This window comes from Phyllostomus hastatus, unplaced genomic scaffold (genome assembly GCF_019186645.2).
Source record: "Phyllostomus hastatus isolate PE091 unplaced genomic scaffold, TTU_PhHast_1.1 phas_scaffold_60, whole genome shotgun sequence".
Classification (NCBI taxonomy): domain Eukaryota; kingdom Metazoa; phylum Chordata; class Mammalia; order Chiroptera; family Phyllostomidae; genus Phyllostomus; species Phyllostomus hastatus.
The window spans coordinates 3,166,132-3,310,310 of record NW_025334038.1 but is presented as its reverse complement, the minus strand read 5'-3'; the positions used below and the strand labels follow the sequence as shown (position 1 = coordinate 3,310,310).

General features: G+C 43.0%; 1 protein-coding gene across 1 annotated transcript; it reads right to left on the bottom strand.

The window, feature by feature from the left end:
- Positions 1 to 124,848: 124,848 nt before the first annotated feature.
- On the bottom strand, positions 124,849 to 126,905 carry C1QL2 (complement C1q like 2). Its single transcript, XM_045826116.1, has 2 exons — positions 126,209 to 126,905; positions 124,849 to 125,617 (listed from the first exon to the last, which is right to left on the bottom strand). Exons 1-2 carry the CDS (start codon positions 126,890 to 126,892, stop codon positions 125,438 to 125,440), a joined length of 864 nt encoding a protein of 287 aa, XP_045682072.1. The 5' UTR covers positions 126,893 to 126,905; the 3' UTR covers positions 124,849 to 125,437.
- Between the last annotated feature and the right edge of the window lie 17,274 nt (positions 126,906 to 144,179).

Sequence of the window (144,179 nt, the reverse complement as noted above, 5' to 3'; positions counted from 1 at the left end):
TAGGGATAAAAATTGCTTTTTAATTTGGAGGAAAAACCCACTTGGTCTCCAGCAGGGCTTCTCTCTAGACATATAACCCTGCCTGGTGAATTACTCTTCCACCTACAGGGCATTGGCTAAAGACTCTGGTACACCTTATAACTCTGGGAGGGCTGTAATTGCTGTGCTAACTCCTAAATTTCCCTCTAGCCAGAGTGTCACAATCCATTCTCATTTAGCAAGTCTATTTAGGATTTATTATTTTCTTTTTTAAAAATTTTATTTTAATTGTTGTTCAAGTAAAGTTTTCTATTTTTTATTCCCATCCCAGCCCACCCACCCATCCCTCCCCACCTCCCTCCCATTTCCATCACCCCCCCCCCCCCCAGTTTTTGTCCATGTGTCCGTTATACTTGTTCCTGCAAACGTTTTCCCTTGGATTAATTATTTTCTTTTAGATTTACTCCAACTTTAAATTTCTCCCTTTCATGAGGTCCTTGATATTCTTATACACTTGTGCCCTGGGTGCCACCCATACTCACCTTTCAAGGACATAAGCTCCTACACCTGCTTTTTGGAGAAAGAGGTGACAGTTCACATAAATAAACAACTGCTGCTCAACATCACTGGTTCAGTATACACAGCACTGAATACCTGTGCTAAGCATATGTTATTATGTATGTATTTATATATGTATACACACACATACACAGAAGTGTTTTATGTGTGTGCATATCTATAATTTTATAAGTAGGGGTAGAATTATCTCCCATTTCACAGATGAGGAAACTAAGGCTCACAGAAATAAGGCAGTTTTGGGGGGTCACATATCTGCTAAGTAACTGAGCCAAGATTTAAGTGTAGAAAGTATATTCAAGTCAAAAACTGCTTTTAACTATTGTGCTTCCCTGTCTCCATATAAAGTAAAGCAAAGGCTCACTAGAAATATCCTTGTGGTTGACCAAGGAGACCCTTTCATTCACCAACACTCTTTTTGGATGTTTTTTTGACCCCCCTCCCCCAAAAAATGCTCCTACTGACCAAGTGCCCACATACTTCTGTCTCACAGACTAGACTACCCTGAGAGACTGAGAAATGCTTTGCTGAAGTTGGACAACCTCATCAACAAGGTTTAGCCTATAAAAACAAAATCATTTGCATCTAGCATACTTTCTTGCATAAACCCTCACTGGCCCAACTGCTTTCTTCCTTAAGTACTTAAAAACAATCTGTTCAGCAATTGCATTTGGGAGTTTCCCAGGAATTAACACTAAGGTCAATGACCTTTAGTTTCCTATTTGGAAATCGACTGTTTTGAAAGTCAGCATTACACTTGTTCATATGAGCATTCTCCTCTCTCTTTGTCCTTTCTGAGTCTTCAGAGATTCCAGACAGTGGGTTCTTTGAGGGTTTATTATCGAGTTCTTTTCATACTTGAAACACAATTTGTGTGTGCCCAGGACTTGAATGAAAGAAGTGTCTGTGAAACTCCTGGCAGTGCTGACCTGCAGTGGGCTTCTCTCCCCCGCTCTGCCTGCCCCATAGTTGGGTGGGTCCTCTCCATCTCCCAACTTTTTCTGGGCTTCCCCTCTGACATCAGGCCCTTCATCCTTACTAGTTGTGTGGAAACCCTCCTGAGGAAAATAATGTTAGAGTTGTGGGCATTTTGCTTCCCACTGTGCCCTGTGAACAGTGCAGTCTAAGACACACCACCCCCTGGACCATAGGCTGCAGCAGAGAACCCCAGTGGCCCCCAAACAGCCGACAAATTCATATTTTTCTGGCTCCAAATGAAATGGAAAGAGAATTAATTATCTCTTGTCCTTGACTTTTTCTTCCAAACCACCACTCATTCAATACCGCAGCTTCCCTAACACAACTCTAACTGCCCCAGAACATGCGGTACTTTAGCATTTGTCCTTGGCTGCGAGTCTGCCATTTGTGTGTCTCCTTCCAACATCTTAGGTTCACAAAGAGCTCCCTGTGCTCTACACCATCCTCCCTCCCCACTTCTCTTCAACAGTTCCTTCCTCCTTCATTGCTGTCAGAACCACTGGGGGGTTTAACCCTTGCCTTAGTTGTGGGCACTGGAGCTACCCTTCCAGGGGTCATCAATATTTGTTCCTCCATAAGACAGCTAATTCAAAGACCACGTCTATTGCCGAGCACATATACAGAGTTGTGCATTATTTTTAGACAGACTGTTTTGCTTTAATATAGAGCACACTTGGCAAACAGAAGGCCTGCAGGCCAAATCTGGCCCAGCACCCTGTTTCTACCTGGTGACAGCACCGACCGAGCTCTTGCTTAACTGTTAAAGAGTAGTTTCATTTATACAGTCCTAAAGTTACATTTGGCCCTTTGAAGGTAACTGCGAGGCTGCTGTGGACCCCGGCGAAAATGAATTTGATACCCCTGATATAGAGCCTCTGTGTTTCAGTTTCATGAACGTGTTTGAATTTTAAAGGACCTGGACTCACAGTGGTCTCCAACTAGGGATTTAGGCTGAGTAATCATTTTCACCTGCTCATATGCATATATAAGACACGATGTTTTACTTAAATACAGAAGCATTGACCTCTTCAATGGAAGTATACACAGAGAACACTGTCTCCAGGAGTTTGCTCATTGCTCCTTTCAGCGTTCTGATTGGTCCTATCCAGGAATGACACTCACAAAGAAGGACCTGTCTTGTAACTGATCAAACTCTTTCTTTGCCTCCAAATGGAGTGGGTTTGTCTGTTTTCTGCCTCCAGACCAGTTCTCACTGAGTCCACTGTCTGCTGAGTTAACATGTTGATTTCAGCTACTCAACTAACAAAATATTTTACATGGTTCTCATGGACAAGGTGAGAAAGCAGGGAAGAGGTTGTGAGAAAGTAGCCTGTCCACAGCCCTCTTTTTCCACTATTCAAATCAATTTGACTCTCCCAAATCACACAGCTGCTGGGGCCTGTGGGTGGTCTGTGTGAAGCCTTGGATACCATGGGGAATCATGGTTGAGGAACTGAGACAGGACTTTCTCCTCCAGGATGAATAATGGCAAGGATGGCAAGTATGGTAAGGCAGCAGGTCCTGGAAGAAACTGGCCTGCAGAGATCTGTCCACTCCTAGAGGATATGCCACCCTCCCCTCTCCCAGCTCCCATGTGCCTGATCGAGAGAGCTGAGTAAATGAACTGAGTCCTCCATGCTCTGGTGACCAGAAGAAAAGGAGGCATCAGGCAGATATCCTCCAACACTTCCAAGAGATGGTCACCCTGTCTGGGGCTGCAGCAATAGTTTACAGTGAGAGGCCTTCTCCACCATCCTCCAATTTTGGAACTGCAACTTCTTGCAATATTCCAATAACAGGCTAGAAATTTAGGGGGTCACAAGGAAAAATAATGGCCCATTATAGTGGACACTGTAATGTGTCACCCAGGTTCCTCTATAAGAATGAAGGACTTACTTCCTTACTCCATCCCTGAGCCTCTGAGATGCCTGTGGACAGATAGCTCTCAACTGCCAGCCAGCCCTCTTTGGAAATTGCCTTGGTATATCCATGGTCATGCCACTTTCCAGAGCACACAACACTGAATACCTGCTTGGTGCAAGGGAATAAGAGCCCAGTCCTCTTACCTCAGCTCTTGGCAATCCTGAAGGGCCACAACAGCTTCAGAGCTTTTCACCGAGTCAGGCTTTATGGAGACTGCCCATCACATTTCAATTTCTCCCTTTTCCCAATCCTGCTTTATTTCCTCCCCTCCAGAGATGAACCAAGGAGAAGTCCCTAATAAACCTATTGTACTCTACTCTCCACCTCACTTCCTTCCTGGGGGACCCCACCTCTGACACCATCCAAGAGGCCTGGAAACATATGACCTATGAGACAAAACATACACCTGGCCAAGGAGAGCTTCTCTCTTGATCCTTAAACATTAGATAAAATCCAGCTATAATCTCATTAGGCCCTGGTTATTTATTATATCTCTAATCACTTCCTCTCTCTTCTACATGTAATTATTAAATAAGATAAAATATGTAAAGATCTTAACACAGTGCTTGATATGTAGAAAGTACTCTATAGGAAGTAAGCTATAACTAATTCAACAGATATTTGTGATGCATCTACTATGTTCTGGGAAATATATTTAATGCCAGAAAAGCAATTATGAGTATTAAAGGCATGGTGTCTAGACCCACAGAGCTTTTACTCTCATGGGGACAGGAACAAGCAAGCAACTATGAATCATTGAGATGAAGGTGATTCAGGGTTCTGTGAAGGCACATAGAAGGGAGACCTACACCAGTAGGGAAAGATTTATGCAGGTAGTGGTGTCTACATTGAGAAAAAAAGGGGAGGGCCTTACAAATTCTGTACAAGTCAGTGAAAATAATAAATTATACATATACAACCCATGGGTCAAAAAGAATTCATACCAATAAAATTAACAGCCGTAAGTGCCTTTATTACTTAAAATTAAATCAGTCCAGAATTCAAAAAGCTTAAAATACATAAACAAAATAAATTTTTAAAAATCTAGAAATTGGGCCCAGCTGAATGGCTCAGTTGGTCGGAGTGTCCTCCCATACACCAAAAGTTTTCAGGTTTGATCCTCATAGGTTTTATTTTATTTTTTTAATTAATTTATTGTTGTTCAATTACAGTTGTCTGCATTTTCTCCCCACCCCACCCCAGCCCACCCCAGCCAAACCCACCTCCCTTCCTTGCTTCCACCCTCCCCCTTGGTTTTGTCCATGTGTCCTTTATAGTAGTTCCTGAAAACCCTTCTCCCCACTGTCCCCTCAATCCTCCCCTCTGATCCTCATAGGTTTTAGATTAGATCCCTGGTCAGGGCTCATAAAGGAGGCAACCAATCAATGGTTCTCTCTGACATCAATATTTCTCTTTCTCTCTCTCTTTTGAAATCAATAAAGATATCCTTGGATGAGGATTTAAAAAAACCTAGAAATATTAAACTCATAAAGGTAAAAGTTGAAACTGGAGAAATAAGAAAACGTTTCAAATAAGGGAAAGAAAAAATAAATTTAAAGACAGGTACTTTGAAAAGAACAATGTGCAATATATCTTCACCAGATTGATTAAGGAAAAATGAAAGAGATTATTGATGTGAAAGAACAAAAACACAAATACAGTATAAATTAGAATCTTTATAAGAAATTGATATTTGTTACTTTTGGAAATAATTTTAAAACCAAGAAGAAATGAATGATTTCCTAGCAAACACAAATTGCCAAAATTGACAATGGAGAAAGTAGAACACTTAGGCAGCAATTATCTTAGAGGATGCAGAAAAGTGATTAGATACCATTTAGTAAATAACCTGGACCTTATGGGATTATAGCTGGATTTTATCTAATATTTAAAGGCAAAATGATTCCAATGACAAATAAACTGCTTTAGATCCTAATAGATGATGAGGTCTCTTTACTTATTTTATGAATATAAAACTCTAATATCAAAAACTTAAAAGATTATTTTTGTGTCTATAGATGTAAACATTTTAACTAAACCATAGTGAATAGATATTACTCATGTGTCAAGAGAAAAATATGCTATAATCAAGTAGGGTTTATTCAATGAATACAGACCGGCTCAATATCTGGAAATTTATTAACATAATCCAGTGAATCAATACACTAAAGGAAAAATTATGTGACCCCATTAATAAATTCTTTTTAAAGTGTATTTTATTGATTATGCTATTACAGTTTTCTCATTTTTTTCTCCCCTTTATCCTCCCTCCATCCTGCATCCCTCCCCCCACCCCCACCGCCCTACAGCATCCCCCCTGCTTAGTTCATGTCCATGGGTTGTACATATAAGGTCTTTGGCTTCTCCATTTCCTATACTATTCTTAACCTCTCACCATGTATTTTATGGCTATGAATTATGCTTCTTATTCCCTGTACTTTCCATCCCCATTATTCCCCTCCCTTGTTCTGTTCCTGTTCTAGTTGTTTGCTTAGTTTTTGTTTTTTAGGTTCAGTTGTTGATAGTTATGAGTTTGTTGTCACTTTATTGTTCAGTTTTTAATCTTCTTCTATTTATTAGATAAGTCCCTTTAACATTTCATATAATAAGGGCTTGATGATGAACTCCTTTAACTTGACCTTATTTGGGAAGCACTCTATCTGTCCTTCCATTCTAAATGATAGCTCCGCTGGATAGAGTCATCTTGGATGTAGGTCCTTGCCTTTCATGACTTCAAATACTTCTTGTCAGCCCCTTCTTGCCTGCAAGCTTTCTTTTGAGAAATCAGCTGATAGCTTTATGGGTACTCCTCTGTGGGTAACTCTCTCCTTTCCTCTTGCTGTTTTTAAGATTCTCTCTTTGCCTTTAATCTTGGGTAACATAGGCCTTGGTGTGTCCTTCCTTGGATCCAACTTCTTTGGAACTCTCTGAACTTCCTAGAAGTCTATTTCCTTTGCCAGATTGGGGAAGTTCTCCTTCATTATGCTTTTAAATAAGTTTTAAATTTCTTTTTCTTCCTCTTCTCCTTCTGGAACCCCTATGATTCCAATGTTGAAATGTTTAAAGTTGTCCTGGAGGTTCCTAAGTCTCTCCTCATTTTTCTGAATCATTGTTTCTTCATTCTGTTCTGACAGAATGTTTGTTTCTTCCTTTCATTCCAATTGTTGATTTAAGTCCCAGTTTTCTTCCCTTCACTGTTGGTTCCCTGTATATTTTGCTTTATTTCATTTTGTGTAGCCTTCATTTCTTCCTTCATTTTGCAACCCAGCTCCATCAGTTTTGTGAGCATTCTGATTACCAGTGTTTTAAACTCTGCTTCAGATAGGTTGTCTATCTCTTTGTCGCTTAGTTCTTTTTCCGGAGTTTTGATCTGTTCTTTCATTTGGGCCATATTTTTTTGTCTTGGTGCAGCTGTTATGTTGTAAGGGGGTGGAGCCTTAGGTATTCACCAGGGCCAGGCAACCCTCTTTGCTGCAATGTTGCGCTGTCTGTGAGGGAGAGGTCCGAGAGGGAACAATGCCACTGGCTTGCTCCAGTCTAGCCCCACTTTCCAAGGAACTCTCCCGTGAGACTGAAAATTTCTCCCGGTGTCACAACCCCCAGTATTTTACGGCTAGAGGTTTCAGCTCCTTAGGTTCCCATTCAGGCAGCCCCACCTCACCCACGCAGTCTGCTGCCTTGCCATGTCCTCTCCGCTCGGCTGCCCTTCTCCCGTCTCTGCCCCTTCTGCTGGTCTGGGTGAAAGTTTCTTTAACTCCTTGGTTGTCAGAGTTCCATGAAGTTTGATTTTCTGGCATTTCTGGTTATTTATTGTTTTTAAATTGGTTGTTATTCCTTTTTGGTTGTGCCAGGAAGTGAAGCATTTCTACCTATGCCTCCATCTTGGCTGGAACTCACCATCAATAAATTCTTAAAGAACAGTTGATATAAGTGTGCAGCTGTTTCTAATGAAAGTTTATGAAAAATAATAAAAAACAGAAATTACTTAAATATTAATATAATATAATATAATACAGACTTAAATACAGAGGGTGAGCAAAAGTAGATTTAGTTTTAAAAATGTGAAATATACAGTTTATTACTGAATTATTATTTATTAATTATTATAATACTTTCCATATGAACAACTGTGAACCTACTTTTGTCCACTCCTGTATAATACATGTAACAAATAATTAAATGTTAGATTACATAAATATAACAAAAAATAAAAGCAAATATTACTCTAACTGCCAAATTCCTAGAAATATTTAAATTAGAAATCAGGAACTAGACAAGGATGCTTGCTCTCATTATAATTATTTAATTACTTTATTCTGATAAATTCAGTGAGCCAAAAAATGGCTTATACATTACAAAAGAAAAGATTAAATGCTTTCTTTCTTTTTTTTTTTTTTTTGCTAAGGCAATAATTACCTTTCTAGAAAACTCAATAAATTCTAATTAGGAAAACTAACCAAAATATATAAGAGAATTTGGGGAGGTGACAAATTAATTTTAAAAATGGCTTTTTTTTCTATTCTAGCAGTGTAAATGACAAAATATAAAATGACAAAATATCCTATGAACAAACTAATGTTAAGGAATGAAGTTAACAAGAAAGGCTCAAGACCCACATAAAGCAAATTATAAAATTTTATCAAAGAGTATAAAATAAGATCTGAATGAATGGAAACAGATGAAATATTTTCAGATGGAGATACTTGGTATCATACCAATTTGATTTTTCCAGAAATTATAACTATAAATTTAATACAATTCCAATTTGGGTAGCAACAAATTATTTGAACTGGAAAAAATGGTTATATGCTTTATATTAAAAAATAAATGTCTAACATTAGACATTTTAAAAAAGGAAACAGTGAGTGAGTACTTGCCTCACCAAATATCACAACACGCTATAAATAAAATCCCTATAAACAAATTAAATTATTTGTATACATGCAAATGAATAGATCTAGATCTATAAAGCAGAATAGGAAGTCCAGAAATAGATTCTCAAATAAATGAGAAATAAAATACAGTATAGTTGGTATTTCAATTTATAGGAAATAAGTTTTTGTAAATCTATTTATAAAAATAAATTTCACATGTCTTAAAGATTTAAAATATGAAAATAATAAAAATTTATTCAAAAAAGTCTAACAGCCTGCACATGTAATCTAGGGACTAAGGAGACTGCCCCACCTGGACTATAAAACCATAGGCTTTAAATGAATAGTAGGTCAGGGCAATTGAAATCTTATGCATGGCAAAAGATACCAAGAATTCAGTCAACACATACACAATAGATTTGAGAAAATATCAGCAACGCAATAGATAGACAGGGTTAACTCTATAATATGTAAAGGGTTCGTACCAATTAATAAGAATGGGACAAACAGCTGGTAGAAAAATAGGCAATGCCCTGACCAGTGCTGGCTCAGTTAGTTGGTCATCCTTGTCCACAAAGCTAAAGGTTGGGGGTTTGATTCCCTGTCAGGGCACATTCCTAGGTTACCCGTTCAGTTCTTAGTTGGGGAGTGTATGAGAGGCAACTGATCAAGGTTTCCCTCTCACATCTATGTTTCTCTCCCTTTATTTCTCCCTCCCTTCACCTGTCTGTAGTAAATAAATAAAAAAAATTTAAAAAAGAAAGTTAGGCAAAGAAACTTAAACAATCCACCAGAGAGCAGATTTAAGTGGTCAACAAACACTAAATATATGTATATTTGGAAGTAGTCAGGGAAATGTAAATTAAAGTAACAATGAGCCGTGGCTACACTTGCAGATAGAGAAAGATGAGGTAGCTATGGTGTTTGATGACAAATACAAGATTCTAAACAAGCCAGAAGATTTAGCTTAAAGTTATAAAATGAACAATAGTCAACATAAATATGACATCCTGCATCTATATTTGAACATATGCATTTGCTTAAGCTATTCGTGTGGGAATTAGTATTTTCTTGTCTTTGAGTCCCACGAAGTCATTGATCCAGTCTTATTTATATTTAACCCCTTACCAACCACCCAACTCAGCATCTAGAATTTTGAGAATAGGGTGAATTGCTTGAATTCTCATAGCCCAGCCAGCATGGGTCCCAAACCACAAGTAGCCAGGCCTGGAGTTATTCCAGGGAGATGAGGAGGAGAAGTATTCATGTGAAAAGGCCCACAAGGCCACTGTCCTTCTACTCAGCCCTGATTTGCCCAATCCCTCACTTTCATTACTCACCAGGCTGCTTTTCTGTCCATCCTCTGAGGAGGGCCAAGGGCTGATGCAAACCTCCTGGGGCTGTCAATCTTTTCTGAGTGCATCACTTTTCTACAAGGCAACACTAGCCCCAGATACTTAAAAGACCATTTGAGGCCCGCTGTGGGGTGCCAGGACTGCCCCACACCAGGAACCTAGTGAGTCACTTCATAGCTGGTTGCCCACCGGTGCTCCCATGACTGAGCTGTGTTAGTTAAGTACTGTTCCCTCATTTCCCTCCTGACAGGAAGCAGGCCTGGGGGGCCCAGTCAGGCCCTCTCCCCTCAGACCACAGAGAAACATCACCTGACCTGTCCCAACCATTACATTCTCTCCCTGCTCTTGCAAACTGGAAAGCCACAGACACTGGAAGGACCCCAGGTCTGGGGTGGCTGGCTTTATTTGAGGGGACCTCCTCCCTGATGTTCCCATCCAGGGAGAGAGCTATTAGAGTAAAGACATCTTCTGTAAATAATTGACACAGACCAGAGAGAGCTCTGGGGTCCAGCAGTAAATGAATGAATCTCTCTGACGAGCTGGCACAAAGGGGACAAGGAGGGATAGAAGGAGGATTCACAGCTTAGGGGACAGAGGAGAATCCTTGAGGAAGCCACTTCCCCTTTTGGAGCTTCAGTGACTTTCTCACTCTTAAAATTTAAGACCCTTATTAGCAAGTGCATACAGCTTGAGAACTTGAAAGAAACCTCTAGTTGTATAGAGGGGTGTGTGTGTGTGTGTTTAGCTGTTTTTTACACAACCATTTTGTTTGGTCACTATTTGCTGGGCTGGGAAGTGTTTGACTGGGCTGTTCTAGCTTGGCATCTCACTGGGGTTGCAGACGTCAGAGATCATCTGGGGCTGCATCCCCAGCAGGCTCCACTACACTGGTCATTCACGCTGACTTATTCACAAGGCTGGCTTTTGACACTGGTTCTTGCTGGATCTCAGCCAGGCCCATCAACCAAAGCACCTGTGCATGGCCTCCCCATGTGACTTAGGCCTCCTCACAGCATGGCGGTCAGGTAGATTTCTTACACAGCAGTCCACAACTCCAAAAGTGAGTGTCCCAGACTGGAAAGGCTTTTACTTAAAACTCTTAAAATCTTAACCTGACAACATGTGAAACAATTAATGTCTTTTTAAAACATTGTTTGTCATTACTAATATGAGAAGTCTGTGGGTATAAACAAAAGAGCCCTGTGTTGCACAGATAGTACTGATGTTCTAGTTTTATCAGCAGGCAGTTTTGTAGTGGGCTCCAACAGTTTATCCCAGTCTTATTGTTGGAGTCATATTTGCTACTCCTGGCTGGCTGTCCACAGTGGCTGATGGTAGAAATAGCTGACACTGCCTCAACCCTGCCCTGGTCAGTCTTGAGAGAGGACTTACTCTCAGCCAGTGGAACATTGTCTCCTTGTCCTTTTGTGATTTAGGGCTTGGGGGTGTTATAGGATGATTGTGCTAGTGATGTTGAGAGACTACTCACCTGGGGCTTGTTTCTCCCTTGTTGTTATCTGAATCACTGCTGCCTGGCTGGGTACCCTTTGGCCAGGGTGCTAGTAGAATGGTGGTCCATAACCTGGACATACATTGTATAGCTCCTGGTTGTCTGTCTGTCTCTGTCACCATATGGTCAGTAACTTTCATTTCAGGAGGGCTGATATCCTAGGGTCAGCCCCCATGGGGCATCCACATGTTGGGATATTTGGACTTCTTCCTGGGGTCAGTTGGGAAGGCACCATTGCCTGACCTCCTGGAGCATACTCCTATTCTCTCTTGCTTTACTCTTTCTTGTTCTCCATGTAGTTCTGCTTGTGTGAAATGAAAAATCCTTTCAAAATACCCACCTGAGCCTGTTATCTATCCCTTGGCCATGTCCAGCCAGCTGCTTAGCTTCTCCTACTTGGCAAAGGCATGCCCTCAGGTATTTGTCATGTTAGCCAGGTATATGGGTGCATCTTGAGACATGTTACTATTTTCTGCCTTTTCTTATGAAGACTTTCTTGTCCCTGTTGTCTGTGCTGGTGACATGAATCTCCTACAATTGCTGCCTGAGGGCTGGCTGGGCCTGGTAGCCATGGCTTTTCAAGGAAAAGTGAGTGGGAATGGACCTCAACTTCTCTGATCATGGCGACACCAAGGGGGACTGCCCATGATAACAGCCCCTCCAAGGAGTGAGGTGATTAGGCCATTAGGCAGCAATAGGGCCACTCAAGGCTCTCTGCTCTAACAATCCAATTTCTGGGCCTCAGTCTCTTCATCTATTAATGAGGGGAACTGGACTAGATGACCTGCTATGTTATGCCTTAATGGCTCTACAGAGTGACCTTATCAGGATGAAAGCCCACCTAGGTAGGATTGGCCAAAGGGCCAATGGACCAGCCAGCTTCTCACTATCCCCAGGCTTTTGGTCAGCAACATGTGAGCAGTGATGTCCATCCTATAGACATGGCCTTCTCAGGTATAGACCCGAGTTGTTTCAGGAGTCTGGAGGTCCACAGCACATGCCAAGACCCAGCCATTCTGGCTTAGAGTATATAATGCAGGGTCTGAGACCCTGGGGCCCACCATCAGCCTTCCTTGCCCTCAGTGGACATGGCATTCTCCTAATGGACACTGTTGACAGAGGCCTCCTCTGAGTACCTGCAAAGGCAACAGATCTCCACAAGGGCTGCTGGAAAAGCAGAAGGGCATAGGAGACCTTGCTTGGTAACTTGCAGCTGACACCAATATGCAGATGCATATGGAACACCTTTGGAGATGTTTTGATGGAAGAGGACAGGTGTAGGAAGGAGCAAAAATTGGAACTTAGAGACATCTGTGCTGGTATGACAGTACTGTCATCCACAGGCTGGGATGTCTGCACACATTGGGTTACATTAGGCACATCAAGGCCCTATGGCGAAGAGAGGATTGCTGTTAAAGAACCAAATTGTGGTGCAAAGCGCCTGCAATGCTGAGTGCTGGGTGAGTGTGCTCCATCAGTGCTGCAAGTTAGGGAACAAAGCAAGAGCTCTAACTTTAACTGATTTGGAGTGAAGAGAGAAAGAAAGCAAGTAGAGAAAATGCTCCTTCCTCCTCTGAAAAGGTTAGTTGCAGGGAAATGTGCCTGCACCCAGAGGGCATCCCAAAGAAAGGGAGAGATCCGGGAGGGAGGCCCAGGTTTTTGGAAAACCATGGGAGTTAGAATGACTGTTGAAGAACTGGAAATATTTCCATTAGTGGTTCATTAAAGAATTTTCTTTACTTTTTGTGATGAGAACATTCAAGATCAATTCCAAGTTACTTTCAAATATACAATACAGTATAATCAACCATTGTCAACATGCTGTACATTACATCCCCAGGACTTATTCATGTTATCACTGGTAATTTGTACCTTTTCACCCTATTCACCCACTTTAGATAGGAGTTTACAAATAGCACTTTCTGTGATGATGAGAATCTCCTATATCTGCACTATTAAATATGGTAGCTACTAGCTATGTGCAGTTTTGAGCATTTAAAATATGACCTGTACAACTAAGGAACTGTACTTTTCATTTTTACAGGTGACGCTTGAAAAACACAGGAGTTAGGAGCACTGACACCCTCCCCCACATGGTCAGAAATCCACACATAACTGTTTTCAAATTATATTCTATTGTTTATGCTATTACAGTTGTCTCAATTTTTCTCCTTTTGTCCCCCTCCACCCAGCACCTCCCACTTCCTCAGGTAAGCCCCACACCATTCATTGTTCATGTCCATGGGTCATGCATAGGTTCTTTGCTCCATTCCCTCTACTGTACTTTACATCCCCATGGCTCTTCTGTAACTACCTATTGTACTTCTTAATCCCCTCACCTCTTCACCCACTCCCCTACCTGGCAACCATCAAAACTCTCTCTAGATCCATGATTCTGTCTCTGTTCTTGTTTGTTTAGATTTGATTGTTGATAGATATGTATTTATTGCCATTTAATCATTCATAGTTTTGGTCTTCTTTTTCTTAAATCAGTCCCTTTAACATTTCCTATAATAATGGTTTGGTGATGATGAACTCCTTCAGTTTTTTCTTGTCTGGGAAGCTCTTTATCTGTCCTTCAATTCTAAATTATATCTTTGCTAGGTAGAACAATCTTGACTATAGGTCCCTGCTTTTCATGGCTTTCAGTATGTCTTGCCAATCTCTCCTTGCCTGCAAAGTTTCTTTTGAGAAATCAGCTAACAGTCTAATGTGTGCAGTCCCTGGGGTTTCCTGGGTTGTGTAGGCCACATCCAGCCCCCACCTGTGTTTTGCCTGGTACCATCCTACCTAAGGTATAAAGCAATCTGAGATGGCTGCTACTTATGTTGGGCTTGGAGGTTCCCAGGGCAAGCCCATGCTGTAAGTATAAACTGGCTGGTGCTAATCTAAGGCCGGAGGCCACTTACCAAGAGGTTTGGGGGCAAGGGGGTCAACAAGGCTGACTGTTGCTTATTTAAGAGGATTCAGGAAATTGTGACACATGAGCCAAGACCAGCTATTCATAAGACCAAGCTTATGGAAAAGTAGCTTGGACGGGCCCATAAGTTGGGTGGGATGAAGTCTCTGGGGATCCCCAGGGTGGGGCAAACAGTGTTAGCCAGGTTGATGGAATCTCAGGTATGGCACCAGCCTGCTGGCTCTGTGGCTTTGTGGGAGGAGGGTTCAGAAAAAAGATAATGACCTCTGACTGCCTTTCTGTCTGAAAGAAAGCTGTCCTCCAACTCTTGCTTGATACCAGACACCAGTTTCTCCTCGTATGCTACTGGTGCCTTTTAGCTGCTACCTCTGTGCTGGAGCTCAGAGGGAGTGAGTCTGAATAAGTCTGTGTGGAGGTCCTTTAACAGAAACTTCTTGGGACTCCAGATGTTTCTTCCACTGACTCAATTCTGGCTGGTTTTTGCAGCAAGAAGTTATGGGCATTTATATTCCTGACACTGGAACCCTGGGCTGGGGGGCCTGGTGTAGAGCTGGGACTCCTTGCCCCCAAGAGATCTCTCCCAAATTTTTATCCACCCCACATGAATGTGGAACCAGCCTGTTCTGCATGTGTGCCCCTCCTACCTGTCTGGATGGATGCAGTTTCTTTAATTCTGTAGTTGTCAGACTTCCATTCAACTTGATTTCTGAAAGTTCTGAATGATGTTTGTTCTATATTTTAGTTGTAGTTTTGATGTGATTGTGCAAGGAGGTGAGTCACATTTACCTATGCCACCATCTTTACCAGAAGTTTTTCCATACATAACTTTTGACTCTACGGTTGGTCCTTCATACCTGTGGATCAACCAACCACAGGCCAAAAACAGTGCATTAGTCTGCAGTTGGAAATCTATAGTTGTGAATTCAAAACATTGTTCTCCATCTACAGTTGGTTTAGTCCACAGATGTAAAGCTCTCAAATATGAAGGGCCAATTGTATTTATTGTAAAAAATTTACTTATAAGTGGAACTGTGCAGTTCAAACATGTATTGTTCAAGGATCAACTGTATTTACTTTTAATTAACTTAATTTACATACCCACATGTGGCTAGTGGCTGCCACATTATGATAGCACAGAACTAACTGAATTTGTTTCAAACATATAAAATACTATCTATTTTATTGAAAACAAGTATTCAAATAAAAACTTATATATGAATGTTCATAGCAGCATGATTTATAAAACCAAAAGGTGAAAACAATCCAAGGTCCATTAATAGCTGAGTGAATAATAAAATTTAGTTTATCCACATAATGGAATAGTATTAGGTCATTAAAAAGGAATAAAGTACTGACATGGATGAACTTTGAAAACATAATTCTAAGTGAAAGAAGCCAGACAAAAGAAGCCATATATTATATGATATCACTTATAGAAAATGTCCAGAACAGGCATATTTATGGATATAGAAAGCAGATTAGTGGTTGCCAGGGCCTGGGGTCCCAGCGGGTAATAGGGAGCAACTGCTTAATGTGTATGGTATTTCCTTTGGGGGTGATGAGCATGTCTTAGAACTAGAGGTCATAGCTGCACAAAATTGTAAATTTACTAAATGTCACTAATGGTATATTTTATTTTATTTTTATTTTACCACAATAAAACAAAACAAAATGAAAACAAACAAAATACAGTATTATCTCTTTTTATTCCTTTGGAAAAGGGAGTGAAGTCCTCTGGCCTCAGTGGAATCCCAATCCCAGGCAAATTCAGCCTCTTGAAATTTCTTCTCCCCACCCTAAGGGCTAAGGATACCACTAAGGGTGACTTTGGAGCTGCTCTCTCCAGAAATAGCAAGTGCTTGAGGAAAGCCACACAGTGAGAGTGTGGTGGACAAGTCACCAAGCAAAGCCATCCTAGTCTTTAAAAAGGCACTGGGGAGCAGCATGGACAAGAGGTTGGTGGCTTGGCTCCTTTGAGGGCTCAAGACACAGCAGCCTCTCTGGGATCTCAAGCTCCCATGTCAGAATCTGGAGGTACAATGACTAACAGCCCCTCAGGCCCAGCCCCCTTCAAGGAAAACTGTGTGCCTATTAATCAGGTAGGAGTGCTCTTTGCTCAGACACAGGTGTGCATGCAGCAGGCCCCAGGGTTCATCATGAATGCTGCATGGAGGTCCTAACCTTTCCGAGCAGTCTTCTGGGAGCCCCGCCTCCCTTCCAACATAGCCAGCCAAAAGTACAAGGCACGTAATTTAGCTGCAAGCACCACTCAAGAAATGGTTGGCCTTCAGAAATGAGACCATGATCCTGACTCCCAAATCAATATTCACTGTCCAGGTGACACTCCAGACCACCATGGGAGAGACCTCACCCCACTCGCCAAATGAAATAAATGGTGAAGTCACCTAGGCAAAAGAGAAAATGATCCCCGGACCAGGATTTATGAGGAAAGGGAAATATGATCTCTGGAGGAAGCACAGAACTCAGAAATAGAGTCCCAGGTTCTATCCTCTGACACCACCCAGCACTGCGTCCCCAGGCTGTCACACAGCCTTTAAATTTTCAAATCTACTAAACGGAGCTTGTGAACCTGTCCTGCTACATTCCCAAGACTTACAGGATCATGGACTTTGAAGTTAGAGACCCAAGTTCAAATTTCAGTTCTGCTAACTACTAGCTGTTTAACCTGGCATCAACTGTTTGGTCTTTCTTAGCCTGTTTTCTCATTTATAAAATGGGTAGAAAAAAGTCTACCTGACAGGTTTATCATGGGAATCAAGCAACATAATGACTTGTGAAGCCATTAGCACTATGCCTGGCCTTTCATAGGAAGTGTTCAGTAATTTAAAGCTATTCTTATAGTTATGTATACTGTCAACCACAGTTCTAGATGAGAAGCAGTTTCAAAGTATGTGACCTATTCTACTAGGGTGAAGTGGTCATGGGAACCATGCAGGGGAAGGTGGAAGACAGGAATGAGTTCTGCCACTGTACAGTGTGGCAAAGTTGCACTTTTTTGGGGGGGAGGGGCAGTGCTGGGAGTGAGCAGAACAGGGGAGGGGAGGGGAGCAGAGGCCAGTGCTGGGGGTTGTCAGGGCAGGAGCCCTCTGGAGCTGCCTCCTAAAAATGGAAAGCGGGACACTGAGTCCTCCTCTAAAGGCACATTCCCATCACCCCACTCCAGATGTCAGGGTTCCTTAGGTGGTTCCATAGCATCAAAAACTCTAGCCCCACTGTCCATTTGGCAGCCAACAGCCACAAGTGGTTATTTACATTTAAATATTGAAATTCAATATAAATTTAGTTCTTCAGTAAAACTAGCACATTTCAGGTGCCCAGTAGCCACTTGTGGCTACTGGCTACCATACTGGACAGTACCACAGAGAGCATTTCCATCATCATACTGGAATATAAAGAGCACTGCTCGCAGCATAGAAAATGAGACCAAATTCTCTCTGCCATCTGATAGACCAGAGATGGCAGTAACAAGATACCCTGACATCACATATCAGTATACTCTAAAGATGCCCTAACAAGTCCTGCAACATCCCATACCTCCATTGGGCTCTGGTGGGCAGAGGGGTCAGGTTTGTTATTGGAGGGGGAGCTGTCTGTAATGTCACATCAGAAGCTTAGGATGGTCCTTGAAACCTCAGGCATCTTTCTGTCTTCTGAGCTCTCTGTAAGGATGCAAGTGGGAACTAGTCAGGAGAAGATAACTCACATTTGGCGAGTTATGGCATTTTCTGCATGCCATAGTTGAACTAGATGTGCTAGTTGTGCTAGATCCTAGCAACCAAGCAGTGAGGTAAGGTACCCTGTCACCCTTCCTAACAACTCCTTGAGATCAGGGACTGCTGAGTTAATATTTGCCAAGTTCCTAGAACAGTGCCTGAAACAATGTAAGCACCATACAAGTGTTTGTTAAAGAACAAATGCACCTCTAATTTAATACTCTAAGAGAGTTGGTAGAAGGGCAGAAGATAGGATCTGACCTCCTGTCTCCTCTGCAGGTCTCCTTCTGCTACATCCATTGACTGAGAAGCCTACACAGAGGACACTGATTGTTTTTTGGTCATCTTGTTCCATTCTCCTCCCTAATAGCCTCCTTACTTCCTTTTTCCTCATTGTGGGCAGTCTTGGCGAGCTGTAAGGTGTGATGCCCCATCCTGCCCTGACCAAGGTAGACATTTTGCCAAGGGGACTCTTTCTGCCAGGACTTTGAATTCCGAGCACAAAGACACAATGATGGAATGCCCCATTGGTGCTCTCTCATTCTGGCACCCAGTGCCTGGAAGAGAAAGTCAATCAGATTCTACTGCCTGGATTCCTAGAGCTGTCCGGTAATCTGTTCTGTTCCCAGCCTGGTTCTCCAGCTATATGCCAGTTTGTGTGAGCTGCCTGATAACCTTTCATTCACCTCCCTTTTTGATAAAATTGGCCAGAGTTGTTTTCTGTGGCTTGCAATAAAAGAAGCTTGACTGATAATTCTTGAAAGAAACACAAAGTTGCAGCCCTGAAAAAGATGAAAGAAACTGGAGTGGAAAAGGGACTCAGGTCTCAGCAGCCAGTTTTCTGTTTCTATCCCTTCATGATCCCAGAATGGAGATGTGGGGGAAATTATGGCCAGTTAGTCAATCTGTGATATGACAGATTGACTAATTGACCATAATTCCTCACCTTTCCTAGGTCCATACCTTTAGTCATATGATTTTGCTCCCACTAGAGGTGAAGTTTATTATTTCTGTACACCTGGAATTTGGATTTGGCCGCATGGCTTGCTTTTCCAGAAAGACACTGGTGAGCATGATGTAGGCAGGGGCTTGAAATATGCATTTGGGCTTGCTCTCTTGTGCTTCCACAGCTGCAATGAGAAGGATGTGCCCACGCTCTGTGGAGCATATCTGGACCCAAGTGCATCTTAGAGCCACTCTGTTGAGCCCAACTTAGATCAGCAAAACCCCAGCTAACTCACAGAGGCAAGAGGGAGAACAAATGTTGTTTTAAGCCATTGAGTTTGGGGGTAATTTGTTATACAGCATTATTATTGCAAATAACTAAATGGTAAGTAGACTATAGAGGAAGGAGCTAAAGTGCTCTGTCAAACAGTAGCATCCTTAAGAATAATAATAACAATTACCCTTTATTTATTTATTTACAGGTCAAGTGCTGGATATTCACTTTGCATATGGTAACTCATGTAATCATCACTAAGAACCTTATGAGTTAGTACTATTATTCTCATTTTATAGGTAAGGACACTGAGACTCAGACAACATGAGTATTTACCAATGTCATACAGTTAGTAGGTGGTAGTACTGAGATTCAGACCCAAGCATGTCTGTCTTTATATGATGTGATTTTAATACCTCCTCCCTGCCTCCCATCCCTTCTCTGGCTCCATGGCTTCCCTTGGTTCTGACACTTGATGTAGATGACTGTACACAGGACATCTCAAGAACATTATATAGAATTTTAGGCCCAAGGATTTTACTCCAACAACCAGTAGCAGATAATGCAGATGTTTGAAACTGTGCCCATTTTTCACTAAGAACTTGCAGTCTACTGTTCAATAGTAATAAAGGACCCTGAATGTCATTCCCTACATTCTGTTTATATTCACAGTGAAAAGATACAACCCTTCCATTTTCTGTCTCCACTCCCCCCAACCCGTCTATTGAAAAAGCAATGCTGATTTTCCTACCTCCTAAATATCTTGTCAATTTGTTGGTTTCTCTTCACTCTTCCATCATCTCCTGGATTTCTACAATTAGCTCCACCTGAGGCTCCCATTTTTAGTCTGGTCTTCTCTAATCTATTCTTCACTCTGCTGCCAGAGTGATCATTCCAAAATGCAAATCTGATCAGCTCCTTCCTCTCTTTAAGGCACTTTGATGACCTCTCATTACTTTTAAAATGATGACAAATCACCTGCACACAGCCTGCAAGGCCCTGCCTGGTCTGACTCCAACATCCTCTCCATCATTTTCTTCCATATGCTCTCTCTTCCATGATGTGCTCCAGATACTATGTACATTCTTCTCTTCCTCCAATGCCGAGTGCCCCACACTTTCTCTGATCACAGAGCCTTTGCTTGTGCTGTTCCTCTTACTAAAACACTCTTCTCATACCAACCCTTTTACCAGGCTCTCACTCATCATTCATATCACCCCTGATTCTCACCTCCCCAAAGCAGCATTCCCTTCCCCAGACTAGGTTACATTTCCCACCACATACCCTCCAAAACTCTCATTTCTGTCCTTTGTAGACCTTGCAGTAGCTGATATTTATGCATGTGCTATATGATGATTGGATTAAGACTCCTCATTACAGCTAGGCCATTAGGGTCAGGAGTTGAGGGACCATGTCACTCATCACTTGCCTTCTATCTAGCCCTGGCACACTGCCAAGCTCAATAATTAATCAAGTGCTACTCCCCACCTCACTCACACCCACATCCAAATCTGCTCCTCATCTCCATCAACAGAATGTCATCATTCCAGTTCTCAGGCCAAAAATCATGCATTCTTGACTCCTTTCTTTCTCTCAAACTCTGTTATTTGTACCAGCAAGTATCTTACCTGCTCTACCTTTACCATACATCCAGAGTTTAAGCACTTATCACCTCCCCCCCTGCTCACCATGGCCAAAGGTAACATCATCTTACATTTGGATCATTGCAGTAGCCTCTTAGCGGCTCTTACCTTTCTGCCATCTCTTCTCAACATGGCATCTAGAGTTATCTTGTGAAAATATCAGTCAGATCAACTTTTTCCCTGCTATGAACCCTCTCCTGGCTCTCATCCCCAAATAAAAGCCAAGTCCTTATCTAGTTTCCTAGCCATCCTCCCTCTGATCTCATTTCCTGTCACTCCTCATCTCACACTTCTATGCTGGCTGTTGGCCTCTTCACTGTGCCAGAACATTTTGTATATGCTGTGCCCCAGGGCCTTTGCACCCACTGTTGCATCTCCCTGGACTTCTCTTCCCCCAGAGAGCTGTTCCACCACCTTCCTTACTTGCTTCAAATCTTACTCAAAGTTCACTTTCCCAGTCTGGTTTGAAATTCAACCTCAGCTACATACTTCATCCCCTTGCCTACTTTGTTTTCTTCTTAGCATTTATTACTGTGTGATGAACCATATTTTTAATTGTTTATTGACTGTCCCTCTACTAGAATGCAAACTCCATGAGGATGGTGGGGGGGGGGGCGCTGCAGTTTGTGTCTTTTCACTGCTACATATCCTAAGCCAGTACATACTTGGTTCTCAACAAACTTTTGTTAAATGAATTAACAAATGCCATAGCTCAGTCAGCCTTACAAACCAGAGAAGTGATGCCAGACAATAGGGAGCACTGCCTCCCAGTCTACCTGCTGATTCTCAAAAGGACCAAGCCTTCACCTAGCTGTTGATGGCTTTTTATTTCAATCCTGCTGTGGCTGACTGAGGCCCACTCAACCAGAAGATGATCAATTACACCACAGCCATCCCCCTCCTCCTTCCTGAGACTTGGAGTTCCATTCTGCATCCAGAAACCAGATCTATAATCAGTCCCCTGGGACGGTGACACTGGTTTACATGTTAATGGGTAATATCTGGACCTCTCCAGGGAGCAGGTTTGGTGGGAGAATAAGAAGGGTGGCTTGACTTCAGTTAATTGGGAAAAGAAGGCAGAATGGGGATGAGGGTTGGGGTGGAGGAGAATTCCAGGCAGACAAGTAAGGCTGATGCAAGAAAAGTGCACATCCCTGAGGCCATGGCTTTGCTGAGGCCTGGATCAGTTCCACATATCATGTGCTCACCCTTCAAAGTTAGGAAAATGCAGATTAGAAAATGTGCCCTAAGGAACAGTGAGACTGAAGACTTGTCCTGGAGACTGAAATTAAAGGGTGAGGCAAGGTCACAGTGTAGGTGCTGCAGGTTGGGAATTGTAGAATATCTGAAATCAGAAGGGAGAGTTGGTTTTGCTGAAGTTAAGGGGCTCATAATTATAGCCAATAATTATGGGAAGATGAGAAGAGGCCTGCTTCACAGCAGAGGGTGAGAGGTCTGTTCGGTGCTCCTGCTCAAAGGAGAAGCCACAGTTCAAGACCCAATTCCCAGGCTTACAGTTTTGATGATGCAGATCACCATGTCAGGTGACAACAGGATCAGGAGTACTTAAACCCTTCCTTCCTGTCCCTGGGTTGCCTCTGACATAGTTTACCAGATGGCTCAAGAGTTGGGACATGTGGGGTTTCCATCTTTCTCTGCCATGGATTTCGGGGCGCTTTGCCACCCTGATTCATGGAGACCCAAAATATAAAACCTGAGTTCTTCACTTTCATCTGCTCTCTGATATCCAACAACCCAGGCTCCTGACTGAAATAATAGAGAGCAACATTCATTTTTATGAGGCATTTTCACTTGTCCTTTTGGTAGACTAATGGAGGAAACACTGGGGTGGGGGGATTGAAAAGCAAGCAGGGTAAAGAAAGGCAGTGAGTCTTGGACCAATGGAGCCATTTCCTGCTGCTGTGTGAACTGGGGCTTTAGAAGAGTCCTTTTTTGATGGCTGGATTCATAGGAAGTCCCATGGAAGTGTTCATAAAAAGCCTGGTAGAACTCTAATGGGAGTGCTGTGGGCCAGGCCATAGGTTAACAGCCAGAACATCTACTCCCATGTCCTTATTGTAGATTACACAGTGGGGATGTCAAGGAGAATAAGCTCAGGGGAGGGCCCAGCTCCCTCCAGGCCCTGTCTATAGGAAAAGGAAAAAAGAATGGAGTCCTGCAACCAGATGCCAGGTCACTGGGAAGGGTGACTGGGTTCTTGGGACAGGTTTGTTTCTAACACAGGTTGGGTGACCTGGATCAAATCACCTAACACTTTGGGACTCATCTTACTCATCCCCTTCAGAAGTTTCAGGGAACTTCCAGTCAGACATGGCTCACCTCTTCCCAAAACCACATTAAAATTACAACTAAAATGTAGAACAATCATCACTCAGAACTGTCAGAGATCAAGTTGAATAAAAGTCTGACAACTATGGAATTAAAGACACCACATCAATACAGACTGGTAGAAGGGGTGCAGTTGTGGAATGGGCTGGTCCCTCACCCACATGTAGTGGATAGAAATTCAGGGGGGATATATCAGGAGCGAGGAGTCCTAATGCCATACCAGGCCCCCCAGCACAGGGTTCCAGTGGCAGGAGGCTAAGTCTCCATAACTTCAGGCTGCAGAAACCAGGGGGATTGAGTCAGTTGAAGAAATATCTGCAGCCCCAAGCAGTTTATCTTAAAAAACTTACAAATGAATTCACTTTCTCAGACTTATTACCTCTGATCTCCAGCACCAAGGTAGCAGCTTGAAAGGCACCAGTATGTAACAGAGAGAAACTGAAGTATCTGGCATTAAGGCAAGCAGAGGCCATAGTCCCTTTTCTGAACCCTTTCCCCCACAGAGCCACAGAGCCAGCAAGCTGGTGCCATATCTGAAAGTCTATTGATCTGGCTAATACAATTTGATCAGCTTTGGAGATCCCCAGAGACTCTGCCACACCAAAATTACAGGCCCACCCAAGCTGCTTTTCCATATGGATGGCTGGTCCTTGTGCTTCACAAATTCCTAAATCCTTTTAAACAAGCAACAGCTGGCTTCAGTGAGCCAAGGCCTGGCACTAGCAGCAGCCAGCCTAGATTCACAGTTTGGCTTCCAAGCCAAGCATAAGTAGCTGCCATCTCAGATAGCTCAGGCAGGGTGGCCCTGAGAAAAACATAAGTTGGAGCTGACCTTGGCCAGCACCCCTGGAAACCTCAGGGCTAACACACCTGGTGGGCAGCTACAGACCACACTGTGGTACCACCACCCTGCCCCTGCACAATGATCCTCCACGGAGGGCCAAGATTGATGATAAATTGTCACAGCCAGTCCTTACAGCTGACTGGCCTGGGTAAATCCCAGGCCATAGATCAGCCAACAGCAATCAAGGCTCAACTACAAGAGAAGGGTATACTCAGCCCAAATGAAGGATACATGGTGAGTACCCAGCTTGGGTGACAGAGGAGGCTGTGCCACTGGACTCTGTAGAACACTTACTACATTAGGCAACACTACCAAGACATGAAGTCAAAGAAGCTCTGCCTAGTACACAGAAACAAACACGGAGAGGTTGCCAAAATGAGAAGACAAAAAAAACATGGCCTAAATGAAAGTATAGATCAAACTCCAGAAAAAGAACTAAACAAAATGGAGATGAGCAATCTATCAGATGCAGAATTCAAAACACTGGTTATAAGGATGCTCAAGGAACTCAGTGAGGACCTCAACAACATAAAATAGATTTAGTCAGAAATAAAGGATATACTAATTGAAATAAAGGACAATTTGAAAAAAAAAACAACCAATCAGAACAAGAAGAAGAAAAAATAATAATAAAAAATTGACAATAGCGTAAACACCTTCTGGGACAACTTCAAGAGGTCCAACATTTGCAGCATAGGGGGGAGAAAGAGCAAGAAATTGGAAATCTATTTGAAAAAATTATGAAAGAAAACTTCCCTAATTTGATGAAGGAAATAGACATGCAAGTCCAGGAAGCACAGAGTTCCAAACAAGATGGATGCAAAGAGGCCCATTCCAAGACACATCATAATTAAAATGCCAAAGGTTAATGATAAAGGGAAAATCTTAAAAGCAGCAAAAGAAAAGCAGTTAGTTACCTACAAGGGAGTTCCCATAAGACTGTCAGCTGATTTCTCAAAAGAAACTGCAGGCTAGGAAAGATTGGCAAGAAATATTCAAAGTCATGAAAAGCAGGCACCTACAGCCAAGATTGCTCTAACTGGCAAAGATACCATTTAGAATCAAAGGGTAGATAAAGAGCTTCCCAGAGAAGAGAAACTAAAGAAGTTCATCATCACCAAACCATTATTATAGGAAATGTTAAAGAGATTTATTTAGGATAAAGTAGAAGATCAAAACTATGAACAATGAATTGGGAAAAAATACATATCTATCGACAATTGAACCTAAAATACAAACTAAGCAAACAAGAACAGAGACAGAATCATGGATCTAGAGAGAGTTTTGATGGTTGTCAGGTAGGGGAGTGGGTGAAGAGGTGAGGAGATTAAGAAGTACAATAGGTAGTTACAGAAGAGCCATGGTGATGTAAAGTACAGTATAGGGAATGGAGCAAAGAACCTACGCATGACCCATGGACAGGAACAATGAATGGTGTGGGGCTTACCTGAGGAAGTGGGAGGTGCTAGGTGGAGGCAGACAAAGGGAGAAAAATTGAGACAACTGTAATAGCATAAACAATATAATATAATTAAAAAAATAAAATTTAAGAAAAAAATCTTTTGCGTTGCAGATTGGTAGCGCATGAGCCCATTTTGGCTCATGGATGTATTTTGTTTGTCCTGCAAAACACTTCTAAAATATGAAAATTTCACCCACAAATCAGTCACTGACATTTTTTCAAAATCTAAAGACCTGGCAGCACCAGGTGTGACTTTTGCTTGTCAGTCCTTGGTCACAGCTGACTGTCATCTGTCTGCTTTCAATGAGGCCCAAAATCCAGCCACCAGCAGCATTTCCTGCCCTTTGTCCATGCAGTTGACAGCCATGCTGTCTCAGAACTCAGACTGCCTGGATCTAAATCCTAACTCTTATGCCCATGAGTTGTGTGACCTTAGGCAGGCCATTCATTCTCTCTGTTCTTCAGTTTCTTCATCTAGAAAAGGGAAGCAATGATAGCCTCTGTTTTCGAGGGATGCTCTGAGGGTTAGTGGGTTCATTAAGTGAAGAACTCAGATGGGTAATGAGCATGGTGAGTGCTCTATCAGCTTTTGCTGTTATTAACAATTCTCCTTCCTCTTGAGTCCCACTCCTTCTCTATTTTCTCCAGCCCCATGTCCAAATATTTAATGATCCCTAATTCATTACACCAAGCAATTAATTCATCATGATCCTCCACCCCTTAGAATGTGGTGAGGGGCTTTACAGACCACATTTTATGTATTTGATGTGATATGTATGGGTACACACATGTGCATTTTCACACACAACATACAACATGTACACAAACACAATGTGTGCACGTGTGTGCACAAACATGTGCGTTGGGTACAAGTAAGCATGGGCTTGTACATGTGAGTACATTCATGTATACACACATGCACACCTATCAAATCCTAATCAATTAATCAGAGAGGGACAGACATGAAAGAGGGAGGAATGAGGAAGTTCTGACCAAGATGGAGGCATAGGTAGAAACATTTCACTTCCTCGCACAACCAAAAGAAGGATAATGACCAATTTAAAAACAAAAAACAACCAGTACTGCCAGAAAAACAAACTGCATGGAAGTCCAACAACCAAGGAGTTAAAGAAACATTCATCCAGACCAGTAGAAGGGGTAGAGACAGGCAGCCAGGGCAGGGAGGACATGCGGCAAGGTGGTGGACCATGTGGGCAATGTTGGGGCTGGCTCACAGGGTGGGCCCACATTCAAACAGATAAGCCAGGAGGAACAACTGAGGAGCAAGACAGACCATGAAACCCAGCATTTCAGTGCGGGGAAACCAAAGATTCAAAACCTCTGGCTATAAAAACATGTGGGGGTTGCAGTGGTGGGAGAAACTCCCAGTCTCACAGGAGAGTCAGTTGGAGAGGCCCATGGGGTACTCGAATATACACAAACCCACCCATCCAGGAACCAGTGCCTGAAAGGGCACAATCCACTTGTGGGAAGCAAGGGAAGTGACTGAGAGTGGGGCGAGAGCTGAGCAAGCAGCATTATTCCCTCTCGGACCCCTTCCACCACAGACAGAGCCACAACTCAATGTGGGTTGCCTCACCCTGGCAAATACCTAAGCCTTCACCACTTACAACATAACAGGTGTGCCAAGGCAAAGAAATATGGCCCAAATGAAAGAACAGATCAAAACTCCAGAAAAAGAACTAAACAACAAAGAGATAGACAACCTATCTGAAGCAGAGTTCGAAACACTGGTAATCAGGATGCTCACAGACATGATTTAGTTTCAGTCACAAAATGAAGGAAGAAATGAAGTCTATAAAACAAAAAATACACAGAACCAACAGTGAAAGGAGGGAAACCCAGACTCAAATCAATGATTTGGAACAAAAGGAAGAAATAAATATCCAACCAGAACAAAATGAAGAAATAAGAATTCAAAAAAAAAAATGAGGAGAGGCTAAGGAACCTCTGGAACAACTTTAAACATTCCAATATCTGAATCATAGGGTGCCAGAAAGAGAAGAGGAAGAGCAAGAAATTGAAAACTTATTTGAACAAATAATGAAGGAGAATTTCCCCATTCTGGCAAAGACAATAGACCTCTAGGAAGTCTGGGAAGTTCAGGGAGCCCCAAAGAAGTTGGATCCAGGAACAAACATACCAAAACACGTCATAATTAAGTTACCTTTAAGTTACCTTAAATATATATTACCATAATTAAAGTTATCATTAAGATTAAAGATAATGAAAGAATCTTAAAAGCAGCAAGAGGAAAGGAGACAGTTACCTACAAAGGAGTGCCCATATGACTATCAGCTGATTTCTCAAAAGAAACCTTACAGGCAAGAAGGGGCTGGAAAGAAGTATTCCAAGTCATGAAAGGCAAGGACCTACATCCAAGATTACTCTATCCAGCAAAGCTATCATTTAGAATGGAAAGCCAGATCAAGTGCTTTCCAGATAAGGTCAAGTTAAAGTTCTTCATCACCAAGCCCATATTATATGAAATGTTAAAGGGATTTGTTTAAGAAAAAGAAGAGGATCGAAAACTGAACAGTAAAAGGACAACAAGCTCACAACTATCTGCAACTGAACCTAAAAAACAAAGCCAAAAAGTAAGCAAACAACTAGAACAGGAACAGAGTCACAAAAATAAAAAGCACAGAGAGGGTTATCAGTGGGGAGTGGGAGGGAGGAGAATGAAGGTGGGGGAGGTACAAGGAATAAGCTGAATAATTGGTAGACACAAAATAGACAGCGGGAAGTTAAAAATAGTATCAGAAGTGGAAAAGCCAAGAGCTTACCTGAATAACCCATGGACATGAACTGAAGTGGGGGGACAATGCTGGTGGGAGGTACAGGGCAGAAGGGGATAAAGAGGAGAAAAAAATTGAGACAACTGTAATGGCATAATCAATAAAATATACTTAAAAAAGAGAGGAAGGAATGAGACCCAGGGAATAGAATCCTAAGACATTAAAATGTCACCTATTTTTCAACTCTAATTTTCAGACCCTACAGCCTTTACGAAAAGTGGTATTTTATGTATATGTACTTAAATACATACTTTTATATGTAATACACATATAATACCTCTTAATGAATGCAAAGATACATATATGCATACATGGGCATATATACATACAAGTATATACCTAAGCATTTAGAAGCACATCTGATGTGCCATGTATAAGGTATACCTATATACAAAGCACCTCCTATGTATACCTGTATAAGGCACTCTGTATGGGGCTGAAGTAGCAGCTGTAACCATTTCTTCTTCTGTGCTTCTTGACATATGGAACACTGGCTTAATCCCAGCCCCAAATGCAAAGCTGAGTATCTAGGAACACTTCACACCTGAGTTACGGTGAACTTTTCCATAATGCACTCACAAGGCTTAGGAAGAGAGTGGGAGAGTAAGGCTAGGAAGATCTCTCTTGTCCTTCATCAAGAACCAGATATAAAGTGAATGTGGGGAGGTACTAGTCAGAGGGCAGGACAAGAGCAAGCCTCGGTCATGCTTGCCTGAAGCACACCCAGCCAGACCCTGCCTACTAGGAAGACCCCTGCCATCCAAACAATCCATCCCTCACCCCAAGGGTCTACTGTGCTTGTGAGGGACCCTAAGGAGAAAATGCTCCAGCCTCCCTGTGGTCAGTTATTGAGTTATTCCCTCGATGACATGGATTGAGCATGTCCCAGTGCATGTCAGGCACTCTAATAAGCCTGGGAGAGGCACATGTGTATAGCATTCCCTGCCCTCAAAAAAGTTATGGGCTAGTCTAGAGGGGAGGAGGGAATTATGTCCTGCAGGCCTTATCCTGCCTGCTGCCTATTTTCTTAAATCAAATTTTATTGGGCTACAGCAGGGATGTCAAACTCATTTTCACTGGGGGCTCCATCAGTCTCAAGGTTGCCTTCAAAGGGCCGAATGTAATTTAGGTTATAAATGCAACCACTCCTTAACTAGAGGCAAGGAGCTTAGCGTTGCTGCTGGGTAGAAACAAAGTGCTGGGCTGGATAAAACAAGGTGGAGGGCTGGATTTGGCCTGTGGGCCTTGCATTTGCCACCTGTGGGCTACAGCCACACCCACTGATTTACAAGTGGTCTAGGGGAATGTACTTCCATTGGCTGAGCTGCATAGTGACAGAGAGGGCATAGTGCACAGAGTCAAAAATATTTAACATCTGGCCCTTACAGAAAAAGTTTACAAACCTCTCAGTCTGGAGGGTGATTAATATATAGGTACAAACATAAAATTTGAGAAATGAAGAGAAACTAGCATAACACAGGGAACTTGGGTAAGTGAAATTGTCTTTTCCAGGGGAGTGTAAGCCTCAGACAAATTAGAGAAAGTCAAGTGTTGTTGATTGAAGATATTCCAAATTACCCTGAACCACATGTCAGCATGTGGTTTTCAGGTGACATGATGAATGGCAGCAAACAATTTGATATTGGTCAAAAGGTAATTTCCAAAGACCATGAGCCAATTTGAATTCAGTCAATGAATTAAATCTACATTCAGGACCTCCAATGCCTTCCACATTGGGCCAGGCCTTCTGGAACTGGGCCTGTTTGGGGAAAGCCCCAAAAGTCTAAATTCAGGATCAGTTTCAAAGAACTGACATGTAGCCTTATTCAAATTCCTAAGAGCTTTACTGGGAGAACTTCCTACCCAAGCATAGCAGCTGCTCCTAATGGTGGCTGGCCAGGAAGAAATCTATCCCCTCCCAGGACAGGATCCCCTTTTGTAGCGGAGTTAATAGTAAAACCACATGGTAGCTAGTTACACAGACAATCAGAAAGAATAATGCATTCCTAAGGTAACAGAAACCATCAGGTAGTTATCACACTCTATACATTCCTTAACCCTCTTCATAGATCATGAAATTTATCGCTGGGTGGCATTCTGGCTTTCTGGGTAGTCGGCCAAGCCTGAGGCTACAAGAAGGTTAAACAGTCATAGAAGGTTAAACAGAGAGTACAACATTTCCCAGATTCCTTTACTGCTGGAGCCAAATAGCATCTTACCTAACATGGTCTAACAGGGACTGGGCAGAAATGTGAACTCTGAGCCTTGAGGAGTTCAACTGTGTGTTTAAAGTAGAGAAGAACTCAGAAGATGTGTCAAGCATGGCAGGAAAGCACTGGGGACTTAAGAGTATGGACACAATACTGACAGCCCAGAATATCACTTGGAACAAGCAAGTGCCAGGCCAAACAGGAAGGTCTGGCAGAGTGACCCAGCCAAGGACACCAGCAAGTGAGAGACACACTGCCACCCTGATGAGCTCCAGGCACAGGCCCCACAGGAGGCAGACCCTACAGACTAGCACCTGTAGCTTAAGGGTGAGTGCTTGTTGGGTTTGGGGTTTGGGCTTCAATCTAGTTTAGACACCTTATAATTACTGGTTTGTCAGTTTGTATTTTATACTTGTGGAAATGTGGTTACCTTTGCAGCAGGAGGGGAGCCTGCCCCCCATATTTTCTCTGCACCAGTGTCACCCAGGACTCAAAGACATGGGCTGCAGAGGAATTACAATGACTGTTCAGTGCTCTCTCATCTAAGTAATCTGTGTGCATTTGGGTTTCACATTTTCTTTCAAATGGGAGGTGCAAGTTAGTCTGCCTGCTAACAAAAACACATTCTTGATCCTATGTTGAATCCCTCAGCAAATCCTCAAATATCTTTGCAAATCTCAAAGATATTAAAACGTTTAACTTCTTTTTTTCATTTAGACCTTTGAAGTGTGCTGTGACTAGAATTATTTCAGAGTTAAAACCCATCAACTGCATGGAAAATTAAACAAACTGCCTACCACCCTGATACCTGTGCTGATAACTAATTACTTATAGATTTTAAGTCAAATTTGAGAAAGATAAATATTTAAATAATATGTATAAGCATTTAGAAATACAGCTAAGTGTTTTGTAATTATTATCTTGAAAGAAATCATTGCATTCCATCACCTCTGATAGGCCAGGACATAGGGGAGCTACAGAGAAATGCTGATTGTTCTTGAATATTTCTGTGGTGGGGGGAGGTATACCTGCTTTAATGAAATTATTAAAGGTCAGTGTAATGCTTGGAAATACTCAGCCCTGATTGGACAGGACAGGTTTATCACAGGAGACTTCAGCTTCATCAATCACCTGTAGCTTCATCAATCACTTATTCAGCTCTGCTCTGGCCAGGGGTATCTCACAGTGTACCCCAAAGCCAGAAGAGGGGCTTCACTGGAACTGGGGTAGGGAAGCAGGGAGATGAAAGGGAGAGGGAGGAACTAACCATTCTTTCCCCATAGCCTGTTTGGCAATTACAAATGTTCTGTGCTCCCTTTCTCCATCTCAGCCTTTCCCCAATTTCTGGACCTCTTCTCCTTTTAAAAAAAAAAAAAACCTTGATTCTCTCTCTCTCTCTCTCTCTCTCTCTCTCTCTCTCTCTCTTTCTCTCTCTCTCTTTCTCTCACACACACACACATACACACACACGCACACTTGAAATTAAGTGCCAGACATCACCGAACTTCAGCCCCAATCCTTAAGCATGCATCTCTAGGTATAAGAATATTCTCCTACAGAACTACCACACAGTGCTCACATCTAAGAAAATTAACATTGATTCAATAATATAATTTAAATTTTCTTTATTGTCCCAAAAATGTTTATTGTAGCTTTCTTTTCCTTCTGTCCATCCAGGACCTGACCAAGGTTGTTATGTCTGTTCAGTATCTTACTCCAGACACAGGTGGCAAACACAAGGCTTGTGGGCCAAACCCAGCCCCTCACCTTTTTTTATCCAGCCAGGCTCCTTGTCTCTACCCAGTGGCAGGACTGAGCTCTCACCTAACTGTTAAGGAGTAGTTACGTTTCTACAGTCCTAAAATTACATTCGGCCCTTTGAAGGCAACCGCTGATATGGCCCCCGGTGAAAATGAGTTTGACACCCCTGCGTCTAGAAGAACTCTTTCACCGTTCCTTATCTTTTATGCCATTGATATCTGTAAAGATTTCAAGCCAATTGTCCAGTAAAATTTTTCACATTCTGGATTGCTACGATCATTTCCTCATGATTACATTCTGGTTAACCATTTTTTCCAACAATATTATGTAGGTATTGTTGGTATTTTTTAAAAGATTTTATTTATTTTTAGACAGAGGGGGACAGAGAAAAACATCAATGTGTGGTTGTCTCTCGAGTGCCCCCTACTGGGGATCTGGCCCGCAACCCAGGCATATTCCCTGACCAGGAATGGAAACAATGACCCTTGAGTTCACAGGCCCAAGCTCAATCCACTGAGCCACTCCAGCCAGGGCGGTATTGTTGGTGTTTCTTATTTTGTTTTCCATTGTAAGATGTTTGCTTGGTTAGAGTAGGGCTGCCAGATCTTACCTTTGGAACCATTCACTTTCCCCTTGGTAATTGCAAATATTCTGGGTGGTAGGGGGATGGTGTGGGAGGGGTGGTAAGCATTTAAATCCAGGTGGATAGCCTGTTCTCTAATAACCTTTTTTCAAATTCTTTATCATCCTTGATTATATTCATCTGAATCCATTATTACGTTGCTGGTTACAAAATGGTGATTTTCTAATTCTATTGTTTCCTCTTGGAAAGAAGGGACTCTTTATCCTTTCACTCTTTCATTTGCTTTCTCACACCTTTTCACTGTGTTAATGTTCATTACTGACATTATCTCTTTGACAGTCAAAATTGTCACAGGTTGGTGCATTGAAGCCTCTTCCAGCTGAGTCGTTTATACACGATCCAATTAATCTTTAAGTTCTCCCTTGTTTTTCTGATAAAGCAAGACATTCCAGGCAGCCCTTGTGCTTTTCAGCCATTTCTCCATATGACTTTTAGAGAGGAATAAAATTTAGAAACAAAGATATGGCCATTAGATGTGTTCATGGCTACTATGGAGTCATTATTGTTTTATTGCTTTAGGCCTCCTCAGTGGAAAGAACTGGAAACACATTTAAGGATGCCAGATTTCCTCCCTTAAAAACATTACCTTACCCCTGGCTGTTGTACCTCAGTGGATTGAGTGCGGGCTGTGAACCAAAGGGTCACCAGTTTGATTCCCAGTCAGGGCACACGCCTGGATTGTGAGCCAGGTCCCCAGTGGGGGCCACGTGAGAGGCAACCACACACTGATGTTTTTTTCCCTCTCTTTCTCCCTCCTTCCTCTCTCTCTAAAAATAAATAAATAAATAAAATCTTTTTTAAAAAAAACATTACCTTTATTAAAAAGACAAAAGATCAATCCCTATGTGTCTCTGTTTTTTTTATTTTGGGGGACAGGGGGTTATCTTAACAGTTGGCCAACTTATTTATTCAGACATTCATTCAAAAGATAATTATCAAACACCTCCCACAACAGTACCTGAGCTAGGCTCTAGGGAGGCTAGGATTGCCAGTTAAAATGCAAGACCCCTGTGAAGTTGAAATTTCACACAAACAACAATTTTATAAGGTATATACCAGGGGACATATTTATACTAAAAAGATATTAATTGCGTGCCCTATATTTTTATTTGCTAATTCTGGTAGCCCTGATTTCCAAAGACCAATAAATCAGCACCCCTATCCCAAGGTGCTCATAGCTAGAGGGAACAAGTTAGGAATAAGTAGGAGCAATAAAGTATTTCAGGTATTCAGGGCATGATGGCAGCATGTGGGGTGAGGGAGATGGTTCAGAAAAGACTCAGTTTTGAGAGGCAATTAACAATTTCCCACCAACTATCTCTCCTTCTCCCAGTGAAGGGCAGATAGGCAATGGATTTACAGTTCTGCAACACAGAGGATATAGGAATGAGAGAAGAGAGAGAAAAGCAGGAGGGTGCAATGGGACTGTTGTAAGTCACGCTGTGGAGTTTAGGATTTACCCTGTAGGCTAATGAACTCTGAATATTTTTGTTGCCTATTTTATCCCAAAATATTTTAATGACCTTTCCAAGTATATGTATTTATAAACTGAGTACATTTACAGCCTTACTAATATATTATGCACAGTGTGAGCATCACCTAAAGATGAGATAAGAACTAGTTATACATAGTTTTGCCCCAAAAGATTATCTTGCACATCCTCAGTACTGCTGCATCCCACTTTGGTGACCCCTGTTGTAAGCTTCAGGAACTTTGATTCCTTACAGAGAAGCAGAATAATTAAAGGAGCATTGAAAAAGAGAAAAAAAATTGTATTTGACTCACTGTTCATGTCATATCCCTGAACCAAGTGTCATTTCACCAGTGGGGCCCTTAGATAGAGGTCCTGGTGGGCCAGACTCAGGTCCATAAGGAGTGTCTCTGGGGCACTTTGGGGCTCTGTGGTTGGCTGCTTGGCTCACAGGCTCAGCATCCCCCCATCCCCCTCCCCCCACAGGAAACCTGAACTCAGTGGGCTCAGTCTCCTACCTCGATGCTGCAGGAGTCTCCTCCCCATCTCCCTGCTGTCATCTTGCCTGGACAAGTCATCTCTCTACTCTGCAGCCACAGTGATCTTTCTAAGGAAAATCAGATCATACCATGCCTCTATTCAAAAACTTTCCAAAGGTCCCATTATATTCAGAATAGAAATAAAACTCCTTGCCATTGGTCCCTGCTCGTTCCTCTGATTTTACCTACTATTTGTCCTCCTCTAACTGAACTGACCTTCTGTTATTCCTCAAACACTAATGCTTTCTTTCCACCTCAGGGCCTATGCACCTGCTGGACCCCTGCTTGTCATGCTGTTTCCCCAATCCATGCACATACTCACTTCAAGCCCCATTGGAGAGGTCATTCCACACCCCTCTCTCTACTACTCCCAGCCGTGTACCCACCACTCTCAGCTGCTATATTTGTCTTCCTTGAACTTGATGTTATCTGGCATACCATATATTTTTTTATTTGCTTTTTTGTTTGGTTTCTCATTGTCAGTCTCTCCTACCAGATTGCAAGCTCCTTGATGAAAGGGACTCCCTGTTGTATTCACAGCAGTAACCCTAGAGCCTGGCACATTGTCAGTGCTCCATGAATGCGTATTGAAAGACAGGAAAGAGGAAAGAAGGAGGGAGGGAAGAGGAATGAATCTGTTCCCACATCAAATGTGAGAGCAATTACCCACCTCCAATAAATAATCAACAGGTGTTGGTGGGTTAAGATCCAAGAATAATCAGGTGTGGTCCCCTCACAGTCCTGCTTGGAAAATGAAACAAGTTCATTCTGAAAGGCCTGAGCTCTGGGCTCTCAGCCTTCTTCCCTGGGGCACTACCAGCACCCAAAGTTCGCCTGCACTCCTACCTCTGACCCTGTCTTCTCCCAGTACTCCACAGATACTTCCAGACCTCCAAATGGAAAAGGAAAAGCAGTGACCTTGGAGGGAGGAATGTTTACAGTTTGGAGATGACCAATCTTTGTCTAGTCTTGGGATTGACTCCAAGTAATACCTTAACTTTTGGGGATTCTGATTCTTTTCTCTGGGTTCACAATTGGAGGAGTTTATAACTCAAGTGTGCATGGAACGGACATGCTACTTAACTTCTCTGAGCCTTTATTTCCCCACCTGAAAAATGGAGCTGAAGAAGCCTGCTTTAAAGAGTGCTTGTGGGGATGGGGATAGGATGCACATGGAGTAGTTAGCATGGTGTCTTGTGCAGCAGCACTGAAGAGGCTCTACAGACATCCACTGTTATAGTGTTACTGTTACTGTTGTTGCTTTTATTGAGGCCTTATGTACATAAGGTAAAGTATACCATTCAACGGATTCTTACCTATGTGTGAATGACCCACATCAAGATGTACTATAGGCCATCCCACCTCCATTCACACACAGAGAGGTAACTCCTTTCTTCACCCCCAGAACTTAGATTAGTTTTGCCTCTTCTTGACCTTTGTATTGATGGAATCACACAGTATGAGTTCTTTCGTGTCTGGCTTCTTCTGTTCACATTGGCTCTGTGAGACTCAACCATGTGGCTATATAAGTTGTTATTACATTGCTATGACTTTTCCAGTCCTGCTCTACTGCCTCCTGGTCCCAATCTGGAGTGTTCATATTAGTGCCTGGCCTGGCTCTACTCAGAGAAAGGAGCCCAAGATTCTCCACATTGGCTCCAGGTTTTGAATTTACCTTGTTAAAATTCCTTTGGCAATTTCAAAGCAATTTTTACCAGCATCAGCTAATATTGTCTTCCAATTGCTTAAAACAAGCCTTTTACACCAAGAGGCAATGTCTCCCACAGATCCAAGAGAGTCACAGATGAGACAATTAGCAAGTAACATGGGAAGGACATAATGAAGCCCTGATTGCCTGGTCCCGGGACCCTTCAGTTCAGAGGGAAGGGAGCTCAGTGAGGAATAGCCCAGAGCAGGTGAGTACGACAGCTTGATGTGACATGGATGGCAAGGTGGCCATGAGGGGGTGGATGGTGTGGGCAAGAGGAAAACAAGGATTAATGAGAAATAGAAAATAATTTAGCAGGACAGCAAGCCCCTTGAGACAAATTCCTTCTCCAAATGTCTCATTTGTCCAAAGGAGATGAGGAAAGTCTATGGCAGAAAGGCTGGCCTCAAGAATTTCATTTCCCTGTGCTATTCAGATTCCCAATGTGATCAATGAAAAGTACAGTTAGGATGCTGGACGCATCAAATATTTCTAACCTTTAGGTGTTGGCAACATGCATGTCAAGGGTCTGCCTCCTCTGTGCCACCTCTCACATGAGCCAGATAAGTCATCACCACATTTGACATTTGAAGGTATAATTTTAACATGTTTTTAAAAATTCAGATAAAGATTATTTCATTTTTTTAAAGCTGGGAGCCAGATGTACCAATAATTGTCTTGCTCTGGCCTTTACATCTAAATCATTCTGCCAACTCATCCTGTAGTTATTAAGGACTTTTTCATTGGAATGTGTACTGCATGCACTGCAGGGTTGCAGGCCCCAGGGGACTGGAAGTAAACTTCTGAATTCTCCTACGATAAGGAATGACTTTTAATATAGAAACCAGGAAGGCTTAGTTTAGTAAATTGTTCAATCAACTAATTAATGAATCTATGAACAAATCTGTTGGGTGCCCACTGTATATCCAGACTGTCATGTTCTCTGCACCTAATATCTTTCAATCTAAATGGAAGTCAAGAAGCACACTTGGAACTTTTTGTATCTTGGTGCCTGAAACTGTATTTACAGTGGTGCTCAATAAATGTTTTCTGAATAAATACAGAATGGAACAATAGTAGAACATACAAGATGGCACAGGACCAGCGAGGCCTGCTGCCGAATATGGTTTCAGGGTCCTGAGTCCTTTCCCCTCAGCTAACCTCCATTGGCTGCAGCTGTGGGGGCAGTCACAGGTAAGTTTGCTCAGCTGACAAAGCTCAGGTTGTTGGAGGCACAAGCAGCTCTGCTCTCCCTTCTCCTGCCTCAGGGCCTGCTCTGAAGTGGACCCCAGCCTGAAACACATACAGCCCAGGAATGCAGGCAGTTGAAGCTCCCATGGGAAACTCCCACCTATAAGGCTGGGAACAAGTGGATAAATGCCCCAATTTCCATTCTCAATAGACAGCTCTGAGAAGTGCTTTATACAGTTCACAGAGGTCTCAGCCAACCAAGCCTCTGATGCCTCATTTACCTTTCTACTGGCTTTTCCTCCATTCCATTGCCCAACTCCCTTACTCCTATTTCCTCTAGGGTTACCTCCTGTACCCAAGTCTTGTCTTAGGCCATTATTTTTAATCAATCAATCGAGATACCTAAAGAAGCAAATTTTCATGAACCACTCAAAAGTTTGTCCTTGTGATGCACTGTCGATCAGTGTCCAAATGCTGTGGCTCTCAGAGCAGCTGGCCTGTAGGGTCTGGGACATTCAGTCTCATTCACGGAGAGAGAGAGATGCTTGCATAGATCTGGATGTGTGGGGAGTAGTAGTTGTCAGGTGAAGGAGCATCACTTCAGGGGAGAGGATCTTGAGTAAAGTTGCAGAGGTAGGAATGAGTGTGGCCACTGCACAGGACTCTGAGGAGCCCACATGTGCTGGAATGAAAGCCAGTGTTATCCAAGTAGGGGAGTGAGGTTAGAGGGAGGTATGAGACCTGACCATGGAGGACTTACTATGGGTTCTACTCCAAAATTGAGAGCTGATCAAGTTACCATGGGGAAGACACACACATACACACATTGAATACATATCTATGTAAGATGCACAGATTGTGTGTAGATGCACAGACAGGTGCCAGAGAAGTTTGCAGGGGTATGGGAAGGGAAATTAGAGTCCTAGATCAATAAGAAATCTTGATGAAGGGCTAATCAATTAACAGCATGCATGCCATTGCTACCCACCCCTATACCCACAGACATCATTTATTGACTTGCTGAGCCCAGAAGTAGCCTCTCAAACTTTCTCATCACCACTCTCTAGACAGCTACTACCAGTCTGCTACAGTTACCTTCCCAGATCAAGTTCAGTCTCAACTAAGGACAGAAGTGCATGTCTCCCAAGGTACATGAACCCCAACAGGTGAACAAGGCAGCCTTTCCTTAAACACTTCCAGTGATTGGGAGCTCACTTCTTCACAGTACAGCACATACTATTGGCAAGCAACTCTCATTGTTAGAAAGTTTTTAGAGCCACCAATGCTTCTAGTCATTCTTCTATATAAAGTTTATTAGATACTTCATGGCTGATATTAGTCCCGTCTTATCCCAAAGCAAGTTATTTTTTTTTCTCCAGGGTAGAGTCTTTATTCTTTCCAACTTTTCTCACATCATATGGATCCCAGCCCCTGGGCCTCCTAGTCTCCCTTCTCTGGACATAATCTCTGGACAACACCCACTACCAAATTCAGCTCCTAGACCTAAGGACAATCCTTTAGATGGTTGCTCAGTGTGGGCAGCTGTGCTGTCCCATGAAATAATGCAGATACACTCCAACCATCCATACATCCTAAGGTCCCTGGAGTTGTGGACACTCCTGTCTCAGGTAACTCCCGCTCAGACCATGGTCCACACAGCTCCCTCAATCTTTTTGAGAAAAACAAGATCCCCCAGTTTGTTCTTATACTTATAACCTGAGTGTATTTCATTATATTTGTCATTTACTATAATTTTTACTTTTTTTAACATCATGCCATCCAATATGCTGAGATATTTTAGAATCTTGATCTCATCATACAGAATATTAGCTATCCCTATACATTTTGTGTCAATTTCAAGTTGGCTAAACCTGTTTTATATTAAACAGCTGATTTAAAATATATCCTGCATAGGACAGGGCTAAGAGCAGAACCTCATTTTGCCCACTTAGACTTTCCTCCATAACAACAGCTATTTGTTAATCAAATTTTTGAGAATGTTTTTTCCACCAGCTCTGAAACCATCCAGGTCCTGCCTTCAAAAATGAAATTAGAGATTTTGTTGCATGACCAGATGGAGTCCAACTTTACCTGTTGGAGGGGTCCTTAACTTTGGGTTATATACCTGGACTTCAAGGAGTCTGTGAACTCCCCTCCCAAAACTTTATGCAGGTATGTATGTGTACACACATTTGCATAGTCACTCATTAAGTTTTTTTCAAGATAGGGTCTATAGATTTCTTTGGGTTTTCTAAAGGACTGATGGATGACATGCAAAATTTCAATGAGCGTTGGTCGATAGCATTCTTTTGGAACTATAGACTGTAATGTTCTCCAAAATGGAACAAGATCCACTTATTGTGCAATGGTATGTTACTCAACAACCATTGTTGACCTCCAGTGATCCAGCTTTGATTTCCAGTTGTATATGAACCACAGGAAGATGACAGCAGTTGTTGGCTGCACCAGGTCTTGAAAGGTTTCTAGGGAGACAGAGAAGAACAATATCCTTGGCCAAGTAACAGGGTACTGAGAGAAGTATTCTACTAGCTTCCTCAGGACTAAATTAAGAACTTTGCTTGGTGATAGGAGGACTCTGTACCTGTTTTTCCCAGGATGGTTCTGGGAGCCTTTTTACCCACTGGTACTGAGACAAGATACTAAACACTTTGCAGGACTTTTAGGATTAAAAGTATCAATATCCATGGTTCCTGCAAATAACTCAACCATTCTGTCCAGATTCCAAAGGGGGCTGACTATCCTTTTGATCTGGGGTCTGCAGTTTCTAAACTATAATTCAACAATTCAAATTAGTTTTCAGCAGAGAAATTTATTTTAGCAGAAAGAAGTAGAGATATCTCAGAGAATGTGAGGGGGGGCCTGTGGCAACAGGAACTGAGAATCTTTATAACATGGTGGTGACTCTGTCTCTCTGGAGGGTTGTCCCCTCTGACTTGTGACCATTCTCTGTCCCTGCAAACCAGCTTTCTCAATCTCTCCAGGCCCCTCAGAAAATGGCCACCAAGAACCATTATCACCTCCCAGATTCAAGGACACCAATGCCCATGTTGCAGGGTTTCAAATTTAATTTTCCAGAAAAGATGGTTTCCATTTGCTCTGCTTGGCTCAGATGTCCACCCCTGCTCTACTTAGCTGTGGTGAGAGAGGGTTGGGGATCACATATTATAACACTATTCTAAGGACTAATCAGTCTGGGGGTACAGTTATCAGAAAGTAAATGTGTTATCCCAAAAAGTGTCTATCCCAGATGTGACAAAAATATCACATCATATCACTTTCACTCAGATCAGATATGAGATATTTCACTTAGTCACAAAGGATGCTTTAGGGAGTTGGTAAGAGGGTGGGGATCAGGGAACTTGAAAATTTCAAAATTTCACTGAGAAGATTAAAAGGGTAAGCAAAAACAAGCAAATCTGATAAAGAAGTAAAATGTAGATTAGTTTGCCATACCATTTATTAAAATACATTTAAAACTATAAGAAGGATTAACAGATTAATATCAATAGACTAGAAAACCATTCTGACTAAGATCCATATTTGTGAAAATTCCCAAATGTGGAGGCTAGAAATATACATAAATATATATGTATTATGTTTATATAATATATCAGTTATATAATATATAATATATAATACATTATATATTATATATAACATATATAACATATTATATTGTCATATAATAAAGGTATTGTTGCAAACTAAGAGATGTAAAGAAAGGAGAATTCAATGTAAAAAGTTGACATAATTTTGTAACAGTTGGGAAGAAAAGATGAATTTTAATTTAACATTGTAAACCAACACAAATTTCAGATAAATAAAGAGGTTAATTATAAATACAAAACCACAAAAATTGAAGAACACATAGAGGATAAGAGGACTTCCTAAGGATAAAAGAAAGTAAGAAACCTCAAAATAAAATCAATGCATTTGGCTATGTAAAATGAAGAACCTCTGTACTTCAAAACAAGAAACACCAAAACAAAATTAAAAGGGAAATGGACAAACTGAGAAAATATTTTATAACAGTGACAAAATTTTAATATCTAAGTATATAAAATGCTTTTATAAATTAACTAGAAATAAATGGCAAAGGGCACAGTCAATTCACAAAGAAGAAGATAGAAAAATTTCACCAGCATCTATTTGAAAAATAAGTGGTAACATCACTAATGAGTAAACAAACAAATAAAAACATCAACTTGAATAACTTAACCATTTCTCCCCATTGGACTGGCACAGATATATTTCCGTGTTGAAGAAGATACAATGAATTGATCACACTGGTTGGTAGAGTATTTCTGGGATAATTTGGCAATTTATAACAAGAGTTTTAACTCTGTTAGGAATCTGTCCTAAGGAAATACTCATTGATGCACATGCCATTCATATTCAAGGCTGTCCACCTCTATATTGACCACTGGAGTAAAACAACTTAAAAGCCCATCAGGAAAGTTTTGACTGAACAAAGTATGGTTTATTCACATAATAAAATATTATGCAGCCACTGTAAATATGTTTTGAAAGAATGACCAATTAGATTTATCCACAACATACTTTAACAGCTTTATTGAGAAACAATTCACATATGATGAAATTCAACCATTTAACATCTACAGTTAAGTGGGTTTTTAAAGGATGTCCACAGAGCTGTGAAACAATCAATTCTAGAACATATCCATCCCTCGAAAAGAAACCCTGAACCTATTCTGAGTCACTTCTCATTCCTTCTCCTTAAACTCCCAGCTATAGGCAAACACTAATATACTTTCTGTCCCTATAGATTTGCTTATTATAAACATTTCATATCCATGGAATCTTATGACTAGCATCTTTCACTTAGCATTATATTTTCAAGGCTCATCCCTTTTATGACATCTATCAGTGCTTTTTATTGCTGAATAATGTTTCATGGTATGGATATGCCACATATTATATATTCATTCATTTGTTAATGCACATGAGTTGTTTCCACTTTTTGGCTATTATGAATAATGTTGCTATAACATCTGTGTGTATGTTTTTGTGTGGATATAAGTTTTTATTTCTCTTGGGTATATATGTGCAAAACTTGTTAGATCATACGGTAACTCTATACTTTATAGTTTGAGAAACTGCCAAACTGTCTTCTAAGATGTACCATTTTACATTCGCACCAGCAGTATATGAGGATTCCAATTTCTCCACATCCTTGTCAATACTTATTATTTGTGTTTTTGATTATAACCATCCTAGTGGTATCTCACTATGGCTTTGACTTGCAGTTTACTGATCATTAATGATGTTGAACATATTTTCATGTGCTTATTAGCCATTTGTATATTGTCTTGAGGAAATGGGCCAGATCCTTAGCCCATTTTTTAAAATTGGTTTATTTATCTTTACATTATTGAATTATAAGAGTTCTTTATATACTCTGGATATAAGTCACTTATCAGGTATATGACTTGCAAATATTTTCTTTCAATCTGTGGGTTGTCTTTTCATTTTTTTGATAATACAATTTGCAGCACTAAAGTCCTTAATTGTGAGTAAGGCAAATTTATTTGTTTTTCTTTTTCTTGCTTGTGCTTTTGGTGTTGTATTTAAGAAGGCTTTCACTAACTCGAGATCATGAAGACTTATTCCTATGCTTTCTTCAAAGAATGTCATGATATTAGCTCTTACATTTAAATTTATAATTCATATTGAGTTAATTTTTGTGTATACTACAAGGAAGGGGCCCAACTTCATTCTTCCTTTTGCGTGTGGCCATCCAGTTGTTCCAGCACCATTTTGTGAAAACACCACTCTTTTTCCATTGAATTATCTTGGCATCCTTGTTGACAATCAATTGACCATAAGTGTGAAGGTTTATTTTGGTCTCTCAGTTTTATTCCACTGATCTATATGCCTATCTCTATGCCAATACCACATTCTCTTGATTATATAGCTTTGTATTGAAATCAGGAAGTGTTGAGTCCTACAAATTTGTTCTTTTTCAAGATGGCTTTAGTTAGTCAGGATTTCTTATATTTTTATATGAATTTTAGAACAAACATGTTAATTTCTGCAAAAAAAAAAGCCCAGCTTGGATTCCATGTATCCATTTGGAGAGCATTGCCATCTTAACAGTAGTAACTCTTCTGATTAATATGCATGGTACATCTTTTCATTTATTTAACTCTTCTTTAATTTCTTTCAAAAATATTTTGTATAGAATACAAGTCTTGTACTTATTTTATTAAATTTATTTCTAAGTATTTTATTCTTTTTGATGCTATTATTAATGGATTTATATCTTAATTTAATTTTAGATTATTTATTGCCATGATATAGAATTATGGTTGATCCTTGTAGATCAATCTCATATTCTTCAAACTTGCTGAACTTATTGTCATAGTCATTTTGTGAATTCCTTGGGATTTTCTATGTATAAGAGCATGTCATCTACTCAGAGTTTCATTTCTTTCTATAAGACAGATTTATCAATAAATCAATGTGTTAATATTATTTCAATTTAAAAAATATCAAATACTAAGACAAAATAGGCCAGTATTGATTTCCATGTGTGTTGCTACTACAGTTTTTGGTGGGTCTTTTTTCAGTCTTTTCAAAATTTTACAAATTAACTGTAGTTAACATGTTACTTTTTAAATATGTTATGAAATTGTATAATTACGAAGTATTTTTGAGCACCCTACTATATGCCATGGCTTAGAAATTGTGAAGTAGTCTAAAGATTCAAAAATAGGTCCTTCCTCCTAAGGAAGTGAAAATAACACATTTAGAAGATGATATACACTTATGACAACATGGATGGACCTAGAGAGTATCGTAAGTGAAATAAGTCAGACAAAGACAAATACCATATGATTGCACTTACATGTGGAATCTAAAGAACAAAACAAATAAACAAAACAGAAACAGACTCATAGAAACAAAGAACAAACCGAGGGTTGTCAGATGGGACAGGGTAAGAGGCTGGGTGAAAAAGGTGAAGGGGTTAAGAAGTCACAAACTAGTCATGGAGATGTAAAGTACAGCATAAGGAATATAGTCAATAATATTATAATAACTATGTATCATGCCAGGCAAGTACTAGAATTATCAGGGGGAATCACTTCATAAGTTATATTTGTCTAAACATTATGCTGTACACCTGAAACAAATATAAAATAATATGGAATTTCAACTATAATTGAAAAAAATAAATAATGAAAGCAAGTTTTTTGATGCTCAAAAAACAAAGAAAAAAAGAAGACAATATAAAGTACTAGGATAAAAGAATTTCTGTCCAATGTATAATCCTCAGATTTAGTAGCACCGATCATCAGCATAAGACTCTGGAGGAGGTAGGCCCGGAAGAATGGGCAGCAGTAGATAAGGGAGAGGCAGGGAAGAATCAAAGTAGGAGGATAGAGCCCAGACCTGATGGAAGGATAGTCATGATGGGGGGTGGGACTGTGCAGGGAGGAGACCACCTGATCCATCCAGTCAGGGTCAGGGGACAATGATGCCAAGCAAAGGATTCTGAATTCGAATCTATCTCCACTGTTATTTCTGATAGGGTAGAGGTGGGGAGCTGTTATGAAGAAAAATTCCATTTGAGAGGGAGAGATGTCAAACAGCAAAGATAGAATCAATACTGAGAGAGCACTGACATTGAGAAGGATGGTGGTGGAATGGGCCTAAATTGGAGTGGTGGCAGGGAGAGGCAGGGAGTTCAAAAAATAGTCCGAAGTCATTGAGAGTGGCTTACAATCAACTCTGTGACTCAAGTTGATTCTGATGCCTCCATGGGCCTCAGTATTCTCCTCCATGAAATTAAGCATGCAACTGTTGGGAATGTTTTCCACTGCAAGTAACAAAATACTTGACAAGCAGTGGCTTAAGCAATAATGATACCATATAACAAGAGATCCAGAGGTAGGCTGCTTTAGGTTTGATGCAGCAACCAGTGACATCATTGAAGTCTTCAATCTCTTTCTGTTGTTCTGCTGTGCTTCCACTGATGTGCTGGCTTGCCACCTCAGGGCCACGCAGTGTTTGCTACAGCTCTAGGAACCATATCTGTGCTCAAGGCAGGAAACATGCAGAAGGCTGGAAGACAACACGAGTCTCTTCTGGACTTTTTACCAGGAAAATGAAGCTTCCTTAGAATCTCCCAGGAGATATACTTTATGTTTCATCGGCTGTGACTAAGTAACATGTCCCCACCCAGCCATAAGGAACATGGCAAACAGAATTGTCATGACTGGCTTAAACCAGGCATGCTCCATTGCCTGAACAAATTGCTACCCAGAATGAATTAGAATTCTGCTAGTGGGAAGAGGGAATAATACTTAGGAACACAAGTCACTGTGTCTGATCCTGGGAGTGACACAAGGCCCCTCCTGATGCCCACAGCCTATGGGATTCTCTCACCTCCTCCCACTATTCTGCTCACCGTGTCCTCCCTCCCACTTTTTGCCACTGCCTCTTCCATCCCCACTTGGCCTGTGGGGATGGAAGACTCTGCCTCTCTGTTTACATGAACTGAAAGTCAATCTAGTCAAATAACTCTTCTTTCACCAACATCAGTCAAATTGATTTTTCTAATGTGACTAGTCTTTTGTTAGGTCAAAAATTGACAAGTGGCTATGGACACCCATGTTGTAAACACAGCCTCTGTGTGTCCCTCAGCTTGTATACGAGCTCTGCTTCAATGTTTTTCTGACATTTATTTACTTTTCCTTCCTGATATATCTCTTTCCTGTCCACCAGCAGAGCATGTGAATCCTTCAAAGTGCAGGAAGACAGCCTGCCCTTGCCTTCCTTCTTCCCACAGGTCTGTTCCCTTGGGTGACAGTCATCGCAGACCCCATATCAATCACTTCAGCCATAGGCCCCGAAAGGTAACTAGACAGAGATGACTCAGGTTTCCTGAGTACAACCCCGTACAACTCCTGTTCAGGGCCCCTGTCATTGTAACCACCAGGTAAGACACCAAGACTGATGATTGTCCCAAGAAGGAGCTGTAGACGCGGCCAGGAGCCATCCTGGTTCCTGAGTTTAGATGTGCCTCATACATCAGATTTCCCACATTTGTGTCCAGGGCTCAGATGGAGCCACATGCAAGCCAGCCAAGCTCCCTGAAAGACAATTTTTGATCAAGATTCCTCCCTATAACTCACTGCACATTCAACCCAAACATGCTCGACCAACCCCTACTGCCACCACTCTGAGTTCTGTGATAGTGCAGCATTTTGATTCACTTGTTCCTGCTCTCCTCAGTTTCTGCTCCAGAATTACACAGGTCCACATCCTCCACCTTCGGTCATTTCTGTCCCATCTGTACTACTTTGTCCATTTCTTCCTAACACCTGTATAATAGTATCTTCATATTTTCAGTGGGCTGTTTTTCTTGCTTAAATACCTCTTTTAAATAAAACTTCATGTATCTATCGTTCATGGAAAATAAAACATCATCTTCCCTAAATAGAAAGTAACCGTATAAGTAAGTGCAGTAAAAACAAGTGATGGCCACCAAAGCTGCCTGACACACAGCATTTGGGTAGAGCATGTAGAAATGTTGCAAAGTTTTGAGAACATGGAAGATGTCAGCTTCTGACGCAATATGCACCCAGGAGTGAGATATGGAGAAGAATTGAGGCTCAATTATGCTGCTCAGTCAGAGGGGCCTGGGTCTGGGTTTGTTCTAAATGAAAGATAACTAGAAGAGGGATCAGAAAGGTGTTCACAACCCAGCACATTCTGTTTCACCTCTCTCTGGTGTTCTATTCTAACACAATGAGTTCCTTGTGAGGCCAGGTAGCTCAGTGTTTGAACTTCCTGGTGTTCTGGAAAGATGGGGGTTGAGGATGGGAGACCTTTTTCACTCTGACAGAAGTTTCTGTCCCTGTTCACTTTGGAGCCAATTCCAGGATGCCTGGGCCAAAAGTGGAGAGGAAGAAATGTACAGTCATACTATTACCCTGTCCCCAGGGGCTATACCCATGTACAGGGTCTGACTACAGGCCCCAAGATTCTCCTAGAGCCAAGAGTAAGCAAGGGGTAGCTGGCTGGGGGGCTGGGGAACAATTGATGGGAATTTCCATACAGATAATAAAAGAGAGGAAAAGAAGCTTCTGAAGTGAGAGAGAGAGAAAACTCACAGACACTGACAAAAGTGTGGTGATTGCTGGGGGTAGAGGGACTGGTAGGGAGGTATAGAAGTGTATAGGGGGATAAATGGTGACTTGGAATGGTGAGCACACAGTATGGTGTACAGATGATGTGTTGTGGAGTTGTGTATCTGAAACTTGTATAATTTTGTTAACCAGTGTCACTCTAATAAATTCAATAAAAAGGAAAAAATAAATAGGGTGAAGGCATGTCAGTTAAGTTATTATACTAAACATCATACAGAAGCCTACAATTAAGATAGAAATGACAATGATATCAAAAAGATAGCTTCAAAACTGTCACCTCTTACTCTCTTGAGTCCTTTAGAGCAGGGTGGCTTTGAATGCCCAAGAATGTGGACCGGAAGAGATGTTATATGAAAAAGTGCTTCCTGAGAAGGTCTCACAATTGAGGCCTGAGGCTCTGGAGCAGACAGCAGTATCTGTGAAGCACAGGGGGCCTGGAAGTCAGGGGGTCCTGCTTCAGACTCATCCAGGTACAGATCTCACCTCTGGCTTCATCATTGACTAGCTGTGTGACCTTGGGAAAGTTACATAATCTTTCTGAGTCTCATCAGTAGAAAAAAGGCTGATAATATCTGCCTCTTAGGATTGTTACAAGGATTAAATAAAAATACATATGTCAAGCACCAAGTATATAGTATCTGGCATAGAGGAGATAATCATTGCTAGTATTATCATTTATTATTATTATTATTATTATTATTATTATTATTATTATTATTATTATCAATCATCACTTGCCTTGGATTTGTCTGTCAAGGTAGGACTAAAATGGTCCTATTTTCTCAATAAAACAAAAAGGAGCAAATAAGGAGAAGCCAAGAGCAACTTGTTCTGTGATAAATAGAAAAACACAAAAACTAGAAAAAATATCCCCCTCTAGCTGAGATGATTAAAAGACAAAGGCAAATTCCAGGGACCACACCCCTGACACCAAAAATGCTGTTGTGGGTTAAAAAAGGGGGGGAGTCTTTCTGGAGTGGTGAAGAGTAAATCAGGGATTGTGTTTTAAAAGCCATCACTCTTGGTTAAAAAGAAAAACTTAAAGCATTTGTATTTAGGAGGAAAAATAGCTAGTTTTATAATCTGCCTTTTGGAAAATCAAATCTATATCAAGACAGAAAGCCATGAGCTGAGTCAAGAATAAGGTTTCTCTATGACTGCTTCATTTGTTAAGTTTTGTGGGGCTCTTGAAGGTCACTCATTCCAGGGACTTCATCCTACTTTGCAGACAGAAGACGAATCTGCAGTCCCTTCACTGGAGCAGGTTATACAAGGAAACAATAAATGTGAGAGGCAGCAGCACTCCTTAAGAGGTCTAAATTGAATTGCATTGACTTTTTACAAAGCCACAAATTGCTTATGTTATTCAGGTGCCTGAGTGTTTGCTTTCTGATGAGCTTGGTATGAAGATATCTTGAAGTTCAACAGTAGTGTGAGTAGTCCAATTTAAACTGTTAGTGTTGTTAGTGGTGGGGCTGAGGGCAAAGCAAAGGGGCACAGGCCTCCTGGTTTTATCCTGTTCTTCCCCCTTACCAGGGCCAAGGGCAGCAGAGAGAAGATCATTATAACAGACAATCCTAAAAAACTTAAGCTTCTATGAAGATGGTTCCATTTCACCACTAAAATACAGCTATATTCTAGCTCACGTGTGAGGGCCAAATAAGATAATGGATGTAAAAATCAAGTACTTTCCAGACTTATGGAATCAAAAAAGAAGGAAGAAAATATGACAGAGGAACAGAAATTTCAGCCAAACAGCGTGTGTGTCTGAAGCTTTGTTGGTAAACAGAGTGTGTGTGTGTGTGTGTGTGTGTGTGTGTGTGTGTGTGTGTGCTTGATAGAGAGGAGGCTGTGAAATAAGACAGTCAAATTAGGTGTTGAGCTAACTTAGTATTCTCAACTCTGGCTGCATATAAGAATCTCCTGGGAAGCCTTTTGAAGCATTCTGGTCACTGTCTAGTCATTACATCAGAATTTCTGTTGCAAGGTGGAGTTCTCTAGGCATCAAAATTCTTATGCCCCTTCACCATGATCCTAATAAGCAGGTTGCATTTCACATTACTGGACTAATTGAATAAAGAACAAAAAGAGGATATGGTTTGTCCCATTTGTTTAAGAAGTTTGGCATCACTAGGTTTTATTGAGACAATGACTATCATGTTGGGGATGAGCATGGCCCCATCAATAATAGATACTAACAATGCCATTCCCCATACCACTGAAACAGGAGGAGCCAGGGCAGCCACGAAGAACCAGAGCTGGAAAGACAACTGCTAGAGGCTGGGGAGGGGATACTTTTGATTTGTTCCTGGAGTGCCAGGGTATAAGAATAACTCTGGAACACAGAGTTGGCCCTCACTGGGGATCCTGACATTTGCTTGGGCCCTGTAGACACCAGGAGTGAAGGCCAGCTCTGTTCATGCCATTTCTGGCTGCTTCTCTAGGGACTCAGGGCAGGTATCTCCTCCCAACTGCAGGAGCAGTGGCCACACCCATGACCTGTCTGATTCAATCCAGGTGTCCCAGGCCCACAGTCACTCTTAGGCCATCTCCTCTGAAGGTCTATGCCTACCTTAGCTTCCTTCCGGGAATTCTTTATATCCCAAATTGGGATGGGGGAAAGGGCTATGAGGAGTTCACTGTGTGAGGTGTTTGAACTACATTATCTGCTTTGCTCACCAAGACAATGCATTTTGGTAGTGGAATAGGTGTATCCTCATAGGACATTGTCCTTTTAGTTGATGGTAGCTGTCTTTCCCTCCCACTTTCTCCCCCTCTCTCAGACACACGCCCAGGTGTTAATGGATAAAACCCAAAATACATGTATCAAACTGAAAAATCTTTCTTAAAGGTTCTACCTAAAAAATTGAATCTTTAATGGTGGGATTTCAGACACTGTGCTGGAAATATTTTACAATGAGAAATTATTCTTTAAAGAGCAGAGAATTTTCCAGTATTCTAAGGAAACAACTCTGAAAGGAGCTAGATCCCAAGTCTACTTCACACTTTCTGAAATTTTTCTTCCTCCTTGGGAGAAACAAAACATCCTCCTATTGATGTCTCCTTGTATCCATGCATAAAGTATACTAAGAATTACTGTTGTTAGTAGAACACAAAGCTATGTAGTTCCCAAAGTTCCATGACAGCATTTGATCCCACAGATATATATTATAGGTCCCATTTTACAGTTGAAGAAACTGACCCCCAGAGAGGTTACATATCTTGTTCAAATGGCACCTCTGGTAAGTGGCTGAATTCTTATTCAAGGCCAGACCCATGTGAACCCTTGTCATCTATCAGTGAGGTCAGGGTCCTGCCTGGTTTCTGAGGCTAGCACCAGTGTGTCAGAGTGGTGGCAGGCCTGGCACAGCAGTGCACAGTAGCTTTCCCAATGGTTCCCCATGCATTCACTTATTCGAAAATATTCACAGAACCCATAATAAGTATCATCACACAATACATGGACAGACAGACCCACTCCTGCCTTTGTGGAGCTTACAGTCAAAGAATGACTGAAGCCAGGGACATGGCCATATCCACAGCAAATCCTCAGTAGAGAGCCTGGCCCTCTTAAATTGCTGCTGGCGCCTCCTGCAGCCCATTCCATGCCTATCCCAGGCCCCAGGACCTGACTGTAAAAGAGATCTGTAACAGTAGAAATAACACAGGCTGCAATGTTTGTGATTTCTGGTTCTTCTTCCTAGCTACGTGCTTCTTAAAAACATTGAGACACACTGAAACCCCTCTCTAACAGTGAAGTGCCAGGTACTGTGTGAGCTGAGAGGGTTCTTTGGAGACAGATCTGTTTTGGAAACATGACTAAAGACTTCTAGAAATGGATGGATGGATGGACAGATGGATGATAAATAACAGATCACTGAATGGATGGCAAAGAAAGTGTGGGTAGATTCATGAAGAGGGAACTAGGAAGGTAAGTTGTGAGCCATGGATGGCAGCTAAATAATAGATGCAGGATAGTTTAATCATATTCCAGCCAGGATAATCCACCTATGATTCCTCCAACTCAGTATCCTATTTCTCATCACTGGGCCCCTGCACAGGCTGTTTCCTTAGTGAGGGTCCCTTCTGCAGCCTCAGTGCCCCACTGCTTTGTACTGCCATGCATCTGAATCCCAGAGACCTTTGCCTGGTGGGGAAGACAAGACCTCAGTATTGAGGCTGAGTCCCCATCTCTATAGGGCACTTACAACATCGCTGGAGATTATCTGTGGACATGTCTGCCTCAGCTACTAGGCTGTGAACTTTGAGGGTAAAGCCATGGTCTATTGTCCACCGGGTTCCCAGCCCTTAGCACCGCCAACATTTATTCAATGAACACACTATACTCTATATGTTTCCAAGAGTCCACATATGGGGAGACAGACAGCAGGGTGGGTTCCTGCCTGGGGGCCCCACCCCAGACCTTCCCTGGCATGCTGGCCATGCCCCACTCAGCTCTGCAGAGCTGACTTAAACTTCCAGGTGAGGCTGCTGAGTACCTTGCCGGTGATTGTGGAGGGTCTAAGTGATTGCATGGCAGGTCCCAGGGGAGGCAACAGCAGGGTGGCCAGAACAATGAGACTGCACACCCACCTCCTGTTAGCGCTAACAAAGACAAATCATAAGCAGCCACTGGAGTGCTTTGCCTGTTCAGTGTTAAGTAGCAGACTGATTGCTACAAAGTTGACAAGAGACGGAATGAGGCAAGCAGGTGCTTCTGACAGTCCTCCTGAGGGGTAGTACAGACCAGGCTTCCATTTTGTCAGAGGGGTTTCTGCTAAGGGACCCTCACCAGCCAGGGAGAGAGATTCCTGATCAAGGCTGGCCCTTGGCTCAGGCCCTGTTATTTTGGTTCCCTTCATGAGGAAAAAGGTGAGACACCTTGGCTGCATGAACTGTTTCCAGGTTTTCCCTGAAGCCTCGGCCCCATGGCTCCAAGACTGCTGCAATGAAGCCCCCACCAGGTGAGAATGAACTTAAAATTTTTATTACAGGGTTAAGCGTGAAGCATTTTTTATGGGAAATAGGACTCCTTGAGCCAGGCGTGGGGTAGTTCAGGGTTCATTTAGCTCAAGGCCCCCTCCTCTCAGACATCTTCAGCAATGACACCTCACCCACAGTACTCTGTTTCTTAATTCCTTCAGCACCTGCTGGGGTCCTACAGCGATAATATAGATCCACACCAGCATGCCACTGTTTGACTTCACTAGGAATATTTTCTTGAATAACAGAATAGGTTTGAATAAAATCTTACCTAAAGTTCATTTTATATGAAGCAGAGCAGTTGAAGCAAGGAAGGAGGCCACCTGTTCTGCTATCTCCCCACAACCCCATGGTGGCCCTGAGTCTCCTCTGCAGAAACCCAGGACCCTAGCACAGAGCCTGAGGGACACATGGCCCATGCCACGTATTTAGCATTCTATCACATCAACATGCTATTCTGATTTGTGTTGGCTGTTTAATTGATTCATCTATTCGAGCTCTGCCTCCCCAGCAAGGGGATGAGCAGTAAATCAGGACTTCTACATATATTTTGGAAGTCCAGTGCCTGACCCCAGCAGACAGTGGTGAAAACAGGCCATCTGACTGATGGAATGTTCTAGACCAGGGGTATCAAACTCATTTTCACCTGAAGCCACATCAGTATCATGGTTGCCTTCAAAGGGCCGAAATAATTTTAGGATTGTATAAATATAACTACTCCTTAACCATTAAGGAGTTGAAATTACATTCAGCCCTTTAGAGGCAAGCTTGAGGCTGATGTGGCCCCAGGTGAAAATGAGTTTGACACCCCTGCTCTAGACTCGCACATGCATGACCCTCCACAGGCTGCTGCCAGAGAGGTACAGTCATTCTCCACCAGTTTGCCTAACCTGTGTTCTTTCCTTTGGAAGTTCAAATAAATATACACTGCCCAACAGGCCAATGTGCTCACAAATTTAATCCATAGACAAGATCAGTGCTAAGGAACTATATGAGACTTGGCCCTTGAGCTCTACCCCAGAGTATCTCAGGCTGGATTCTGTGCACACTTGTACATGGATTGGGGAGGCCACACTGAGGCTCCCTTGAGCTGCTATAGAGAGCAAAATGTTTTTTTACATGTTACATCCACTACCCCACCTGAAATGAAAATATGGGCACTCATGTACAGCACTTACCTTGGTCAATGACTAGGAAAAAAATCATAGAAGATCCACAAATGTTAGTAATAATTTATTAGTAATCATTTGTAACATAGTTATACCCAGAATGTCCCCCAAGACCCTTCTCCTATCCATATCCTCCTCACTTTTCTTTTCAAGCCTCACCTCCTCTAGGAAGCCCTCCAAATTGCATCTACCTGCATCAACCTCTCCTTCCTCCCTGTTTGATTTCATTGATTTTCATCTAATACTGCCCCTTCTGGGTCACTTCTGCAGCATATACTTTAGTTCCTGTGCTGGAGCAGAGGATCTCTGAGGGTGGGCCTCTGCCTTTTGCTTCCCCTGTATACCTCCCACACAACCTAGCTGAGGATGGAACAGGCAGGAGAGGTGGAGGGATTGATGGATTTTCCTGAGCTATTTATCTGGGATCATTCTTTCAGTTCTTCTCTTCATAGCTCAGTGGAGGGAAAGTGCAATGTCTTCTTGTAGATATACATTATCTGGTCCAGGATGAGGGAATGAGAGACAAAGAGACAAGGAGAAGAGGTGGAGCCAAGATTTGTCCTGTCTTGTTCACCTTCCCTACCAGGAACTGTGTAACAGTTCCCTTCTCTGGGAGATCTTCGTGCCCTGTCCTGAAATGATGGAGACCATGTTGGTGTAGGGGGAGAGTCTCAGGGAAATGCCCTTCATGCTACCTCTGAAAGCCTCCCTGGAGTGACTAACTAGGTTTGGGTCCTCCTCTGTGACTTCACAGTCCCCTGGGCCTTTCTTCATCCTAGTAGGCATCACATAGCATTTCACTTGCTGATCCCTCTCCTCCAGTTTTAGACTGTGAGCTACTTGAGGCAGGAAATGGACCTCACTACTGGCTCACTACTGGTACCAGAATGTTGACTGGATATGGATGGATGGGTAGATGAATGGATGGATGGAATAATGGGCACCAGACTCTGTTCAAAGCTCAGCCCAGTCCCCAAAATAGAATGAAATGTTTAAGCTCATGGGCTTTGGGGTAAACAAACACGCAAACAAACAAACAAAAAAGACCTGAATTTGAACCCTATACATCTTACACTTTTGTAAAGTGTCTAATCACTTTTCCATTTTTATTGAAATGCTTCTGTTTTTATTCTGGATGTGTAGGAGTTATTTAGATATTCTGGATACAAGACATTTTTGATATAAGTATATATGCATTACAATTGTCTCCCAGTCTATAGTTTGTGCTGCATTTTCTTAGCACTGTCTTTTTCAAAGTTATTAATTGATGAAATCTATTTTTATCAACTTTTTTATAGGCAATGCTTCTTATGTCCTCTCTAAGAAATCTTTGCCTATCCCTAAGTGTTAATGTTTTCTTTTGCTTTTAACTAGAAACTTTTTAAATGTTACCTTTGATGTTTCAATCTATGATCTACCTCAACTTACTTTTTATATATTGTGTGAAAAGGTGGGGAGTGTCAAGAGTTTTTTTCTATATTTTACACTGGTTTCCCCACTGTATTATTTATTGTCCAAAGGCTTTCCTTTCCACCCAATAAATTGCTTTGGTGCCTTTATTTAAAATCAATTGATTTTAAACAGAGGGGTCTAATTCTGGATTCCTTCTGTCCCATTGGCTTTTCTCTTTTTAGTATATGCTAATTCTAATAATATATTTGTCTTAATAATGTAGTGTTTTTAAAAGTCTTCAAATCAATTAGTGTAAGTTCTTAAACTTTGTTCCTCGGTTTTCAAGATTGTTTTGCCTATACTAGGTTCTTTGCATATCATGATAAATTTCTGAATCAGTTTGTCATTTTCTTACTGGGAATTTGATTGGATAGGTGTAAATCCATATATTAATTTGAGGTGATCAGACATCTTAAACAATATTGATTCTTCTAATTCACAAACATAATATCTTTTCATTTACTTTAGATTTTTAATTTCTCAAATATTTTCTAGGTTTTAGTACACAAACTTGCATATATTTTGTTAAGTTTATCCCTTAGTATTTCATGTTTTTATGTCATTATACATGGCATTTCTTTAAAGTTGAATTTAAAATCATGTGTTTCTAGACATGGGAAAAAAGATTTTTGTATATTGACCTTGTATCCTACAAACCATACTAGAATTACTCATTAGATGTAGTAAGCTTTTTTTATTTATTTTTTTGGTGGGGGGAGAATACTTAGCATTTTGTACATAGGCAATCATGTTGTTGCCAATAAAGACAGATTTACTTTCTCCTTATCAATCACTATACCTTTTAATTCATTTTCTTACAGTGGCTGTGATCTCCAGTAAAAAATATGTAATATATACGGTAAGAGTGAGCATCCTATTTTTGTTCCTAGTTTTGGGGGGAATGTATTTCGTTTCACCAATGGCAATGATGTTAGTTGTAGGATTTGGGGGAAACTATTTTTTGTTTCCTTTTTATTGAATTTATTGGGGTGACACTTGTTGACAAAATTATACAGGTTACAGGTATACAATTCTACAACATATCATCTGTACACTATACTATGTGTTTGCCACCCAAGTCAAATTTCCATTTGTATCCATTTATCTCCCCATACCCTCCTCCATCTCTTTCCACCACCTCAACCACCAACAATCACCACACTGTTGTCCATGTCCATGAGTTTCTTCTCTCTTTTTTTGTTAAATACTCACCCAAGGATATGTTTATTGATTTCAGAGAGTGAGAATGGGGTGGAGGAGAGATAAAGATCAATGTGGGAAACATAGACCAGTTGCTTTCTGCATGCCCCCTACTGGGGGCCAAACCCACAAAATACATATGTGCCCTGACTGGGAATTAAACCCATGGCCCTTTAGTGTACACAATGAGGCTCCAATCAACTGAACCACCCATGCAAGGCTCATTTTTTTTTCTTTTTTTGCTCAGTCCCTCCACCTGCCCTGTCCAGCCCCCTGCCCCCCCAGGTGTCAGCATGCCCTCTATTTATGAGTCTGTCACTATTTTGCTTCTTGGTTAATTTTCTTCATTAGATTTCACATATAAGTGAAATCATATGGTACTTGTCATTCTCTGACTGACATTCAATTAACATAGTGCTCTCCATGTCATTCATGCTATCGCAAAGGGTAAGATTTCCTCATTTTTTACAGCTGAGTAATGTTCCATTGTGTAATTGTACCACAGATTTTTTTCCCACTCACCTACTGATGGGCACCTGGGCTGCTTCCAAATCTTGGCTAATGTAAATAAGGATGCAGTGAACATAAGAGTTATATGTACTTTTGAATTAGTGTTTCAGCTTTCTTCAGATAAATTCTCAGAAGTGGAATCATTAGGTCATAAGGCCATTCCATATTTTAATTTTTTGAGGTAACTCCAGACTGCTTCCCATAGTGGCTGCACCAGTCTGCATTTCCACCACCAGTGCACAAGGGTTCCCTCTTCTCATCCTCACCAGCACTTGTTGTTTGATGATTTATTGATGACAGCCATTCTGACAAGTGTGAGGTGACATCACATTGTGCTTTTAATTTATATTTCTCTGATGATTCCCATTTTTTAATTTGATTGTTATTTTGGTATTAATTTTTTTAAGTTCTTTATAAATTTTGGGTATTAACCCCTTATCAGGTGTATCAGTGAATATGTTCTCTCATTCAATGACTTGTCTTTTCATTTTTAATGTATTTTTTGAGATTTTATTTATTTATTTTTAGAGAGAAGGGAAGGGAGGGAGAGAGGGAGAGAAACATCAATGTGTGGTTGCCTCTTGAGCACCCCCTACTGGGGACCTGGTCTGAAACCCAGGCATGTGCCCTGACTGGGAATTCAACTGACGACACTTTGGTTCACAGGCCCGAGTTCAAGCCACTCAGCCACACCATCCAGGGCTCTCTTTTCATTTTGTAGATGGTTTCTTTTGCTCTGCAAACTCTTTTTAGTTTGATGTAGTCCCATTTGTTTATTTTTTCTACTGTTTCCCTTGCCCAAGGAGATATATCAGAGAAAATATTACTATGAAAAGTGTCATAGATTTTACTGCCATTGTTTTCTTCCAGGGTTTTTACATTTTTATTTATTTTTGAAATTAACATTTAAGTCTTTAATTCATTTGGTCCTTATTCTTGTGTGTGGTGTATGAAGGTGATAAAGTTTCATTTGTTAATGTATCTGTCCAATATCCCCAACACCCTTTACTGAATATACTATCTTTACTCAATTGTATGCTTTTTCTTCCTTTGACAACTGTTGACTATGGAAATGTGGGTTGATTTCTGGGTTCTCTATTCTGTTCCATTGATCTATGTGTCTGTTTTATGCCAGTACCATGCTGTTTGATTACTATGGGCTTATAGTATAGTTTGATATCAGGTAGTATGATTCCTCCAACTTTTTCTTCTTTCTCAAAATCACTGTGGTTATTTGGGGTCTTTAGTGGTTTCATATAAATTTTTGGAATATTTGTTCCAGTTCTGTGAAATATGCTATTGGTATCTTGATAAGAATTTTATTGAATCTATAGATTGCTTTGGATAGTATGGACATTTTAATGATGTTAATTCTTCCTGTCCACAAACATGGTATATGCTTCCACTTATCTTTATCTTCCTTAGTTTCTTTCTTTAGTGTCTTATAATTTTCTGAATACAGATCTTTTACGCCCTTGGTTAAATTTATTCCAGGTATTTTATTCTTTTTTTCAGCAATAAAATATTGTGAATGGGATTGTTTTTCAGTTTCTCTTTCTGATATTTCATTATTAATGTATAAAATACAACTGATTTCTGGATATTTATTTTGTATGCTGCTACTTTACTAATCTGAATTTTTTAAATCAGTTCTAGTAGTTTTTTGGTGGACTCTTAAGGGTTCTCTACATACAGTATCATTTCATCTGCAAATAATGACAGTTTTATTTCTTCCTTTCCAATTTGGATGCCTTTTATTTCTTCTTCTTGTCTGATCGCTGTGTCTAGGACTTCCAGTACTATGTTGAATAATAATGGTGAATGTGGACATCCCTGTCTTGTTTCTGATCTTAAGGGAAAAGCTTATAGTTTAACCCTGTGAGTGTGATGTTGGCTATGAGTTTGTCATATATGTCCTTTATTATGTTGAGATATGTTTCCTCTATTCCCACCTTGCTGAGAGTTTTTATCATAACCAGGTATTAGATTATATAAAATACTTTCTCTGCATTTATCCATATGATCTGTGGTTTTTGTTTATGCGGTTTATCACATTTATTGATTTGCAAATATTGTACCAACCTTGCATCCCCAGAATAAATCCCACTTGATTATAGTGTATGCTCTTTTTAATGTATTGCTGCTGCATCTGGTTTACTAATATTTTGCTGGGAATTTTAGCATCTATGTTCATCAGAGATATTGGCCTATAATTTTCTTTCTTTGTAAGTGCACTTACCTGGTTTTGAAAGACAGATTATGCTGGCCTCGTAAAATGAGCTTGGTTGTCTTCCCTCCATTTGAATTTTTTGGAAGAGTTTGAGAAGGATAGGTGTTCTTTCTGTTAGTTCTTCCTTGAATATTGGGTAAAATTCACCTGTGAAGCCATCTGGTCCAGGACTTTGGTTTGTTGGAGTGTTTTGATTACTGCTTCAATTTCACTAGGTGTAATCTGTCTATTCAGAATCTGTGATTATTTCTGATTCAGTTTTGATAGATTGTATATTTCTAGGAATTTACCTATTTCATCTAGATTGTCTAATTTGTTGACATATAGTTTTCATAATACTTTTAAAAATTCTTTGTATTTCTTTGGTGTTGGTTACTACCTTTCTTTCATTTCTGATTTTATTTATTTGGGTCTTCTCTCTTTTTTTCTTGATGAGCCTGGTTAAAAGGTTGTTACTCTTGGTTATCTTTTCAAAGAACCAACTCTTAAGTTTCATTAATCTTTTATATTATAATTTTAGATTCTATTTTGTTTAATTCTGCTGTGATCTTTATCCTTTCCTTTCTTATACTTACTTTGGGCTTTGTTTGTTGTTGATTTTTTTTCAAGTTCCTTTAAGTGTAAAGTTGGATTATTTATTTGAGATTTTCCTTTCTTTTTTTTTTGAGATATGTTTGTAATGCTAAGTATTTTCCTATTATGACTGCTTTTGCTATATCCCACAGATTTGGAGTGGTTGTGTTGTCATTTTCATTTGTTTCAAGATTTTTTTTTTATTTCTTCCTTGATCTAGTTGTTTGTGCATGGGATCAATCTTCAGTCTGGCTGACTCTGAGGCTCAACCCCAACCATGGCATGTGAACCATGAAGTGGAATTTTCCTCAGCAGGACTTGGTGCTTGCTGAGATCTCCCTTTGGATATGCTGCTGATGAAGCTTATTGGATCCTGCTCTGTTGTAGCATGAAGATTACCACTGGGTGTATTGTTTCTGGACCTCTTTGAAAGGACTGGCACAGGCCAATGTAAGATGTTACTGAACCTCAGTAACCTGTTTGAATCTACAAGTGATCACAGTTTGTAGCCTCCTCAGCTGGGCCTGGATGTGCCCTAGAAGAATTAAATTGTGCACCAATGCCAGCTTTCATTAGCAGTGGGCCCAGGAGCAAGTTAACAAAAGTCCCAAACCACCCCAAGCTCCACTTCTGCCTGCCTCTGCATGCTGGCTAACTGTTAGGCTCAGTCACTGATGGGGAAACTCTTTATTAAATGAGTAATTTCCCTTCTATTCTTAGTTTCTTGAGAGGTTTTAATCTGAGTGAATGTTGAATATTGTCAATTTTTATCTTTACTGAGACAATTTTTTTTGTTTTTTACTGTTTAAATATATTTTATTGGTTATGTTATTAGAGTTGTATGAATTATTTCCCCTTGGCCCCTACATTCCCAGTTCCCCCATTCCCTCCAACATTCCACCCCTCCTTAGTTCATGTCCATGGGTTGTGCATATAAGGTCTTTGGCTTCTCCATTTCCTATACTATTCTTAACAATCCCCTGTCTGTTTTGTACCTACCAATTATGCTTCTTAGTTCCTGAACCTTTTTCCCCATTCTCCCTCTTCTTCCTCCCAGCTGATAACCCTCCAAATGATTTCCACATCTATGGTTCTGCTCATATTCTTGTTGTTTGCTTAGTTTGTTTTTTTTTTTTAGATTCAGTTGTTGATAGTTGTGAATTTGTTGCCTTTTTAATGTTCATAGTTTTGATTTTCCCTTTGTCTTAAATAAGTTCCTTTAATATTTCATATAATAAGGGCTTGGTGATGATGAACTCCTTTAGTTTTACCTTGTCTGGAAAGCACTTTATCTGCCCTTCCATTCTAAATGATAGCTTTGCTGGATAGAGTAATCTATGTTGTAGGTCCTTGCTTTTTATCACTTTGAATACTTCTGAACACTTCTTGCTAGTCCCTTCTTGCCTGCAAAGTTTCTTTTGAGAAGTCAGCTGACAGTCTTATGGGAACTCCTTTGTAGGTAACTATCTGCTTTTCTCTTGCCACTTTTCAGATTCTCTTTTTATATTTAACCTTTGGCATTTTCATTATGATGTGTCTTGTTGTGGTCCTCTTTGGATTCAACTTGTTTGGGGCTCTCTGTGCTTCCTGGACTTTTATGTCTATTTCCTTCACCATGTTAAGGAAGTTCTCCTTCATTACTTTTTCAAATAAGTTTTCAATTCCTTGCTCTTCCTCTTCTCCTTTTGGCATCATTATGATTCAGCTGTTGGTACATTTGAAGATGTCCCAGAAGCTCCTTATGCTATACTGATATTTTTAAATTCTTTTTTCTTCTTGGGGTTCTGGTTGGATGCTTATTTCTTCCTTATCTTTCAAATCATTGATATGAGTCTTGACTTCCTCCCTTCCACTGTTGGTTCCCTGTAGATTTTTCTTTATTTCACTTAGTGTAACCTTCATTTCTTCTTGGGTCTTTTTTATTTTGTTGCTGTGCTCAATGAGTTCTTTGAGCATCCTGATCACCAGTGTTTTGAACTCTGTATCTGATAGGTTGGTTATCTCCATTTTGTCTAGTTCTTTTTCTGGGGTTTGTTCTGTCCTTTCACTTGGGCCATATTTCTTTGTCTCATCAATTTGGCAGCTTCCCTGTGTTTTGTTTCTGTGTGTTAGGTAGACTTGTTTTGACTCCCTTAGTAGTGTGGCCTATTGTAGAAAATAAACCTATAAATTGTGTGGGGCAGAACCTTAGGTAATCACCAGGTTGGGGCAATCTTTTTCACCACTTTGTGGCTCTGTGTGGGGTGAGAGCTCAGAGTGGGGACAATGTTGCTGCCTGGCTCCTGGAGGTTTGCCTGGCACTCACCCTGTTTCCAGTCACTTCTCTTACTCCCAATATGCAACTGGTGCTCTTCCAGCTGTTTCCCTGGTGCTAAATACCAGGGGGTGGCTTGCATACATTCTAAGGGGGTCTGGACCCTTTAAGTGGAGTTTCCTGAAAATCCAACAGTTTCTTCCACTGCCCCAACTCCCAGTGGGTTTTATAGCCAGAAGTTACAGGGATTAATTTTTCTCACACTGGAACCCTGGGCTGTATGTTCTGGCCTGAGGCTGAGATCTCTCACTCCCAAGGTATCCCTCCTGAATTTTATCCACCACATGTGAATATGGGACTGCCTATTCCACCACTACCTCTCCATGCCACACCACATCTTCATGCCTCTCCACCCATCTCTGCCCCTCCTACCCATCTGGATGAATGTGGTTTCTTTAAACCCTTGGTTGTTGGACTTCCATACAGCTCGATTTTCTGATGATTCTAGGTGTAATTTGTTTTGAGGTGTAGTTGTAATTTTTTCTGTGGTTGCACAAGGAGGTGAAGTATGTTTACTTACACCTCTGTCTTGACCAGAAGTCCTACTGAGACAATTTTTATTGTTAATAATAATAAATTGTATTGATTTTTAAATGTTAAACTACTATAATCTAAATTCCACTTAGTCATAGTATACTATTTTTATGTGTAATCAGATTCAACATGTTAAAGTTGTGTTAAAATTTTTTGTATATGTGTTCTTGAGTGATGCTGACCTGCAGATTTTTTCTTCTAATATCTTTGTCTTATTTTGATCATACAGAATAATGCTGGCCTTACAAAATGAATTTGGAAATGAAGCCCACTCCTCTATTTTTTTAAAGAGTTTGTAAAATTGGTACTATTTCTTCAGTGTTTAACTGCATTGAACTGTGAATATACTTGAGCCTGGAGTTGTTTTTTTTTTCTTTAGAACGTTTTGTAAAACAAACATCACTTATTTGCTTGATATAGGGCTATTTAAATATACTGTTCTATTGTGCGTCATTTTTTTAGTTATATTTCTCTTTTTTTATTTTCATTGAATTTATTGGGTAATCCTGGTATTAATAAATAAAATTATATAGGTTTCAGGTGTACAATTCAATAATAGATGATCTGTATATTGTATTGTGTATTCACCATCCCAAGTCAAGTCTCCTTCCATCACTATTTCCCCTTTACCCTTTTCTGTCTCTCTTACCCCTTTTCTCTCTGGTAATCACCATATATTTTGTATTTTGCTAATCTAAGTTATTAAATGTATTAGCATAAGGTTGCTAATAATATTCTGTCATTATTGTTTTAATGTCTGTAAGATCTTAGTCAGACCTCCTTTTACATTACAATACTCTTTACTTGTATTTTTCCTTTTTCTTGATCAGCCTCTCTGAGGGTTTACATCAATTTTATTAATTTTTTCAAAGAACCAAACTTTGGCTTTATTAATATTCTCTGTTGTTCATTTTGTATTTCATTGTTTTCTGCTTTTACATTTATTTACTTTTTTATGTCCTTTGATGTAACTTTTTTCTAATAAAAGTATTTAAAGGTAAAAATTTTTCTCTTAGCACCTCTTTAGCTGTATTCAACACATTTTGAGCTGCTGTGTTCTGTGTTATTATTTCATTGGAAATATTTTATAATTTCTTTTGTGATTTCAGCTTTTAACCATGGATTATTTAGAAATATGTTGTTTAGTTTCCAAATATTTCTAGGTATTTTATCTTTAGTGATTTAAAATGTAATTCCTTTTTAGCATGAGGAAATATATGCAATAGTTATGTGTTCTGAAATTTATTGATATGAATTTTATGACCAGTAGGAAGTCTAGGTCAATGTTCTCTATGCATATGAGAAAAATGTGTATTCTGCAGTTTGGGGGGAAGTACTCTATAAATGTCAATTAGATCAACTTGGTAGCTAGTGTTGTTATAATCTCCTCTGTCATTGCTAATTTATTTGTCTACATGTTTAATCAATTACCAAGGAGTCAGTGTTAAAAGTTTTCTGTTATGATTGTTGGTTTGAATATTTTTTCTCTTATTTTAATCAGTTTTTGTTTCATATATATAAAAGTTCTATTATTAAGTGCAGATACTGTGTTTGACTGCTGGGTTAGCCTTTTTGTTTTAATCATTAGGAAAGTCTTCATCTCTTGCTAACAATCCTTGACTAAATTGATTATAGCTACTTTAAATATTTTGTCCTGTTTATAGTTGCTTTTTGTGGGAAGATAAATCTAAAACTAGTCACCTTTTCATGGCTACAACTGTTTCTGAAAGTGAAAGTCTAGGAAATAAATTTGGAAAATAAAGAGAAAGGGAGGAAGAACAGGCTTTAGTTAAAACATTATTGGGGACCTTTGTGAAAATTAGAAGTTTCCCCCCTGCATGTTGACATAAAAGGAGGATCTTTCACTGTGCAGAGCTGTTAACAATAGTTTCCTCTTTCTCTGGGCTGACTCCACATGCCAGAGTACCTGGAGTGGTGAAGGAAGTCCAGACTGGTTTTCAGCACTCATTCAGACCTCTGGGTCTAGTAATTTTGTGAGTAGTCAACAACCCTGACAATTGTGTTTTGCCCAAGGCAGATACTCTATGAACAAACACTTCACTTTGACTTTTTCTCTTGCTGAAAGACCATTGTTATTTGCAAGTTATGAATGTATAATGCATATGACACTTCCAAATTGGAAATATTATTCTGAGAATTTAAGGAGGTCCTCCAAAGAGTAAGTTATGAACAAGAACCTGAAGGTAGGGGCAAAACTAAAAGCTTAGACTAGGAATTGAGTTCTGCATAGATTAGATATCTATGTTCTGTAAACCTTTTAAGCTTGTTTTACTGATCAGGAGTAGGGGTAGGGAGAAAACTAAGGGACAGAACAAGGGGGGCTTGTCCAGGACCCAAAAGGGCCAGACAAGAAACCAGGCCCAGGGGTAGTTTTTCCTCCACTGAGGCAATGGGGCATTTCTGATGGGCAAAGCCTTTCTGATGTCAGCCATTTCACATTCAAACTTCCCAATTTAATGGAAAAAGATGCCCATCCTTCTGCAGATAGTATTGTGACATGATCTTATCTCATTATAGAAAGCATACAGGCTTTGGAAACTGAATAAATGGCTTCCCTGCTCCACCACTTACTGGCTGCATGGCTTCGCATAAGTTATTTAAGCTCTCCCAGCCACAGCTTCTTACCCACAAAGTTGAGGATTAATAATGCCTACCTCTCAGGGTCTTTGTGAGGATCATATAAGACACTGTATGTAAAAACACTTGTCACAGTGTCAAGCATGTATAAATGCTTAATAAATGCTCCCTGATCCTTGATAACAGCAGAATGAGGTGCCACTAATTTAAAATAAGTAAGGACTTGGGTGATACCATGCACATTCCTCACCTAATGACCCACAGGAATACCCTTTAGATAAAAAGGCAACAATGTTTTGCATTTCCTTTTTCCACAAGGCAGGCCTGCCTATGCCAAGTTAGAAGCTGACCAAATGGAGGTCAGAAAAGAGTGGGTATAACTGAGCAGAGAAGAGGATATCAGACCATAAAAAAAGAGAACTAGAGGCTCCTTTGAACTCGCAGGAGTTCGTGATTCTGTAATAGCCTGACATTGTTTCCCACCCTTTCTCCTGCCCTTGCTGGTCCTTGAGGACTGAAGAAAGGAAAGAGCAAGGTTGGGGAATGTTTCAACTCCATTTAAGAGAGGAATTCTCCCAGCCTGCTGCTTCACAGAACCTGGACCTTCATTGACACTGTTTCCTGCCCAGTTCCCCAGTTTCTCTTCCTCCCGTTCCTCTCTTCACATCATCACAAGTCTCCACACAAGTTTTCACATCCTCTTCTGCTACCCATATATTCTTCCCATTTACTCCTTTCCCCTGATCCCTCACCTTCTTTTACCTTCTGCCTTCTGTGTTTATTTCAACTTATTTCTCACTCCTTTCTCCCACTTCTTCTCTCCCCCTCTCATTTCTTCAGCTTCCTCTTCACTTCTAGTATCTCATCTTGCTTGGACTCTCTCTCCCCTGCCCTCTCTCTCTCATTCCTCTGTCCTATTAACCATAACCCTTCTTTCTACTCTACTCAGCTCTCTCTTCTTGTTTTACTCCCCTCACCTTCAGCTATGCAGGAAATGGGGGAGACCAGTTAAGGAGTGAGTGGTATATAAGGACAGAAACACAGGAAAAGGGGGAAGAAAACTAGGCACAGATATTCTTGAATGTTAGTGACAGAAATAGAATACTATTTGGCTGAGGTCCTGCCTCAAGGACCAAACCAAATAAAGAGGGAGGTCATGGAGAGTGAGGTCATGACAGACTGCCAATTCGTACTTCCACCTGCTCCACCTCAGAGGACATAGGCATCCTGAAGGCCTGACACAGCATAGCCTAGTGACAAAGAGGATGAGCTATGGAACCAATCTGGGGTCAAATCTTGCCCCACCATTTACTACCTGTGACTTTGGACAATTAACAACTACTGTGCCTTGATTTCTTCTTGTGTTAAAATGGTTGTGCAAAGTTTCTGACACAGAAATCATATGTATATATAAACAGTAAATGCTGTATATTACTATTTTTCTGGTCCAGAAGCTAAAAGCTCAAATTTACCAACATTCTACTGTCCCTACTTTGTGCTGTCCATGGTTCTGAAGGTCTAGGCACACATCTTTTGCCCCAGGAGTTAGACTTTGTCTTTGAAGTGGTGATTCAAATCCATGAGCACTTGTTGTGTGTCAAGAACTATGCTAAGTGCATTGTGTACATTATCTGACCTTTCCCTACTTCATGGAAGATAGGTATTTTTATCTCCATTGTACACATGAGGGAAATTATACTTGCTAAACTAGAGCTGGACTTTAAAACCAAGTCTTGCTTATTTTCATGGTATCTCTATGACATTGTAATGTCTTTTACAATGTCATACTATCTTTTGTGTCCTCATCCCAATTCTACCTTCCTAATTCCCAATATCAGGCCACCTGCTAGCAACCAAGGCAGCTAAGGCAAACCAAGTGAGGATCGTTTATTGTGTGTATGTTGTTCCTATAATATTAGGTCATATTATCACAGCATCACAATGTGTTTCTATTGGCTGTATATGGGTTTCTATCTGTAGCTAAGCCTTGAGTTCCTTTAGGGTAAGGGATAGCTGTAATATATGCTAACTATATAGTAGATGCTCATTAAATGTCTACTAATGGATTAATTTTTCTTTTCCCTTTAATAACATTCTAGAAGCTTATCTCACCATGCTGTGGCTTGAATTTCATAGATTTTTTTTTCCTCATGGGTCTCTCATCCCTGCATGTCACTTGGAGCACTGGCCCCTCTGGCTAATGTCATTGATCAGTTCATAGATATTTACTAAATAGTCAGTTCACTAAGTTTCCTGAATGCCCAGCTCTATGCTAAATAGAAGACCCCAATATGACCTGTATGGTCCCTGCACTCAAGGCATGTACATTCTTCTGGGGAGACATAATAAGCACAAGTGAAACAGTGAGCAAGAGATACCAAACTGTAAGTGGGCAGTAAAGCACAGGGGATACATATTATGGGGAAAATAAAATGCACCTTGAAGAATGAACAGGATTTGGGTAAGGAGTTGGGAATATAAAACACCATGGGTGAGGCAACAGTATATTTCACCTCCAGGTGTGGGCTTAGCAGGTAAGGTGGTATGCATGATTATGTGTGTGCATGTGTGCTTAAAGATGAAGATGATGGAGGGAATATATGAAGACAAATACAGTCTGAATAGGATACACTTTGTAAGGCATTTGGAGCTAAGATTTTAAGGGACAAGACGATAGTGGAGGGTTTTGGAACCAAGCAGAGCAGTTTGGAATGGACATAGTAGAAATAGGGAACTACAAAGATGATAGGAGTTAGCACTGAGATAAGAAACAACCTGTTGACTTCCAGTCAAGATAGTAGTATAGGAAGAAATGTCTTACCTCATTGCACAATCACACCAAAGTTACAAATAAAATATAGAAAAACCATCACTCAGGAACATCAGAAATCAAGTTGAATGGAAGTCTAACAACTATGGAATTAAAGAAACCATATCCATCCAGATTGGAATTGGGGGGATGTAGATGTGGAATAGGCTGGTACAACCCACATTTGTTGGATAAAAATTCAGGAAGGATATCTTGGGAGGGAGGAATACCAGCCCTATACCAGGCTCCCTAGCCCAGGGTTCCAGTGCCAGTAAGATAAGTCCCCACAACTTCTGGTTGCAAAAACCAGTGGGGATTGAGTCAGTGGAAGAAATTGCTAAAGCCCCAAGCAGTTCCTCTTAAAGAACCCACACATGGACTCACCTACTCAGACTCACTCCTCCTGATATCCAGCACTGGGGTAGCAATTTGAAATGCACCAGTTGCATATAGAGAGGAACCAAAGTATCTGACATCAAGGCAAGCAGAGGCCATTGTCCTTTTTCTAAACCCTACCCTTCAGAGCTGGTAAGCTGGTACAATATCTGAGACTCCATCAACCTGGCTAACACAGTTTGACCTTCCTTAGAGATCCCCAGAAACTCTGCCCTACCCAACTTATGGGCCCACCCAAGCTGCTTTTTCATATGAATGTCTAGTTCTCATGCTGCACAACCTCTTAAATCTGCTCAGACAAGCAACAGCTGTCCTCATTGAGGTTCAGGTCTGGCACTAGGATCAGCCAGCTTAGATTCACAGCTTTGCGTCACTTGGGAATCTCCAAGCCCAGCACAAGTAACAGCCATCTCACATTGCTTTATAGCTCAGGCAGGGTGGCCTGGAGCAAAACACAGGTAGGGGCTGACCTTGGCCTGCACCACCTGGGAAACCCCAGAGCTAGCACACCCAGTGGACAGCTACAGACCATGTTGGAGTACCACTACCCTGACCCTGCACAGCTGAGCCTCCACTGAGTGTGAAGGCTGGTGGTCAGTGTTCACAGCTAATCCTTGCTGCAGACTGGACTGAGTATATTCCTCCCACTGATTTCCAACAGCAGCCAAAGCTCAACTACAAGAGGAGGGTATACTCAGCCTACACAAAGGGAGCACCTCTAGGACCCAGCTTCAGATATAGTGGAGGCTGTGCCATTTGACCCTACAGGACACCTACTACATTAGGCCACACTACCAAGACATAGAGTCAAAGGAGCTCTATATAATAATAAAAATGAATAAAAGGAGGCTACCAAAACCAGGAGACAAAGAAACATGACCCAAATGAAAGAACAGATCAAAACCCCAGAAAAATAGCTAAACAAATGGTGATAAGCGGTCTATCAGATGTGGAGTTCAAAATATTGCTTGTAAGGATGCTCAAGGAACTTAGTAAGGACCTCAACAGCATAACATAGATCTAGTCAGAAGTGAAGGGTACACTAATTAAAATTAAAAGGAATTTACAGGGAAACAACAGTAGAGTGGATGAAGCTGAGAACCAAATCAATGACTTGCAACATAAGGAAGCAAAAAAAAAAAAAATCAGAACAACAGGAAGAAAAAGAAATCCAAAAAAATGATGGTAGTATAAGCAGCTTCTGAGACAACTCCAAGAGGTTCAACATTTGCACCATAGAGTATAAGAAGGAGAAGAGAAAGAGCAAGAAATTGGAAATATATTTGAAGAAATGAAAGAAAACTTCCCTAATTTGGTGAAGGAAATAGACATGCAAGTCCAGGAAGCACAGAGAGTCCCAAACAAGATGGATGCAAAGAGGCCCACTCCAAGACACATCATAATTAAAATGCCAAAGGTTAGCGATAAAGGGAAAATCTTAAAAGCAGCAAGAGAAAAGGAGTTAGTTACCTACAAGGGAGTTCCCATAAGACTGTCAGCTGATTTCTCAAAACAAACTTTGCAGGCTAGGAAGGACTAGCGAGAAATATTTAAAGTCATGAAGAACAGAAAACTACAGCCAAGATTGCTCTACCCAGCAAAGCTATCATTTAGTGTCACAGGGCAGATAAAGAGCTTTCCAGATAAGAAAAAACTAAAGAAGTTCATCATCACCAAACCATTATTATGTGAAATGAGAAACAGAGTTATTTCAGAAAAAGAAGACCAAAACTATGAACAATGAAGTGGCAAAAATACATATCTGTCAACAATTGAATCTAAAAAACAAACTATCTGGACAAGAAAAAGAGAGACAGAATCATGAATATGGAGAGGGTTTTGATGGTTGCCAGATGGGAAGGGGCTATGGGGGAATGGGTAAAGAGATGAGGTGTTTAAAGTACAAATAGGTAGTTACAGAATAGCCATGGGGATGTAGAGTACAGTATAGGAAATGGAGTAACCAAAGAACTTATACGCATGACCCATGGACATGAACAATGGTTGGGCAACTTCCTGAGGGAATGGGGGTGCTCGGTGAAGGGGAGAAATCAGGGCAACTATAATAGCATAATCAATAAAATACATTTTTAAAAAAAGAAGCATCCTGTCAACAGTACATAGGGCTAATGGGAAGGCTGATCCTGAGGACAAGTACACAAGTCAGAAGGTTACTTATAGGAGTCAGAACTACAGCGGGAGGGAGACCAAGATTCAGCAGTTGGCAGTAGAGAAGAAATGAGAAAAGTCTTCAGTGGGCAGACAGATGCCATAGTTAAGTTGCACCAAACTGAAAATAATAAAGAGCAAGCTGACAAGAGGTGCCTAAGAAGGGCAGCATTTCCTCACCCCATTTCCCACAACATTTCATGGTCTCCAGTGGGGCATTCTAGCTTGATGGATGTCAGAGGCTTTCAAAGATACAGAGAAATGAAAGAGCTTAGCCTTTTTAGTATTTCACATGCACATTAGTGCTATCATCCACATACTGTATCACACAACCAGCTTGTGTCTAGGACCACCTGAGATTTCAGTCAAATGCTGGGCTCTGCACCTCCACCTGAATCAACAACTGTGCTGAAAGTGGATCTGGCAGGTGGGTGGCCCACACCTCTGCTGTTCTGTCAGGGTTGCTCTGCACACCCATTCCAGAAGAGCTGTGTCATCTCAAGACCTGTAATAAATGGGGATTCTATATAAAACCAACTCCATTGAAAAACTATACTCCACTAAGTGCCTGTGTGGGTGTTGGTGGCCACAGAGATCATTAGGGTTAAAGTCAGAACTCCCAACAGGGAAAAAAATCCAGAAAAATATGTGCCAGGACTGAGGCCTTGTTGGTATGCCTGCCTGTCAAGTAGATTAGTTCTGAACCATTAGACACACACTCTGAACTTCCGTGTGTCATTTCGTTCAGACCTTATATAATTTTGCACAGCTTCCCAAAACCCAATGTCTTGTGTGACGCTTATCATACTTTCTAAAGTAGAGAGGGAAGATCTCATTACCTTCCTCTATCTGATTGGTTAGGAACCTGGAACATTGTCCTATACTTTCCCTATCATAACATTATTCATACTCTATGATAATTACTAATTTAATTGCTTGTTCACTGCTATCCAGTGAGCTTCATGAGAGTAGGGATCAGGTCTGCCTTTGTGTACTGCTATTTCCACAGAACCTAGCACAATACTTGACATTCAACAAATATTTATTTGAGTGAGTGAATTAATGAATGAACTGCTTAAGGCCATACATATGGTTTCTGTCATAACTGGAAATGGATCCATCTTCCCCACTGCCACAAGTAGCATCTTTTCCAAGAAAGGTGTTCTTCCACACAGCTATGAAGGACTGCTTCATCTACACTAGAATTAACTGGAAGCTTTAAAAAATATTAATGCCTATATTCTCAATTCCAGAGATTCTGGCTGTTATAGATTTAATGTTTGTATCCTTCCCCCAAAATTTATATGTTAAAGCCCAAATCCCCAATGTGATGGTATTAGGAGGTCAGGCCTTTGGGAATTGATCAGGTTTAGATGAGGTCAGGAGGGTGGGGCCCTCATGATAAAATTAGTGGCCTTATAAGAAGGGATACCAGAGAGGTTTCTCTCCCTCTCCCTCTCTCTCCCTCTACTCTCATCAGCCTCCTCTCACTTTCTTTGTGCATGTGTCATGGAAGACCATGTGAGGATATAATCAGGAAGAGAGCCCTCACTAAAAACCTGATCCTGCTAGCACCCTAATCTCTAACTTTGAGCCTCCGGAATTGTGAGAAATAAGCATTTGTTATTAAGCCTCATGGTCTCTGGTATTGTGTTATAACAACCTGAGTTGACTGAGACACTGAATTGTTCTGGCAATCAGACTGGGAATTGGGAAGCTAATGCACAGCCATGGGTGATGACAACTTCTTTAGAGCAGTGTTACTCAGAGCATAGTCCCAGAACAAGCAGAATAGGCATCATCTGGGTTTTTGTTAGAAAGATGGAGCCTCAAGCCCCACCCAGACCCACTGAAACAGAGTTTGCATTTTCACAAGGTCCCCAGGAGATTCACTGACTAGAGCATTGTTGCAGCAGTTCTCAACCAAACTATCAGTAGAATCACTTAGAGAGTTTCCCAAATTACCAGTTGCTGGGCTCCACAGGAGATCAAACCAAATTCTCTGTGAATCAGACTTCTGCATGACTCTCATTTGCAGTCATAGCTGAGATGTACTAAATAGAAAATTCATATCTCTGGTGGTGTTTGTATTTCTGCCTTGCATTGTAATTATAATTATCACTGGGCAGGACTTTATCTCTTCCATTGGACCATAAGTTCTCTGAGGGCAAAGACTGGTTCATCTGTTCATTTATTCAACACAAAATTCTTAAGCTTCTATGTGAAAAGTAGGGCTGGGTACTGGGGATATATTTGCAGCCTCTACTGTTAGAGAGATACAGTCCTTGTCATCAAGAAGTTCACAATTTAGAAGAAACAGACATATAAGTAAATGAATAAAATGTTAGAATAGGAGTATATCATAAAGACATGAGGACAGGACAACCAGGTGCTGAAGAGGGCAACATGACTATTCTAGGAAAGTCATGGAGGACTTCCTGGAGAGGGAACACCAGAGCTTCATCTGAAGGATGAGTAGGGTGACCTCATCAGGGAGGAGGGAAAATTCCTAAGAAAAGAAGCAGCCTACAACATCTCTAGCCATCAGAGACCTGCAAATTAAAACAACAATGAGATATCACTTCACACTGGTCAGAATGACCATCATAAACAAATCAACAAACAACAAGTGCTGGTGAGGTTGTGGAGAAAAGGAAACCCTACTACACTGTTGATGGGAATGCAGACTGGTACAGCCACTGTGGAAAACAGTATGGAATTTCCTCAAAAAACTAAAAATGGAACTGTCTTTTGATCCAGTGATTCCACTGCTGGGACTATACCCTGAGAATCCTGAATCACCAATTCAAAAGAACCTACGCACCCCAATGTTCATAGCAGTGTTATTTACAATAGCCAAGTGCCAGAAACAGCCTGAGTGCCCATCAGTAAGTGAGTGAATCAAAAAACTGTGGTACATTCACACAATGGAATACGATGCAGCAGAAAGAAAGAACTCCTATCGTTTGCATGAATAGAACTGGGGAGTATCATGTTAAGTGAAATATGCCAAGCAGTGAAAGAAAAATACCATATGATCTCACTTATAAGTGGAACCTAATCAACAAAACAAACAAATGAGCAAAAAGGAACCAGAGGCATGAAAATAAAGAAAAAACTGACAGGGACCAGAGAGGTTGGGGGTGGGGGATAAGGGGGGAAAGAAGGAGCACATGTATAAAGGATCCATAGACAAGGACAATGGGGAAAGGATTGTCTTTGGGAGCAGGAGTTGGATGGGGCAGGGAAGAGCAACAAGGGGGAAAATGGACAACTATAACTGAACAACAATAAAAAAAAGAAGAAAAGAAGCAGCCTATTCATAACCACAGAGGCATATGGACAAAATAATGAATATACAAATCTGCTATCCCAGCATTATTTATAACAGCAAAATATTGTAAACAACCTAAATGTCCCTCAGAAAAGGACTGCTAAATAAATTATGGTCCATCCTTACAAAGGAACACCAAGCAAATGTGAAAATATTGCAGAGACTCTTTATGGACTAATCTGGAATAGTCCAAGATATAGTGTTAAGGTGGGAAAAAGAAGATGCAGAACAATTGCCAGTCATACAGCAACAATTTAAAATATATTTTAAAATCTACCTTATCTGCCTAAACACCCTGTGAGGCATCATTATCCCATTTTGCAGATAAGGGAACAACATCTCAGAGAGATGAATAACTCATTCAATTTCACAGTGTTAAGCAGAAAACCAGGATTCAGCCCCTCATAGGTCTGACAGCAAAGCCTTGTGGTAATTCTGCCAGCCCGAGCTGGCCATGAGCTCTATCTGATTAACCCTCTCTGGAAAAAAAGACCTCACAGTGTTATAGAACAAACAAGGGGGGCCTGGGACGATATACTATTATTGAAAGAAGCCCTTAGGTCCGTTATGTCCGCCGCCAGAGGAAGACGTCTCTCAATGCCAGAGATTTGTGAAAAAGAAAGAAATGTTTATTTAATGCTATACAGATTTAAAGTAGTGACCTAATGTCTTCACCAAAATCCCAAAGTCCCTTAAAACACCTACAAACAGACACAGTCCTTCCTTCCTTCCCCCTTTGCCCAGTCCAGAGTACTGTATCTCCTAAAGCTGCAGGGGTCCCCACTCTGGCAAAGGCAAGTAGTCCTCTCTCTCAGGGCCACGGGAGTCCCCACTCTGCCAGAGCCGCGTGGTTCTCCCTCTCAGGGCTGCAGGAGTCTCCACTCTGTCAAGGCCGCGTGGTTCTCTCCCTCAGGGCCACGGGAGTCTTCACTCTGCTAAAGCTGTGTGGTTCTCTCTTTCCAATGGCTGCTGCATCTTGGTTTAAATCCCCGCACCAATCTTCCTCTGCAGCCCCATTTCCGACTCCTCCCACACTCGGCTTCACGTGCCAGAACTCATACCCTTCCAGCTTTACTGGACTGCCATCATGAGTCTGGGCAGGTGTGGCCCCGTGTCCTGGAGCCAATCTTCTCCAAGCTCCCACACAGGCGCTGTAGCTCAGGGGACCTGCCCCCAGTCACATCTTGGTGGAGAAGTTACTTCCATTCTCCTGGCTCAGGGCGTGGTCACAGCTATTTAACATATCTAAGCGGCCAGCCAAAGGCTATAGATATGTTAAATGACCATACCAGAGGTTAGCTGCAAGGCTGTTGCTATGCAAAACAGCTCTCAATGGCCCTGCTCCATTTGTCCCTTCCCCCAACCCACACCTGGGGAGTGGGAGTGAGGACATCCAAAAATCCCCTGGACACTTTGAGTCCTGGACCCCATTTCAAATGCCTATTTGGGGTCCCCCCTCTTGGCTGCACCCTGTAACAACAGGACCACTGCCCACTGTTCATATTAGTTGTCCCTTCTACAAGGTTAAGGCGCATGGGGTCATGGTGCTAGCAGCCAAAGGAGCGGAGGAATACTGATGTGACCACAGCCACTGGTGTGATATTTCAGCAAGACAGATATTTGCAAGGGGCTTGTCAGCCCAGTTGACAGTGATAGGCACCAATGATCCTGAATTTCTTTTTTCAAGGCCCCCATCTGGAAGAACCCAAGGAACACATTGAATGGCAGCGTCTCTCCTTGGAGCACCAATTCCTGAGATTAGAACTTCCCACTGAAGATGAAGAAAAATTGAGGCCCTATCTTCCCCTTCCCCGTCCCATGCCACACATCCAAGGTTGCTCCCCACACAGCAGGATCACCCAGGAAAACCCCAACATAAGCTAATTCATCAGTGGGTCTTAGGAAAAGTGCTAAGGCTACAGTGAAGAGGAAAGAGTATGGGCTGGGGCACCTCAGACCCTGGCTCCACCCTTAGACAGGGAGTCTGGAGTCCTCCTGCCTATGGGTAAATAAGATGAGATAATCTATGTCAGATTCCCAGCTTAGTCCAGGGATACCGGAGACAGAAAAGGAAGTGGAGCTGTCATCATATTCATCTCTCATATCCATGCCAGGAAAAAGCTTTCAAACTACCTTAAATCCTGCCCCAGGTTCCCAAAACTTCACGTAGCAGGGGTCATGGGGCAGGGGTCCAAATGCCAATACACCCTGAGGCCAGGAGGTAAAGTCAATGACTAAGGCAGGATGGGCACAAACTAGGCTAAAGGAAGTGGAGGGAACCATGGTGGGAAGTGGAGGGAGCCAGAGGGCACTTGTCTCACAGGAAGGGTCTTGCAGCCCCAATTAAAAAAAAATACAGGCTTGATTTGGCCCTGGGGTCACCACATTCAGAGCCCCAACACTGGAGCCAGCTGCCTGCTCAGGGGCACTGAAAGCTGAGACCAGCCAGGAGCCTTATTCCCCCACTCCCATCCCCATCCCCGCAGCCTCTCCCAAGGGTCTTCTGCCAGGCTCGCCTGCTGCCTGTGCAGAAGAGGTGGGCTCTGGTGGAGGGGGTGTTATTCTGAGGAACATTGGGAAAGACCCCTCTAAGACCTCTCCCATACAGAACCTGAAATGCCAACATTAAATATTCACTCCTTTGGGTTAAGTGTTTCCTCTCTTGGGTCTTCTATTAAAATTCAAATGCTTCTTAGAAGAGGAACAAGCCACTTGTGGCTCTGAATCAAATGTACTGGAGTGAAGTGGATGGAAAGCAGTCCTCCCAGCTATAAGGGAGGGCCTCCTCACCCATCACTGCCCATGGCACTCCCTGTCCGTTTGCCCTCCTGTGCCCTCTGGCCATGGGGGACTGAGTGCCTTGGGAAGGGGAGACTGAATGAGGGTGGTTCGAAGTTTTTGTCTGAGAGAACAAACAAGAGAGTAACTCACAAAAGTTCTCAGACATGCAGAAGCCTTCGTCTCCCCTCTGTGTCCCAAACAGACTTGCTGGAGGCTGGGGACACTTGGAGCTGAGCCTTCCCAGTGCAAAGAAAGCCAGGGAAGTGTAGCTTCAAGCTGGGGACAGCTAGGTAGCCGAGGTAGCCGAGGAAGCTGACTGAGCACCTCCAACTCCAGAAGGGGCTCCAAGGCAGAGCCACCTGCAATGCCTCCTTGGAAGCCTGGATTATTATTCCATACAGGTTTCCATTTGACTGCAATTCAGAGAAAGTCAGTATGTGTACCCCACTGAAAAAGAAGTCCCTGATCAATGCATTAACCAGAAAGTACTGTAGGGGCATACTTTGTGCCTCACATCCTGGTAGGCACAATCTTTGTGATAAGGTTCTCATTGAATTGATTTCACCCACTACTGCAGGACCTCTGATCTATCCCTCAAGTCTCTCTAATTATTTCTGGACATCAACAGACATTTGGCAAGCCTGTCCCAACAAGTTCTCTTAGTTGCCCTGTGGTGTCCATCATTTGTTTCCCCTCTGAGCCTGGCTTCCTCTGGACAGGAGACCCAAAAGGAAGTGAAAAGAAGGCTCTGCTTTATTGTCCCTGCTGCTGATGTCACCTTTATTATTGTTGTTGTTTCCTGCTCACTGGGGTGCCATGGCATGTACCTCAAGGATAAGTGACCCTTCTGAGTGGAGAAGAACACCCCCACCCTTGGGCAACTGCTACCCTTCCTCTGACAGGACTTTAGTGTGGAGGCCACCCATGCTGGTCTGCTTGCACACTCAACCGAAGGATGGCTTCTCCAGCAGAAAGAAATTGGCTAAGTAAGTGTTCATTGTCCCTGTTTATCCTGACAGCCAAAAATGGGATATCCTCAATGATATCTTTGTCTGTGTGTGCCCTTGCTGTGATGGAGAGGAGGGAAATGTTTGTGATTTCAGCAGAGGAAAGCACTGTTATGGTTTGAAACCTTTTTAAAGTTCCTTCCCTAGGGGGCTTCAGTGAACTAGAAAGCAGGTAGCCCTGCAGGCAGTTTGACTAAACTGCTGGGGCAGGCAAGTTCTCATTAGAGAGAGTGGGCATGGCCTCCCTCAGGCACTTGCAGGCTGATCTTTCATGTTGACCCGTGGGGAGAATCACCTCAAAATTATAATTCATGGAGACCCTCACAGGAAAATGCCCCTACCCAGAGCCCACCACAGTGAGTGAAACTTATGGTGATCCTCCTTCCGAGTCTACAGGAGCTCCCTAGTCAAGTGCAGCACCCCAGCTTCTGCCTTTGAGAAGCAAGCATGGGGCCTGGGATGTGCCCCTGAGTTTACCTGGCCAAGGTGGAAACATGCTGGCCTCGCCTCCCGCCCCCCGCCCTGCCACCTGCAGAAGGGCCATCATCTAGTTCACCAGGGCGGGGCTATGGCCATTTCCTGCTTCCCCACTACATCTTGGCCTTAACTTCCTGTAAGGGCTCTGCTTCAGTTTCCCCATCATCTGTTTTCCTGTTGACCTGGAGCCAGCTGTGAGAATTTGATGGGCTGTGGAGAGTGTGGGAAGGAGCATGGGCTTTGAGAACAGCAGGGCTGGGCTAGAGTCCTGGTTCTCCCCTTTCTAGATGTGTCATCACAGACCAGTGACTGCACCTCCAGGACTTCACTTACTCATCTGTAAGCATCAGCCCCTGCCTCCAAGGGCCCTTCTGGGGTCTGGGGAGTTAACACATGAAAATCCTTTGAACAGTGCCTAGCACATTGAAGGTGTTCAATAAGTGGAGGGATTCACCCCACTTCTTGGGGGAGACCTAAAGCTCTCCTTGGGTCCATCCAGCTCCTTTTGAGATCAGCCCCTCCCATAGCTCCTAGGCTAATGAGCATCCAGATCATGAACAGACCTCTAGCCTGACTTTACCTGTCACCTCCACCCAGAGGCCCCAGATCAGACCCCTGCAGACAGAACTCAGCACTCAAGATGGAGAAGCCAGTCTACATTCTCCCCTTTTTAGCATAGATATTTGAATTATGGTTTATGCCATTCCCACCCATAGGCCAGTCCCAAAGCCAATTTCTGAGTCCCACCTCCTCACCTGCCTGACAGAGGGGTCAGAGCTTAGTGTGAATGAATTACAGTCAAAGTTGCTGTGAGGCTGACCGGGAGCCCCATCTTGCTTGCTGAAAAATGGGGGCTGGGGCAGGGTAGCCTACAGAAAGATGCCTTTCAGCTCCAGTATAATGCACTATGAAGCAGTCCTAAAATGAGTGAGAGATTATTGGGGGTAGTGCTAGCCAAACTCAGGTCCCATGAGATTGGGCTCAGGACAGGCAGGTGTTAAGGGAGGGTACCACCAAGAAAGAGCAGGCTAGAATAGAACCTCTTAGCAACACTGAAAAGCAGTTTGAAAACCCTTGAAACAGTGGATACAAAAAGGAAAGGAAGGCCACTGAAAGGGGAGACTTCAGGTGCTGGGTAAAAATTTTACTTGCCTCAAAACTGCAGAGAGAGGGAGCTGGTACTTCTTCCACCACAGTAAAGAAGGGCAAACCTGCAGCCTCCCCCAGTGGCACTTTCTTTGGGAGTTACACTTGTGTGACTTTCTTTCTGACTTCCAGCAGAGACTCCATTTATTCAAGAAAGAAAAGATGAGGTGATTTAGTATGTGGAGCCATCATTCCTACACCTTACCTGGATGTGAACACTGGAAGTCTGCTCACAGCATCAATTATTTACGGTGTAAGCTATTGTTGTTCAGCAGAAAGTAACTTAACAGCATCTCTTCTTTTTTTAAATGAAGCACCTCAGTGACATTGGCAGCTCAGTGTCCCTCAGCAAGAATCCATTTATCCATAATGATAACAGACCCACCATTTGCTGCACACCCAGTAGGTCCCACAGAAGCATATTTTATCATTAACTCTCATGTCAAACCCTACAAGCAAGGTATTACTGGCCCTCGCTTTCAGATGAGAAAACTGAGGCTCAGAGAGGTTAAGTAATATGACCGAAAAGACACAGCTAGCAGGGTCCACATTAAGCCTGACGTGATTCTGCCAGGCTGAGCCTGCCAAATGTGGCTTAGGCCCATCCTCAGGGGCTTAGATCTAACATCAGCATGCCTATGAAGAATTGTGTAGAATCAAAATTTCCCATGGAAAGGCCCCGGGAAAAAGATGAGACAGACACACTGCACTTCCCTGGAACCCAACTCTGTCCATTTCTCTTCCAGCTCTCATCTTTGGCTGAGCATCAGATCAATAATCAGTGTGTGTCTAGGAGCTCTTTGTACAAGAAATACATGTTTCTAAACACTAGAATCAGCATCAGCAAAGAGAGGTGTGGCCAGTGGGGAAGGTGTGCCAGGATGAGGACATGGTTATGAGGCAGCCAGCACACACCTCCTGTCACCCTTCACTCTGGGTTGCTGTGAGAAGGTCAATGGGCAGAATCAGCATACCATGAATTTTAATCTTCCCCTGTTCCTACTGATCGATTGACTGAGTGCTGAACATGTACAGTTAAATTTCACATTAAGTGTTCTGATTCTGTGCTACTTTCCTGCACACATACTTGCCCCAGTGTCCCCTCCCCCACTCTGACACACACCAGTACCTTAGACATCCCTGTAGGAAATATACTAAAAGGCTCCAATTGAATGAGACATACTAATTATCACATGCTCGTGCCCAAATAGAATAGGCAGCTTATTTTTCCTGTTTCTTCCTTTTGGACTGTGCATCCCTCACCTGTGCCTGAGAGTATAACAAAGGAATGGGCTCACTCTGCAGGTCATAGCAGGAGATGTGTCAGGGGAGCACAGAAGGCAGGAAAAGTCCAACATTGAAGGAGAGGTTTTAAAACACATAATGATTTCATGTCAAAACACAATTTCCTAGTGTCACTGCTTTGTTCTGCAAGAACGAGGGAATAGCAAAGTGATTGAAAACTCCTGGAATGACAGCGAAGCCATGGATTCTAGAACATTGATTGATGGTCTTGAAAGGAGAAATTGATGGATTATGATTTTCTAGGAGGGATCATTACATGCTGAGTCCATGAACAGAGCTGCCTGGCATTTGGACACTTCAGTGCAGGAGAAAACTATTTGGATGATCCTGATTCATTAGCCCATTAGCCAAAAGCAATCCATGCAGCCTCAACCAGTGAAATTGGGAGATAGGGTGAGGTCTGGATTTGGTGCTCAAGGAGCATTTTCAGGTGGATGAAAAAAAGCATTTTGGCCCTGGCTGGCAGTCCCTGGATTTGAATAGCTGTCATAACCTGCAATACATCACTTTTCCTGACAGCATCACTCTGGCTAAAGTAATTAGAGGAGACTTGGAGTCAGGTCTTGTCCCACCATGGAGTCTGGGAGGTGTTAGAATGGCTGACATCCCCAGCAGCTGGGCCAAGGTCTGCACTGGGAAGCTGGGGGACATGGAGAAGGAATGGAGTATAAGTCACAAAGTGAGCAAAGTTTAGAGTCCAGAAACACATCAGGGTGTATTCTCTCAGGGTCAGGTATGGTACCCCCATGAGTAGATAATTTGGAAATATCAGGTACACATTGCGGGGAGCGGTTGGGAGAACGGTCAGAATAAAGACAGGGAATGGTGTGAGGGTTTCAGAGACCTGCTCTTACATGGTGCCAGCAGCATACCTCAGAGATGGTCTTACTGCACACAGGAGGCCAGCAAGAGATGATGGCCCAGCCAGTCTGCCAGCTGGTCTCTCGAGTTCCTAAACACAGCACTGTCCACTGGGCTTCTAGAAGAAGCGGTGAGATGGAAGTCTGCAGAGAGCAGGACTCCACCTTGTACACACTTCTCAAGCTTCCAATGTCACATATATACATTCACCTTCAGAACATCCACTAGGGCCCACAGCGTGCAGAAGCCAAGGTGGGGCTGACTTTCAGATGGACATGGCTGTCTGCCCCTGCTGTTCTCTAGCTGCCAGAGCTCTTTTCTCTGGCCTAGCTTGGCTCCTGTATCTTCACTGGCCCCTGACTTCCTGTCCTGCTTCATCCCTGATTCATCTCTTATCCTAGACAGAGCTCTGTGTTCCTGGTCTTCATTCCACATTCTTTTATTACAATAGAGCTGTTGTCCATTACATTCATTCCTGGGCACCCTCTAATATAAACCAACATGACTAATCAATGTATATTAAGGCACTAATGACAAACGGTAGGTGCCTACATAAACTTTCCCTAGTGACACATCTACCATATTATTTGGGGTGATGGTGGCATGGATGCTTCAGCAGGAATGATGAATGATAGTGGGAGCCTTCAGCCCCATGTCTTCTAGCCTGAGAGACCTTCCAGAACCACTCAAGTTATCAGGTAACATCTTACTTCATGGACAGGTGGGTTGGAGGAGGGAATATTAGGATGAGTCCAACAAGCATAGGAGACAGACTATGTCCCCAAGGAATGACCAGTCTATTTGGCCAGCACAAGTTGCACTTGCCCAGGACTGGACACTCACTGACCCAGGGGATACTACAACAGCATACAGATAAATGGATATGTGTGTTCTAGTGCCATCTTCTTCTTGCACAAGCTGCTCTCCTGGGCAATGCTTCTGACCAGCCTGAAGATCATAGTACTAGGTCAGAGGGCTCTTGGAGGCATCAAAGTGCTTCATAAGTCCTGAAGCACTACACGTGGGTTCAGTGACTTCATTCTGTCATGGGCAATGGTTTCACACTTGCCAGGTATACATGTTGAGTGGGGCACATCGTGTTGCGCACTTAAAAGCTGCCTGTGAGAGGGAGATGCGCCAAAAATGTAAACTGTTACCACACTTTGAAGACTTAGTACACCAAAAGTGTAAAAAGTTCATGAATTTTTGCATATTGATTACATGTTGTAATTAAAATACCCTTTGGGATTATGGGATTAATAAAATATATTATCTGAATTAATTTCACCTATTTCTTTTTACTTAATGTGGCTATTAGAAAAAAATTTTATTGCATAAGTTACATATGCAGCTTGCATTGTATTTCCATTGGCCACTGCTGGTCTGGCCGTGCTTTCCAAAAGGGCTTTCTGCAATGCTGGAAACATTCTAGACCTGTGTGTCCAATAAGGTAGCCATTAGCCACACATGGCTACCGAGCACTCGAAAAGTGGTTGGTGTGATCAAGAAAGTGAAGTTTTCATTTTAAGTCATTTTAATGAATTTATATTTAAATAGTTGCCTATGGCTGGTGGCAACCATATTGGACAGGGCAGGTTAAGAAGAGGGGCCCTGTTAGAGTGGGGTTAGGACTCTGTCCCTTGGCTGACTGCCAGAATCACCTCAGGAGCTTTAAAAAAGTACAGAAGCAAACCTCACCTTCAGAGCTCCTGTGTCATCAGGTTTGGTTGAGTCTGGGAACTGGTTCTTTGCAAATGCTCCTTGGGGGATTTTAATGAATAGCCAGGATTGAGAACCACTGAGTTATGAAGAAGAGGGAAGAGAAAGAGAGTGAGAGTTCATACTCATTGAGAGCCTGCATGTGCCAGAGGCTCTGCCACAGTGTGTATTGTGTCGTCCAATCTTCTGGGGTTGGCATTATCATTATCATCCCCATTCTATGGATGAGGAAAGTGAGACTTGCCCAGATACAAGAATTAGAACCAGAGTCTGCAAAAGTCTTGGCTGCAAAAGCTCTGACCTCTGTGTCCAGAGACCCGATGGCTAAGGAGCCTGGATGGGAAAGAGGACTCCGGCAGGATAACAGAAGGCCTGGGCAGCCTTGGGCAAAGCAGGGTTCCTACTTGCTGGAGCAGACCCAGGTCCTGTGCCCATACCTGCACAGCTGGGCTAGGTTGGCCTGGTGACTCTGCACTTCCCCAAGAAAACCCAAGAAAAGCCAGGCGAGGCAGCTCTGACAACAAAGCCCCCAAGTGGAGCTGAAACAAAATGCTTCAGATGGCCAGAAGCCCACAGCCAGACAGCTGCCCCTCCTGAGGTGTCTATAGAGAGTTGTCTCCTGAAGCCTCCTCCCTCCTCCAGTGTCTGGCTTTGTCATTTAGGACATCAAAGGGTTTCTTTGAGCTAAACACTTGTGGGTCTTTGGAGGATTGGAAGAGCTGGAGGAGCCCAGCATGCCTGGGATAGAGATGACAGTGACTGGTAAAGGCACAACACAGGCCCTGAGGCCTCCTTCGAAAAGGAGACTAATGGAGGACAACCTAAAGGGACCCTGCACACACCCAGGAGTTTAATAAGCCCTCATAGTATAGTGTGTAGAAGGTGGGTACACACAGGGGTGCCTGGGGTGGGGATGAGGAGCAGGAAGGAGAACGGATGGGTTGGGTAAGTTGTGAGCATTTTCAGGGAGGAGGGTGGATATAAAAGATTCTCTCTCAACTTTGGCTCATTACTCAAACAGGAATCTTTGTTTCCAAAGTTAAATTTTTGGGCCCATGGGGCCCTCAGCCTCTCTACACCTTCATAAATGTTGCAAAATGGAAAAATGTAAAAGGACCCTAGGACAGATTTCCCGCTCCACTGAGCACAGTAGACACACGTGCTGAGTTCCCCTTAGAGACTGGAAACCCTGAAAAGAGGCACAGTGGAAATCCACACCCCCCTCCACACACACACTAATACCACCTGTGTGCTGGCAACTGCCTGGCCCTCCCTGCCTGTGACTGAGCTCTAGGGGCAAGGAGACCCTTCTCCCCACAGGGCTCCTAGAAGCACAGAGAGCAAGTAAACAAATAACAGTCCGATAGAGTGAGGACATCAGAAAAAATTTCAGAGAGGAGACCTTGTCAGTCTTGAGATGTGAGCAGGGGTTCTTGGGGGGGGGATTAGGGAGGGATAGGGGTGTAGGAAGTGGCTCCAAGAGGAGGGTGTCCTTGAGCAGAGGCACAAAGGAGCCAGCAACACATCCTAGGAGGACTGCTTTTCTAGTCAGGCAATTCCAATTTCTATAAGGGAAAGAAAATCAGGTGGATATTAGCCCCAAGGACATAAAAATGATCTTTCCTGAGACTGCCTCTCTTCTCTCCAGGTGGTGCCCAAGGGACTTCAAGGGACAGCATCAGGACAGAATTTCTGAGGAGGAGAAATAAGGGAGTACTCTTGTGGGCTCTCATTTCATCAATGAGTAAATCAAAATTGGGAGTCACAACCTCGGATCTCTGGTCGCAGGGATCAGGGCTTTTGCAGCCAATACTTTTGGAGACTCTGGTTCTAATTCTGGGGCCTGATGGGGAGAAGTGAAAAAAATAAAGACTGAGAAGGGGCTGGTGGACTGCTCCTGGGTGTCTTCTAGATATTGGAGGATAGAGGGGGCATAAGGGGAGGGGCCATGTCTAACACACATGGAAAATGGAGCCATAGGCCAGAGAGAGGTATACAGTTGAGCAGAGACATGGGGTGGCCCATTCCTGGATGACTGTCTCTGCCCAGCCCCTGTGCACCTACAGGAAGTGGGGAGTGAGCCCAGCACTTCATCTCCCTTGCTCCTAGCCCCAGCAGAACCAGTGGGGGCCGGGAGAAGATTATCAGAGGGAGGAGTCAGCCTCTGGGTGAAGTGGTGGCTCAGCAGTCTTGGTGAGTGACAGCATGCACAGGGCAATGGAGTGGAGGGTGAGGCTGCTTTAACTCTGATGAAATCTCACCTCAGAAAAGGTGAGATATTCACCCAAGGTCACACAGACGGAAGCAGAACAGGACTCTAAGTCTGTCTGGATCTACAGTTGATGCCATTCCTTCTAAGAAACCCATCCAGCTAGGCTGGGAACTGAGGTAGGAGGAGGCTAGACCTGTGATTCTGAAAGTATGAATCTCAGACCTCCTGTATCAAAACTCTGGGGATGGACCCAAGAATCCGTGTTTTAGCAAGTCCCTGGTAATTCTGATGTTCACTGAAGTTGGAGGAATGCTGGGCTGGACCACACTGTCTTTGAGAAAGAAACTAGAATATAAAAGACATACATGTTAAAGACCAGGTTAGACTACTTTAGCTCCTGTGGGCAGAAGGGAGGAAAGAAGAAGAGCCCCATTCTCCCTTCTCCCAGTCCAAAATTCTGCATCTCAAACTAAAATAACCTAGAGGGTAATTTTCCCAAAGTCATCCTGCTGTCTGTGCTCTGTAGGCCTGACATCTGACGGCTATCTAACACCCCAGGCTATGGGGATAAACTGGGTGGCAGTTGGTAGTCATCAGAGGCACACTTGGTGAGTATCCTGGGCCTGGGTTCGCACCGCCCTCCACCCCAGCCCCGACCCCCAGCCAGTCCCCGTTTTTTAATGCTGACCTTGTGACCCAGGACACAGGGCCTTGCCCGCCGTCTGCTGGCCATGGCTGGTATGTGCATCCACAGAAAGCCCTCCCCAGGAATCCCTGGGCAATTTGCCTTGACCTTTAGCTAAAAACCAATCTTCTTCAAACACTATGTGAGCGTGTGACCTAACCCATGGACAAGGGCAGTGCATGACAGAGCAAAGTAGAGCTAGAGGTATGGCTCAGGCCATCCACCCTCCAGCTCACTAGGCAGCTGACAGGCAGAAGGCCCAGACAAAACCCAGAAACATCCAGGTGACAGCAGGGAATGAATCAGATCTGCCCAGAGAGAGAGAGTAAGAAAGCTCATTTCAGAGTAAGTGCTTGTCTCCTAACAAAAACTAAATTTGTCTCCAGGCCGGGGATTTGGGAACATCCCTGTGATTTTGGCCTGCAGTTTTTGTTTTTCAAATGCAGGTTATCTTGGACTGGGATTCAGGGACTATATGTTCTGCTTCTGACTCCCCCACCTACTGGCTGAATGACCCTGGTGAAATCAGGTCATCCCTGACCTCAGTTATTCCATCTGTAAAATGGACCTAGAAGTGGTTATCTCCATCAGCACCTCAGAGCTACAGAACCCACTGCCATCAGAGTCTATAGAACTTGACCCACTCTCTTTTCAGATGAGGAAATAAGGCTGCAGAGCAGGAAAGGGGACTTGGCTGAGATACATGGCAGGGGTGGTGGGATGGAGGCCTGTACAGTGAAATGAGAGTCTAATGAACTGACAAGAGCATCTAGCACTTTATGATGTCAGGAAGGTGGGAGAACTGGTCTGGGTCTTCAGAAAGTTCACTCTTTAGCTGCTGGGGAAGGGACTGTGAACAGCTCTACCTTCTTTGGACATGTGTCCTAGGACTCAGTCAGTGCAGTGTATATTTGGAACCCATGGAAAAATTCTAGACAGTTCAGGGTAGGAAGAGGTCACTTCAGGAGGAGGGAGCAGGGCCAGAGGCATGCAGCTGACTGATGGGACCATCTTAAAGCCCTCTGCATATGCCCTGAGCCATTAGGAGACAGACCCATTCTAAGAACATGCAGGATGTGAGGGCCATGGTTCTTGCCACAACCTTGCACAGCCCCTCTGTGAAGGAAGCTTTTCCTTTGATGGCTATCTCTCTGAAGAGCCTGCATCCCCTCTCCAGTGTCCTCCATCCTCCCCAGGGAGGCTGTCACTGAACCCTGCAGCTGTAGCATCTGCCAAAAGCCAATGTTTTTCATCTCCCCAGCACTCCATAGCAGCTGGATATTTGAAACTATTTCTACAGCAGCCAATCTTTCACTTCTTGCTCCACAGTTGAGGTCCTTCACACCCAGCCTGAGCAAGCTGGCCCAGATCTGTGCCTGCCTTTCCTACACTACCCACTCTCTCCCAAGGCAAAAGTTCTTGTCCCTCACTGCACATGACAGTCACTGGAAAAGATCCTAAGAGTACAGATGCCCAAACCCAGCCCTGGACCAATTGAAGTAGAACCTCTGGGAGTTGTGCTCCAGCATTTGTATGGTCCCCAGGGGATTCTAAAGTATGTCCAGGAAGAACAGCTAATTTAAAACCACAGAACATAAGGATCAAGGGACCCTTAAAAATCACCACGCACACATACTTTTCAGAGAGAGAAACTGAGGTTCCAAGGTTTGCACAAGGGCATACAGCCAGTTAGTTCTGTGAGAGCTGGGATCCTTGCTGAGGGCTATGGCATTCATTTGAGGAATACTCTCTTTACTCTGCACTAGATCTTTCTACTTCCCAACAGTATGAAACACCCACTGAAGCCGCACCACCTCCCCCTCCCAGATACCCTACAGTCCATCCCTCAAATCTCTATTCCCAACAGCTTCTGAATGGCTTTCCTGTCTACCAGGACCAAAGTCTTTTAACACACATTCTAAATGTTACAGCATACCTTTACTTAGAGGTGAAGATGAAAGGGTCTCAAGTTCTTTCCAAAACGAAAGGAAGGGGAAAAAAAGATTGCCTTTGCAGGACAACAGGGCAGAAAAAGGAAAGAAAACTGAGGATCTTGAGACAAGCTGTTCTCAGGACAGACCTGGCCCTCAGGAGCCACTAGGTGGCCAGGGGTCATGGGAGGAGTGCAGCATTTGTCGCTCCCTGAGCAGGGCCTCTTGCCATCCCTCCAGCAGGGTGGAAGGCCAGCACAGCCCCTTAGACCATCACAAGGGCTCTGCTCCTACCCCATCCTTGTCATCTGTGTATGCCCCCCTCCCCACCCACCACCACCTGGCATTCTGCTGTGTCAGCGATCCTGGGCTGCACCCCAGCTCCAGTGTGCCAAGAATCCCCGATGGCCCCAGGAAAGGTATGCAGAGCAGGCTCTGAGTTACAGATGCAACTTGCCTCCCAGAAATGTTCCTTGCTCTAATCACTTTTTAAAACTCCACAAACACAATCTCTGCACTGTGATCAATTATTTAGCAGAAAATGATGCATTGTGTTAGCAACTAGATGGCATTTAATATGCCCCCAGAATTCTAATGATGTGCCATCACCATAGGCCTAATGCAAAGTTTCCTTGCCATGTTTTGAAGACTTCCCTGAGTGGAGAGCAGCCAAGATCTATATGCTCTCTGTTGCTGTTGGACTTAGGTGGCTCCCAGAATGTAATCAGCCTGGCTACTGCCATGCTGTGTCCTTGAACCTTATTTGTTTTCTTTCTGCCTCACAAATTACTCCTTTTGCAAGGTTGTTTGTTTAGTGTCAGGAGGTTATTAAACTTAAGTTTTAGAGTTCCTACTCAATTCAGCAGGAGGGGGTTGGGGTCGGGTAATTCAGTATTTAAGAGGTCAGTCCTTCTTCTACGCAGCCCCAAAGCCAGACAACCTGCTGCTCAGAGCCAGGGGAGCATGTTAGCTGCTCAAGGATGGTCCAGAGGACACAGTTGGTTGTGATCAGAAAACTCTTGCTGCCTTATGTTCTGAGCCCTGGGATGCTGCCTGACAAATGAGCAATAAGAAGCACCAGGATATCTGCATCTAGGCCTGTTGGCTGTAGCTGTCCTGAGGCTTGGTCTCTGGTACACACTTGAACTCACTGGATGAGGAAGACCAAGTCTGCCCTGGAAACACTGATCAGAAGTCTGCCCCAAAGATCCACAGCATCCCTGGGACTCAGATTCCAGAAGGATCTCTAACTACCTCCACTCCATCCAACTGTGTTACCATTCCCTAAGCATTTGCTGTGTACCAAACACTTAACTCATAATTCACAATGATGACTACCATATGCTGAGCTCCTACTGTATGCCAGGTGCTATGTGAACCATTTTGCATGGTATTTCTAATCTTTCCACAGCCCTTCAAGGTTTATGTTACCAAATAAAAAGCCAGAGGCTCAGAGAGGTTCAGAACCCTGCCCCTGTCCCTCAGCTTGTATGCGTCTAAGGCAGTATTCAAGCCAGGGTCTGCTTGGCCCCCACATCATGATGACTCAGCGTTTGAGACTCAGAACAGTCCCTCAAAATGAGGAAAGTGTCATAGATAGTGGTAATTTCCCAGATGAGGAAGATGAGACCTACAGACACTATGAATTGTCCAGGCCTGGGCAGAATTGGAGCCCAGGCTTCCTAATGCCTCAAACTTGTCCTTCTGAGGCTCTCCTTTAGAATGGCAGAACCAGGGAAGGTGTTATGCCCCTAAACCAGAGAGATGATTCATGGAAGAAGTTGAAGAACAAATGTCTGAATCAGGATAGAAAATGATCCCTGAGGGCTCATCCAAGTTCAGGTAGCTATCATTCTGTGATACTAATCATGCTTGGTACTGAAACAAAGATCTGAGTGGTTTAAGCTGTGTCTAAGTGACACCAATTGTACGCATAGAAATGTAAGCCATATAGTCAATTGTCTGGATATTGATCAACACATTTTCAGGCACCAAACAATGAAAAATGTTTTTGTGTTTTTATCCTGTTTGTTTTCTTATTGATGAGAAAGTAAGAAGGTCCAACTAAATCACACTTGGCAGCAAGAATGCTCAGCAAATTCAAGAATCCCTGTTTACATTCAACTGTGAATGAGATCTATTTATTATGAGACTCTCTCTTTTAATAAGTGGTGTTGACTGATGTTCATGTTGGCTAAACCTCAGTTCCTGGTCTGGAGGCAAAATCTGTGTGAGAGGGACCAGCTCAGGCCAGAGCAGATCAGCAGAAACTCACCTCCTATTCCCAAAGAGTGCCAGACTCCACCTCAATAAATAACACTAAAAGTACACTTTGATTAAACTACATACCTGCTAACAAAAGCATTTCAATGCTTTATTTAAAGATGCACATCTTATCAACATCTTTAGCCATTTAGAAATGCACATTAAAACCATGGAAAGATACCACAACACAAATATTACAATAAATGGGCAAAATTAAAAATACTGACAACACCAAGTGCTGACAAGGATTTGAAGCAGCAGGAACCCTCATACACTGCTGGTGAGGATTCAAAATGCTACAGCCACTCTGGAAAATAGTTTGGCAGTTTCTTATGAAGTTAAACATACACTTACCATAAGACTGATCAGCCTCACTCCTGCGGATCTCAGAGAAATAAAAGTATATTACTCATATAAATATCTGTATGCAAATGTTTGTAGTAGTTATATTCATAATCACCAACAAAACCCAAATGTCCATCAAATGATGAATGGATAAATAAAATGTGATCCATCCAAACAATTACATAGTACTCAACAATAAAAATTGTTACAACTTGCATCTCAAAGGCATTATACTAAGTAGTAAAAAATCTCAAAAGATTACAAAATGCAAGATTTCATCTATGTAACATTTTTGAAAAGACAAAGCATGGTAGTGAAGAAGCAGATCAGTGGTTACCAGGGGTTAGGGATGGAAATGTGAAAAGGCAGCACTAGGGAATTTTAGGAGGTGGTGGAGCAGTTCCATATTCTGATTGTGGTGGTGGTGGTTATGCAAATCTATGTGTGAGTTAAAATTCACAGAACTGTACACTCTAAAATCAGTTTTACTGTAATTTAAAGACTATCATTAATTTTTAAAAGAATAATAGAGGTGGAAAACTTGGAAAGAAAAGAGCTGTGATCCATCCCTTCCACCAAGAATGTACTTTCTTCTAAGGAACACCAGTTGTGTGGATGCAGGTAGACTTTTTACACTGGCACAAGTTACTCCAGCATTTTTATCTGCACGTTCCAAGTCAGTTGGGTGCATCAGTCCTTTCAGCAGAACCTGACTTAGGCACTTAACCTTTTGTGGCTCAGGTGTGCCAAGACAAAAAAAAATGGCCCAAATGGAAGAACAGATCAAAGCTCCAGAACAAATACAACTAAGCAACGAAGAAACAGCCAACCTATCAGATACACAGTTCAAAACACTAGTAATTAGGATGCTCACAGAATTGGTTGAATTTGGTCACAAATTAGGTGAAAAAATGAAGGCTACACTAAGCAAAATGAAGGAAAATGCACAGTAATCCAATAGTGATGGGAAGGAAACTGGAACTCAGATCAACAGTGTGGACCAGAAGGAAGAAAGGAACATCCAACCAGAACAGAATGAAGAAATAAGAATTTAAAAAATTGAGGAGAGGCTTAGGAACCTCCAGGACATCTTTAAATGTTCCAACATCTGAATCATAGGAGTACCAGAAGGAGAAGAGGAAGAGCAAGAAATTGAAAACTTATTTGAACAAATAATAAAGGAGAACTTCCCCAATCTGGCAAAGGAAATAGACTTCCAGGAAGTCCAGGAGGCTCAAGAGTCCCAAAGAAGTTGGACCCAAGGAGGAACACACGAGGGCACATCATCATCACATTAGCCAAGATGAAAGATAAGGAGAGAATCTTAAAAGCAGCAAGAGAGAAGGAGACAGTTACCTATGAAGGTGTTCCCATAATACTGTCAGCTGATTTCTCAAAAGAGACCTTGCAGGCAAGCCAGGGCTGGAAAGAATACTTTCCAAGTCATGAAAGGCAAGAACCTACATCCAAGATTACTCTATCGAGCAAAGCTTTCATTTAGAATGGAAGGGCAGATAAAGTGCTTCTCAGATAAGGTCAAGTTAAAGGAGTTCATCATCACCAAGCCCTTCTTACATGAAATGTTAAAGGGATTTATCTAAGAAAAAAGATTAAAAATACGAACAGTAAAATGACAACAAATTCACAGTTATTAACAACCACTCCTAAAACAAAAACAAACTAAGCAAACAACTAGAACAGAAACAAAACCACAGAAATGGAGATCACATGGAGAGTTATCAGCAGGGGAGTGGGAAGGGGAGAGAGGGGGAAAAGGTACAGAGGATAACTAGCATAAATGGTAGGTAGAAAATAGACAGGGGGAGGTTAAGAATAGTATAGGAAACGTAGAAGCCAAAGAACTTATATGTATGACCCATGGACATGAACTAAAGCAGGGGTGGAGGGGGATGTGGGTGGGAGGGGCTGTACAGGGCAGTGGGGAATAAAGGGGGAGAAATGGGACAATTGTAATAGCATAATCAATAAAATATATTATTTAAAAAAAGAAGAACATGTCTGACATAAGCAATATGTTGTTAAGTATTTATAAAACGAAGTAAGTCTTGGAAAATGAACTCATTTTATGTTTTTAGGAAACACATGCATATAAGTTTACATAAGTTATGCTGAGTTTGTAATATATAAAAAAAGGGTCAGGAAATATTAAACCATCTTTATTAACTGGTCAGCTCTGGAGCTAGGAATGGACTGTGAGGAGGGTTAAAATGGACTTTCATCTTTAATTCTATATACATCTACATTTGAATTTTTTACTGACCAAGGCATTACTCTCATTAAATAAATAAATAATATAAAAATGGAGAAAATGTACAGGTAGTTGCTCATTGATTGTCTTAAAAATGAGTGTCAAACAAGTCAGGATATATGCAATACAAATGTGGCCACTGAGAAGGGGCTTCTGGATTGTCAATGAAGGAAACGGCAGCCAAGAGAGTCCCACTGCAGCTTCAAAGACCGAGAGCCAATGAATGCTATCTGCAAGCTGTGCACTAGGCTCTGTGGGAAGCTACAAGAGGCCTATGCATGTTCCTGCCTGTGAGAACCTGAGAATCTCCTTGGGAGGACGAGGTGAAGAATTCATAATGAAAGATGGAGAATGACAAGTGTGGCAAGTGCACTGTAGCAATCTGGTGACCGTTCGTTTATCTACAGTTCTGTCAATCCCACAAGAGAGCTGACATTTGTTCTGTTTTTGAGAGAAGAAAGCCAGGACTTGGGAAGGTTTCATATCCTGCCCACAGTCACACAGTCATTAAATAGAGGGACCTGTATTCAAACCAGCTCTGTCTGAGGCCAAAACTCATTCTGTTTACAAAGATTATTCTGTGCCCCTTAATTAGCAGTTGGTCAGCACATAAGGCCTGTAAGACTAGGGCTGCACCCCCTACCTCCGCTGGTGGATGGAAAACAGCTGTCAGTGGGATAATTAAAAGAACAAGAGCAAAGACCAAGGAATAATTGGTCATGAGCATATACAGAAAATAGAGATGCATACTTCAAAAAAACATAATTTATGAAAAAGCATGCTACAAAGCTCTGTACATCATAAGAGAAACGCAGATCTCAAAGACAATTAAGAGCACCGGCTTCCCTTCTAGATGAGGATTTAGATTTGGCTCAGAGAGGGCAATTGTTTCATTTAAGCCACACAACAAAGGAGTTGGAGACCTAGCACTGAAGACAAACATCCAGAGTGCTGAGGGATCCTTGCACACCACTATAGACAGCCTAGGAGCAGTCAGGGGGTTCCCTTCTCCCAGGCCCAAATCTTCCTCATTAACCTGAGTCCCTGCTTGCCTAATAACATCATTTCAGTTCTTGACATTTTGCTTAATCACCCTTGTGGTATTGAGCAAGTGCCCAGCTGAGGCTTCTGATCTCAAAGATGGCTCCCAGAAAGATGACATGTTGCATTAATGTAAGCTTTTTCATATAATCTCTTTGAAAAAATAAGAAACATGATCCTGGTGTTGTGCTATGTATATGCTGGCATGAACCCCAGAACCATGTATACATATTTCTGTTCTCTTCAGCCTCCTCATAGCCCCTCCCATAGCCAAGGTGAGAATCCCTCTCTGGGACAGGAGCTCCTAACCACCCAGTGGTCCCAACTGGGTGTCTGAAGCATAATGGAAAAGAGTCCATCCATGTGGCCACTCTGTCCACCAGAATGCTGCCAGCCTGGGAGAAGAAAACCTTTTTGGTGTGGGTGTTTCGTGAGCTGGATGGAAGGAGAGTCCCCAAGCCACCTCAAATCCCCAGCTGAAGCAGAGTCCAGAAGGTGTAGCATTCTGGGGTCCCCACTTTGGGCCTGGGTATTTTCCCTTCAATATCTACTTACAAACATTGATTCTAAACCCATAATCAGGCCTCTGAGAGAGTGTAAGGAAAAAGGGTGAGTTCCCAGGTGAGTCCTGCTAGAAGTGGTAGACTATTCCCATTAGAACCTCTGAGGCATGGCCATCCACAGATGCTTCTGCTCCTTTTTGAGCCTATTTTATTCTAACCCTGGTTACTCTGTATTTTGTAGCCAGATCCATTTATTTTGTTCCATTGTGTCCCATGTGAATACTGCCATCACCATCAGCATCTTCATCAGCAGCACCATCATTAAAGGTTCTGGCCTTAGAAACTGCAAGACCTGGCCTGGCTCTGTCCTGACTGCCACTCCCTAACTGTGCACCCTTGACCATTTCACATTATTGCTCAGCCTTCTCCCAGGGCTGTTAGAAGCCCATAGCCGCATTCAAAATGCCACTGATTATTAGCTGTCATCTCAGACGGCCAGAACAAAATACTCCAGACTATGGGGCTAAAACAATAGAAATTTGTTTCTCACAATATTGGAGGCTGGAAATCCAAGATGAAGGTGCCAGCTGATTCAGTTTCTGGTGAGAGTCCTCTTCTTGACCTGTAGAGTGCCACCTTCTCACTGTGTCCCCACATGGCAGAGAGATAAAAAGAATGAGTTCTCTGGTGTTCTTTTCTTCTAAGGGCACTAATTCTATCAGATCAGGGCCCCACCCTGATGACCTCATTTAATCTGTTATTTCCTTACAGGCCCTACTCCAAATACAGTCACATTGGGTGTTAGGGCTTCCATTTATGAATGTTGAATGGTCACAATTCAGTCTTAACACTGATAAAAGAACCCTGAGGACTCCATTGACTGCTCAATCTCCAGGAGGACTAGCATCTTCCTCCAGAGGCAGTCAGTGGCCTCCTGAACTCTCCTTTATAGGGCCAGACAGTTGTTAGTTCTTGGGCTAGGATTTGCTCAGAATTGGTTGCTTCATGACCGAAGAGAACCATTGTAGCCCAGACTGGCACCCTCAGTTCTCTTCTCTCCCCTCACCCTCCCCACCAGCCACATCCTTGGGAAGAACAGCATGGGACAACCCCAAGTCCCCACCATTCTCTGCCCCAGAACATTCTTGCCTGGGTCAGAACCCAGATCACCACCCTCATACCATGTCCTGAGTCTGGTTGCCCTTTCTACCTGCACCCCAATTCAACAATTGGAGCACCTGCTCCAATGTTCAACATTGAGCACCTGCTGTGTGCACAAGCCTGTCACAGGGTCCATGATTTCTGGTCCCTGGCTGTGGTTTGAGCTGATGGCCCTCCCTACCTGAGCCTGGAGTGACTCTTGCTGGGGAAGTGAGTGAGGGGAAGCAGAGGCATCAGGACATCCCTCACCCAACTCCCAGAAGCCCCTACTCCAGTTCCACTCTTAGAGCTTGAAACATCAACTCACTCCATGGGTGGAGGAAATGGGCTGGGTGGGGTTCAGCCCCAACCACTCTCCCTCCCTGACTAGCTAAAGTTTAGCATCTTAAGGAGAGCCTGCCCTGCCACTAATTCCTAACAAGGACACTAATTTCCAAATATTGACTTGATAAATTGAAAAATAAAACAACTCAAAGCTGAGTAATTAAAGTACCCCTGCTTGGATTTACAGGATTAAGATTTGGAGATAAAACCATTCTTCCTCCCTTTTCATGTTCCCAAATGATGACATTGGCCTTGTCTTCTGAGCAGGGGCACAAAAGTCCTACATGTGACTCATGGCTTCTCTCATGCTTCCTACTTCCTGTCCAGATCATGAAGCTTCCAGCCTGTGGGGTGCACTCACTCATTCACCTCTTCCTTCAGTCATTCATTCTCTCAATGAGCACCTACTATGAGATGCCAGGCCCTAGCAGGCAGTGGTGAACTGAACAAGCATGGCCCTGCCTTGAGGTACTCCCAGTTCTGCTCTGTGACCATGCTGCCTCAGAACCCAGGAACTTGGCTGCCAGTGGTGAGGGACCCTCCAGCCATCCTGACAACAAACTTGGGGCCTTGACCCTTATCCCTGTCTCTCCCTCCCCACCCCCAACCCCAAAAGCAATTTCTTTGTGGTCCTGGCAGAAAGTGTCAACATCTTCCATGCATCCAGGTGTAACTTCCTCACAGTCAGCTCTTCTCCTTGAGCTGGCAACCCACAGTGGCTGACTGAAGGAGACAGACCCCAGGAGGCATTTTATATGACAGGAGCACTCAGGGTCTGCCTCCTTGATCTATTGTCAGCTCCACCAGATCTGGGACTTTGGCTTTTCTGTGGGCTAGGAGAAAAAAAGACATACATTTGAACTCCCACCCTGCTCTTATTAGTTATGTACCTAGTAAAATAAGGTACATAACTACCCTACTCACCCGATAGGGTAGTCGTGGACATTGAATGACATAATCCACATAAAGCACTAAGCACCAAGCCTGGTACATGCCAAGATAATGTGAGTGCTCAGATGTGTAGTACTCAGATAATGTGAGGTTTTTTTCTGCCTCAGGTACATGACCCATGGGCCAAGTACAGACTTGAGCATTCAGCAAGCACTCAGTACTAATGACTAAGTGGTCAGTGTGGGCTAGGATAGGTCTACAAGCCAAGTTGGCTGCAGCAGGCTTTGGGCAGATGCTTTCCAGGAAAGCTGCCTTCCTTGGCCTTCTCTCTGGGACACTTTCTTCCCACCAGAGCTCCTAGGACAGACAGCAAGAGCACCACTGGGCCTTTGGAACCCTGCTGGAACCTGTATTCTCTTCTGTGGCTCCAGTCAGATTTTGGCTCTGTCCCTGCCTATGCTCCCTTGGCTGAGAAAATCATCAGGAGATCAAGGGAGCAGGGTAGGGCTTTGATCTTCTTCATCTCAGGCCTCCCCTATGTCCCTCCCAGCCCTTCCCTGACCCTTTGATCTCATTTCTCTCCTGCTTCCATGAAATGACTTTCCCCTTCCAGCCCCATGTGGTTAGGACTGGGTGAATATTATTTTTTAAATCCAAAGGCAGCCCAGGGAAGTAAATACCTGAAGCCACAGAGCCCACACAGTCCATGGCACAGGCCAGAGAAAGTCAGTGCTGCTAGAGAAGGATGGGTCCAGTCTGGTGGTCAAATAGCCTAGGATGGTGGAGGCAGGGGCTGGGAACCAGATGTGCCAATGAATATGGCTTCATGGGGTAGGTGATGAAAGGCCACAGGAAGAATGCAACACCAAGGTGGCCCCTTCAGAAGATCTCTCTGCTGTGAGCCATACAACTAAAAGGGGGAGAAATTAGAAGAGAAAGAAAGTGGGAGCCATGAGGATCCAAGATGGCTATAGACTAGATGGAAGCTACACTCACCTCCTCCCAAGGCCAAACTGTAATTACAACTAAATTATAGAACAATCATCCCAAATAACCAACCTAAGAGAAGTCTTATAACCAAGGATTTACAGAGGACATAACAGAGATGGTAGGAAGGGTGGGGACACCAAAAGGGCAGGCCCTGCTCCTGTGGGAAGCAGCTGATGTTCCAAAGGGATATCTCATATGTAGGGGTAGAGTTCTGCTGATAAGCGTGGAGTCTCAACCCCAAGCCAGACTCCCCATCCCAGAGCACCAGAGCCAAGAAAAAGCAACCATATAACACCTGGCTGTGGAAAGTAGTGGGTTTCTATCTGCCAGGGAGAGTCAGAGGCCACTGGAGACACAGGCACACTTTTAAAGGGCCAATGCACAAAGTTTCTTTCATAGCCACTCACTCTGAGCTCTGGTAGAGGGAGGGCCGAGAAGCCTAGAGTTGTATGAGAAGAGTCTGGGGTTTGAGGTTCTGGGAAGAGAACTGAAGGGATGGATAACAGCCAGGATTTCTGTGGTGAGTAATTCTCCAGCACCACAGACACTATCTTTCTTGAGTGGAGCACTCCCTTCAGTGTGGCATCAGCCTGGGTGAAAGGAATAGCTGCACTCCCTGGTCTCCCTGTCAACCCACCCTGTGGAGCTTATATCCTGCTTAGAAGTAAAGCCAGACTCTCTTTTAGTGACTAAGCCTAACAGGCAACTGGCAGGTGGAGGCAGGGAGAGGTAATATTGCCCAGGTGCCTTGGGATTTTTCTGACCTGCTCCTGGGCCTGGTGCTGGTAAAAGTCAGTATCGATGTCCAGCTTGGTCCTTTTAATGTGAACCCAGGTCCACAAACCTGGGAGGGAATCACAAACTGTGGATCACTGGTAGCTCCAAAAAGGTTATCCAGGGCCAGTCACTGGGAGTGTCTGACATGGTCTGTACCGGAGTCCCTCCCAAGATGACAATAACCAACACACCCAATGGCCAAGTTCAAACAAAAACAGAGAAAATTCCATTAAGCTTCACAAGCAGTGTATTTAAAGGGAGATACTGACAAGCACCAAACCTTGCTGAAGTGAATTCAGCTTTGTGGAGTCAACACCTATACAGCAGCCTACATGCTGTAATTGAGGTTGAGCCTCACAGTCAGCCAGCTTGAGAATGCACAAAGGAACCAATATCAGTCAAGACTATATTACAAGAAGAGAGCCCATATAATCTATACAAGGATATTCTGGAGCACCCAGCTCAGGTAATGCACCACTGGATCCCACAGGACACCTACTACGTAAGACACACCATGAATGCTGAGAGTCAAAGTCAAGTTTTCTAATACATGGAAACAAATACACAGAGGCAACCAAAATGGGGAAACAAAGAAACAGTCCCCACATGAGAAATCTCCAGAATAAGAGAGATCTCCAGAAAAAGAGCTAAATGAAATGGGGATGAGAATTTATCAGATATGAAATTCAAAGTGATGGCTATGAGGATGCTGAAAAGCATAAAAAAGGACATAGAAACCATAAAATAAACAGTTAGGAATTAAGAATACAATATCTGAAATAAAGAATACACTGGAAAAAAATAAACAGTAGGTTGGATAAAGCAGGAGATCAAATCAGCAATTTGGAAGACAAGGTAGAAAAAAATACCCAATCAGAGCAGCAATAAGAAAAAAAAATTTAGCCGTGATTGGTGTGGCTCAGTTGGTTGGGTGTTGTTCAGGAAATTAAAGATCGCTGATTCAATTCCCTATCAGGATACATGCCTGGGTTGCAGGTCCAGTCCCTGGAACATATGAGATGAAGCCAATCGATGTTTCTCTCTCTCTTTTTCTCCTACCCTTACCATCTCTCTAAAAATAAATACATAAAATCATTTTTAAAATAATTTTTTAAAATGAAGGTAGTTTAACGGATTTTGGGGATAATATGAATCAAAACATCCACATTATGGACTACTAGAAGGACAAGAGAGAGGGCAAGGAATCAAGGACCTATTCGAAAAAAATAATGACTGAAAACTTCCTTAATCTGATGAAGGAAAAAGGCACACAAGTTCGGAAAGCACAGGGAGTTCCAAACAAGATGGAGAGAGACCCACACCAACAAATATCATAATTAAAATGGCAAAGGCTAAAAGCAAAGAGAATTTTAAAAGTCACCAAAGAAAAACAGGCAATTACCAACAAAGGAGCTCCCTTAAGACTGTTAGCTGATTTCTTAACAGAAATATTTCAGGCCAAAAGGGATTGGCAGGAAATATTTAAAGTGATGAAAAGCAAGGACCTACAACCAAGACTAGTTTACCCAGCAAGGCTATCATTTTAAATTGAAAGAGAAATAGAGTTTTACAGACAAGAAAAAGGTAAAGGAGCTTGTTACCACCAAAGGCAGTATTACAAGTAATGTTAAAAAGCTTGCTTGAAGAGGAAGAAGGAAATGTCCCAGCCAGTGTGGCTCAGTTAGTTGAAGTGTCATCCCATAACTGAAAGGTTGTGAGTTTGATTCCCAGTCATGGCACATACCTAGGTTGTAGGTTCAATCCCTGTTCTAAACATGTATGATCTCCAATTCAGAAGCATATGGGAGGTAACCAATTGACATTTCTCTCTCTTCTTTGCTCTGTTCCTTCTTCTTTCTCTAAAAGCAATGAAAAAATGTCCTCAAGTGAGGATTAAAAAAATGAAAGAGAATAATGAGGAGGAGAGGGGAATGAAGAGAAAGAGGAAGAAGAAGGAGAAGAAGAAACAGATAAATATTGTTAAAAGAATAAAATGGCAATAAATTCATACTGATCAATAATCACTTTAAATGCCTTTAATGCTCAAATCAAAAAACCTAGGATAGCTGAATGGATAAGAAAACAAGACCCATATATATGCTGTCTCCAAGAGACCCACCTCAGATCAAAAGGTATACAAAGATAAAAAAGTAAAGAGATGAAGAAAAAGATATTTCATGCAAATTGAAAGGAAAAATGCTGGGTTAGCAATACTTATATCTGGCAAAATAGACTTTAAAACAAAAGCTATAGTAAGAGACAAAGAAGGACACTACATAGTGAAAAAGGGAGTGATCCAACCTAATTTTACCCTTGTAAAATTTATGTACCTATGCAAACATAAGAGCACCTAAGTATGTAAGACCAGTCTTAATGTACTTAAAGGAAGAGTTTGACAGTAACACAGTAAAATTAGGAAATTTTAACACTGCGTTGACATCAATGGATAGATATTCCAGACAGAAAATCAACAAGAAAATGGTGGCCTTAAATGATACAATAGATTAGAAGAATTTAATTGATATCTTCAAAGCATTTCACCACAAAGCAGTAGAACATACATTGTTTTGAAGTACACATGGAAACTTTACTAAAATAGACCACACTGTGAACACAAAACAAGTCTCAAAATTTTTTAAAAAATTGAAATCATATTCATCATCCCTTCTTACCATAATGGTATGGGACTGGAAATCAATCACAAGAAAAAACACTAAAAAACACGCAAAGACATGGAGGCTAAATAACATGTTACTAAACAATAAATGGGTTAACAATGAGATCAATCAATAAATAAAAGATACCTTCAAAAGATACAAATGAAAATGAGAACACTACAGTCCCAAATCCATGGACACAGAGAAAGCAGTCCAAAGAGGGAAATACATAGAATTAGAGGTGTGTCTCAAAAAACAAGAAAAAATCTCAAATAAACAATCTAATTTTATACTTAAATAAACTTGAAAAAGAATAACAAACAAAGCCCAAATTGAATATAAGGGAGGAAATAAAAATATCACAGAAGAAATAAGCAAAATAGAGTCTAAAAAATATTATGCAAAAGATCAATACAACCAAGAGCTGGTTCTTTGAAAGGATAAGCAAGATTGACAAATCTTTAATCAGATTCATCTAGAAAAAAAGAGAGAGGACTCAAATAAACAAAAGCAGAAATGAAAGATCAGAAATAACACCTGATACAAAGGATTTTAAGAAATATCATGAACAAGTATATGCCAACAAAATGGACAATCTGGATGAAATTGATAAATTTCTAGAAATATACAATCTTCCAAAATTGAATCAGAAAGAATCAGATCATCTGAATAGAGAAATTACACCAGTATTATCCTAATTCCAAAACAAGATAACAACATGACAAAGAAAGAAAATTATTAGCCAATATCCCTCAGAATGTAGATGCTAAAATCCTCAACAAAATATTAGCAAACTGGATCCAGCAATATATTAAAAAGATCATATACCATAATTAAGTGGGATTTATTTCAGGGATTCAAAGTCAGTACAATGTTCACAAATCAATAAACATGATACATCATATAAAGAAAACAAAGGATAAAACCACATGATCATGTCAATAGATGCAGAAAATGCATTTGATAAAATCCAACGCCCATTTATGATTTCAAAAAAACTGTGAAGTGGGAATAGATGGAACATAAAGGCCATATATGACAAACCCAGAGCCAACATCATACTCAATGGGCAAATGATAAAAGCATTTCATTTAAGATCAGGAACAAGACAGGCATATCCACTTTCACCATTCTTATTCCATAGAGTACTGGAAGTCCTAGCCACAGCAATCAGACAACAAGAAGAAATAAATGGCATCCAAATAGGAAAAAGTAAAACTGTCATTATTTACGGATGACAGGATACTGTATGTAGAGAACCCCAAAGATTCCACCAAAAAAAACTACTAGTATCAATAATGAATTCAGGTCAGTAAAATAGCAGGATACAAAATACGTGGCCAGAAATTAGTTGCATTTTTATACACCAATAGTGAACTATCAGAAAGGGAGACTAAAAAACCAATCCCATTCACAATTGCTAAGAAGAAAGAAAAAGAAAAGAATAAAATACCTTGGAATGAATTTAACCAAGGATGTAAAAACCTGTGCCCAGAAAATTATGGCACTGATGAAAGAAACTGAGGAAGATACAAATAAGTGAAAGCATATACTGTGCTCACAGATTGGAAGAATTAACATCATTAAAATGTCCATATTACCCAAAGTAATCTATAGATTCAATGAAATTCCTATCAAGATACCAATAGCATATTTCACAGAACTAGAACAAATATTTCAAAAACTTATATGGAACCACAAATGACCCTGAATAGTCACAAGAATCTTGAGAAAGAAGAACAAAGTTTGAGGAATCATGCTACCTGATAACAAACTATACTACAAGGCCATAGTACTCAAAACAGCATGATACTGGTATAAAAACAGACATATAGATTAATAGAACAAAATCAAGATCCCAGAAATAAACTTATGCTTTTATAGTCAATTAATATTTGTCAAAGGAGGCAATTGACAAATATTAATTGAAAAATACTAGTTGAAAATATTAATTGTAAAAAGAGGGTAAAGATAGTCAATTCAATAAGTGGTTTGGGGAACACTGGACAGATACGTGCAACAAAAAGAAACTAGACCACCTTCTTCCACCATACATAGGAATAAGCTCAAAATGGTTTAAAGACTTAAAATGTTAATCTCAAAAAAGAATAAAAATATAAAAATCCTAGAAGAAAACACTCGGTAAAATCTCTGACATTTCTTTTTTAAGTATATTTTATTGATTATGCTATTAGTTTTCCCAATTTTTCCCCCTTTTATCCCTCACTCCATCCTGCACCCCCAACCCTTCAGCATCCCCCCAACTTAATGCATGACCATGGGTTGTGCATATAAGTTCTATGAGTCCTCTGTTTGCTATACCATTTTTTACCTCTCCCATCTATTTAATGCCTACCAACTATGCTTCTTCCTCCCTTCCCCCTCCCCACTGAAAACCCTCCATGTGATCTCCATTTCTCTGATTCTGTTCTTGTTCTAGTCGTTTGCTTAGTTTTTGTTTTCATTGTTTTTCTTTCTTTTATTTTTTTAGTTTCATTTGTTGATAGTTGTGAATTTGTTATTGTTTTGCTGTTCATATTTTTTACCTCCCTCTTCTTAGATAAGTCCTTTTAACATTTCATATAATAATGGCTTGGTGATGATGAACTCCTTTAACTTGACCTTATCTGGGAAGCACTGTACCTGGCCTTCCATTCCAAATGATAGCTTTGCTGGATAGAGTAACATTGTATGTAGGTCCTTACCTTTCATGACTTCAAATACTTCTTGCCAGCCCCTTCTTGCCTGTAAGATTTCTTTCAAAAAAATCAGCTGACAGCCTTATTGGCACTCTTTTGTGGGTAACTCTTTCCTTTCCTCTTGCTGCTTTTAAGATTCTCTCTTTGTCTTCAATCTTGGGTAACTTAATGATGATGTGTCTTGGTTTGTTCCTCTTTGGGTCCAACTTCTTTGGGACTCTCTGTCCTGAAAGTCTACTTCCTTTGCCACATTGGGGAAGTTTTTTTCAGTATTTGTTCAAATAAGTTTTCAATTTCTTGCTCTTGTTCTTCTCCTTCTGACACCCCTATAATTCAGATATTGGAACATTTCAGGTTGTCCCAGAGGTTTTTAAGACTCTCTTCACTTTTTTGAATTCTTGTTTCTTCATTCTGTTCCAGTTGGATGTTTATTTTTTTCCTTTTGTTCCAAATCATTGCTTTGAGTCCTGGTTTCCTTCCTGTCACTGTTTTGCTTTATTTCATTTTGGGAATCTTACATTTGTTCTTTCATTTTTTGACCAAGCTGAATCAGTTCTGTGAGCCTTTTGATTACCAGAACTTTAAATTCTCCATGAGATAGGTTGCCTATATCCTCATCACTTAGCTCTCTTTCTGGAGTTTTGCTCTGTTCTTTCATTTTGTAAAGAAATGAAAGAAGAGAGCAAAGATCCTGTAAAATTGTAAGTGGGTGGGGCCTTAGGTATTCACGTGGGCAGGGCAAACCTCCTTCCTGTGCTATGGCACTGCCTGTGGAGAAAAGGCCAGACCAGGAAAAACGCAGCTCACCTGCTAGCCTCTAGTGCACTTTTCAATGAACTGTCATGTGAGACTGGGCGTTTCCCCCACCACAGCAACCATGGTAGTCCACAGCCAACCTGAATCTCATTTTCCCCTTAAATCAGCCCCTCCTGCACAGCCTGCTGCCTCATTGCAGCCAGCCCCACCCCCATGGTCTACCACCTCACCACAGTTTCTCTCCGTCTGCTGTCTTACTGGTCTGGTTGTTCTGTTCCACTGTTTCTTTAATTCTGCAATTGTCAGAGTTCCATGCAGTTTGATTTTCTTGCACTTCTTGTTGTTTACTGATTTTAGATTGGTTGTTATCCTCCTTTTGGTTGTGTGAGGAAGAGAAGGGTTTCTACCTACACCTCCATCTTGGCCAGAACTCCTGACATTTCTCATAGCAATATTTTTTTTCTGGTATATCTCCTTTGGCAAGGGAAACAGAAAAAATAACAAATGGGGCCACATCAAAGTTTTTGCAAAGCAAAGGAAACAATCATCAAAACAAAAAGACAACCCATTGAATATGAGAACACATTTGCTGGTAAGTGTGATAAGGGGTTAATATCCAAAATTTAAGGAAAACTTATAAAACTCACCACCAAAACTATAAACAATCCAATTAAAAAATGGGCAAAAAACTTGAATAGACACTTCTCCAAAGAGGGCATATATGATGGTTAATAGACATATGAAAAGACAATCAATGTCACTAATCATCAGAAAAATGTAAACTAAAACCACAATGAGATATCACCTCACACCTGTCAGAATGGTTGTCATCAATAAATCAACAAACAACAAGTTTGGCAAGGGTGTAGAGAAAAGAGAACCCTCGTACACTAGTGGTGGGCATGCAGATTGGTACAGCCATTTTGGAAAGCAGTGTGGAGTTACCTCAAAAAATTAAAAATGGACCTTTCTTACAACCTCTCAATTCTACTTCTGGGAATTTATCCAAAGAAACCTGAAACATATTCAAAAGAACATATGCACCCCTATGTTCATTGCAGCATTATTTATAACAGCCAGGATTTGGAACCAGCCCTGGAGCCTCTAAGTAGATGAGCAAGTTAAAAAGCTGTGGTACATTTATACAATGCAATACTATTCTGCCATAGAAAAGGAAACCTTACCCTTTGCAACAGCATGGATGGGCTTGGAGAACATTATGCTAAGTGAAATAAGCCATCCAGAGAAAGACAAGTACCATTTGATTTCTCAGTCACATGTAGAAACTGTCAGGGTTAGGAGAGTGTTCTGGGGAAGTGGAGGGATTAAGCAAAAAAGAGAAAGAACTCATGGACATAGACAACAGTGTGGTGACTGCTAGAGGAAGAGGTGGGGAGTTGGAGGGGGGAGGGTATGAGGAATAAATGGTGATGCACGGAGACTTGACTTGGAGTGGTGAACACACAATACAGTGTACAGCTGATGTGTTGTGGAACTGTGTACCTGAAACCTGTATAACTAATAAATTCAATTAAAAAAGAAAAGAAAGTCAGAGCCACTAGTCAGGTTTGAGTGAGAGAAGATTGGGGAGCTAAGAGATGGCTTTGGGGAGGGAGAAAAACAGTGGTATCAGGCAGTCTACAAGAAGAACCCATAGAATTGAGGATATTAGAAGGGAAGGCTCAAAGCTGCAGTGGCTGGACATTGAGGCAGCAGAGGAGCAGGGAGTGAGAGCCAAGGGGGTTTGGAGAGAGAAGGTAGTGCTGGGCTCTCCTACCTCCTCAAAAGCAGTATCATTTTCATAGTGTCTCAATTTTCTCCAGTGAACATGTAGAACTTTAATGAGCCAGAAAAAAATCACAAAACCTATTTTTAGTATAGGAAAATAAAGGACATCTTTGCCCCTTATTTACTTATACAAGGGGAGACCCCTAGAAAAAAAGCATTATCTTCTAGAGGGCCAACCTCCTGTAGTACAGGCTTCCCCACGCAGTGAGTGTTCCAGGAACCCATCTGTACCAATGTACCATTTGGTGGTATTGTGAAAGACTGTGAGAGGCTTCAGTGAAAATTTTTTTGAAGACTCTTTCAATACATTTGCCCATTTCATGATGGGTGATTTATGAGCTCACCTGCCCACACCACTTGGAGTGTTCAGCAGTTTTTGACCAAAAACGACCCTCCCTATTTACCTGATCTCACCCCACCAACTTTTTTGTGTGTACCTGGATGAAAAAAAGTCCTCAGAGGGAAATGTTTTGCAGATGTGGAAGAGGAGGTGAAAAAAATCAGCAGAAGCACAAAAAGGCATCAAAATTGATGAGTTCAAAAATTGTTTTGAGCAGTGGGGAAAATGTCTCAGTAGGTCTATTGCATCAAATGGAGAGTACTTTGAAGGTGACTGAAGTTGAAACATGTAACAGTGAACACACAATTTTTTCAAGTTCTGCAATTTCAAGCATTTATTTATTTTTATTTTTTAAATGATTTAATCATTGTTCAATTACATTTGTCTGCATTCACCCCCACCACTAACCCCCACCAAGCCAAACTCACCTCCTTCCCTTGCTTTCACCACCCTCTTGGTTTTGTCCAGGTGTCCTTTATAGTTGTTCCTTGATACACAAATTTTTATGAATAAATTCTATGGGATTGGGGTCCCCCTTCATACATATTATCTAGAAAATGTCAGATACTAAGAAAAAAATCCCCATAGGATTATAGGAAAAAACAGCAGGTTGAAAATATGTTTTATCTAATTTGTAACTAAAATATGCAAGTAAATACCTAGAAGCTACCAGGAGCAGAGTTGAGGAGTTCAGGCCTCTTTCTTCCCCATGGTGGACCTGCAGCAGGCTCAGACAAGCCACAGGTGTCCACACCTGTTCTGCCAGATGGATGGAAGTCACTGAGCCATGTTTCATTGAATGTAAGTCACAAGCCCCAGCTGTGGCCAGCTGGGTATGAGCCCAGCCTATGACTGGAGGTAGGCAGGAGGGGAGGGGTGGAGGAAGTTATAGGTTCATCATGGGGTCACCCTTCCCAGGTGGTGAAGGACATGCACAATGTCTCAGTTCAGTCAGCACTGCAACTGGTACAACACTATGGACTATGGAGGCAGGAACCAAGCCACAGGGCTAGCAGGGGAAGAACTCCTGGTCTGGCTTTAAGAACAAGGGGAAGGTAATTCCCTGGCAATAGTGACTGGTTTAGGACTAAGGCACTAAGGAGTTAGAGTATGTAGAATGAAACTGGAGAAAATGTAATGTCAGTGGTTTGGCTGAGTAGCATGTGGGGTGTGTGGGGAACTGGGAGAAAAGGACCCCAGGGACCAGCATGGGCAGTCACAAGGATCTGGTGCTGGCTCAAGGCCTCAGGCAACTCAGGTAAAAGGGAGCCAGGATGAAGTTTACAGGACAGAGAGGGAGTGAGAGGACATGAGTGGTTTTGTATTTGTGAAAGATCATGGGTCACAGTCCTGAACAGTTTTTTTAGCCACAGTGTCATGACCCACCTGGACTTACCAGATGGTTAAGATGAGTTGGGTGTGAGTACTAGTTTCCTATGGCTGCTGTAACAAATTACCACAAAATCGGTGGCTTTTAATAACCAAAACTCATTCTGTTACAGTTCTGAGGACGAGACATCTGAATTGAGTCTTGCTGGGGCTGGGACCAGGGGTTAAAATCAAGGTGTCAGCGGGATTGATTCCTTTCTTTGGATGGTTCAGGGGAGTATCTGTTCCTGGCCTCTTCCAGCTGCTGGAAGCTGCCGGTGTTCCTTGACTTGCAGCTGCATCACTCTCATCTCTGCCTCTGTGATCACATGGCCTTTTCCTCTTCTGTCTCAAAACTCCCTCTGCCTCACTCTTTTAAGGACCTTTGAGATTACATTAGACCCACCTGGATCATCCAGGATAATCTCCCCCCTCTCAAAGTCCTTAATTTAATCTCATCTGCAAAATTCTTTTTCCCATATAAAGCAACTTTCACAGGTTCTGGATTCCCAGAGACTAGGTTGTGGATATCTTTGGTGCATTATTCAACCAACCACAGTGCATCTATCAAGTACCAACTGAGTGCCAGACCCCAGGCTGGGGATTCAGCAGTGAACAGGCAGGCACAGTGCCTGAGCTCAGGGAGTCTCAGAGCTAATGCAAGACCCTGGGTCTGCCTTGTGTGTGTGGGTGTGTGATGGGGTGGGGGTATGTCCGTGACCGCCCCACCAGATGTTTCCTTGCACACCTGTGTTGATGGCATGCCATTCACATGCACTGGAGAGGAAGAGTGGGTGGGTGTGAGAGAGAAGCTTGGAGTAGGGGGGATAGTCAAGATATTTAAAAACCCACTGGCATTGACACTGACCAGTCAGAAGAGACTTTCTCAAAGACTCTAACTGGACCAGTGGTTGACCCTTCAGTAGCTGTCACATGGGGAGGTCCAAGGGTCCCAGAGGAGAGATCAGGCCAGCTGGGGTGCCTCAGGGCAATGGCTGTTTATTAATCAATATTAAAGCTTTTAATATGTATTTAAATAAAACATGTAAAAATATACAAATAAAATATGTAAGTATTTTAACCCACAATTATTGCCCTACTTGTCTACTAGCTGGCCATCAGCTCTGGGTGAGGAGGTTCAGGAGTTTGTTTTGAACTTGGTATAATTGAGGTGGCAGTTCAACAGCTGAGTGGAGCTGGGCAGTAACCTGAGAATAGAGGTTTCCAGAGTGGGGTGTGGGTGGGGAATATGTATAGCGAAGAGGCTTGCAACCCAGCCCCACCCCACCATCCTAATACCTGGAAGAGTACGTCATTGAAACTGATCTTCTTAGGCACTGATGGAGTGTTTTTCATCAATTCCATCATCTTCCTTTTTTCCCTCTTAATTTTCCCCTAAGCATTTTTGTATTTTTCTTAAAGCCCTTTTATTATATAATAAAATGTACTGTCATATGCCTGCATTTACTAGAGCCAGCTCCCAGGACTGCAGCTCTGCCTGCTCCTGGCCAAGTCCTTTGTCTCTCACTTTAACTCTCTGAAGCCAAGGGGGCCTTAGCCCTAGGTCCCACCCACTCTTGGGGGAGAAAAGTGGGGAGATTTCCATCATCTCCCATTTTAGCACATAGCTGAGCACTTGGCAGGGAGAAGAAAGGAATGTGAATTCCAAGCTGACTTCCCCTGGAAGGAGTGACAGAAATGTCAAGCTTCATGAGATAAGTAAAACCAGGAAGTTTCCAACCACTTTGTTACTTGGTAAACTGAGACCCATAGCTCTGGATATGAACAAGTACCACAGACTGTCTTGAACGAAGGTTGATCTTCTGGGCCATGTTAGATGCAATTTGCATGTTTTCCATTTCAGATGCAATCTCTACATTTGTTGATGCTTTACATTCATTCTAAAGTGCACCTGAGTGTACCATGGTCAAGACCACCTGTCAGAGCCTCAGTTCTCTACGCATTTCACTTCCTCTACCATCAACCACTGCTGCAGTGGACAGAGTCCCACACTGTCTTTCAGCTCTGAGTAAAGCTCTCACATACATTGATAGGGCCTTTGTCACAGTGGCAAGTTGGTGAAAGCCCAAGAGCCTATGTCCCCAGTACACTGTGTCCTGTAGAGAGAGATCATCCTGAATCCAAGGACAAGGCCATGTTACTGGGGCCATGCGTCTGGGGGCACTCAACAGACATTTACCAAATGCAACAAGACAGGAAATGAAGTGCACCAGCAAACAAAGTCCCTGCCCTCCTGGAACTTAATTCCTGGTGGGGAAGACAGATACTGCACAAGAAAAGAAATAGCAGTGTAAGGGTAAATGCTGTAAAGAAAACTAAAGGTGAAGATGAGAATGGGGCAAAGGGATGTGCTGCATAAGTGGGAGGTCAGAGATGGCCTTTCTGAGAAGGGGACATTTCAGTGGAGACCTAAATAAAGTAAGAGAAAGAGCTGTGCTGATACCTTTGGGAAAAGCATTTCAGGCAGAGAAGCAGCAAGGGCAAAGGCCATGAACAGGAGAATGCTTGGCTAACTACAAGATGTCAGGGAGGCCAGTATGCCCAGCAACTATGAATGAGGACAGGAGGCCACAGAGGGGTGATGCCAGATGGCAGTGATAATGCAATGGGTGAGTGAATGAGTGGATAAGTAAATGAAGCCTCAGGAGAACAAAATCTAAATTCAGGCCTTGGATCATCTATATGACCTTGAGTGAGTCACTCTTAACCCTCTATTTCCCATTCCCCACATATAAAATCATTATTGGTGCCCAACTCATTAAACTGAGAATGATACCTGAAAGAGCCTGCACTAAAAATTAAGAGGACTTGATCTGGAGTCAAGTTCTATCATTTTCTAGCTGAGTGACCTTGGGGAGGTCATTTTACCTCTCTGAGCCTCAGTTTCCCCATCTGTAAAATGGGAGTCACAGTGATTGCCCTGCCAATCTCAAAGGATTATAGTCTGGATCAAATTACATGATCAATGTGGAAATGGTTTGTAAGTGGCACGTGTCATACAAACAGAGGAGCTTATTGAATACCTCACCCAGGTTCCCCCAGAGGACTCGGGACAGAAGCTCTCACTCCTGGTCAGCTCTTCCTGGGCAGTGCTTTCTTTTCTCACCCTCTGTATTTTCTACTTCCTATGTGTTCCTCAGCTCATGTCCTGCATCATTCACAGAGTACCCACTCACCCTATAGAAAATGGGGTGCTCACTCTTTAAAGGAGAATGAAATCATCTTGCCTTTCTCCCTCCACTCTCCCTTCACACTGTGGCCTGGAAGATCTTTCAGCATGGACACCTGACCTGACATCCCCCCAGCTTACAACACTTCCCTGGCTCCCCATGCCTTCAGAAGAACACCTCCGCTTCCTTTCATGTTACACAGGCCATATGGCCCCTCAATGAACTCCTTGGCCTCCCTCTTGCTAGTATGTGGCTATAAAAAAAAAACCTAATTTTAATTTTTCTAGACAGTACCAGCCTTATGCATCCACACCTTTGTATATGCCATGTGCTTTGCCTGGAATGTGCTCTCCCGTGCTGCCAACTCCTACCCAGCTGTCCAGAAAACTCCTATTCCTCCTGCAAAACCCAGTATAGGTGTCTCTTTTGAAGGCAAGACTTCCTGGATCATGTGTTCTTTCCTTCACAGGTGACATTAGCCCTTCCCTCTGTTGTGCTGTCCTAGATCTTGTACATGCTTCTCTCATTGCCCTTATACCATGATGCCCTATGATATGTCTATGCCTCTACCAGACCATGTATGAACTCCTAGGTCATCTCTGCCACACCACCACCTACTAGAGGACCTAGCACATAGTAGGTAGCCATGAAACTCTTACTGAGAGGAAATGAAATCACCTTGTGGGAGGCAGCTCCTGCGCCCCGGAACTCAAAGTAATTTAGAGTGATCTCACCAAATTGGGCAGGTGTGCAAAGGCTGTCTCTTCCATCCTGCTGAACATGACAGTTCTGAAGTGAAAAGAAGACCAGGAATCTACTTTCTGAACTTAGTGAATATTACAAATTATCACATTAGTGCAAGAGGCATTTTAGAGGCACTCCTATTGACCCAGGAAAGAAAAGCTCTAAATTTAGTGTCCCCAAAACTGAGGCTGCTGAATTTGTAGCTTCACAAATGGCCCAAGTTGAGTAGGAAGCTGAATTAAATTTGCATGTCAGAGGAGCGTTATCTGGTACCTGATGTAAGACTAATTTTATTATTAAATTATCAACAGTGATTTACTGAGAAATACGGTACTGCCAGGAGCTATTTTTAACCTCCTGCCTCAGCCTCACTCAGCAAACAAATCATCCTTTGAAGGACACTGCATTTGCAAAAGTGAATTAGGTGAATAAATATCCATCTATTCATGAAGTTTCTTTATTGAGAAATAAATAAATAACAGCCCCTGAATGCCTTCATTGTCCCCCTGGCAGGTTTCCATGAAGATGAGGGCTTTTACTCGGCGTGGCAGCGACAGAAGAAGGGGCCTCTGTGTGAGTGGGTGGGAAAGGCACCAGCCTGGGTGCCTGTAGGAGACTCTGTGAAGCTCCGGACCAGGGTTGGTGGCATTACCCATGTCTTCCCCACCCCAGCACGTGGGCAGGGACAATCCTGATCCTGATCAGCACCTTACTCAGCAGGAAGGATCAGGCTCTGGTACCAGCCTGTGGTGGTTTTGCCACTTACTGTCTCTAGGACCTTGGTCAACCCGCTTGACTTTTCTGTGCCTCAATTTCCTCATATATAAAATGGGTATAATTCCTATGCCATTCTTTGCTGGTTGGGAGGATTAAATGAGGTAACATGTTTAAAGCACTTAGAAGAGTACCTGACACATAGCAAGGGTCTGGTAAAGTTTATCTATTAATATAATCATCTTCATTGTTAGAACAGGGAGAAAAATAAGAATGAAATTATCCCTCAGAGGAGATATGCTGTATGATATCTTGGAAGAGGACAGGCTTCGAAGTCAGACCTGGATGCCAGTTCCAGTTCCACCCTTTCCAGCTGTGTGACTTCGGACAAGCTGCCTGATCTATTCCTCAGTTTCCAAGTCCATGAAATGAGTGGAATCACACCTGACTCTGCAGGGGAAAAAATGATATCATAAATAAAAAGTATACAAAGTGGTACCTAGCACTGAATAAGTGCTCAATAAACAATGGATGATTAGTAGCAGGAGGTAAAGATTAATACAGTCAGGCATCCCATTTCTGAACTCTTAGCACTCCCTCTTTCCTCTTCTTTCTTTCCCCTCCTACAATCTAGTGCTAGTCTGGGATCAAATAGGAATCAGGAATCCACCCTCAAGAAAAATGATACATTCGTTTTCCTGAACTGATGGCATCTTTATTTAAACGTTTGATATTTTGTTTCTTATGGATTGAGTTGATTTTTTTAATCCTCACCCAAGGGTATGCTTATTGACTTTAGAGAAAAAGGAAGGGAGAGAGAGAAACAGATCAGTTGCCTCCTGTATGTGTCCTGTCCAGGGATCAAACCTGCAAACTTTCAGTGTATGCAATGAGTTCAGCCAACTAAGCCACCTAACCAGAGCAGGGTGGCACTGATTTTTATGTTTTTGATATTGCATTAAAATTACTTATCTTGATTACTGAGTCTCTTTTGGCATCTTCTCAAATTTTCTCCTCAATTGGGACCCAGTCTTGCATAGAAGCAAAAAGAGCCTCCATGTTAGGGAACAATAAACGCCATTTGGCTGGGGAGCAAGGTGGAGGGAAAGAGGTGAGCTGGAGGAGGTGGGGCCGGAGCAAGATTCACCAGTCCCCTGGCTTTGGAACTTGGGGGTTATTCTATAAACACTGGTTGACACAGGAAATTTACCAAGCAAGGAGCCAAGGGGACTGCCATTTGAAAATGCTTGGACTTCCTTTGCCTATATGCCTGGAATGGGAATGATGGAGAATAAATTAGGAAAACTCTGCCTGGTCATCTGGGCATCTGGATCCCTGGACCCCAGCAGCTGCCGGCGAACACTCATAGAGTGATATCAGCTCACACAGTAGGAACAATTACCTTTTGTTTGAGGGCTGGGGCTGCAGAGTCTCTAACTCAGCAACCTCATTAATACAGCAATATGCCCACAGCTGGCAGTGGGCATTGAGGACTAGTTAGCCAGTTCCCCAAAATGCGCATCTTAGAGACAAACTCTCACAACCCTCAGATCCTAGAGCTCAGCTGTGACAGTGCTTCTTCCTATGCACCAGGCTGAGAGCATCCTTCTTTATTTCCACAGGAAGCCCTCCCCTCCAATAGTTACTCAGCAGCAGAAATAGAGTAGACATAGGCTTAAGTTTCTCCTTCTGCAGCCAGACCTACCAACATGGCTACATAGTGTAGGACTTATGAAGTTCCCCTCCAGAAAGGGGAATGCACATGCAGTACCCTCCACACACCCCTCAGCAAGGGTGGCCAGCTAAGCAGAGGGTACAGCCTGTGGCCAGGGGCCAAACAAGGACTCAGACAGATCTCACATGTGGCATATGACATATCCAAATTCAAGGTAAAAGGCATGCTGTGGCCCAAACTCTCATGATCCTGCAGAGGTGCCAGAAGCACTTTGGGTTGCATCCCAAGGAGAAGCCAGATCCCTAGCAACCTCACATACAGGTAGGAGAGATCTTGAGTTTTGCCTCACAATTTCAGCTTTATAAGTGGGGAGCCTCTTGTGCTCTGATGCCAGTCACTGGATGAACGGAGATGTCATAGTCAACCTACCCAGCGACCAGTGTCATTACAGAAATCAAATGGGAAGGAGCTCTCTGTAATCTCACCATGCTGGTGAGTGTGGGAGCTGAAGCATCACTACAAATGAGAGAAAAATAGCTGCCAATGTGCCTTAGAAAATATCCATCAAATCAAGTCTATAAAAATGTTAAGTTGCTGCTGCTACCTGTCCAGGTATCTGCATCTGTGTTTCTAGAACATCTCACTTTCTGTCCTTTAGGCAACTTCAATACCTGCTCTGAGATATTCTTTGTCCCCAGCCCCTCACTCCCCAATCATCCAGCCCTCAGCCCTGCACGCCCCCTCTCTAACCCACCCCAATACAAACTACAAACACATATTAAAGCAAGTCAGCCACAATATTTATTATGTGCTTTGAGGGCAAGTGCAATGACCCAATGGCATAAAATTCTTCCATCTTTCCAGTGTGGGAAAGAAGGGTCCAAGTAATGGGGGATTCTGGGCCAGGTAGCACCATTGCAATCAATCTTATCACCACCCCCCAATATGAACAAGCACTCAAATACACCCACATACAAGCACCCTAGCCACAATAAACCTACACACACATACACACTCAAGCAAGGAGAAGCTCCAGGAGACCCCTTCCAGAGGCAAGCCCCACTTCCGTGCCTTTGTCCATCCTGGTCCTTTCCCACTAGAATGGTACTCTGGGCTCATTGACTCCCGTCTTGCTGCTGTCTCCTCCCTGCTCCAGGTGACACTTTCCTGGACTGGGCCTTGCTTTGCCTCTTCTCCTCCACTGACAGTTCCTGCAAGGCTGGGATGCCTCTCAGGACATTTTATACTCTGGAGCCCAGCACAGAGCTCAATGTAGATGGAGTAGGCACTCAATAAATTTTTGAAGAATTAATAAATAACGAGTATATTTTCCGTGTATGTGTCTTTTCTGCTCAGCCTCATTGCAAGCCCATTAAGAATGATGACTAGTCCTGGCTGGTGTGGCTCAGTGGACTGAATATTGGCCTGTGAACCACAGGGTCACCAGTTCAATTCCCAGTCAGGGCACATGCCTGGGTTGCAGGCCAGGTCCCCAGTAGGGGGTGCATGAGAGGCAACTGCACATTGATGTTTCTCTCCTTCTCTCTCCCCCTCCCTTCCCTTCTGTCTAAAAATAAAATGAGTAAATAAATCTTAAAAAAAGAAAAGTTTTAAAATTTTTTAATTTATTTTCTTAAAGGATGATGACTATAATTCATATGACATTCCTCCTGATTACTCTAACCATTCCTGGCCTTCCAGCTTCCAGATGGAGATCCCCCATGCCTAGAGGAGCCATCTGAGCAACCCCTCCTCATGTGCAGTCTCACCACACACCTCAGCATCTCTGTTGTGCATTGTGGCCAGACAGATCTGGACTTGAACTCAGGCCTCACCATTTCTTAGCTACAGGGCTGTAGCACAGGTCAGTTAACTTCTCAAGTCCCAGTTCCTTGGCTATTAGATGGAAAGAATAATGCCTGCATTGCAAGGCCACAGAGAGTTTCACATGAGGTCACACGAGTCATGTGTGCCTCCCAGTAGGTACTCAAAGGAGTATTATCTCTTATTGATCATTATTATTTCTGTCACCAACCAGAGTGAACAAGGGTAGCAACCGGGTATCCTACCACAGTGCTAGGGGCACAGTGAACACCCATTAAGCAGATTTTGAGTGGAACATGTGGTAAAGCTGGCTTTCCCACATGTCTGAAGGCCAGCAGATTTCTGCCATCACACTCTGTCTGTGGGCAGGGTCTGAGCTTCCATGTGCATCCCGCAGCTGGGGAAAAAAAGAAGGCCACTTTCCAAAGACTTGCAAAATCATATTGATCTCACAGAAGCAGGGCAAGCCTTGAAAGAGGCTGTGGCCTGGACTGCATGCCCTCAATATACCCTCTCACCCAGCCATAGCAGTTCAACAGGGATTAGCGGGTGATCTTACTATGCATGGCGACAGGCCCTGAGCCACCAGAATGTGCCTGTCAATTTGAAATCAGTGGTGATAGAGCTGGGAGTCAATGGGAGTTTGCATATTCATGTAGCAGAACTGTGAGACTTAGTTACGGCTCCAGGCCCAATTATGCAGGGGCTTATTAGCCTGGGAGTCAACAAAGGATCTAGCCAGGATCTGCACCAGATCATTGAACACATACCAGCATATGGGAACCAGCTCAGCAATGCTTCCCATGGGGCTCTCCTCTCCAGGATACCAAGGTCTGAGTGGTGGTAAAGGCACCAGGTTGAAATGGCTTTGACACACAATTGTTGATAATGTCTTCTGACTTCCTTATCTGTGAAATGGGTGCAATTATTCTTACCTCACAGACTTATTGAAAGGATTGTAGACACATTTGGGAAATGTCCATGGTGGCTCCTAAACCACTGGTGTGCTCATAAATGCCAGCTATTGACACTGAAATCCTGCCCCTTTTCATTCCAAATGGCCTAGGTTTTATGTTTCTTGAAATGTTCTGGAGAGAACAGCATACTCCCTAAGAATGATTTCAACAACAACACTTACCATCCCTGGGCCTCAAGCACTGACTCTGTGCCTCATACTGTGTTGTGATATCTCATTAAAATCTTCCCCAGGTGGTAGGAACACTGGCCCAATTTCACAGTTGGGAAAAGTAAGGCTGAGCAAGTTAAATATCTGTCAAAGTATTGCAAAGCCAGTTTAGGGTAAAAGTGAGCCTAAATCCAAGTTCAAAAGCCATTATTGGATTCCACTGAATGTCAGTAGTGTAAAAAACTTGCCAACTGGTATGGAAGAAAAAGTGACATTTTTGAAATAAATATTTGAATGCTGATATCACCACTTTTATTGAGCACTTCATTAACATAGTGACCTCCATTAGCTCATTCATTCACCCATTTAAGGAATAGGTGGTGCTTTAGAAGAAGAAATCATAGCTTAGAGAGGTTATGTGACAAGCCTCAAATACCCAGCAGTCCAGTGTGAGAAACAGGGAATTGGATTACAAGAGACAAGACCTTCAAATCAGACAGACCTGGCCTCAGACTGGGAAACTTTTTTGCCATATGATCTTGGGCAAATCACTAGCCCTCTCTGTGCCTTAGTTTCAGCCCTCACAGATTGCCATAACTTTTGAGCCATTTAACTAGCTGAGACTCAATTTCCTTCATTGAAGAAATTAAGCAAGATAACAGATAAAAAGCTCAGCTTAATAAAAATGGAAAAAGGTTAAAACCACCTTTTTTCTCCTTTTTTTTCTCTTTCCACTGTGCATTGTAACCTGGTTGCTTTTAATGGGCTGGGCAGTCTAGCTGCAGGGCACACATCAGATACCCAAAGTGGCCTTGCTTCCCTGTGCCTGCGTCAATCTCTGCAGCTGGCCAGGAGTCCCTGGGCATCAGAGCAGAGCATCCTGCCTTTCCCTAGCTTTCTCCCCATTCCCAGGTGCAACGCCTGGGGAGAGGAAGCAGCACCCAGCCCCACAGCCAGGACTGGAATGGAGGACAAGAGAGAAGGGGACCATTTTCCAAACCTCAGGCCTGGGGACAACGAAGTAATGAATGGAAGTCAGATTCCTGCCTCCTTTGCACTCAGGAAACTGTGACCCTGTGAAATGCTGCTTCCACCTGAGGAAAGAGGATTCATTTACTAATTCCCACAAAAGCCTTGTGGAGAAGAAGACACACACCATTAAAAAGCACAACTCTGCCAGTCCGTTGCCCAAGAGTCAAAATCAAGAATGGTGTTTTCTCTAGGAAATTCCCCACCACCATTGGACCCCAAACTCCAGTGGCCCTGCCTCCATGAACTTTCACACTATCTTGGATATAGTGCATTTTTCACAGGGTTTGAAAATCTGGAAGCAAAACACAGGCAGCAGCAAGGCCCAACCTAACTGGAGCACAAAATACCCCCCTTACACACACACACACAAATATATCCAGGAGTCCCTTCCTACTCCCTGTGCCACCAGAAGCAAAACTGGTCTGGCTGAGTTGATCTCTTTCCTTAATTCACTCAGTCCCAATTCAGGGGCTGCTGATGTAGATAATACACCAAGAGGTAGACAATGTGTACCAAAGGAAGGGGAGCACTTGAGTACCTGTAAATTGGATAAAGACACCATTTATATTGCTTTGAAAGTAAGGTGGGGTTTTCCCACATGAGGGCAGAAATGGATGGCCTATATCTAAGTGCAAGAGCAATGATGTTTACAGACAGCTGTACCTCTGCTAGAGCAGGAACATCAGGAACAGCTCCCAGGTCATTTAACCCACTGAAATCATGGTCACTGATACAGTGGTGTATACCTCCGTCAAAAGAGACTTGTTCAAGAGGATCATTCCAGGAAACAGCCAGTAGAGGACAGTGTTTAGAGTGTTATGTTCTTTATTATTTCTGGGGAAAGAGATTGCATAAGGAGGGAGGGAATTTTTACTTTCTCTCTTATATTTCTATATAACTTTATTACATTTTTGTAAATGCATATCACATCAACAGTTTTTCAAAAGATATTATTTATTTGAGGAAAATAAAAAAATCTCAACAGCAAAAGTGCCAAACTGAGAGATGCCACTGGAAGTGAGGCTGCTGCCAAACAGCCCCAGAAGACTAAGCGACATCCTGGATGACTTGGGGAGGGGCCCAAAGCAGCCCTGCATCAGCCAAGGTTGGCAGTGGTCATAAACTCATGTCAACCAAAAGGTTCTGTCCATGTGGGAGGTGTAACAAGGGCCTTAACGGTTGAAATATATGCTTTTTTGCACACTGTCTTCCCCCTCACCTAAACCTTACAAATTCAGGACCCGGGTGGAGGGGGTGGTGGCCCATTGGTTAAGAGCAGTATTCATCTTGCTTAGAGCTCCCCTGATCCCACTATCAAGTCAGACACCCAGGTGGAAAACTTTCTAAGATCTATCCTGTTTGGATCCCCAGTATTCCCCACCCATCCTTTTCATAAATATTTATTGAGCATTTACAGTGTACAAGGCACCATTCTAGTTTCAGGGGGTGGGGCATTCAGTGGTGACCCACACAGATGCTGGGTCTGCCCTTGTGAAGTCTGCAATCCATAGGAACAGACAACCAAACCTGTGATTACAGCAGTGTGACAGGCACCATGGGAGGAAAGATCAGGGTTCACGGACCTTCAGAGAACAGAAGAGGAAACTGTGGGGTACCAGAGTGAGGGCTGGGGGCTACTACAAGTGATGAGCCAGCTGAGGGGTAGGAGCTGACCTAGAGGAGAGGACCAAGTAGAGGGAACAACAAGAAAATGGAGAGGGAGAAGTCCTAGAAAGAACCCAAATACAGTACCCAAGGGAGCGGACACTTAGGTGGCCTCTACAGAACAGCCTTGGCCCTGGATTCACCTTCATAGTGCTTGACTCAGAGGGGAGGCTTGTCGTACCCATGAGCCCATACTGTGATTCATTTGTAAGGACTCACTTCCCTGTCCTGGCCATATTCCCAAAAGAGTCTGGGCTCTGGGGTCAGACAAACCTTGGTCCTTACCTTGAGCAAGTCATTTCACCTCTCTGAGCCTCAAGTTTCCTCATCTGTAAGGTAGGATTAAAGCAATACTTACTTCTCAGGGGTGTCGTGAGGAAGCAGCTGTGCCCTCATACCAATTCCTGGCACATCATAAAGTCTGAATAAACACGAACTGTAGTTCTGCCTGATTGACTGTGATGCAGAAAGTGGCAGGCATATGGGGGCTCACTATGCTCTTCTTTTTACTTTTGATTATGTTGAAATTATGATAATAAAAATTCTTTTAAACTCCTGCTCATATAACTTTTTGCAACGGCTGCTATGATGCATGCTCCTTTGGGAAGTGCTCTCATTCATTAGAATATGACAGTAACAGGAGACCAAAACATTCCTCCAAAATTCTCCACTTTCACCTGCCAGGTTCATCCTCCCCAGTACTCAGAGGGGCCCTGTCCTGCCCCCCAGCCCATCCCGATTCTATAAGGGTTCCAATGCCAGCATCAGAGCTTCAAAATCAAGTGTAAGAAGGAAATATTGAAACCTTAATTTTATTTATTTTAAATCTAAAAAAAGAGAAAGGCAAGCATTACTAATACTTAAAATATGAATTGAAACTCTGTACTCCAAGATTTAAAGTGCACAGCCTTACCTATGACTCACCAAAGGACAAATTTTCTCATCTAAGATTCTGGAAAAATGGCGAGTTGAAGGGAAACACATAAATTAACTCTTGTTTCTTTTTGTTTCAATGAGAGGAGACCTTCTCCAGACTTGGTTAGCCAGCTGCAATATAGATACTGACTTGAATGTACAAGTCCTCTGTTGAATATAAATACAAAAAAGATAGAGTTTTTTAAAGGTATAGATTGACAGGATACATAAGTTATTCATCAATCAGAAACACATATTGGGTGTGAGTGTTCCAAAGCGTTTGCTCAATAGAATCGGTGAAGCTTGGAGCAACTGGTCTTTATAATACACTATGTGGTCCCTCCGTGGTGGGATCATGGCTCAATGAAGAGGGATGCCTGATGTCTTGTCTTTGGTGCCCAAGAGAACCATCTGCTCACACAGATTAGAGGAAAATTTAGCAGAAACCATAATATCTACCTGAATTTCCAGGGCCAGGTGAGTATCTCATGTACTCAAGCAGTCCTGAAAAAAATGAGTCACATAGAAACAGACCCTGGGAATTAAGAAGGAGCCCCCTTGCCAATTAGGGACCACCATGCTCACTTCAGCTAAACTCTCTGCATCTGCAAGATGTCCCCTCCCCACCCCAAAAGGGAGAAGGGAGAGCTGTTACAGAAGAAAGGGTCAGTGGGCCCTAAGAATAGGGGCTTACTGTTGGAGACAGGTCCAGATGAAGCATTTGGAGTTTGTGACCTAAGGGTCCTGCTGGACCATCAACTCTGACCCCTAGGCCAGGATATTCAGCCAAATTCCTCAAAAGTGGGTGCTGTCTGAGAGAGTCCAGGGCCAAAGAATCAGAGCTGGTTCTTTTCACCTAACACTGCAGAGGGTCTTGCAACTCCCTGCAGAGAAGAAGGGATGGGAAGTGAGCCTGACCCATCTGCTCTCCTCTCAAAGGCTTGGGAACTCTGGAAGGTGGATATGTATATCTGTGCAGTCAGGCAGACGCTTGGCCAGGAGGTCTGGGTTCAAGTCCTAGCTCAGTTTCTTATAAGCTTTGTAAACATGGGCCAGTCACTGGCCCTCTCTGGGCCCTTGTTTCCCCACCTTCCACTTGGACAGAATAATACTCTCCTACTTCTGAGAGATGCCAGCATGACAATTGCAACCTAAGACCACAGTTAGAAATAGACCTAAAAGCATTTAGGAAATTTAAACAATTCTTTATAAATATGATGAATGATAACTCTCTACTCAACTAGAAGCAAGAATAAGTGTTTGGGACAAAGGGTTTCTTGCATTCCACATGCACCCCAAGTTTGATGGCAAACAGAGTTGGTAGGGGTGGGAAGCCTAGTCTCCCCCTCCCTCCCTGCTTCCTTCTCAGGGAGTCCTGCAGAAAGATCATGGGATCATGGACCTCAGTGGACCACCAGGGTCCTCTCTGGGACATGGAGAGTATGCACACAGAAAGAGGTTGCTCCTGAGCTGGCCCTGCCTCCTGCTGGCTGCCTCATCAATCTATCATCCTCTTAGCAGCTGACACCTCTGGCAGCACCTCCCGGCAGCCCAACATTAGAATTGCAAGAAGCCTGTTTGCACCAGGGAATACAGATGGAGGGATCTCAGATTCAAATTTGTCTAAGTATTATGAACAGCCAGACCCAGGCAAGGCGTTTCTACTGCCCTTCCGCCAAAGGGGAGCAATGGGGATTTTGTTGGAAGTACAAATTGCTTCTTAATGCAGAGGATAAATCTGGGTGCTGGCACCTCCTTAGAAATTCCTCCTGCTCCCAGGAAAGCCACTGCTGCATGTCAATTTTAATTTTTGAAATTTAAACCAAGGGCTTTGTGTGTAAGCTCCATCTCATTGGAGGAAGTAAAAGAATAAGTCAAAAAGAATTAGAAGCCCACTGGGGATTGCAGATCCATAGCAATTAGACTTCATTTGCGTCTCAGACATTTGGTTTTAATCGCATTTCTGGATGATACAATCGACAAGACATCAGAAATTGATATGTATGCAACTGCCGATGGGGCCCAACTCTGCCCTCCCCAGTTCCTGGGCTCAGCTGGGTTTGGGCTCCACAATCAGCAGGGGTAAAGTGTGGCTGAGGAATTGGGGTTCAGGTTTGGTCTATAACTGGGGAAATGGTGTTTTTTGTGAGTGTGTGTGTGTATACATACATATCAGATACATATACATGTGTGTATGTGTGTGTGTGTGTGTGTGTTTTCCACCTTGCTGTTTTTAAGCCCCTTATCCCTGGACTCAAAACAACTGCAATCATTGCTAATGCTCAAGTGAATGACAATGAAACATTATTCAAATAAAATAAGAGCATAAAGAAGAATAGCAACAGTGACAGGATGTGAAACAAGGGATATAATTGTCTTTTAAATGGGAATTACAGCTTTCATATCCTCCAGGAACTAAAGTCAATCACACCGTGATTTGGGGGCTGACATACAACCAATAACATTGTCACACACATGGACCTATGAATGCATAAGTGTGTGTGCATGTGTAACATAGATTAGTGATGACAACCACAACAGTATATCCATATGGGTGTGTGTGTGTGTGTGTGTGTGTGTGTGTATGCCTCCAGCTTTACACAGGTACACACTGTGGGGTTACACCTGTGTACACACATTTCTTCAAATAACTGGTCAAAATGAACTCAGTACTAACAGGTGGTTAACTGGTTATTTTATAGATAATTTATTGTGTATTGGAATTTAATGATCTAAAAACAAAAAAAAGTAAATCAAAACCAGGTGCAGTGTTTTCCTCCCTTGTGTGGGTGGAATGCGGACAGAGGAGACCACACACATTCGGGCTCAGAGCAGGTGCCCACAGCACCATGCACTTGGGTAGGGAAGACCCCAGAAAAGGGTGTCCCTGACAAAGGGATTGTACCCATCTCTTCTGACACAGTCCTGGGTGAATTCAGAGAGTTGGATGATTCTCAGATTGCCTCCGTTTACCAGCTCTTTTGAGAGCTGTGGCCCTGGCTGGTGGTATGAGCAAATGGACAGGTACTGAGTATAGTGTGTGCCTGAGTGGGTTTGTTCCTGATTGGACTTCTGCACTTCCTTTAAGGGACAAACATCTCAGAGATGAGCTGCTGACAACTGGCTCATTCCTGCCTCCACTCTGCATCCTCTACCTCTTCCTTCTCCACAAACCCCTGCCCTTTGACTTCCCCCAGCAAGACTGAGAACTTGGTGATTCAGCCACTCCTCTCCTGTCTACATCTAATTTTCTCTCCCCCACCTCCTCTGGACTTCTCTGGTTCAGGGGAGAAATGCTCCGGGAAGGGTTGGACGCTGCTGCTCCATCACCCCACATCTTTTCACCCACCTCAGGTGGCAGGGACAAGGCAATGGCTGACAAGCAGGCATAGATGAGGCTATTTGGGACTCAGGTAAGGTCTGTATGCCAAGGTGGACATCTGGAGGTCTGGCTTTGGGGCCACCCTGACAAAAACATCACAGCCCATAGTCTAGAAACATAATTTAATGCATCGCAGTTGGTCTGAGTCAGGAGTACGGTGAAGAAGCGAATTTTCCCTTTGCTGGGACTCTTCAGCGGTGGGGTTTTGACTGATGGACAGGGACATTTGCACAAGTATTTAGAGTCTCAAAGGACACCCCAGGGAGGTCATGCTCATTTTGGCCTACCTCCGCTGGCCAGGAGTGGAAGGCCTCGGTCTCAGGGCACTTGCAGGAGGAGGGACTGGAAGAGGGCAGTTAATCCACCCAGCCTGCCCAGTCCAATCAGGTTTGCAAACTGTGCTGCGGCCACCCTGCCACTGTCCACCGCCTCTGGAGTTCAGGTCACGCTCATCTCCCCACGTTGGCGTTGCCCTCCCCCTCCCCAGGTTGGGGACATGAACCAGGAGCACTGCTCAGAGCGCAGTGAGTCGCAGACACACTGAGGACGGGAGCGGGGCAGGGAGGACAGCAGGAATGTGTCTTTTCCAACGGTATCAGAACTGTCATGAAGCGAGAGTGGTCCTTGCTAGGGAACAGCGCGCCCCTATGAGTATGGGGCGGCCTGAAGCCACCTCACCTCGCGCTCACTGCGACTCTAGTCCGGGTAGAGAAGAAAGCCGGAGAACGTGCTGTACTTGTTGTTATTTCCTCCATGCGCCTTCCCGCCATCCAGCTTCACATACACTTCGTCCCCAGCATCGAGGTGAAGCACCACGCTGTTACTGGCGTAGTCATAGTTCTGGTCAGCGTCCTGCGCGATAGCGCTGGCCCGGACCTGGGGGTAAACCACCGGCGCTGTTGGGTTGGGGCACTTCTGCCTCGGCTCTTACCCGGCCCCCACCTGGCGCGCCCCCTGGCCACCTTCTGTACTTGGCTCCGGGGTCCACACTCCCACCCAGGCTCCACTTTCTCTCTCCAACTTAGCTAACTCCTCGGTCCCCTCTTCTCTGCTGGCAAGTCCGGGAAAGAGACCACGCTTCATGAACACCGACCTAGCAGGGAAGCGTGGAGACTGTAGGGCAAAGGGGTGAGCTGGGCGCGCAGGAGGAGCTAAAGAAGAAAGGTTTCTTCTTTAGGAGCCCAGAGAACTGCAGGCAAACTACGCAAGTAGCCAGGGAGAGCAGTTTGAGTAGCGGGCCTCTGGGCGCTCTGGGCAAAACCTCCCGAGCTACATTCGGATAAACGCGACCAGGGTACATTGGGAAGCCGGATCCTGAGGCACGCTCCCTCCTCGGGCTCGCTCTCGCGCTTGCAAGAGAGAAGAGAGGACGTTGGCTCCCAAGCCATTCGGGGCACCGGGTGAGGACAAGGGTCTGTAGGGACTTGTGGAACGACAGGGGTGGGGATGGGAAGGAGGGTCACTGACCTGCCCGTTCTTGCAAAGGTCTGCCCACATGCTGGTGCCGTCGCCGCCGCGCATTAGGATGTGGTAGGTGAAGAAGTAGATGCCGCGTACCTGGCAGCTGAACTTGCCGGTAGTTGGGTCATAGTGATTACCGAGATTGGTAACCACGTCATCGAACTTTAACACCTCGTAGCCTTCGTGAGGGCTCTTGAGACCCACGTAGAAGGCTATCTTTGGACCACTGAAGGCAGCGCTGAGAGCGCCGGTCACTTCGCCCTCAGAATCATCGCCGCCCCGGGTTCCGCCACCCACCACCCCGTCACCTCCTGAAGCTCCAGCTGTAAGCTGCAGCCCTGGCAGCCCGGGCCGCCCCGAGTCGCCCTTCTCCCCTGGAGGACCCCTGGGACCAGGCGGGCCCGGCTCTCCAGGGGGCCCCCGCGGCCCGGGCTTGCCAGGTCGCCCGGGGTCGCCTTTGGGTCCCTGAATGAAAGGGGGTGGAGGGTTGGCGCTCAGGTCTTGCATGACTTCTAGGGCAGCAGTGCTGGGTCCAGGTGGCGACGCCTTGGCGCCCGCAGGGCCCCCGCCCGGTGCAGCGCTGTATGGATCGCAGATCATGCGGCAGGTGCCCATCATCTCGTAGTGTGCTGCTCCGGGGGTTGTCGCCTGCAGCAGCAGTGGCACCGCGATGAGCAGCCCCAGTGCCATGGCCAGGAGCACGCCGACGGCCGCCAGGCAGGCACGCCGCCGACGCTGCCACTGCCGGGAAGCGACCGCCACCAGCTCCGCCTTGCCGCCCGGGGAGGTAATGGTTGGGCGGCGCGGGCGGCCCAGCTCCCCGCGCTCGGGGGCCGACTCCGCGGGTCCTGGCCGCACCTCCGACGTGGTGATCCCCTACACCGGACGCTCAACTACTTCAGCTAGTGGTGCCCCAGCCCAGGCGCAGGTGCTCACTGTGCTAGGGCTGTCCCGGAGAGCTGAGAAGCTCAGCGCGCATGGCGGGGATGCACAGGACAAGCCCCGTGCCCTACGGTCCGGCCGCAGGCGGCGGGGGGACAGGGTGAGGATGCTGCGTCAGGGGTGGGCTCGGCGACTCGGACTCTTGACTCCGCGGGGTGCAGCGGGGCTCCGCGGGGCTCCTTGTGCAGCGAGGGCGCCGGGTGTCTGCGGTGAGTTCTGCTCTGCTCTCCCGCGGCTCACTGGCTGCAGCGCAGAGTGGGTACCCAGCTACCCTGACGTAAGTAGTCCAGGGCTGAGATGCGGAGGCGGCGAGGCAACGCACGCAGCCATCACTCGGGAGACCGGAGACGGCGCCCTCAAGTCACCAGGCTTCCTTACTCCTCCTTTAGGGCGGCGTCCCTGGAAGAGATGGGAAAGGCACATTTCTTTCTGCTGGTACCTGGGAGCCACAAGTGGGCGCAGTGGGCACAGCCGGGAGCCCAGCGCTTCAGACACACCCATCGCAGGCCACTCTCACGCGCCTCCCACCAACCACACACGAACGCTCACGGGCGCACTTATGGACGCACACAGGCACCTCCGTAAGGCCACGAAGGCACCCAGAAACTTGATACCAGCAAGGTCTTGGAGAGTCACCAATCCATTCCCCTACCTCCGTGCAGGACCAGACCTCGGCCCACCAAGGAGATCTCAGACCATGAAGCCCTGTGCAAAGGACTTTCTGAATGCCCTCCCGAGCTACTTCTTCAGAATAAATCACTCTTCTAAGTAGATTGAGGACTCCAAGCTGCTATAGAGGATCCAGAAAACCACCCCATCAACTCTTTTAATGGCTCTTTGAAAAGCCCTCAGCCCCCTTCTTACACCCATAAAATGTCTGGCCCTTGTCTGCTGTATAAAGTTCATTTAGAGATGCAAATGCTGAACACCCAGCACTTGGTGGTAACCTTGGTGCACTCTGCTCCCACTTCCAGCTGGCCACTACCAGTCAGATCCTCAGGCAGGCAGGTGTCTGTGGATATCGGAAGCCCTCTCCTACTGAGGTGGGTTTATTTAAAAAGAAAACAAAAGCAAAAAACTTCAAAACCATTCTGAGCTGAAGTCTCAACTAAGTGGTGACACCAGATTTAGAGAATTATTTTTCTCCAGTGCACCCTGAAAGAATAAAGGAAGGATGTGAATACTCCTGTGTATTGATTGGGAAGACCTCCAGCCCAGAAATCAAAAGTTCTGTCTTCTGGTTCTGCTCTTGCCCTCAGCAGCTATGTGACTTTGGACTAGTTGTCTCCTGCCCCACCCCTCCCTGATGTGGAGAATACACCTGGCCAAGCCTGGGAGAAAAGTCCACCCACAGGCTTACACCATTGTCTTGCAGAGTATCAGCATCTCTGAAACAATCTTGTGCCCTCTTGAGGCTATTGCTTTGAAGAGAACATTCATTTATCAGGTATTGTGTTCTCATGGGTTCCTTTAAAATCCATTTTGTTGCTCTGTGGTCACTCTGAGCCATTTCCCCACCCCAACCCACGTTGCTCCAATCTCTCCCTTTAGCAGTGTATTCCCCAGAGATTAACAGAAGATCTGGATCCTGGTACACCCACAGTACATATTTGTAGAAAAGATAACTAAACTGAGCTTGATAAAAACTTTACCTAGGAGAGAAGTGGGACAAGGAACTCCTTTTACTGGGCATTTGCTAAACTGTATCAGGCACTTTGCATGTGTTCCTTCACTTACTCACCCCAACAGTCCTATGCATTAGCAATTCCCCCATTATATAGATGAAAAACAAAGGCTTTGAAAATGTATGTTGCATGCCAGTGTTCTCCACCCATATGACTGGGCCAGGCTCCTCCTCACACCAAGTCCAGGGGCTGGCAGTGAATGCAGAATTGACAACTAGCTCCTGGCCACAGTCTTCATTGGATTGTTGAGTTCTGGGGACACTCTTTTCCCTTTTCTAGGGCCACACCTAGAACTAGTGAGACACAGTGACTCCAGGAGCCACACCACCTGGTTCCAAGCTTGGCTCTGCGACTTTGTGTCCATGTGACCTTGGACAAATTGCCTCACTTCTCTGAGCCTCAGTCTCCATGCATGTTGAATAAGAATGACAACAGTACCTACCTCAGAGTTCTTTAGAGATCAAATGAGTGAATTAATATAAAGGCCTTAGCATAATAGCTGGCTCAATAAGTGTTAGTTATTATTATTAACATTGATACTTTAGACCTCTACCATCATGCTTAAGACCACTAAGATGAGATATGTGGTCAGTAAGCAGGGTTGGGGAGATGAGTTTATGATTTTTGAAAGAGAGAAACCCAGAGATACCTCACACACCCTATCTTTCTCTAAAGTCAAGAAAGGGAACCACACTGTGCTTCCCACATTCCCCTCAGCCTGCCATGCTCAGGCTTCCTGCCCTGTCTCAAGACTGACCAGACTGTTTCTGGTCATCAGCTCCACCTGGACAAACATTTTCAGGCAGATAATTACTCTTTTTGGGTTTCCTGGCCCTGCAGACTATCATCCCCAAATCCTAGTGTTCTTGGCCCTGCAGGATCTGTCAGGGAAGAAGCAAGGAGGAACAAATGTATGAGATCCAGCTTTTCATCCTCACAGACAATGCTACCTGTCCTGAGGATCAGCATTCCCAGGAGCACCTACAGCCCTACACAGAAGGAGCTTTCTTCCAAGTTCAGCCCTCCACCACGGGCAGGAAAAGCTGCAGCTAGAGAAGACAGAGCAGGCAGCCTCCCATTCCAGACCACATAAGTCTTGAGACCTGCCCTTTCTCCCTCTCTCCCTCCCTTCCTTCCTCCTACAGTGACAGAGCCAGACAGAGTGGCCTGCTGGATTATTTGACACACCTTCTCATCTACCTGGCTTCTGCTCCCCATGAGTGATTCACATCATCAGTGACTATCTTCTCATTACTATTATAATCTTTATTAGCGTATTGTCTTCCATTTTGACTGTAGTTTTACATTTCAAGGCCCAGTAATGAATCAAATCTGCACAAAACTGCCCTTAGTAGTCCAGCCTGCATTTCTTCCACCAGCATCCATTGACAACTAGTCACCTCTAATTTTTTACCCGCCAAAGCCCTCATGGTCTATGACATATGGTTTGACACTTGATCACAGGCTGTTTTGTTTGCTGCTCTAATGGCCAGCAACAGGTACCCTCCTCATTCATCTGCATTACAGTGTCTTCAACTTGGAATGCTTGTCTCTACTCTTTCCTCTAGACTCATCCTTAATTATCCTTCAAGTTCAAGCTAAGTGTCACCTTCTTGTCCAAAGTCTTCCCTGAACCTTCCCCAAGAAGAGCTGACAATTCCTGAGGATAAAGAGTACCTTGAACATACATATCCCTGCCATCATGTATCATGATGAAAAGTTTGTTTACTTCTTAGTTTCCTACAACAGGCTTTGAACTCCCATAGGGCAGAAATCATTCATGCATGCATGTGTCATTCATTTGTTCAATAAATACTCATTGAATTCAGTTGTGCTGCATGCTGAGTGTGTAGTGGTGAACAATACAGGGATGGTTCCCCTCCATTTTGGCTGTCCAGAAAGCCTTCCTCAACTTCCTCCTCGTTCTACTTATGTTCTTAGGTTTGCATCTGAGCTGTCACTATCTGGCATGGCTGTTTATTGACACATTTTCTTTGAATTAGACCTGTGTCCCCCACTAGACTGCAAGCTCTTTAGAGACATCATCTTGAATACAATGGCCAATCTCTTGGCTCCATCCACAAGGGGAAGGGCAGCATGACATAAAAGGCCACATCATACAAGGCCTTGGGGTCCACATTAAAAGATATGGCTTTTATCCTGAACACAATCTAGAGACTCTTAAGGAGTTTTAAGCAGAGGAGTGACATGATGCACATTTTTCAAAGATGACCCTGGCTGCTGTGGTGAATGGTGTGGGGGAGGGAGTGGAAATGAAGAAACTAGTCTGAAAGCTATTGCATTATCCAGTCAAGAGGCAATGATGGTTTGGTGTGAGTTAGTAGAAGAGAAGTGGGTGAAGTCTAGATGTATTTTGAATGTGGAATACAGTGCTCTTGCTAATGGATTTGAGAAGAAAGTTGAGAGAGGAGGAGAAATCAGGGTTAACTCCTTAGACATGGCTTAAGTAACTGGGTGAATGAATATGAGAAAGGGGATTTTTGAGGAAGAACAATGTATTGCAGAAGATGGAAGGTGGGAGGTGAAAGGATTTGCAAGCTCACTTTAGTAAATGTTAAATATGAGATGTCAGTAAAATATTTAATGAAATCACTACATGGCTAATAGACTCAGAGATGAGGTCAAACTCATAGCCTTGAGAATGAAGAATGAGGATTGGTAGTGGAAGAGGGAGAACCCAGTCTCATGAAGAACAACCCCTCCACCCTAGTCATCACAAAGCTGATTAGAGGAGAAAGGGAAAACTTCACCAGAGATTGAGAAGCAGCAGCCAGACTAAGGAAGACGCCTAGCAGAGTGATTTACAGAGGAGAGCATCTCAAGAGGGAAGATATAACTATTTACTTAGAAATGTGCTAAGAGATAGCGTAAGATGAGGACAAAAAGGTATCCAGTGGGTATGGCAACATAGAAGTAGCTCAGGGCTGTGGCAGAGATAATGCTGTATGCTCACAAAACCATTTCCTTTTTCCTTTTTTTCCTATAGTTGGGCAGAGCCAAACTATATTTCCCAGTTTCTCCTTCAGAATGGTGGGGACATGAGACTGGACTCTGGCCAACAGAACATGGGAGTGATGTAAGCCATTTTCAGGCCTGGACCCTAAAATCTTCCATGCAATCTTCTAAGCTCTCTTTTACTTGATTTGATAGCTAAACACAGAGGCTTTGAGGTTCCTAGAGATGCAGAGCCACTTGATAAAGGGCGCCTGGCTCTCTGAATGACTGTGGAGCAGAGCTCTCTCTTCCCTCAGGCTCATGCCACCCCACACTAAGCAAAGACCTAAGTGAGAAGTCAATCTAAATTGTGTTAAACTACTGAAATTGGGTGGTTATTTGCTACAGCAGTTGGCCTAGCCTGACTAATACAGAAACTGTATGAAGATCCTTTCCAATTGAGTAGTAGGAGGGAAAGCTGGACTGCAGTGGATTTGAACAGTAAATGTGAGAGAAGAGATGGAAACATTGTGTGTAGTCAGCTCTTGAGAAGCTTGAGAGGAAAGTAACAGAAATGGGTGACAACCGAATGCTGTAGGGTCACAAAGTTAAAGTCAGAGGCGGGAGAAATATGAGCATGTTTATTTGCTAATGAAATGATACAGCGTGGTGGGGGAAATCAACAATCAAGAGAGAGCTGGAATAATGCAGTCTGACTCATAACAAAAGTTCAATAAATGTTTGATGCTTTTAGGAGTAATAATAGGTAATATTTATTGAGCACTAACTATGTGCCAGGCACTATGCCAAGAATTTTAGATGTATATTCTTTTAATGTTCTACAAGACATGAGACCTTACTTTACAGATGAGGAAACTTAGATAAATCTGTACGTGTACAAATGTATGTAATTTTTTGAGTAGTTGCTCCAAGGCATGGTGGGACCCCAGACAGGTGTCTGTCAGAGCCTGGAGTTCAAGCCACTTGGCCATTCTAGCTGAAGTCTTCATGTATGCATTATGCCTATCTCCCAACTAGACTGTAAGCCTCTGGAGAGCAGAAACTATCACAGGGACATAGTAAGTGTTCAATAAACATTTCTAATTCTTGAGTATTTTATATTGCTTGAAAGAAGTGAAAAATCTTAAAAGACACTATGATGGAAGAGTAAGTAGAGTAAAGAACGAACACCAACCTTGCCAGCTATGCAAGTGCCCTTTAGCCTGGTAAAAACCAGAATGGCTTGCCTTCTTTCTTTTCTTTATTCCTTCCCTCTTTCCTTAGTCATGTACTTACTCATTCATTCTCTCAGTAAGAATTTTATTGAGCATCTACCATATACAGAATGCTGTGCTGAGAGAGGAGGATTCAAGATGATGTCCTTGTTAAAGTGCATATAGTCTATTTGAGAGGATGAGACTAACAAATAGAAAGCACCAAGCAGCAGTGTAAGATATCTGTTTAGGCAGTGTAGACAAGAAGTAAACAGAAAGAGACTGGTAAAAGCAAGTCATTGTGGCCATAATACTTGAGGAAGTCTGTTCCAGGATGGAGAGACATAGCATAACCCTAAAGGACAGGTGACATTTGAACCAATAAGAGATGTGGATAGATAACATAGGTGGAGCTATCCGCCAAAGGGTGTTTGGAGCACAGTGAAGAGGCTGGTCTCTACAGAGCAGAGGGGTCTTTACAGGGCTGGTGAGACTGTAAGTTGCATGAGCCATCAAGCCCCAACTCCCCAGAAACAATGATTACTCTGACCTCCAGGTCCATTTTCTTTATGCATCATTTTTTTAACATTCTGGAGCTATTATACTAGGCCTTGCCCTGTGCCTCTCTTTGTGTACCCAGCCCCTAGCCCCTAGACTTTCACTTTGCATATTGAGCAATTACTTTGAAAGAAAAATAAAGGAAATAACATTTTCTACTCTGTGCTGGGCTCTGGAGTCAGTATTCTATGCAGTATGGGCACCACAGCCTCTCCAGGAGGTCCTTGTTCAGGCAAGAACAAGGCTGAGTATGCAGCTTCCACTGTTCTGAGATGCTGGGCCACTGTGACCTGAGTGCACTTTTCTGTTTCTAGCTCTAGCTCCTTAGAGCTCACAGCTGAGGGGGTGGGGGAAGAATACTCCAGCCCCTGAAGATATTCAGACAGTCCTACTCAGAAGCCAATGAGGAAGTGCCCACCAGGCCCATTAGCCCAGAAGCAGCAGCAATATAGTTGAGTCAAGGGTGTCAGCCAGTTTGGGAAGCCCTTGCCTGGCCCCCTCAGAGACTGTGGCTGCAGCCCTAGTTATTGCTTTTCCAAGGAGCTGGTTTTGGTCTGCTTTCTTCAGAGCCCCAGCCCCCTGCAATCCCCCCAACTGCCGAAGACAATTCCCTCAGAACCCTCAGGTGGTATTGGTTTAAGCTGGGTTCCCCACTGAGCCAGCCTTATCCCCATGAGGTGCCAGACATTCAAGCCACACTGCCCACTCTACTTCTCTCAGTCCTTCAGCAGGTAGGGTGGTATGGCTTCATTATTCACCCACGGAGCAAATATTGATTGCCTACTATGTACAAGATATGGGGTATCCAGCTAAAATGAACACTCTGCACTTGCTAGCTGAGTACGCTTACACAGATTATCTTTCCAACCTCCCTTTTTGCCTTCCTGATAATATTCATCCACATGGATTTTACCTCACTGGAGTCACCTATGCCCCAGTGCTGCAGTGACACATGTGACCAGTGACAATCTCAAATAACCCTTGCAGTATCTTACTTCTCTGAGTAACTTTTTGCCTGTATGAGGCTGTATGTTCTTCAAAGACCCTGATCCCACAGAACTGGCCCTGGGACTGGGTCCTCAACATGCCAGTGTGGGGTGGAGCAGAATGAGACAGGAAAGCCCACTGCTGAGCATGTGTCTACTCTGGGCAGCACAGCAAGCCACCAACAGCCCCTGACACCACCAGAGGGGTGTGGTTTCTTGTTTTGTTTTTCAGGCCTGTGCTTATTTTGTGCTGTTAATAAAGCAAGTTTCCATGTCTGGAAACAAACCTATTGACTGAAAACGGAAACAGGCTTTTGATTCAAAAGTTCATCAGAGACCATAAGAATTTCCCCTACAGGGAGATGCAATCTTTTGTTCATGCAGATGGAGAACTTGGCCATGGAGCAGAACCCTCCTCCCACCTCTCCATCATTAATGGAGCAGTTACTCCAAGCTGAGTAATGAATACACTTCCTGGCCCTGAAGACACTGAAAAGGCAGGGGAAAAAATAATACAGTGCCACAGTGCTCCTGGGACCTCTGCCATTTCTGTGCCCTCCTGAGAACATGGCTATATCTTCTGTACCACTCACTCTCCCCTTGTGACCATCCTGTGGGTCCCTGGCAAGAATTTCTTTTCTCATGGACTCTGTGTCCATTTGATGGGATATCTAGGGCTGGGGGGAAGATTTAGATGGAAAATGATGGCAAATTTAGCTAAGAGACCATCTATGCAGTGCAAAAATACTCTGTGATCCTATCAAAACTCAGTCCCATCAGCGTCTCCTTAAGTGAAAGAAGTCCAGCCTTTTCTTTCCCTTCCACAGGGTGCACCTGAAGGGCCTGTCGCTGTCCGTGGTGCTAATGATTGTGGCTGAGTGACTTCCCTTGGCAGGAAGGGATCCTGTTTCAGTAATCCAAGAATTAACTCATGTCCCCAGCTTTGATGTGAGGCTATAGTTCTGTGTGGAAACGCTGGAGAGTCCATGTATGCCTTCCTCTCCTGGCCTCACCCCTACGTAAGAGACATGCCCCCAGGCCAGGCCAGAGGTTGGATCACTGAGAAGAACTGTTCTCTCTGGGTCCCAGCTTTCCTTCCTCTTGGCTACTCTCTCTGTGTACCCGCTCTGCCACACACACACACACACACACACACACACACACACATACACACACACACATCATGAAACACAACTGTAATGAGGCAACCACTCAATTTCCTCCCAGTCAGGAGACAGAAATCAAGTGCAAGGCTAAAAGTGCAGCTTTGACAACACCAAATATGCTTCCTCTGCATTGAAATGTGTTTGATTTTCTTGTGTTGTAAAGATGGGAGGAACACATGGTCCTGACAGATTCACTGAGGGAGGGTTGTAGCTCTGGGAGACGGTGGTCGCCCAGTGGGCCTGACTGGCAGTCATCAGGATCCAGAAAAGCCCTCCAGTGCCCACCTCAACCAGTTTTGGCCTCCTTTATAGTCACGCTTAGGAACAAAACAGCAATTGTCAAAGAGTTTTCCATGAGCTCATACTTGAAATAAAAAAAATATTCTTAAGTAGAATTGGTTTGGGAAATTCTGGATCAAAATATTTGCAGTGTGTGTTTGTTTCACTGATGCACTTGTCAGAACCTTTACTATGCCAACAATCATCATGCTATTTTTCCCTGACATAGTTGGCCAGCTTTTATATAGTACATGGAGTACTCAGAGCATGGATTCTAGAACATTCTGACTCAGTTTCAGCCCTGTCTCTGCCATTGACTACCTGTGCTGCCTTGAGCAACTTCCTTAATCTTCCTGTGCCACTATCTCCTTATCTCTGAAATGGGGATAATAATAGTACCTACCGCATAGGGTTGTTGTTAAATGAATTAAAAGTGGAGAGCTCTTAAAAGGGTACCTGGCAAACAGTAATTCCTGGAACACTGTTGCCTAACATTATTATCAGCAGGGGCACTAATATTCCTGAAACCCAGTCTGGTAAGTGCTGGGTTAAGGCACTGTCTTTGGAAGGCTTCTACGGAAATGCCACAGCTTTTGCACAAGTTGTTTCATTTTACCCACCTGGAACATCCTTCTCACTGTTTCAAACTCCTAATGAATTCTTTTTAGTCTTCAAAAGCCAGCTCAAAAGTTTCCTCTTAGGAGAAGCCTTCTGTGAATTTCTCAAGTAAAAGTCACTCTCTAAAAACTCAAAACAGCATTTTGGCTTGGAGTGGTCTTTGATGGGTGAATTTGTTACAGAAAATTGGAATGCTTACTTTATGTGTCTCTCTCTCCCCCATGGTGCCACGAGCTCTTTAAGAGCAAGAACTACAGTCTATCTCCAGAGCCCAAGTGCACAGCACAAGGCCTGGGACATGCAGAGTGCTCATCATGGGAATAATGAATTAGTTAATTATGCATGCTTGCATGTTGCCTGGGAAGGTGGCATGTGACACCCTCCACCATTCACTAGCACAAAGAAGTGAAAAGCATGAATGACTCATGCCTCCTCCAGGTACAAGATGTGTGACCTTGAGCAAGTTGCACCACTTCCCTGAACCTATTCCTGATCTTAACAAGTTATCAATACTTATTACTTCTTAAATCTGAGGGAGGATTACAGGTAAACATCAACCCTGCCCATTCCTTCAACCCCACTTCACACATACACACATATATACACATATACACACATCCTGGGCTTTTGGAGGGGTAAAGAAAAGAGAAAAAAGGAAAACAGGATCCAGGGATTTGCAAGAGGAAGTGAGAGGTTGGTTATGATAACATTCCCAATTTCAAATTCCCTGAGAGTTACCCCTAAACACACCTAACCTGACTGCCCTGGCCTGTCAACTCCATGCAGGGTTCTGGAAAGGAGGAAACCTTTTCAAAGCTCATGCTTCTTAAAAATGAGGGAAAGGAATTAATGTCACCAAAGGAAGCCCCCTCCCCACACTGTGCTCCCTCCTGCAAGTCCAGACCCTAGCAAGAGTCTACAACCACTCCCCCACTCCAGGCCTCAGTTCCCTCCTCTGTCAGATGGGTGCAATCACTTGAGCCCTGTTTACTCAGAGGTGGGGTAGGAGTGGAGTAAGAATTACACTGGATGGGCCCTAGAATGCAGCGAAGAAACTGATGTCCTCTCCTGGACCGTGGCTCCTGTCCCCCAGCCACTCCAATCCCTGAGTCACAGAGTAAGAGGCACCTCTCCTGTTCTTTCCACCTCTCTTTTCAGTGACAGCAAAAATGGAATCATAGCTATAGGCTGTGGATTCAGTGGCCCCTCCCAGAGGATGCAGGCTTCCCTGGTGGCTGGCACAATTCACTCACAAAGACCTGAGGCTCAAAGTGCGGACTGGTAGGAGCAGCTCAGTCCAAATAGTGGTTCAAATGTAGCTGGTCATGGTAGTCTCTGCCACACCACCTGCCCAGCTCTGCCCCACCCAACCCAAGCTTCACACACCTTTTCTGTCCTTTTTTTATTTTTAAATTTTATTAGAGATTATTTGAGCCAAACTGACAACATATGCAGGGGAGCACGATCTTAAACACTCCCCACATTTCCTGCCCTTTAAAATGCCAAAGAATTCTGTTCAGCCTTTGTGCATATGACAGAGCGATTCTCCGAGAGTTGAGCACAGCTACCTTTCAAATACCCTAGCAAACAGTAACCCATTGAGTCACAAACACTGTAGCCTGAATTAGTATGATCACAGCCTTCTGAATGATCAAAGATGCCCTGGGCAACCTGGCAGCTGGCAACATGTGAGTGGAAAGAGAATGAACGTTGGCACCAGAGCTGGGTTCAGATTCTGGCCTCTTACTGCCAGGTGACACATCTCTGAGCCTGAGTTTTCTCACTGTCAAACTGACATCACAGCATCACTTCACTGAGTGCTGGACAGGAGTAGATAGCATCATGTGTCCAAGGTGCCTGGCACATAATAATCACTCAGAGCATTTAGTCCCCTCTCCCCTGCCTTCTTATCAGTGAGAGAAGTGGCATGAAGGGCACAGGGTATAGTGGTGGGAGTGAGGCTAAGGCTGAAATCGGGCCATCATGCTGGGAGATTTACTTTCATTAGGGCTGGCCTGGTTGTTTCAGGGTTGGCGGAAGTAGTGTGGGGTGCAGAGTGCCTCTGGGGCTGCTATTCATGAGGATCCCCTCTCAGATACCTGGGAGGTAGGAGGGAACTTGGGCTAGCTTACCTTTCTCTGGCTCCTTCCTGGCTCTCCACCTGGAGATGCTCTGCCTGCCCCTTCTCAGCTACCAGTTGACAAACCTACTCTCCACACAAGAGGGTGAGCCAGATGGCTGAGTGTGGCCCATGTTGACACAAACATGGGAAGAATCTGTGGGGAACACGAGCAGCCATGGCCTCTGTCTACAAGAGAACAGTGAAGGGCTGCCCAGCCAGGCAGCCCCATGGCAGGGATGTGTGGGGAATGCAAGTGGGCCCAGGCCCTCAGGGGTTGTTGGGCTGAGCCAGGCTCAGAAGCCACTCCAGCTGCCTGTGTCTTCCTCTGGGCCCCTCACTCCTCCTGCTTACTTGAGTCCTGGAGTGGAAAGAGGAAAAGACACGTCTGCTGTGTGCCCACTGAGTGCCAGGGCTTCATTCGTGTCGATAAACTTATTCCATTGTCAGCCCTGCAAAGCAAGTACCACAAGGGCTGGGGGTAGTGATGTCTGTGCTTCAATGGGGGCTCATTCAGGGGATCTCAGAACCTTGATGAGGGAGAAACTCATCTCTATTATTGAAATTTAGGATTTCCTTGCATTAGGAACGTAAGCAAGAAACTACATATAGTGTTAACAATACTTGTGACTTTGTCACCAAGAAGAATCACAGGCATCTTCATAACATAGTATAGTAATTATAGATATGACATACAGTCATGTGAGATGCAGGTGCTTGCTAGTATAGTTAATGAAACACATTAATAGAAAAGCACGTATATTAACATATTATAAATTTAAGTTGTAAAACATTTTGATAGCCCTGACCAGTGTGGCTCACTTTTGGTTGGGCATTGGCCTACAAAGCGAAAGGTCACAGGTTTGATTCCCTGTCAGGGTATATGCCTGGGTTGCGGGCCTGTCCCTGGGAGCACATGCTAGAGGCAACCGAGCAATGTTTCTCTCACACCTTTTTTTTTAATTTTATTTTAATCATTGTTCAAGTACAGTTTTCTCCCTTTTACTCCCATTTCAGCCCACCCACCCAACCCTCCCCACTTCCCTCCCATTACCACGCTCCCCCTAGCTTTTGACCATGCGTCCTTTAAATTTGTTCCTGTAAACCCTTCCCATTCTCCCCTGAAATTCCCTCTTCTCTCCCCTCTGGTCACTGTCAGTCTGTCCTCTATTTCAGTGTCTTTGGTTATATTTTGTTTGTTTCTTTGTTTTGTTGTTTAGGTTTCTGTTAAAGGTGAGATCATATGGTATTTGTCTTTCACTGCCTGGCTTGTTTCACTTAGCATAATGCTTTCCAGCTCCACTCATGCTGTTGCAAAGGGTAGGAGCTCCTTCTTTCTTTCTGCTGCATAGAATTCCATTGTGTAAATGTACCATAGTTTTTTCATTCATTCATTTACTGATGGGCATCTAGGTTGCTTCCAGCACCTAGCTATTGTAAATTGTGCTGCTATGAACATTGGGGTGCAAAGGTTCTTTTGGATTGGTGTTTTAGTGTTCTTAGGATATAGTCCCTGCAGTGGTATTGCAGGGTCAAAAGGCAGATCCATTTTTAGTTTTCTGAGGAAATTCCATACTGCTTTCCATAGTGGTTTTACCAGTCTGCAGTCCCACCAACAGTGCACTAGGGTCCCCTTTTCTCCACACTTGTTGTTTGTTGCCTCTCCAACACTTGTTGTTTGTTGCTTTGTTTATGATGGCCATTCTGACTGGTGTGAAGTGGTATCTCATTGTGGTTTTAATTTGCATCTCTCTGATAGCTAGCAATATTGAACATCTTTTCATGTGTCTTTGGATCTTCTGTATGTCCTCCTTGGAGAAGTGCCTGTTCAAGTCCTTTGCCCATTTTTTAATTGGGTTGCTTGTCTTCTTAGAGTGGAGTCGTGTAATTTATTTATATATTTTGGAGATTAAACCCTTGTCTGAGGTATCATTGGCAAATATGTTTTCCCATACAGTTGGTTCTCTTTTTACTTTGATCTGTTTTCTTTAGCTGTGCAAAAGCTTTTTATTTTGATGAGGTCCCATTTGTTTAATCTTTCCTTTATGTCCCTTGCTCTAGGAGACATGTCAGTAAAAAAGTTTCTTCGTGAAATATCTGAGGTTTTCCTACCTACATTCTCTTCTAGGACTTTAATGGTGTCACGGTTTATATTTAAGTCTTTTATCCACCTTGAATTTATTTTTGTATAAGGTGTAAGTTGGTGCTCGAGTTTCATTTTTTTGCACGTAGCTGTCCAGTTCTCCGAACACCATTTGTTGAAGAGGCTATTTTTATTCCATTTTATGTTGCTGCTTCCTTTGCCAAATATTAATTGACTGTAGAGACTTGGGTTTATTTCTGGGCTCTCTGTTCTATTCCATTGGTCTATGTGCCTGTTTTTATGCCAGTACCAGGCTGTTTTGATTACAGTGGCCTTGTAGTATAGTTTAGTGTCAGGTATTGTGATCCCTCCGACTTTACTCTTCTTTCTCAAAATTGCAGCAGCTATTCCAGGTCATTTATGGTTCCATATAAATTTTTGAAGTGTTTGCTCTATGTCTGTGAAGTAAGCCATTGGTACTTTAATAGGTATTGCATTGAATGTGTAAATTGCTTTTGGTAGTATGGACATTTTGATGATATTAATTCTTCCAATCTATGAACATGGTATATGTTTCCATTTATTTGTGCCTTTCTTGATTTCTCTCCTGAGTGTTATGTAGTTTTCTGAATACAGGTCTTTTACCTCTTTGGTTAGGTTTATTCCTAGGTATTTTATTTTTCTTTTTGCTATTTCAAATGGGATTTTTTTCTTGATTTCTGCTTCTGCTGTTTCATTGTTGGTGTACAGAAATGCCTTTTGATGTCTGGATATTGACTTTGTATCCCACTGTTTTGCCAAATTCATTTATTAGGTCAAGCAGTTTTTTGGTGGAGTCTATAGGGTTTTCCATGTACACTATTTTGTCATCTGCAAACAGTGACAGTTTTGCTTCCTCCTTTCTGACTTGGATGCCTTTTATTTCTTTTTCTTGTCTGATCGCTGTGGCTAAAACTTCCAGTACTATATTGAATAGAAGTGGTGAAAGTGGACAGCCTTGTCTTGTTCCTGATCTTAGTGGAAAAGATTTTAATTTTTGCCCATTGAGTATGATGTTGGCTGTAGGTCTCTCATATATGGCCTTTATTATGTTGAGGAATGCTCCCTCTATTTTCATTTTGCTGAGTGTTTTTATCATAAATAGGTGCTGTACCTTATCAAATGCTTTTTCTGCATCTATTGATATGACCATGTGGTTTTTGTCTTTGTTTTTGTTTACGTGATGTATCACATTTACTGATTTGCGAATATTGTACCATCCTTGCATCCCTGGAATGAATCCCACTTGGTCATGGTGTATGATCTTTTTAATGTACTGTTGGATGTGGTTTGCCAATATTTTGTTGAGGATTTTAGCATCAATGTTCATCAGCGATATTGGCCTTAAGTTTTCTTTCTTTGTTGTGTCTTTATCTGTTTTTGGAATTAGGATGATGTTGGCCTCATAAAAAGAGTTCGGGAGTCTTCCATCTTTTTGGATTTTTTTGGAATAGCCTGTGAAGGATAGGGATTAGTTCTTCCTTAAATGCTGTGTAGAATTCTCCTGTGAAACCATCTGGTCCAGGGCTTTTGTGTGTTGGGAGTTTTTTGATTACTGCTTCAATTTCTTTTGCTGTTATTGGTTTGTTCAGGCTTTCTGCTTCTTTTCCATTGAGTTTTGGAAGATTATATTTTTCTAGAAATTTGTCCATTTCATCTAGGTTTTCAAATTTTTTGGCATACAGTTCTTCGTAGTAATTTCTTACAATCCTTTGTATTTCTGTGGTATCAGTTCTAATCTCTCCTCTTTCATTTCTGATTGTGTTTATTTGGGTCTTCTCTCTTTTTTTTTTCATGAGTCTGCTTAAAGGCTTGTCAATTTTGTTTATCTTTTCAATGAACCAGCTCTTGGATTCACTGATTCTTAGAATTGTGCTTTTAGTCTCTATGTCATTTAATTCTGCTCTGATCTTGGTTATTTCCTTCCTTCTGCTTGCTCTGGGCTGTCTCTGTTATTGTTCCTCGAGTTCTTGTAGACGTAGGGTTAGGTTGCTTGTTTGGAATGTTTCAAACTTTTTTAGGTGGGCCTGTATCGCTATGAACTTCCCTCTCAGGACTGCCTTGGCTGTGTCCCGTAAGTTTTGGGTTGTTGTGAGTTTGTTTTCATTTGTTTCCAGAAACCTTTTGATTTCTTCCCTAATATCATTCTTGACCCATTCATTGTTTAATAGCATGCTATTTAATCTCCATGATTTTGAGTGTTTTGGGTTTTTTCCCTTGGGGTTGGTTTCTAGCTTCAGTCCCTTTTGATCTGAGAAAATGCTTGGTATGATTTTAATTTTTTTGAAATTGTTGAGGCTTGTTTTGTGTCCTATCATGTGGTCAATCTTTGAAAATATTCCATGTACATTTGAAAAGAATGTGTATTTAGCTTCTTTGGGGTGGAGGGTTCTGTATATATCAGTAAAGCCCATTTCATGTAGGGTATTGTTCAATGCCACACTATCTTTGTTGATATTTTGTTTGGAAGATCTGTCCATTTTTGATAGTGGGGTGTTAAAATCCCCCACAATAATTGTGCTGCTGTCAATATCTTTCTTGAAGTCCTCTAAGATTTTCTTTATGTATTTGGGTGCTCCTATGTTGGGTGCATATATATTTGCAATGTTTATGTCTTCTTGGTGGATTCTTCCCTTGAGTATTATGAAGTGACCTTCTGGGTCTCTCTTTCTGTACCTTTTTTGGAAGTCTATTTTGTCAGATATGAGTATTGTTACCCCGGCTTTTTTTCCTGTCCATTTGCTTGGAAAATTTGTTTCCAGCCCTTCACTTTCAGCCTGTGCAGGTCTTTTATCCTGAAGTGGGTCTCCTGTAGGCAGCATATGTGTGGGTCATGTTTTCTTATCCAATCAGTTATTCTATGTCTTTCGATTGGAGAATTTAATCCATTTACGTTTAAGGTTATTATTGATAGGTACTTATTCATTGCCTTTTATGTACGTGTGTTCCTCTCTCACTCTCTCTTTTCCTTTCTTTCCTTAAAGCAGTCCCTTTAGCATCTCTTGCAGAGCTGGTTTAGTGGAGGTGTATTCTATTAAACTTCTTTTGTCTGAGAAGCTTCTTATTTGGCCTTCTATCTTGATTGGGAGCCTTGCTGGGTAAAGTAGCCTTGGTTGCAGACCTCTGCTTCTCATTACTTGGAATATTTCTTGCCATTCTCTTCTGGCTTGGAGTGTTTCCATTGAGAAGTCAGCTGTTAGCCTTATTGGGGCTCCCTTGTATGTTACTTCCTGTTTCTCTCTTGCTGCCTTTAAGATTCTCACTTTGTCTTGAAATTTTGCCATTTTAATTATGTGTCTTGAGGTGGGTCTCTTTGGGTTCCTCTTGATTGGG

Bases quoted from the DNA above. Each gene is read 5' to 3' on its own strand.
- C1QL2 (XM_045826116.1), bottom strand. From the start codon at position 126,892: ATGGCACTGGGGCTGCTCATCGCGGTGCCACTGCTGCTGCAGGCGACA. The intron at 125,618-126,208 runs GTCAGTGACCCT...GTTTACCCCCAG, and splicing joins ACCTTTGCAAGAACGGGCAG to GTCCGGGCCAGCGCTATCGC.